The sequence below is a fragment of the Grampus griseus genome (assembly GCF_964374135.1).
Source record: "Grampus griseus genome assembly, chromosome: 8".
NCBI classification, from domain to species: Eukaryota; Metazoa; Chordata; class Mammalia; order Artiodactyla; family Delphinidae; genus Grampus; species Grampus griseus.
This window is the reverse complement of record NC_139002.1, coordinates 79,740,086-79,882,285: the sequence shown is the minus strand read 5'-3', so window position 1 is coordinate 79,882,285 and position 142,200 is coordinate 79,740,086. Positions and strand designations below refer to the sequence as shown.

The 142,200-nt window shown below is 38.8% G+C and overlaps 1 protein-coding gene and 1 long non-coding RNA gene across 2 annotated transcripts; one reads left to right on the top strand and one right to left on the bottom strand.

Annotated features, from left to right (window-relative positions):
* Positions 1-27,834: 27,834 nt before the first annotated feature.
* On the top strand, positions 27,835-61,543 carry LOC309825829. The gene is made up of 3 exons (XR_014297066.1): positions 27,835-28,011; positions 29,553-29,684; positions 59,602-61,543. It is a non-coding gene; the product is annotated as an uncharacterized lncRNA (long non-coding RNA).
* Positions 35,914-38,733, bottom strand: FIBIN (fin bud initiation factor homolog). Its single transcript, XM_082659577.1, has one exon. The coding sequence runs from the start codon at positions 38,298-38,300 to the stop codon at positions 37,665-37,667; it is 636 nt and encodes a 211-aa protein (XP_082515703.1). The 5' UTR covers positions 38,301-38,733; the 3' UTR covers positions 35,914-37,664.
* Positions 61,544-142,200: the final 80,657 nt, after the last annotated feature.

Below are 142,200 nucleotides of genomic sequence, written 5' to 3'. Positions count from 1 at the left end.
GCTAACTCTCATGATTATTGGTTGTTCATTGACCTCACCATCCGACATTTCATCATTGAAAGGAGAGGACAGGAAGAAGTTTTCAGACATTACACCATAAAGGCTTAAAATATTATTATTCCTTTATACACAACCTTTAAATCATAAAACTCAGTTTCCACTTGGTAAGGTAGAAGTTGACCAAACTGCATTTGTAGTGTGTGAACTTTAATATGGTTTGAATACATACATACTCTACTCATTACATTTGCTGCCTAAGTCCTTTTAACTTTTAGAAGTTATTGCTTTTTTTTCTCTACCTTGATTTAATAAGTGGCTGAGTTACTTAATAATCCATGAATATACTCTCATGGGAATAATGAATTCTATGAAGCCATTAGTAAAACTGGACCATTCTCTTGAGTAGGTTTACCCTTCTGACTGCTCCCTTATTTAAAGTACCAGATTTTTTTTAAGGTATCACATTTTATGCAAACACTTCCTTCCTAAATTATAAAAAGGAAAATTTTAGCTTCAGTCTGGTGGCATTACTACATTCAGATTGAAACTCAAATTATCAATTCATTTGTTTACCAAGGTAAAGCAGAGTACTGGGTCTAGATTTTAAGAAGGTTTCTAAATCTTTGCAACAGAACATATATTCATTATGAGAAATTCTATGTTTTCAAATAAAATCAATTCAAAATACCTGTCCTATGTCTTCTTGAGCTATATTCAGGAAGCAAAATAATTGAAAGAGGGCACAATAGCCTTAATTGACCAATATTCTAAAAAAGCATGTTACATTCAGTTTGGGGGCTTAACAAAGGGCCAAGGTGTAATATACAGTCACTTTCTTTGGGCTGGGTGGTGGATTAGTTAGTGAACATTTCCAGTTTCCAGCCAGAACCCCCCCTCCCCCTTCACCCAGTCTACTTTTTAGACAGTATCCTCTCTGTGCCCGCTGTATGCTTCCTGGATCAGCTTAGGGACTGCAAAGTAATTTGACTACGAGACTAAGCCAAACATAATTGGGAAAAGGAAGCTGCCAAGAAGCAATCAGATCCACTGCATTCCAAAATCAAGCCTATTCCTAATGCCGGATGGACCATCCCCATCTCAGCCCACATGGCCGTGAGATGCATGTGACTGGATTTCCAATTGGATACTCCCCCCACCCCACCCCCAATCCGTAGACCCGAATCCACAAGCCCTTCAAAATAAGGGAAAGTTGAGCTCAGTTATACCTGTTCTCAGATGTGCATTGTGTGCCAAGTCATGCAAAATTTACCAAGGAAAGAAAACATCAGCTTTGATCTTCAATGTCCTTTGGGCAGGTAGCCTCCTGATGCCCGTCACCTTCCAGATGTATCTGCCCCCAGTTTCCCTACGTCTGATGTACTGCTCTGACTTGGAAGCCTTTCTTCCTGTTCCTGGCAGCACCACTGCTGCCCTGCCCCCAGACACAGCTGAGGTTTGCAAATGAGGAAGGATGTCCCAATCTGAAGGTGTAGCAACTCCTGACGGGAGCTTGGAGATTTAAAAAAAAAAAAAAAAAAAAAAAAGTGAAGAGCTTTTATGGCCTAGAGGAGAAGGAGTTAGAAAGAGAAAATACTTTAACTTCTACTAGTGCCTAAAACCACAAAACCCCAGGACTCACTGCAATGCATTGCAGTAGTTAGAATCTTTCCTGGTAAAAGCAGAACAGTTCTCACCTGTCTTATCTCCTGCCCCTGCGCCAGCAGCAGCAAGTGAAGGAACTCCGTTACTCCTGTCCCACCTGTTCTCGGCAATAGCTTTATTGTTGAAAAACGCACTTGGAGAAAAGACATTGAGATGCACATTTAACAGGGAGGAGCTACTAGCTCCCACCTGAGCAGAGATGAGGTGGTACCTCCGTGCCCATAGAATATTCCATATGAGTCTCTTTGGAGGGAGCTTGACTAGTTCTCAGGGGCTAGTAGGAAGGCTGGGATGGTCCCCCCTGAGCCCAATGCCCTCCTTTCTCTGCCGCTTTGGCTGGAGTGAACAGTAGCAGCCAGAGGGCATGGGGCTTTTCTGCAGGCACCTGGTTGCCAAGTGACTTGACTCCCAACACACAGCCCTTAGGGCAACAAAAGGGAAAGACCAGGGTGGGCAGCCTGCCAGGGACCCAGAGCCTGGCTGCCGGGCCTTCAGTAGGTGCGTGCCCCGTGCAGGGGGAGGGCTGGTGGGCAAGTCTCAGGTCCTAGTTCTTAACGGGGGTCCAGATTCCATTAAAAGAAAGTGTGCAGGTGGCAACTGAAGTCCAGGAAAGTGACCTATGAGCCCTCTGCCCTCCTCTCACCAAACACCACCCTTCCCAGGAAGACACCCAAACAGCCTCAGCCCACAACTTGTTGATTCTTGCCTGAAGGACTCCACAGCTGTGAGACTCAGACAGGCAGCCACAAAAGAGTTAATGAGAGAGAGAAGGAGAGAGAGAGAGAGAGAAGGAGAGAGAGAGAAGGAGAGAGAGAAGGAGAGAGAGAAGGAGAGAGAAAGAGAGAGAGAGGGAGGAGAGACGAGGGAGGGAGGGAGGGAGGGAGAGAGGGAGGGAGGGAGGGAGAGAGAGAGAGAGAAAATGCAGATCCACTCTCCGTGGCCTCTTCTAAGGTCTCCTGCCCAGGATAACTCCCTCCTTCCAGAACTGCAGCATCCCCTCCATTAATGATGCCCTGTCAGCTCTTTCACAGTAAAATTTAAACTGTGTCCTTTCATCAGTGGTCTCCTCCTCCATCTTCCTTCTTCCCTCCCCCAAGTTTCCAGGTCAAAAGACTGACACGCAGGAATCCAGTGAAAATCAGGCAGGTTTTGTTTCCCACATATGGGAGGAGGAGGTGTGTGGACATGGGGGTCCTCCATCAGTGTTGCCAGCACTTTAAACCCACAGTAACTGAGATGATAGGTATGCCAGAAGCAATCAGTTAATTATATTTTAAACATTAAGATGACATAATAGTGTAGAAATACACTCCACTGACTTTTTAAAATTTAACTTAATTTAATTTACTTTTTTATACAGCACGTTCTTATTAGTGATCCATTGTCTACACATCAGTTTATACATGTCAATCCTAATCTCCCAATTCATCACACCACCACCGCCGCCCCCTGCCGCTTTCCCCCCTTCGTGTCCATACACTCCACTGACTTTTATTTCACACTTTGTGCTTTAGTAACAATTACTGGAATAAATTAGGTAAATTCTGTTCCAGCCTTCAGAACATTGTTGAAAAACTGGGTTGCATGAACACGGTTTCTAACAGAAGAGTGAAAGAAAACAAAACGACAACAATAAACAAACCTGTTAAGGTTAAAGTTTAAACACCTGCACATAAAGAATTAATTCCCACATTGAAAGCAAACAGACAAATCCTACTCTTGACTGTGAGAAGCCTCTTTAAGATTGAAAAAAAAATAAAAAATAAGCGTTTCCCTGAGGCCTCTCTTCTATCTGTATTAACCCTTTACAGTTTTCAGCTTGCTTTCATATGTGGTCTCTCAGTGTACTATCCTGGCAGTGGCAAACAATGTTAAAATTCTGGGTTTCAGATAGAGAAAATGAGACTGTAGAGGTTCATGGACTACAGAAGGTCACAAAACGCGCAAGAGGTGACATCCGTACCAGAGCCAGAAATGTTGATATTTTGCCCATGTGTTTCTTTTAGGTTTAGGCTGAAGAAAAATTTATTTTAAAAGTTAATTCCATGTTAATTACAGCTAATTGAACTTAAGTACAGCCAATGAGTTAGACATTAGAAACACATTGTAACTCCGTTTTTATTTTAAACAGAAATAGAATGAATGATGCCCTCATTTCAGTGAGCATGCACAAATGAAAGATGGTCTTGATTACGTGAAAGGCTTCTTTGGTGTCGTCCAAGTGGCAGAATTTGATGAGACTGAGCAAGATCTCACTTGCAGATTTGAAGGTGGGCGGTGTTTCCAGAGGAGGAAAGCCACTGGAGCCTGGAGACTCCAGTGGCAACATACCTGTATCATATGTAGCATCTGGTGATGCTAAAGAGGGTGACTTGGGCTTAAGAAAACATTGCTAACTGGCAGGACTCTTTAGTTTCAGTGAAATCTAGTGCCTATGGAAAGATTCTGCTGTTTACACCATTTCCACTTTTGAAGGAGGAAAAACTAACAGGATTTGCACATGATACTTCCTATACAGTCAATAGATAGTAGCATTCTTTCTGTTTAAATTTTAGTCATTTCATAAAGGTTGAAAACACACACACAAAAATTAATGATATTAAAAAGACTATAATTTATACATACTTCTCTATAAAGAAGAAAACCAAAATGACCCATAATCCCACTGACCTCATATTATTATTCAGAAAAATATGGAAATACAATCAATGAAAAGCCTTCCTTCTCTTTCTTTTGAATTACTTTTCCCAAAAGTAATAGCTGTTAAAAATTTTTTTTAGTCTACACTGAAGTATTTACCATACATATGTGTAACCCAGTGGTATGCTGGTAAGCACTGAAAAACCAGCTCTCTGTGCCCACAAGTTTCTAATTTTCAGGTAAATAACAAAAATACTTTCATTATCTAGGGTGATGGGACCCATGAGCAAGGAGTAAGCCCAGCCCAGAATCTGCAAAAGGACTCATTCAGGTAGGTAGAAGGAACACTTATATTGAGTGGGAAGCTGTCCTGAGTCCTTCCTCAGACATCATAACAAATACTGTGATGAAAAGTAAATATTGGTAATCATTTTGTGAACTAAAATCAATAGCCAAGCTCTGAATTTTTAGTCAGTCTCCAAGAACTTAGTAATTTCTGAAAAAATAATCTGTCCATAAATAGTCACCATTAATCTTATGATTAATAGTCACTACTAATCTTAAAGAGGGGTGGTAATATAACCAATTTGATCTTGAAAATAATTTTTTTAAAAATATTTAAATAGTTGATATTTAAACTATTATATGTCCTCTTAGTGAAATATGAGCTCCATGAGGACTTTGAGACTTCTGTATTTAGTATCATTCTTAGAACAAACAATAGAGGACTCTATGCTGTGCCCTGTGTTTTAGGGGGCTCTACTCTGGCCCCTCTCCATCCATACCACTCCCCATAGGTGACTTCACATGGGACCAGGGGACCCACCTGGAGCCTGTACCATCCCTCCATTCTAGATGATGCTCTGTGAACCCAGACCCTGACATTTCAGACCTGCAAAGACTTGTGTCTGCTACCAGGGTCTGTAACCATTCTCTTCTCTTCTGCTAGGCCACTGAGGTTGTACAGCACCCCTGATATGAAAAACCCTAGGCCCAAGGGGTGGTCCAGGGGCAGCTCTGCATGTGTGTGTGGTGTACAGATAGATGAGCTTACATGTGGAGTGTCCACATGATCTTCCTCCCAGTGAAGGGTGAAACTTGAGATTGATGAGAAGTGGACAGAGCTGTGGCCTCAGGTTGCCGGCCGAGGGCTAGAGTCTACGGGCTGGTTCTCCCTTCCCTGTCAAAATCTGGTGCAGAACAACAGGAATCTGGGAATTATAAATTCAAACTTGGCCTCCTAGATTATTTTGAAGGTATATTTTTCAAGGTTGGGGGATAGAACATATTTTATTCAACAGTTAGGTTGTCACAAGTAGTGGTATGCTGGTAAATGTTTAACAAGAGGCTCTCTGAAAACAACAGCAGCAACAACAACAATGAACCAATTTGTAGTGTTTTCCATTTGCCATGGTGTAAATTCTCCCACCACGGCCAAATTCAAACTGCCAATGCAACATTACTGAATGTGAATTTGGGAGGAGATGCATACAGCTGGTTGTATGCAGGACCCACCCATTCTTCTTGCATGGCCCTGCAATAAATCTTTCTCTGCTCCAAACTCTGATGTTTCAGTTTGTTTGGCCTCATTGTGCATAGGTAACATTTATATTTTAAATATTTAGCTTTGTAGTATAGGAGCCTCAATTTGTACTCCCATTCTTGGAACCCCCCCCCCCACAGCCGAATGTTACTGATGCACCCTAGTGCATAGAAAAGTGCTGGAATATAGTAAACCTTAATAACTATCTCTTGGCTAAGAGGCCTTATAGGTGCATGACTTTAGGTAAGCCATTCAGCTATAAATTCATCTGTACTTTACAGAGCTCTTGACCAAATGATACAGTTCATGTGAAAACATCTAGCACAATTCTTGGCACCTTATATACAATCAATAAATGTTGTTGAAAGAATGAATAATAGACTTTCAATAAATTTTCATATGTTTTTTATTATCATATTTGGGAAAAATTCAAGTTTTTTAGTTTAAGCTGTTCTTAGGTTTTTGTAATTTTCTGCAGTTGTCTATAGGTCAAGACAAATGCCCATTTCTTTGAGGGTTTTTCTTGGAGAATCCTTTGTGATAGACATCTCATTTTCATACAGTTCCCAAGGGAACAGTGCTCACACAATGTTACTCATTTTAGAAAGTTTGGTAAAATTCCATTTGGCTACAAGTCTGTTATTCGAGCTCAGGGGAGGAAAGGCTGTGTTTTATGCTCTAACTTTGTTCTCAGCTGTATTTTGTATCCTGGGATAGTGAAGAGAAAAAGGGCTTTGAATTAGTAGTTGAGATTTAGTCATTCCATATACTATCCTCAGTGAGGAATTCAAGATGAACGTGTGAGAAATAAGGAAGACTCAGCAGAGGCATTCTCCCTCTCATTTGCTTGGCTAACTGAATAAATCTTAATGATGAGTAATCACTTCTGCTGAGAGAGTTGTTACCTGTGAAACATAGTCCATTGACTGGTTGTTGATACACTTAGTTTAAGCGTTGCTTTTTCTCAATCATTCCTAATAGCAGATATTTTACTTTTCATGAGGGTGTTTTCTTCCTCCCAAAGTATTTCAGTATTTCTCCCATGTGCTCAATGAACCATTTTTTCCCTCCTCAATATTTTTTAGCCGATAGCCATGTTTTTTTTTTTTTTTTTAGCCATGTTTTCTTTTCATAGTGTCACCAATAGCTTTTTGTTTTACCTCCCAATTTCTATGAAAAAAGTTGAGTGAGCTCTGTTTCTATTATCTCAAAACCCTGGGAAAGAAATCTCTTGTAAATAGCAAAAATATGTCTGGGAATCTTCCTTTACACTATGAAAAAAACAACACAGTTCTTTCTCCAAAAGATCTCCAAAAAAGAATATCCTAGGATCAGACCACAAAAGTGTTGAAAACTCATCTGAACAGGCTGCTGAATGGAAACACAAATGGATCCATGCGCACATGAACCTAAAGGTAGCACTCAGGAAAATCATCAGTAAACGGAGAAGTACAACTGAAGTTGGGAAGAACCTTAGACATCTTCTGATCTAAAATCTTAATTTATAGATGGTGAATCTGGACTACTTCTGCAGGAAAGAAAAACCAGATAACATCAAGAGTGATATCATCTAGGTGTCCACTCTAGAGATTTTCATTTCTATGTTAGTGAAGATAGCTTGGGTTATGGTGCATAAATAAATAACTGCAAAAGCTGAATGGCTTAAAGCAACTGTGAGGTATTTCTCACACACATGACATGCCCATCATGTGTGGGCAGTGGGATCTTCTCCATGAACTTGGGGATCAAGACTGATGAAGTCTCTACTACCTGGCATATCACCAGATGCTGTAGCAGAGGGACAGTAAGCATGGCTAATTATGCCTGGACTTTAAAGACTCCCATCTGTAAGTGTCACATACCACTTTCACTCATTTTTTTAGTTAAGCAAGTCAATCATCACACATCCCTTCGAGGAGGTAAAGAACTGCAATCCAACCATGTTATTGGGAGGACGAAAATGGAATATTTTTGAACTGTCCCAATGTCTGCAAATCCTTATCACTCCTACAGTCACTGACAATTTTCAAATGTGTGAACTCACAGACATAGATTGCAAACATAATATATACTAAGGCATAATAAGACCCTAACAATAAGATGTTTTGAGAATACAATTATAGAAAATTAATTCTAGGAAATTAGCATAGAACTGAGTGGCTGAAACATTTCTTCCAACTCTCACCTGTCTTAATTAGTAAGACCCAAGCAGTTGCAAGATAAGTGATATTAAGATTATCTAAGGAAAGTGACAATTGAAGGTGAGGAAACATTAAAAACCAGGAGTTAGAAGAAGAAAGCTGATAGCACCCCTCCAGCACCACCAAAGGATTTGGCAATGCAGATGGATGCATTAGTGTCTGACAGCATATATCCAGTAATGTTTGAGACCCACAAATAGTTCTCCTTGCCCACCAACATATTTTTATATCAAAATTTGGCTTTCACAGATTTTTTTTCCATAGAGGGGGAAAATGGACAGCTTAGGCTAATAGGAATATTTTCCATCTCAAAGTTAAGAGTTCTTGTTCTAATTCAACAAACTGGTCTCTAGTTTATGTGCTTCAGTGTGGACATTGCAAGGCAGTCTCACTTAGTGTTATCAACTCCGAGAAACTGACATTTTTGGGGTCTGCAAGGCTAATACTTGATTAAGATAAAGCCACCCAGGAAACGCTGCTGGATAAGACCTTCTTCTCACCAATATCTGACCTCCCGTCTCACCCTCTAAAAGACAGTTCTTCCTTCTCCATTGGAAACACTGTCTTCAAACTATGATGTGCAGGGTGCTAGTTAACTTTCTTTCTTAACATGATCTCTTTTCTGCCAAAAGAAACTACACTAGTAATAGGCATCCCATTGATTGAAAGGCAAGCATCTTCTCATTAAGATTTAGTCTCTTCCTGAGATCTTTTCAAATGCAAATATCCTTTGAGAGAAGCACTACTTTGTCACTAATGTTTACTGAGCATTTCTTGTGGAGCAGACACTTTAATCAGTGTTTGATGCTCTATTTTGTTCAACCTTCACAAAACCCAATGAGGTAGACATTATTATTCTTACTTTACAGGTGAGTAAACTGGAGTTCAGAGAAGGTTGTTAACTTGCAAAAGTTTATTCAGCTGGTAATTATCAAGGCTGGAATTCAAATACAGTTCTGACTTCAAAACCAGAGCTCCCCATCACTATGTAGCAATGAAGAGACTAAAAGTAATTGCAATATTCATTTACTCACTTCTTCAACAAGTATGTTTAAGAGCCCACCATAAACACGTCGAGATGCTCCTCAGGGAGCTATTATTCCACTGAGGAACATAGACAATAAGGAGGAAATAAATTAATGAGATAATTTCATAATGAGATAATTTCACCAGTTAGTGGTAAGTGCTGTAAAAAATACTAAACAGGGAAATGAGGTGGAGAGAAATTTGAGTGAAAATATATTAGTTGTGGTGGTCAGGGAAAGCTTTTTTTTTAAATACAGAAAATGCTCAAGCTAAGAAGTGAATGATGAGAGAGCCAGCCTTTGGGAGAGGATGAAAAACATTGCAGGCAGAGAGAACAGAGGACAGGAGAGTATAAGAACATTCCAGGCAGGGAGAAGAGCAATGGAAAATGGTTTGAGAGAAGGGTCAGTCTGGTGCCCTTGAGGAAAAGACGGGCCACTGCAGATGCACATGGTGATAAGGGGAAGAACTGGAGGAGATGAGGTTAGACAGATGAGCAGGAATCATTTAGGGCAGAAGATGGGAGGCAGGGAGCAGCATCTGCTCTTGGATGAGAGTGAAAGAAACGAGAGGGAAAAATTGAGGAGTCTTGGAAGACAGAGGTTTAAAAAAATATTTCTTTCAAGGGACCAATCTTACTCCCAGAGATTCTTACTTTGTACCCACCCTGCCAAGACCTAGTGACATGTACTACAGATTTGGATTTAGCTATGCAAACCATTGCATTCCTTCAAGCACCTGTTGAACACAAGACACAAGATTGCCTATAACATTGAGCACAGTTAGGTCAAGCATGCATTATTACAAACAGCTGTTTGTAATTAAGACTGTCACATTTAGAAAGATGTGTAACACACTGATGGTGGTTGAGGTTAACACAAATAGCTGGAAATGGGACTAAATAAATGATACCCATAGATTTGAGGACATAAACTGATAAACATGCCTTCCTAAGATTATCAAATGGTTCCCAAATCAGCACTGTAACATGGGTCTGAATCCTATAGGTTCACCTTGAAATTAGGGGGTTTCTAAGGCAAAGGTTCAAGTGATTTCAAAGATGGAACATGTTTCTTATTCTGTGGCTAAATTCTAGGAGACCCAGGGGGATCCAAGGGAACTTTCCTTGTTGTTTTCTTGTGAGTGTATCTCCTGCATAAACCTTTTTCTGCAAGCCAGCAATCAAATTCAACAAAGTAACAGATAGTTCTGTTTTCTGATTTGTTGTTTAGCAAATGAAGTGCTCTCCAGCCTGTTTGGATACCTCAACAAAAGACTTAAACATATGTGTGGGTAAATGGATTTAGGGTTTGATAATATATTGTGGAAGATGAATTTAGAATGTGACTGGAAGAAAATGTATACTACACTGAAATGTCTTAAAGAACCTCGTCCAGTGTGTGCAATCTGTGGGCAGACGTGCACTTGAGAAAGTATATTAAGTGTCTTTTGTTCCCTTAACACTAGATCCTAAATCTCACATTCCTTTCTTATCCAGATGTATTTACAATACTTTAAATTTTTTCTTAGCTTTGTAGGGTTCTATAACATTCTTTGTTTTTCTTTCATGATCATTTTTCCAATTAGCTCACAAGGCTCTGATGGCATTTTTGGCAGAAAGAGGGTAACTCCTCACTCACTACATGATTTGAACAGTGGGAAACGAGAGTTAACACACCGTTTATATAAAACATTTGGGAAACAATGATTTGTGGGTTCATTATTTGTCTAGCCAAATTTCAATTTCTCAAAATACTCTATTTTTTCCTACTTCAGAGAATGTCATCTTGAGTATAAAGAGTCACTAAAAATGCTTCATCCAGACATGTGTCCTTGATTTGCAAACGTAGGAGTGAGTTTTAACTTTGAGATGTTTTTAGACAGATAGACTAGAGCTATAAAAACATCTCAATGGAAAGGCTTTACTCTTCTAATAAATTACTTAAAAGGGTTGGGCTGGCCCATTAATGGCTTTAAAAAAATTAATAAACACAGAGCTCTGAGACTGAAATACAAATGGAAATCTGGAATTCATTTGTTTTATAGTACACTAACATTCCAAATATTTTTATTATAACTTACCATATTTGATATATTACTAAGTTAAAAAACATTAATGATAAATACCAGGCACAAAAGAATTGTGACATGTCATATGAGTATACTAATTTATTGATTTCTTAGTGAGTTTGGAAATAAAAGAAATCATTAATGGAGATTATGGCTGTATAATTCTGGATAATGAAGATCTTTGTTTTATATTTAAGGAAATATTTTTATCTGTTTCACTTTCTTTTCTTATAAAATCTTACATGATCATAAAATTTTAAACAACATGGAACTATATAAAGTACAGGACTGAAGTTCTCTCCTTACTCTCTTGTCCCCAAATTAATTTGCCAGAGAGAATCATGGTAACAGTTTGGAGAATACCTTTCCAGATTTTTAATGTTTATATAGATTTACATAAAGGTATGCCTACGCACACAGTTACATACATACATACATTTATACAAGAGACATGTATAAGTTCATACATGTATATAAGAAATGAGATTATACTATATACGTAGTTCTACAACTTGCTTTTTCACTTGGATTGTGGAAAACTTTCCCTATGAGCACATGGAGTAATGCCTTACTATCTTCAACCATTGATATTGAAAAAAATGAGACTTTGTTTTTTCCTCTCGGCTTGGTAAAATCGGAAAAGATTGTTAAGGCCTGTCTTTAGGAGGGCATGGAGAAACAGGCCCTCCTAGGTCCAGTGGGTGGGAATGTAAATAGTGATGATATGAAGAGCTCTAACAGCTTTCCAGGGAATTTAAGCAGTATGTAACAAAGTTCTAGTGTGCAATGTCTTTGGCTCAGAAATTCCTCTTTAGTTTTCTAGCATATAGAAATAATTTTCATATGTAAAATGATATATTCAAAAAGATATTTATTGCAGTACTCTCTGAATTTAAAAAATTTGAGAAGGTAAACAACCTAATGTCTATAAATATGGTGGAATGGCTACATTAATTCATATCCATCCTTTTTTTTTTTTTTTTTTGCAGTGGGTGGGCCTCTCACTGTTGTGGCCTCTCACTGTTGTGGCCTCTCCCGTTGCAGAGCACAGGCTCTGGACGTGCAGGCTTAGCGGCCATGGCTCATGGGCCCAGCCCCTCCACGGCATGTGGAATCTTCCCGGACTGGGGCACGAACCCGTGTCCCCTGCATCAGCAGGCGGACTATCAACCACTGCGCCACCAGGGAAGCCCATATCCATCCTTTTATTTCTCACATTGTGCCAGTTGGTTGGGCTACAGCAGTTCTAGACTGGGCTTGGCTGTAGTTCATGAGTTGGGTTCATGTCCTCTCCATGGGTCTCCCATCCTCTTTGGACCAGTGACCACCTGAGACATGTTCTTCTCATGGAAAAAAGCAGAAGTGCAAAAGGGCCAGCCAATCCATGTAGTGCTATTTGAGTTCTTGCCAACAATCCATATGCCAAAGCAGGTGCCGTAGCTGAGCCCAACATGAATGCAGGATTCATGCCATTATCTTCCAGTCTATGGAGGAGGTCAAGGGGGAGGGAGTGACCATTTGCAAACAATCTAATGAAATCGAATAATCTAAACAATTTTAAACAGACCCCACAGGTTTCCAATAAATTTTAGGTACAAAGAAGTCCAATCCAGTCTAGTTGAATTTAAAGCTTCAATGTCATATTCAATTTACTGCTTATGTTCTACTCTTCTACATCCAACTTCAGCTTGATTTAGGGCTGGGGCACCTGTTAGATCTCTCTCTTCTTTATCTTCCTTTTCTTGTTCTCTCTAGTATGGAAAAAGACGGAATAGTACAAGCATCGCTAACTGAGCAGGTCTCAGCAATTCTCCATGTCTCTGGGCAATCTCTGAGTCGCTAGCTAAGATGGACTGGCTGCTGATGCCCCTGTAAGGCAAACATGCTGACTCTATTGTGGGGTACAAGAGGCCCCTTTGAGCTTTCCTTACTGCCTAGTTTTTTATTATGAGATTCTTTCTAGCTTAACTGTTTTGAACCCATGCACCGTGTGCTCCTGGCCGTTTATCCCACAGCTTCTTGATGCTCTTGATATCTCACTGGGTGCCCAGCCCTCTTGGGTGTGTTACCAGCAAGATATTTCCTGTTCAACTACCTTTTGACATGCCCACTTAACCTTGGAAATTTCACACACCTTTGCCAAATCTCACCGTTGAAGTCCCTCTCTCCATGCTGCCATCTCTCTCCAGTCCCTTTGCCTTGCTTAAATAGGCAGATTAGCATGATTATTGCCTAAGCAAAGGTCCAACCAGGGAATGAGATAACAATTTCATGTTGCTGTGGACACCCTCAGGCTCTCAGATTGTCTTCTATGTGCCCTCCTCATTAGCTTTGGGGTGGGGTAAAGTTAGGAGGCACCTTTTCTTTCTCCAAAAGAAGCTGGAGCTGGGGAGTCAATGACTCTCTACTCCCACACACCGCTAGCTCTCTGTCTTTTTATTTAGGCTGGTTGTTGTGGCAGGGAAGAGAGGAAGATGACTCAGGTAGCTGAGATATGGCTGGGTTTGGAAGAGCCAGATCTACTGCTTCTAAATAAGCCTTGGAGAGAATTTGGCTCACCTTTGTTTTTTGCTCTTTTTAAAATGTGGGGTACTTGTCACTTCTTTGTCATCAGCAGAGGCTCCCAAGAGTCAATTCTAAGGAAATGGGAAAAGTTCATTCAATTTCATATTACTTAGTATATGTGAAACTGGGATTTCCAGTCAAGAGCAGCCATGCTACTAGGGAAAGTATTATACCTTCAGGATATAATTTCAGTGCCCTGGAAATATCCTGTCTTGGATAAAAATGCTCCATCTTAAAATTCTTAGTTGGTGGGATCCTAGGGATAAGCATTGCTTCCAAAATGACTAAACCAAGAGAACATCTTAATCTCTTCTATCCTCAGTTCAGCTGTCTGGCACCCTATGTCTGAGTGGGTCAGAATTGGGTGGCTAATTGGAACCATCCTGAGAGGCAAGATGCAAGGATATCACTTAAACTTACCATATATAGTACCAGCTGTAGCCTTCCCAGTAGAAACACTCTAATCAAAATAAGGAAATCATCATTCTTTTTGACACCTTGTGAATAACATTATTGACTCTGAGCTGGTCTTCTGGCTACTGATCATGATGGGGTAGAAGAAGGGTGTTGGAATCAGAGAGATCTACATTCTAATTCTGATCTACTCCTTCCTAGCTGTGTGACCTTAAGCAGTTAAACCAAGTTCAGTGTCTTCATCTGAAAACTGGGAATCCTAACAACGACCTGATAGCATTATTGTAGTTAAATGATCTAATGTATATAAAGCTATTAGCACACAGTATGTGCTTAATAAATGGCTACTCTTATTTAGAAAAGCATGAAAGCAGATAACTGATTGAGTTAGTATGACATATACATGCTTACTTAGAGAATATCTGCTACTGCCCTCTAATAACTTAGGCACACTCTATAGAAATTTTTAATTTTGTTTGAAAAACTCTCTCTTTTTTACAAGTCCTAATTCTGAAGAACCTATAAATAATATTGGTAATTCTTTAATATATCGGTCTCTAATGGACTAGCCAAAATTAAAAACAAATTTAAAATATGTTATATTTTATGAAGTAAAGCCCCCAAAAATGGTCTTGGATGACAATCAACATATACTGATTTTCAACATTATGATTGTTTACATTTTTTCATTACTTCCTTGTATTCATGCCAATGCACACATACCCACTACATTAGTCAGTGCAGTTTCTCTCCTATAGTTACCAACTGAAGGATGACCAACTCTATGTATAATGCAGTTGTTTAATATGCATCCATGGATTTAAGCATAAAGAGGAAGCACCTCACACAGCTTCGCTTGGGATATGTTTCTTTTATACTCTAGTAAAATGAATACATTTGTTCAGGGAGCACATGTGCCCTAGCATCACAGAACTTGTGGCTCATGGCCTGCCATTGTCTTCAAGGGAAGCAACCTGTTACATTGGAAAGATTGGAAAGAGCATGAGATCTGGAGCCTGTGGTGGAAGTTGCCATCTGTCCACCCAAATTCACTCTTCCCACATTTCCCAGCCCCCCTCACAGTTAACTGTGCTCATGTGACTTCATTTTTGCTAACACAGTTTGAATAGGAATAATGAGTATCCTTCTAAAGCTGGCCTATATGACTTCCCCAATCTGTTCTTTCATGTTCTTTCCTGTACACGATGATGAAGATTTAAAGGGTTATAGAGCCACAAGACAGAGAGGTTTAGTCCATTGATGACCACATAAAGGAGAGCTGCCCCACTGACTCAGCTGATGCTCCTGGGACACTTATGTGAATGGGAGGCTTCTATTGTGTTAAGCCACTGAAAGTCTGGGGACTAGTATCACTGCAGCTTAATCAAACTAATACATAATCAGGTAGACTTAAGTCCAAATCTGATACTTACTTTTATTAGATATTTGGTGTTGGACTCTTCACTTATCCTCTCTGATCCTCTCACTTTGTATGAAATATGGATACAAAAATAGCTACATTACAAATTCTTATTAAGATTTTAGAGAAAGTAGGTAAACCATCTAAGTTAAAGCTTTAAAACCATTTTTTCCTTCTATTTTAGACCCAGGAGCACAGGATTGGATTAATCATAGTCTTTAGCTACGAAGCACTCTCATCACTGGCTCATGAATGGTTGCATTTGTTTTGTTGTTTGTTTATAATTATTCGTTTATTTTCAATAATACAATAAACACTTGAGGACTCACCATTCAATATAAGAACTAGAATACTACTTGAAACTACCCTTTGCTCACCCATTATGGGATAGATTAGTTATTTGGCATAACCAGATGTTGGACTATAGAAGACCCTGGTTCTTGGGTTGTGGGGCTTTTAATCTCTATGGTTAAGGGTGCTCCAGCTCCTCTGCCAATGTGATCAGATTCCAGAATAAAATAGCAAAGTAATATAGCAAAACTTTTAGTCCAGCCCTATCTTGCTAGTTGAGTCTTCTCAGTAGAGGGTACCATTAGCCTTTCCCTTGCAGTGATCAGGAGGTCAGGGTCCCAATCTATCAGTTGCAGCTGTATGATGATGTGAGTGAATGGAAGAATTTGTCACCTGGCAAGAGTATTCATGTTCACAGAAGCACCAGTCCATCATGGGGCATCATCAGTGTGCTGGGGTCTAAGCCTTGAGGTTAACTGGGATTGATGTCACCTTAAGTATTTGACCAATGCTGGTTTCTATGAAGTTTTGCAGGAAGTCATCCTTTTTTCTGGGAGATCAGCCTGCAGTGGATTGGTCTCAGAGAGTTAATATGTACCTCTCAAACTTATTATCTAAATTCTTTTCAACACTTGGCACTTGTCAAAAATTATTACTACTATTATTATTTTGCCAATCAAAAGGGTCTAAAATGGCATCTTATGTTGTGATTTCCAGATATCTGATGATACTAGATCTTTCTCTGTGTGTATATTGGCAACACACATTTCCTTAACCTCGAGGTGTGTGCTCATGCCTTTGACAATTTGTTAGTGTGTTACTTGTCCTTTCCTTATGATTTCCAAAAGTTTTTTATATGTTGTTATCAATTTTTTATTGGTTATACATGTTGAAAATATCTTCTTCCAGTTCATAACATGTATTTTCACTTTCTTTAATGTGTCTTCTGATTAGCAAGTGGCCTTAATTTTAATATAGTTAAATTCATCCATTTTTTCACTTACATCAGCACATTTTGTATTTTAAGAAATCCTTTCTACATTGAGGTCAGAAAGAAATTCACTTATATTTCCCACTAAAATCTTTACTTTTGACATTTAGTTCTCTAATCCATCTGGAATTGATTTTTATGGGGCAGGCAGAAATCCAATTTTATTTTTCGCTATATGGATAACCAATTTGCGGTGGTCTTTCTATTACATCATTTGTACTTCAGGGATTTGAGTTTGACATTCTACCTGGGTTAACATCATGCATGATATAGAATGGGCCTCATTATTTCTTCCCTTAGATAAATTCTCCCCACCATAACTGAGTGGGAAAAGGTTCTGTCCTCACCAAGGCTAATTTTTTATTTTTTAGTGAAGCTGATCAAACTGTTTTTTATATTTTTCTTAGTGGCAAAATTATTTGATTTGATTTGCTCTAAACCATTTCTCTTAAGTTCTTCCAACTGGGCCATATTATTGCCTCCAAATCTCCCCTCCCTGATCACAATCAGTGATGAAAGATGAAGCATGTGTGCCTTGAGTGTCTGGTCTCCTTCGGTAGAGGTTTCATCCAGGGTATTCAAGGATCACTTTGAAGAAAGTATAGGTTTGAGTGTTCTGAAAAGCTGGGGAAAGACACACTGGTTCAAAAGTGAAAAACTGTTGAGATGGTATGTTCTGCATGGCATATATGCACCCAGTATAAGTGTGTGGTGGTGTTTAGTGAGTTCCGTGGCCTCATTGATGAAATCCAGATCTCTGTGGTCAGCAAGATCTGGTGGTTTCCAATGATGGTTCTCTCCAGGGAGAGAGGTTCATTTTCAGGAAAAAATAAAAATACTAGTTAACAAAGTTAGCATATAGTCTTGTTTTGGTAAACTTTTGAGCCACATAAATATGGACCACTTTTTTAAAAAAATCAAAGTCTATTCTTATTATTTTAAAAAGTGTCTTATTGCATAGGTTGCTTAAGAAGTGTTCCCCATGAGCATAACTTTGATCTCTTATTTTTCTTTAACAATCTTTTGCACAACTGCCAAATAGCATTGATCTAACGCTGGATAAGGGATGTACTATAGAAACCCAGTAACAGAGAGAGAAAACAATAGAAACCCAGTAACAGAGAGAGAAAACATTTTTTTTTTCTGAGCTTCAGGAGGAAAAAACCCAATCCATGTGCTGTTATCTGCAATTCCTATTCAGCATACATTACTCCATCTGATTCTGCAAACCAGTGTTGCCGTTGAGTCAGAGTCTGTGGTTAAACCAGAGCTCGAAACTACACTGCAGTCTGTTATGGCCACTTTACGATGACACACCACCTACAAACACAGGTAGTTGCTTTGGAAAAACATTTTACTTGGAAATCCTTGCCAGAAATCCTAGTAATGTAGTGTGACACGTAATTTGTCTGAGAAGTGTTTAAATAAGGGGTTCCTGAAACCTTATCTGTCAAGATTCCTGTGAGCACAATTTTCTGAATGGTGGTCAAATAATCTAGTTTTATAGTTACTGTGGGTCTGAGAAAAAGCCTGTCCATTCATTTCAATTTGATTCGATTCAGGGCAATTCAATTCAATTCAACTATAGTTGCTGAATAACACATAATAGTTCAATTATGCGGACTTTATTGAGAACCTATTATATACAAGGCAGTGTGCTGGGGGAGGTGAAGAGAGACCATTTTGTTGTATTCATTTTACACGAGGAGACTAAAAGCTCCTTGGTAGCAAGCAATACAAATCCCTCTGTCTACTTTAAGCAAAAGGATTTAGTGGAAGTGTTCAGGGGTCATAGAACACAGAATTATTATATCTGGCCATTTACAGCACTCATATAAGCAAATAGCCATATAAGCAAAATTCATACGACCACGGATGACTTAAATGTAAACTTATCATTGTACATTTGTCCTTATCTCCAGATATTCATTTTTGTGAGATATACAACAAAATAAACATCAAAAGTTTATAAAAATGGCTCTGACTATACAGATCCTTGTTTATGCCTTTTAGAATTTAGATTAAAAATTTTGAGAAAACGCGGGTAATGATGCATAAATGTTATTATCCTTGAAACTTTTTTTTTTTTTTTTGTGGTACGCGGGCCTCTCACTGTTGTGGCCTCTCCCGTTGCGGAGCACAGGCTCCGGACGCGCAGGCTCAGCGGCCATGGCTCACGGACCCAGCCGCTCCGCGGCATGTGGGACCTTCCCGGACCGGGGCACGAACCTGTGTCCCCTGCATCGGCAGTCGGACTCTCAACCACTGCGCCACCAGGGAAGTCCCTTGAAACAATTTAAATACTATTACTGAAGGACTAGAGAATAGGGGGCATGTAGAAAGTTAGTCTTTTATTGTTTTCTTCTATGTATTAAGAATTTCATTGGTTTGTCTTGTAGCTAATGAGATAGTTCAATATGCAAAACTGAGTACAATATTGAAATAGTCAATGTGCTTGAGCTTGTGGTTTTGATTAATCCCATAGCTGGCCATGGTGTTATGTCAGAGAAACCTGACTTCTCATGCAAAGGGATTACCTAGCCAAGACCTCAAACTCAAGATTTTTATTGAAAATGTCCTTAAATGCAATAAAATGGTAGTAAGTAGACTAGGCTCAGGAACAATAGGAACCAATGTATAATATACTATAATATATAAATGTATTATGTAATAATAATGTTATATATTATATACTGTATACATTATATAAAAATATGTGTATAATATATTTATCAATCGAGAGGCCGAAAAAATGCAGGAAGATTGGACCATTTAACAAATATCTCCAGCAAGACCAAGAATCTTGCATGCTGGTGATGTTGTAGTCATTGCCACTTCATCCTCCCCGTGATAAGAGTAATTGCCCCTCAAAGTTCCCAAATCATCTGATTAGTTGAGATTTGGTCACAGACCTATCACGGCTGAACCAGAGTCTGGTCCATAATTGGAGGTGTGCATTTGCAAGCCAGGAATTACCCTTCTATCAACTTCAAAAACAATGGGGGGAAGCTAATTCCTCCCAAAGAAGCTGGGTACTATTGAGAAAAGGGATGATGCTGGGAAATTCCTAGTGCAGGCAAGGTGGACTTTGTCACATTGCTTAGAGAGGAAGGAGAAGGAGGACGGAGAAGGAGGACCAAAAAGGGGACATTTAGTTTGAAGGTGTATTAGAAGGTCATTATTGTTGGTGATAAATGGGGCAACAATGGAGTGCCCTCTAAAAACACACACAAAATGAAGTAAGATGGCCACGTGAGAATTAAACTATAACATGAACACTTCAGGTTTGATCCATCAGAGATGGTCAAAGCTACGTAAAGAAGAAAGAGTGCCTTTCAGGCCAGTAAGACAGGACTGAAACTTGATTGAAGGAATTACCTTATCTAAGGAAAGAATGTGTCATTTCAGAAGGGATTTTGACCAGCAAAGAGAAGCAGAGAGACACAAGCCAGAGGGGAGAGTGCTCTGATTAGATGGTATAAACATCCATTTCTCACAGGCAGATGCATCCTTATCCTGGAAGCAGACATGCTGGTGTCATTAAACATTCCAGTCACCAGAGTTGACTGCAAGACAGCCAGTTCTTGGCTGATCAAGGTACCTCCTGATAAACTGGCTTCACATGGCTTTTCTACAGGGAGAGAATGTACAACAGAAAGAGAGTGTCCAACTGTTCTATTTCTTTTTTAACACATACCCTGGTTTAGATATCCAAATCAGTACAAGTTGTCATCCCAAATATAATTAACTCTGAAAGACTGCTAAAGCCAACTTTCTGGGTAATTTTTGAGAAATGAATCTCAATAAAGAGATGGTTAGATGAAGCCAGACTTCAGGGGATTAGAGCATGAAAGTGTCTTAATAATAACACTCCTCTATATTTGTGTAGTGTCTTGTAGTTTTCAGAGCACTTTCCCTTATATTATCTCATTTCACTATTTTGTGAGGGAAGCAAAGATTTCAAAACCTACTTGAAAGTAAGGATGCTAGTATTTAGAGATGAAATGATTCACAGGTGAGAACTGGCAGAGAGAGAACTATTTCTCCTACCAGTCCAGTGTTTTCCCATTGGTCTACGCTTTCTATCATTTCTTTTTTTTTTTTTTTGTGGTACGCAGGCCTCTCACTGTTGTGGCCTCTCCCATTGTGGAGCACAGGCTCCAGACGCTCAGGCTCAGCGGCCATGGTTCACGGGCCCAGCCGCTCCGCGGCATGTGGGATCCTCCCGGACCAGGGCATGAAACCGTGTCCCCCGCATCGGCAGGTGGACTCTCAACCAGTGCGCCACCAGGGAAGCCCCTATCATTTCTTCAGCATTGTGCTACTCACCATGGACTTGGAAAAGGTAAGTGAGACACTGTCTGGCTTTCAAAGAACAGGCAGTGCTGCAAAGCTACACACTTACATAATGTATTTTGTATTTAAGCTTTAAGAGGTATCAATTCAGTCATTCATTAATCCAATCTAAGCATTAGAATTATGGTGAACAATAGGCAACTATGATCTTTGCTCCCATCAACCTTTCAAATCTGGAAGATATTGGTTGTCTACTTTCTGTTTGCTTCAAGGCCCAGGGACTTGGAACTCAAAATTATTGAATGTCTATGATGTGACAAGCACGATCCTGGAAACCTTATAAGTATTATTTTACAAAATCCTCTCAACTACATTATAAGGGAACTTTTCTTAAAGATTTTTGAGGAGATTCCCAGATCATTTATAATTTACTTTCCAGATGTCTCTTTCTCTGGTTAAAATCTAAACTCCATGAGGGCAACAGCTAGCTCTCTTGCTCCCTGCTGTAGTGTCAGAACCTAGCATAGAGGGTTCTTCAAGCATAGAATATTTCTTGAACTGAATAGAAAGAACTTGTCCTTTATTTATTTTTTTTCCTGACATTAAAATTTTATATTATAGACATTTCAAACATATACTCAAGTAAGGAGAATAGAACAAAAAAGTCATCTATATCCAGTTTCAAAGACTGCTAACTCATGGCCAATTTTATTTCACCTCTACCCACATCCCCTCCCACCTCATGACCTTTCCTATTATCATGCATAAATACCTCAAAACATTGAAAGAACCTGTCCTTTAGAGATAAAAGGTTAAGTAGTGCTCTCAGTTTCTAGAGATTGTAAGTGGTGGATCAAAGATTCAGACAATGGTCCAAATAAAGCCAGAGTCTCTGTTTACCTGTTGATCTGGATCTCGTTGTCTTTCTGTGCACTGAATTGATAGTATTTTTCTTTTCAAACTAATCTCAGAGTCTTATAACCATGAATTTCTCTTCCTTTCATGCTGTTTATCTTTTTCCATTAAAACAACCCAAACCAAGCTTTAAACAAAGATCAAAACAGTAATTAAAAAAATTTAAAAACAGATAGAAACTCAAGATACATGTATATATTTATAGATATGCATGCATGTATATGTGTGTGTGTATAAAACTAACATTTATAAAATACATACAACTATAAGGAAGAAAATAGGTTTAATTCTACCACACACTCCATATATATTTTACACACATAGCAAAATTGCTATCAGCTCCATCATTTCCTAACTGTTTTCATTTTTATCCTTTTCTCTTTCTGATCTTTTCTTATCTTCATCTTTTGGCTTTGAAGGAAGGGTCTCAGCTGCTTACTCACCAACTCACTCACAGCCCTGGAACTATGTGTCTACAGCATTCTGGTTTTTGGTTCATGCAACTCCAGAGTTCTTCTGATTTCCTTTTTCCCAGCAAGGAAACATTTTCCAGGAAGAAGGAGAAAAAAGATCTTTCCATGTTTCTCTCTCACTGATTCTCTTCTTTAAGAACTCTTTCTTTCTTCCTGTAAAGTTTCTCAAATGGACTCTACACTTAGGAAACACAAAATATACCTCAAAATTTCCTCACATTTAGAAAGAGGTACTTTCTCAAATTGAGGAAGAAGAATTTTCCCTTTCATTCAGATTTCTAGCAGAGGACTAGAGCAGATTCCACATCTTTTCTTGAGCAGTTTTTGTAAAATTAAATTTTTTATATAATTCAGGAGATTACTTACCTACTTAATATCTGGATCCTCAGAAGGTTGCTCTAAAAATATTTTGAAAAAATTTCTATGCTCTGCCACCATGGGAAGTTTAAAGTGATAATGTCACTTATAAGAGAATGATTAATTGAACAGTAACTAGAAAGAAAATAGCTCCTCTCCCACTCTCCTCCTGAACAAATCATGTGAAGGTCTTATCAGAACAAATCTCATCCTTGACTTCCCTGTCCAGGTCTAATTCCCTTATTACAAACTGTTTTAGCAACATCTACTTCTCAGTTATCTCATCTATCATAGTTGCAACTGTCCATCTATTCATTTAATCTACAACGCTTACTGAACATTCTGCTCTGTGTCAGGCATTGTTTTAGGCACAGAAGTTATCACAGGAAACAGTATAGACAAGGTCCCTGCTCTCACAGTTTTCTCTTGCTGGGGGAGACAGACAACAGAAACCTAAATGGAATAATTTTAGGCAGTGATAAGAGCTATAAAGAAAACAGGGTAATGTGATAGAAAAAGAATGTGGTGGAAGTCTATCTCAGATATGATGTGTTTTAGCTAGCTATTGCTGCATAACAAATGACCTCCATGTTTCTTGGCTTAAAATGATGACAATTTAAATTTTGTGCAATTCTTTTGGTTGACTGTGTTCAGCTGGGTGGTTTTTCTATTCCATATTCTGTGATGAGGTCATTCATGTGGCTGCATTCAGTTGGGGGCTCAGTTGGCCCTGTCATGTCCATCATGGCCTCTCACCTTCCCTGGTCTCTCTCCATGTGGGCTCCTTCATGCAGTAGTCTAGCCCAATGTTCTTCACACCTTTGTAGCTAGATTCCAGGGGGAAAGAGTGGAAGCTGCTCTTGGCCTTTTAAAGTTTGGGCCCAAAACTGGCACAGTGTCACTTACACCACATTCTATTAGTCAAAGCAAGTCACATTGCCATCCAGATTCAAGGGGAGGAACGTAAAATGCCACCTCCTGATGAAGGAAGCAGCAAAGAATTGGGACTGTCTCTAATTCATCAGAAGGTAAATGATTATTTGATTAGTGATTCTTTCCACTAGACTTTAAGCTCTGAGAATGCAGGGATAATATCTACTGTTGCTCACTATTGTTATATTAATGTCTATAATGGGTACCAAAATGAATGATAATGTCAGTAAATGTCAGGAAAGGATGAGGAAAGAAAATACTTGATTTACATATTACCTCCTCCCCATCTTGTAATTTTAAAAGGTGCTGTTAATAGATCATAGAATGTAATTTTAAAAGGTGCTGTTAATAGATCATAGAATTCTTTCTTCTTATATTGATAAACCTTTAATATCCTACCTGACACAGTGATCCAGGTAGTCTTTATTAATCACAGTTGTTATGCATTATATCACCATCGACAGGAACCCTAGAGAAGGCTTTAGGGAGGTAGTATGAGCTGGGCTTGGAAAGATATGTAAGAACTGGAAAAGCAGGAAAAAGGGACCACATTCTTCACTGGTTTATATTGTTCCTTTAGATGAATTAGAACAAGGTGTCACCTCTTGGTAGATGAATAAAAAAGAAACTAAAAAGCAAACAAAAATACAATGTTCCCCTTCTGGGTGGATGCATTCACTTGAGTTTGTGAGCAGACAGTAACTTGTGCATGAAGAAAAAGGAGCCCTGTTCTCCAGGCAGATATATTCCTTGTCCAGGGAACATGGCTTGATCTAATGCTTTGGTGGATTACACAAACTTCCCAGGAGTACATTGAGAGTGTATTTGGATATGAGCAATCACAGGGCGACATAAATGAAGGTTATGCTTGAGTTCTTCCTTTTCAACTCTAGAGCTCCTCTTTCTTATAAGCAATGGTCTTTCAGGTTGAAGATTCATACCTACAATTCTTTATTTTAGGACCAGTTGAGTACCCTGCCATCAGCTAGGTTTACAATGATGACTAGCCAACATCCAACAATGATTATGTTTCCTCCATATCAAAACCACCAAGTGCAAAATGAAAGTGCCAATCAACCAGATGTTTTGTCTACATCATGCCAAACTATTATTTAGAAAAATCAACAGCCCTCATCCCTTTTAATTGTCTTGCCAGAGTGTAGAGGAAGCCCTAATCAATGGAAGGGCCAGAAATCCAGTTGTCTTTTGAAGCCAAGGAGATAAAATTAGCCTCTTGATAGATGCTTTCACTTTTCAGCCAGATGTTAGGGCATTATAACCATGATACTATATAAAATATGTGAATTTGCATCAGGATGCCTGAAAGTCTCTAGTATCTCTGAGTGCTAATATGTTAGACAAACCTTTGTAATACAAATATTCCGAAATTTGTACTTTCTTTGTGCCTTGAATTCTATAATACACCCATTACGTCTGGGAAGAATTTTAACCTGATATTCAAGATCCTCAATCTAACTATCACATCCCTATTGTCTCCCTGCTGCCTTATGTCTTACATATTATAGACCAGGGTTTCTCGACCTTGGCACTACTGGCACTGCAGGCCAGATAATTCTTTGTCGTGGGGGTTGTCCCGTGCACTGTAGGATGCAGATCAGCATCCCTGGCCTCTATCCCTTTCCTTTCATGTCACACTCTATCCCTCTAATGCATGTGGTTCTTCCTCCTTCAAAACGTTTTTGTTTGGAAATGGGGTGGATCATGTGTCAGTGTGGTTTTTTCCTTTTGCCAAGAGCCAGGAAGGAGATAGGAGGAGAGGAGGGGCCAAACAGGTAAGGGACAGGAAAAAGAGTGTGGACTCTACCTTTATTACACAGCAGAAACGAACACAACATTGTAAGGCAATTATACTCCAATAAAGATGTTAAAAAAAAAAAAGAGTGTGGACTCTAGGTGTTAATCATTTTGATCCCATCGTGTTCATGGGACGAAGACTGCTTGCTCTTTGTCCTTTTACACTTAATGAAATAGTGTAACATACATGCCAGACCATATACCAAGCTGGAGTCTCTCATTTGGTTCTCTTCAAAATACTAGGAGATAAGGACCATAATATCCATTTATAGAGAAGGAAACAGGCCCAGGGGGTGTAGTCATTCGCCACAGATAACCCAGATGACAAAGGAAGAGCCATGATTCAATGCAAGGCAGTCTGTGCCCAAGAGCCCCTTCTTAACACTCTGTTGAAGTTTATATGCTTTAAAAGATATTATCCTTGGGCTTCCCTGGTGGCGCAGTGGTTGAGAGTCCGCCTGCCGATGCAGAGGACACGGGTTCGTGCCCCAGTCGGGGAAGATCCCACATGCCGCGGAGCGGGGGGGCTCGTGAGCCATGGCCACTGAGCCTGCACGTCCGGAGCCTGTGCTCCGCAACGGGAGAGGCCACAAGAGTAAGAGGCCCGCATACCGCAAAAAAAAAAAAAAAAAAAAAAAAAAAAAATGATATTATCCTTGAGACAGTTTGCTTTGGTTTCATCTTCCTGTTACTGAGAGATGGATCACCTGGGAGAGAAAGCCAACTGAATTCCCATCTTCCTTGTGTATAGAAATTCCAGGGCTTTCATTTGCCTTTAATGACTTTCTCAGGTCTTTCTCTTGAGAGTGAGACCTTCCAGGGCTGAGCTCAGCCCAAACATGAAAGTTTTGGGAAAGAGTTAGGAAAGTCTGTTCAGCTGTTTTTGTAGCTGGTAAGGGGGTGGGGAGGGATACGATAGAAAGTACCTTTTCTCCCATTCCCAAAATAACTTAGTGTTTGGACTTTCAAATTAGCATGTGGTCAGACGTTTATGAGAAAGTCCAGAATTAGTTGAAAAAGATTTGAATTCAAGACTCCTCTTGTCCCCTTACTGAGCACAGCCATGAGCATGAACTACACGGCTTATCACGTGGTTGGTGAACTTGTGAGAGAAGGGCTGAGGATGTCCTGCACGCAAAGCTCACCAGTCGTAAGCCGTGGCAGCTTTGGGGTAATCATTCGGGCCTCTCCCCTTCATTCCTCCTTTGGCCTTCTCCCCAACAGGGTCTTCCCCAGATTTGCAATTCTTTCTATACAGCTCCCTTAACAATGCTGAATTTATACAAAGACCCAACCTGGGGTTTGTTCATTCATCCATTCAGATCTATTTGTTGAATTCTTACAAAGTGCTAGGTGTAGTGCTTGGAATTTTATTCATGTTATTTCATTTATTCACCCCAACAATCCTATGTTGTGGATATCATCATCACCAGTTCACGTAAAAGAACCCAGGTTATGGTCAGAATAAATAAACTGCCCTTGGATGTTTGTGTTGTAAATGTAAAACTGAGATTCAACCCAGAGGTTTGTCGGTTTGCAAAGCCCATGCTTTTAACCACTGTAAATCATTGCTTGCTGGTAATAAAGTAGAGCAAGGAGACCTTGGTTATTATGCTACAAAAGGAAAGGTTGGAGGCTATGGAGCCTGGCCAAAGGAGCTGCCGGGTCGTTGATTAAATTGATATGGAAAAGGAATAAATGAGGCTGTGGGTCCCTGAATGGTGGAAGCTCCATGAGGAGAGATTTAAGTTCAAACTACAGAAGAAATTTCTAAGAGTTGGAACTCTCTGACAATTGAATGCACTCCTCCAGAGACAAAGGAATGCACCACAATTTGAGGAGGGCAAGCATGTGGGCTGTATTATCACTTGGCAGGACTGCCATATTATAATATAAGAAATTCAGGCAGCTGACGACTGACCAGGTAAATGGGATGAACTTGGCCCCTCGGGTTGTGATTCTGTGACATCCTGGCCTTAATACCATGAGTTTATATGACCTGGAATAAATTTCTTCACTTGTTTGGACCTCAGATTCTCCATTTGTGAAGGTTATTTCTAGCTCTGATGTTCTCAGACTGTGTAGCTCTCAGGGCCAAAACTGTATCTAGGGATGTAATTACAAGTACGGTTCTATTTCTATTTTAGCCTGACAGAGGTTAACATAATGTTGAAATCTTGGGTTTCATGATCAGGTTGGCTGGCTCAATCCCGAAAACTTGAGCTTGGGGTCAAGGTCTTCTCCTGCTAACTTTCTTTCTCTAACATTTCTTTCTCAGATAATCTAAAGTTTGTTTTATTTAACTCCCTGGATCACTGAGGAAGAACTTTCTCCAAATATTCCTGAACTCCTGATTTAAAGACTGCTCGATCCTCCCAGAATTAGCATTCCATTAGAAGGTAGGAGGGGTCAGATCAGGAGAGGCTGGTAGCCAGAGAGGGGACTCTGGCAAGGCTGGGGATCAGGGAAGAGGCAAGAAGAGGGGTTGGCATTGGCATTGGTGACATTCTAGAAAGGCAACTGAGCAATTTACAAGCAAACCTTCTGAAGGGTTATTGCAAGGTTTACCTGTGTTAAATAAATGTGATATGCTCAAAATAGTGTGCTGGGCACATAGTAAGGAGTGTAAAAACATTGTCTATTGTTTTATTTTTATTATTGTCATTATTATTACAAGTATTATGCTCTGAATCTAGTAAAGTAATTGCACATAGTAGGTATTCAATAAATATTTGTTGAATGAACAGAAAAATGAATGAATAGCCCCTCTGAAAAATAGTTGTTTAACAATGAATGAAAGGCAAAGTGGTGGCTTTGGTAATGGTCAAAGTTTTACAGGGTACATGGGAGAGCCCTGTAAACGCTGACATCCTGGTACTATTACATCATTATTGCGAACTGGCAGTCCAGATTTTTCACTGCAATTCTTTTTATGACAAAACTCTTGGAAATTAGAGGGGCTGTGGAAAATGTGATTATGGGATAAGTATTTATCATTAGTATGGCCTTTGCCAATTTCTGAGCCTGAATGAGTTTTTGTTTGAGCCAAACAGTTAAAAATTGTTCTATTTCTGAAGTTTCCCAAGTGAACAGAATGCTTCTAGAATTAGAAAAGAAGTGTTGCCTATTTATTCCTTAGATTTACTGCTAAATATATGCACAGATTAGCGTTCACTGGGCCACACTGTCTGCTTTTATACTGAAGAGGCTGTAACTCCAAGTCCTCTCTGAGTGTATCTGCAGGGATCATCATGCCCTATCCCGAGTCGTTGTTCAACTGACCCAGGGCCTCTTCCATTGCAGCGCAGGTAGAGAGTGCATGGGGGAGAAGCAGGCAAACTAGAGAATTACTAACTTCAGAAAGTCTCACTTCAGGAAGTCTGCAAGCTGCACGCAAATGTCCCCGGGTCCTCTTAGTGAAGACCGCATATGTCCCAGCTGAAACAGGGCTTAGATCAGTACAATCTACCAGCCCTGCCAAGCTCATGACCTGGAGACTATAGAGCAGGGGTCCCCAAGCCCTCTTAAGAACTGGGCCACACTGCAGGAGGTGAGCGGTGGGTGGGAGAGAGAGCGAAGCATCCCCTGCCGGTCCCCTTCGCTCGCATTACGGCCTGAACCATCCCGCCTTCCCCCGCCCCACCAGTGGAAAAACTGTCTTCCACGAAACCGGGTCCTGGTGCCAAAGAGGTTGGGGACCGCTGCGATAGAGGACTACCAGGCAGTTAAGGCCAGCAAATCCCACAGCAAGAGTGTGGGTTTACATAAAGAAAATCATGCTCTCACCCTAATGCTTTCCATATTGAGATCACCACAAATGGGCTCTGGTTTTAGTCTGACAGGCCTGAAACTGGACTTGTCCAGGGTACCAGGACCAAATATGTAGTTAGTGCTCAGTAAATATTAGGAATTAATATTTTTATTCTCTCTTACGTGGTAGCCCTGTTGCCAAGGTTTGCGAGTTCTCTCACTGTAGCTGCCCAAGCACTGCAGTTCCCGAGTTTCTTTCATGTGCATCGTTCCCGTGCTCAAGGCAAGAAGCAAAGGCACTGTTAACATTTGGAAAGGAAAGGTAAGCGAGTTTGCTAACTGTTATTTCCTGCAATAGCATTCATTCTCTTGGCCTAGATAGGGAGGAATGTTTGAGGTATACACACATACATGCAAAGGAGCTTCTCTTACATGAATGGGAACAAACACGTCTTTGGCTTCTGAGATGCCTGCCTAGAATGGGGAGGTTCATACAGGTTCATGACACATACATACAATGTCTAAGCCTTATTTGAAATACATCTTTTTCATTTTACCCTAAGAACACATAAGATGTCCCTTCTTAAAGGAGGGTCTTCGATGAGCTACCCATGGCCAGACAGCATGGTTATAGTGGCACGCACCTGGGCTCAGTATTATAGTAAGTCCTCTTCATACAATGGCATATCAAGTCCTCACAAGAACCCTGCAAACTGTGTGTCATGATTCCCACTGTACAGAGGAGGAAACGGAGGCTCTGAGAGGTTAAACGATTTGCTTAGTTTCTGCAGCTAATAAATTGCAGAGTCATGATGTGAATCCGAATTCTGCCTCTACTTCCCATGCTCCTAATAGCAAAAGGAGAGGGAGAGATGGAGAGCAAAGGAGGAAACAGGAGAGAAAGAGCTTTGCTAAGGCAAGGGGGAGGGGAAATCAGGGCAGGAGAAAACAGACACTTGAAGGGTAGGCAAAAATGTACCTCAGAGCAGAGCGAACCCACTAGATTTTCTGCTCTTTATAATTTAATCTGTAGTCGAATCATGTGGAAAATGTTAGTGGTTGACTCAGTGGGACTGCCAGCAAAGCATACATTTTGAAAGTTGAGCGGAGTGCCTGCATTTAGAGTCGGGCAAAGATCAAAGCAAGAAAAGACATTCAGGAAACACATTTCCTTAACTCCTGCAGGAGGAAACTTTTCACAACTGGAAAATGCAAGCCATTACTGCCAATCCCAAAGCATGGAGGCTCTCCCTCATTAATCATAGCTGTCAGGTTCTGCTCTGTAAACAGCAAGCTATTGACACACAAAATGTCTTCTGTTTTTCGTGGAAAGGCAAAAATGAGACATGGTGAAATGTACAAGCCATACGAGTAAACACTGTGAGAGTCAAAATAGGATGCTCTGTGCCCTTATCGAGTACGAGGCAATGACAAATTCTGAAGTCATTTGAAAGCCTCAAAAGAAAAGTTATGTATTTAGATATAGCTTATCTGTCTTAAAACTCCTGTGAAGAAAAATGCAGAATAAATAGAGATGCAGTGGTGATGCCTGAGCTCATTAGTAAAGGGGAGATGTCTAAACTTTAGTGAGATCACAGTTATCTTTGTGTAATAGGCAATCGTGTGAGTCATGCCTGTGGTTTGAATGCAAATCTCCACCTTTACAGGTCTGTCCATTCCAGCCTAAAAAGTAGGGTAGACAGGGTTTGGGCTGGTGGGCCAGAGTTGGAGCTTTGAGTGGGAGGGGTCAGCTGGGGTCCGTATATTGCCTGAGGTAGCCATTCATACATATCCAGCCACCTTTTGGTAGGGGAAGGTGGTCAAGAACCTGAGGGAGCCAATGCTAGAGTCACATCCAAAAGGGGAGGAAGAGAAGTGGAACCAAGAGTTGGGAAATTGGATCAATGCAGAAGAAGGTTGGGAATAATGACACACACTCTTCTGCGGCAAAAGCAATAATGAGACATATTGGTAGAGGATCAAGGCCAGTTCCTGCTGTCTTTCCCATTAGCACCTTAGCCCAAGCCTTCGTCATCTCTCACCAGCATGACCTTGTAGCCACCTATCCAAGTGGCTTTCCTGCTTCCACTCTTGCTGCCCCACATATAATCTTCTCCCAACGTGGTCTCTTTAGTGTAAATCATATCATACTACTCCTCACCTTAGACCTCCAAGTGCATTGAAATTTGAATAATATCCAAAAGGAAATTAGATCATTGAAATTTGAATAATACCCAAATATTATCTAATATTACATTAATTAATATCTAAATAGATGCTCTCCTTAGACTTCAAGTGCATTGAAATTAGAATAATATCCAAATTTCTTGTGATAACCATCTAGTTCCTATACTACCTAGTCTCAGTTCTCCTCTCTGACCCCAAGCTCTTTCTTTCTCTGATTTACTCTGCTATCATAAGACGTGTTATGATAGAAAGTGATAGTACATGTGAAAGTGATTGGAAAAATGTCATATTTAGAGAGAAACCAGTTGTTCTTAGGCAAAGAATCACAGAGTGACACAGGTATAAGGAGATACTTGGCCCAATAAAATCAAGCAGAGAAAAAAGTTCTCTGAGAGAAATTGGGTTTAACTTTTTTTGGTTAAGGTAATCATATAAAGAAAATGTTCATTTCACAGGCTACATGTCATAGATCCTGGAATAGGCAGAGAGTTAAGAAATCATGTGTCCAGTCTCCTGCTTCCAGAAAAGAAAAGCATCATTAGTGGTTATGAGGGCAATAGAGAAGTCAGATTGCCTGCTTTTGAATCTTGACTCCACTCGTGTTTAGCTGCGAGACCTTAACCTCTTTGTGTCTCAGTGTCATTATACTAAAAGTTCAGAAACTATAACATCTACCTGAAATATGACCCTGTGAGGATTTTATAAGGTAATGTATGGAAAACACTTTGAGCTGTGCCTGTTCAGTAAATATTAGCTATTATTGTCTTCATTTTGCAAGCAAAGTGACTGAATTTCAGAACATTGAAGGGACTTCTTCAAAGTTGCATAGCTAACATGTGTTGGGCCAAGATCTGAATCCAGAACTTCCACCTCCTGAAGCATGGTGGATAGATTTAAGCATTTTTAAAAGATTTATGCAATTGAGCCTATTTAACCTTAAACTTCACATTGGCTACAAAACAATGCATTATTATAATATCATTTTTTCTAAAAAAAAATACAATACATAGATATGTGTGTAAAGCACTATAAGAATGCACACCGAAATGCAAATAGTGAGTGTATGGCAGGGAGAGTTTGAGAATATGAACGATTTTGTTTTCTTTATGTTCTGTTGTTTGCCACGTTATTAGAATTCAGCAGGTATGGCTTATATAACTAGAAAAAAAGTTATTTAAAAAGCAAAACAACAACAATAATAACAACAACAATGAAACTCCTTTATCCCTTGAATATGTGGTTATACAAAATCCTTATTTGATTTACACTGTTTTACATTGTCCAGACAATTCTAGTTTAGACTCTTGCTGGACCTTGTACATACAAATCCACAGTGTGCCAAGCTCACATCAGTTTATAGGTGTCAGTTTCCTCACATGCCTGAACACAGTTGTCCCTCTGTATCTGAAGTTGATTGGTTCCAGGACCTCCGTGGATATCCAAATTCAGGGATGCTCAAGTCCCTTATAAAAAGTGGCTTAGTATTTGCATATAATATACTCACATCCTCCCATATACTTTAAATCATCTCTATACTACTAATACCTAATACAACATAAATGCTATGTAAATAGTTGCCAGTGCACTATTTTTGCTTTTTGTTTTGCTTCTTGGAACTTTCTGGAATATTTTTTATTTCAAATATTTTCTATCCGAGGTTGGTTGAATCCAGGGATGTGGAACCCACAGATACAGAGAGCCGACTATACTATTTCTATCCTAGTTACCTCATATGGTGGCACTTAAAAAATGTCTGATAGGGCTTCCCTGGTGGCGCAGTGGTTGAGAGTCCGCCTGCCGATGCAGGGGACACGGGTTCGTGCCCTGGTCCGGGAAGATCCCACATGCCACAGAGCGGCTGGGGCCGTGAGCCATGGCCGCTGAGCCTGCGCGTCCGGAGCCTGTGCTCCGCAACGGGAGAGGCCACAACAGTGAGAGGCCTGCGTACCGCAAAAAAAGAAAAAAAAGTCTGATAAATAACATATCCTTGGGGATTCTGATTCTGGAAATAGTATTCCTAAGGACCACCCTGATTCCAAAATTACTAAGATGATTTGCAGAATCTCATTCTCTATACTGGTGAATGATTGTTATGTATTTCTGTATTCTATTTCTAACCAAGATTTTTATGTCTCCAGTTGTTTTTCCTTTTATATTAAAACATTTATAAACCACATTTACCATTCATATTTCACACCCTAGTATTATTCTTTATCAAGAAGATTTTAATAATCATACTCTGAAAAATGTCCCAAGGAAATTTGTCCCTACCCTTTAGGGAGATTTCATATCTTTAGTAGTTTTCATGGATGCTTTTATTACTTGTTAAATAGTTTATAATTGAAGTTTCAAGGCTTCTCTAAGAAAGTTTTTTGTCTGTTTCCTTAGCAGAATTGTAAGTGAGAGTTTAAAAGACAATGAATGTATATAAACTGTGGAACAGCCTCTCCGTGCTGCCATGCATAACACACCCACACCTGCCAGCTTCTCCGAGTGTGGCTTTGGTTTTTGCAGAGGCTAACGTGGCCTGGTGTCTTTTATCGGCAGACTATAGATGGACAGATATCTATGGAATTCTTCAAAGTAGGTATATAGCAGTTTTCACATGGTCAGATTGAGAGTGTGAGGATACTGCACCAATGCATTACATGGAGAAAGTATCAGTGAGGAATTCTGTTACCAGTGGAGCCACTCAGCTTCTGACTGACAGCTCTCAGGCATCTGAACTGCTGTAGGCTGTAGGCTGCCTGGCCTAGAAGGGACAATGTTTGGAGTGGACAGCTGGCAGCTCCACTGGACCCTTACCCTCCACATTCTTCTTTTAGTTGATCATATATCCCACTAGATAATCATCAGCTTAAAAAGTGAGAGAATAGTGAAGCAAATAAGACATCACTGTTTTAACCTTGGGAAAATTACCTAGGCTTTCTGGGCCTCAGTTATAAAAATAATGATAATAATAAATACAGTAAAGCAACAACTAACATTTATTGAGGATTCACTCTGTGTCAGGTACTATTCTAAGCCCTTGGCATATGTTAATTCCTTTTATATAATCCTTTCCTCACACAGTTTGTTGTTAGAATTAAGGGAAATACCCTGGCAAAGTTCTTAGCACAGGCTCTAACCAATAATGCTGAGTTGAGTTCTCAAAAAAGTTGGATATTTTGTTGTTGTTGTTAACAATAATAACAATGACAATAATAATAATAATAATAAATGTCTCCTACTCCAAATAAAAAAAAGCCCTAAGAGGTTTTTTAAAACTTTCAGTTAGTTGGTGTCCCAACACTTTGTAATATCTCAGAATTACCCACAACCTAACCTAGTGCCTGACACATATTGAGTGATCAACAAATATTTATTAAAGAAAGACTATCCTACATTGAATGTTCTTGTAAGTAGATTTCTCAGGGAAGAAAGTATATAGTTTTCTTCAGATTCTTAAAATATTTCATGGTCTAAAAAATAAAGAATCACTACTTAAAAAAAAGAATTTGTCACTGTGTGAGTAATAAAGTCTTAGTAAGAATAATAAGGAAGCAGAGAGGAAAGATCTGCGTGGGGCTGGCTCCTCGTCATAAGAGGATTTGGAAACTCCTTGTGATACTAGCCTCTGGGTTGATAGTCCAGGATGGCTTGCTTTCCCCACCTGGGAATTCCAATTTGCCCTCTGGGGCCATTTACATAAGACTCTGTGAGATTACTGGCATTACATCTGGCCTTGAATGGATGATTCAATGTCAGATAATTTCATTCTGGTTTTGTAGGAATCATAGAATGTCAGCACTGGAAAGAACCTCAGACATTATCTATTTTTGGGTTTCCAAATTTGTAGCAGATGTGTCACCACTCGCCTTCCTGCACGCATGGAAGATATCTCTAATTGGGTACAGCAATCTTTACATCTGTGTCATTTAAATCCTTTTTGATGTACTACTGTATGTAGTCATTCCCAACTGATTGAAATTAGCATCAAGAGGAAATCAGTTTTCCATTGTATCATGAGTCTAATATCCTTTTATTACAACTGGGAAAATTAAGGAGATGACATTTAATACGTCTGTGGATTAGATGTGATTGCTGTGAAGTGAGTGATATGAAAGTTTTGAGATAGGAAAGGTTGTGACTACAAACTACAATCATTTAGGTACCAAATATCATCTCCTTTGCCTCTGCTGTTACTTTTTCCCTCATCTTTCATGGAATAAAGATAGAAACCCTCTTAAAAGATCTTTACCTTTTTCCCACACACCAGTCTTCTCCCCATACACTAGAGGCGGCTAAAAGAAATGACAAATGATTATTTGAAGTATTATTCCATATTTTGTTCCTTTTTATTTTAAACAATGAAAGAGTTATGCAAAGCCTCAGGCCTCAAGCCACTCCCTCTCATCTCTCAGCATCTTTGAAAAGAGCAGTGTGGGAAAGTCCCATACTTAAATCTAGGAGACTTGGTGCTGTTAGAACTAACTGAGGATCAGTCACTTTCTGGACCTCAGTTTCCCCTATTGTCATAGGAGGATGTTGAACACTTCAGAGGGATAGAAAACTGGATTCCTCATGCATGGGAGAGAAAAAATTGCGCCCTGTTGGAGAATAGATTATGAACACTTATTTCCCAGTGTGTGTGTGTGTGTGTGTGTGTGCATATGTATGAAAGGAAAGCATATTTAAGGGAAGGGTGAGGATTGGCTGGGAAAAGGTATGAAATAAAGTGCATTTCCATTTTAAAAATCATTAATGAAATAACGTAGACCTGTCTTCAAAGTTATTAGACATCACTGTGATTCTTACAGCTTAGAATGGAGCCTTCCCTCTGCATTCTGAGGGCATATAAGCTCTGAGCCTTGCCGTAAACTTTTCCAATTAATTCTAGGGGAAAACCAGAGAAAATTGGAGTTTTTAGGCAGACCAGCAGAGATCAAGTTTTGGCACAGCCTAGATTTTATTTTTTCCTTTTGAGGATGGTAAGGGTGGCCAGGGAAGGGAGGATTGTCAAATACGTAGTGGTCCCTCTGTCTTCTTTATCATATACTCTAAGTAAACTGGCTTCAATCCCAGCCTTCTCTTCTCTTTTGCACTGGCTCCTCTTTGCAGTATGAAAGTTATGAATATAAATTAGAAGATAAGCAGGTATTATATGAGAACATATTTATTGGCTGAATAATAAAACTTAGTTAAGGAGTTATGAGAATTAAAATTCCCTCTACTTGAAGTACAAATTTTCAATAAGCAAACAGAAGCAAAACCCTTAAATGAGAAAGAATACACTGGTAACCTAAATCACAGGCATTTGGGGGGGTGTCAAGGCAATCTACCTACTTCTTTGTAGTGGACTGCAGTGCTGATGACACAGACACACAATGAGAGACACAGCAAGTCAGCATATCACAGGAGTGCATAATCACCACAAACCTTAGACTTCTTGAATGTGACCCCTTTAACTTACACATACCCACAGAGGCACAGCGGACATCTCCCTGCAAAAGGTGATTTGCATATAGTTTCTAGCCAATACTTAAGAAAAAACAAACCAAAAAACCCAAATCCAAAACCAAAAAGAAAACAACTAAAGACCATGGTTAATAAATAAGAAGGAAAAGGAGAAGAAACCGGCAACTTCCATCCTCTGCCAGGCATGCTGAGAAGCACCTCTGACCTCATCTGAAAAACAGGCGACTTTGACAGCTTTCAGAGCCCAGGAGAGAAGGCTGAAGGCAGAAAGGAGCTGTGCACATGCTCCCTGGGTATTTTCACATAATCTTCAGGATGAGGAAGATTAAACAGTCCCTACTGCATAAACTGTGTCCTTTCAGAGGTGGCTGAAACAGGTGTCTCTGCAGAGATATAAAGCCCTTCTAGGAAAGGCAGGAGACATGGTTTTAAATTCTTCTTTCCAGGTGACAAATCAATAGCGATCACATAAATAGTGTACAAAACTAAAACCACTCAACTCTCACTTCTTTCTTGTTAAGATCACATCAGATCACTCTCCAAGTGCAAATCTGGTTATAGAAAGTAATAAGTATATGGGAAAAAGCCCCGTCTCTGTCCCCCACCTTCCACCACGGGTCTGATGTGATTCCCTCTCCCTGGAAGTTTGCCCTTCCACCTACACTTTAAGATAATCGTTTTTCAGCCGACCTAGCCGGGTCCCGTGGCTTCTGATGGTGAGGGCCAGCAGCTCGTATTTGTCCCTGAGCCCCACGGAGATGTCGAGCGTTTCCTTCAGCAGGGACCTGGTGTGGACCAGCATCCCCAAGAAGTCCTCGTTGAGCCTGCTCTCTTGCCGGCTGTCCTGTTCCTGGCCCTGCTTGAACTTGCTTTCCAGCTCAGTGAGAGACTTGTCCGAGTTGGAGTAGGCATCCCCGATCTGGTGGGACTCCCGCCGCAGATACTTGCCGTAGCTCTGCTCCCCGTCTAGGTCGTAGGAGATGCTCTTACTGATGCCCTCCAGCACGCGTCCCGCGTCCTCCACCTGGCGGCCCAGCACGGTGAATTCCTCCCGCAGGGTGAGGCTCAGCAGACTGCTGGCTGGGCTTCCCTCCCCTTGAGAGCAGCGCCGTTGGTCACTCACCCTGAAGAGCAGCTGGCACTTCTCGGGGTCATCGTTCTCCTCGTAATCCCCGTCGGGCACAAAGTAGTGGTGCAGAGACCCATTGGACATCTCTGGATAGAGAGGGCCATCGAAATAGCCCTGACACAGGTGGCACAGAAAACCCATCCAGAGGAACTTCATGAACACCATCCTGGATATTCAGGATGACCGGGGACCCCTGGAGAAGACTTTTCGCCCAGGCGCGAGGAAGGGGGTCCCCTAGGGAGTCAGCGCCTCCCTGAGACGGCGTCAGCCTCAGTCCCAGTAGCCTCGCTGCACCCTGGCACCCCCTCCCCAACTGGCTTCATGTGGCTGCGGCACCAGAGCCTGGGTAGCAGCCGCCGCGCCCGCAGCCCAGGATGCACCCTCGCTCTGAGCTCCTGCGCTCGCTCGGGTGGCTGGAACTCAGCCGGCTCCTTCCAGACGGGATCCCGGCACTGGTGGGGAACCCCTGCTGCAGCTCTCTGGCTGGACGCTGGCTGGCTCCGTTGCCCTACTCTGGCTCTCTGAGTTACCCCTCGCTCCTTGGGAAATGGAGCCTGTAGCTGGAGAGAAAGGTTCTTGCCCTCTGATACTATTTCAACTCCTGGACTGGGTGGGAATGCGGAGCTTTTCCTTTGGCTAATGATATCCTGAGGATCTCTTTGCTCTCAAATTACAGCTGGTTTCGTCACTTGGAAGCCAGGGAACAAGTTTGGAAAGAAAGCTCTCACCAGGTCTGTGCTATTAAAGGTACAGGGTCTCTTTTTGAGGATTGGTAAGGAGACCCCGGAAAACAGAATTTAGCTTGAAGGAGAAAATGGGAAGAGGATAAATAGAATTCCCATAACAGACAGACTGTTTTGCTATTAACGAATCGGGAGGAAGGGTAATTACCCTGGAGAAATGCCATTTCACTATTTAAAATTGTTTCCAAAACAATAAAATAAATGTCAGTTAGATTGCATTCTGTAGGTATGTCTATTTTTAGCATTAAAAAGTTTATGGCTTTAAAGGAAAATTTGAAGTGTATGAAATTGCAGTTTTGTTTGGAAATGGTTAATTAAAGTTACAATAACTTTAATACTTTGGTATAAATAGGAATATAGAAAACTGATTAACGTATGGTTGCAAGTATGTATAGGAACAAAAGCTGATAAATGGAATTTTGCCAGTTTAATAAGTCAATGGGCAACTGAGATAATTGTTTAATTTCATGAAAGCCCATCCTTGCTAAACTCCTCCATTGCATCTTTAACCTAACACCTTTACAGCTATTGCCTCTTTTGGGACACTTAAAAGTTTTTGAAGAATATGGGACTGGCACTGTTATCTCCAGTTTTCTGGGTGGAGAACCCAAGGGATAGAAAGTTAAACAAATTATTTGTTATCACAAAGATTGCAGTTCAGCCAGCCAGTACTCATTAAGTCACTGCGTCTTTTAATTTAATTTAGAAAAAAAGTATTTTTTTCACCAGGCCGTCTTAGTTTTTGATTTATGAATTGCTTAGCATATTGCCATCCTTCAGGCCATCTCATTTGTTCATCAAATGTTTATTGAGCATTTAGCATTCGCCAGAGTCTATTTTGTTCACAGAAAGAGCAGTGAACAAAAATAGAGAGAAATCCTTGCCTTTCTGGAGCTCACATTCTGGGACATGGAAAGAAAATTAATATAAATAAATAAGAGATATTGTATGTCAAATAGGGGAGTGGAGGAGAAGACAGGGAAGGAGTGGGAAAACAGAGGCAGCGTCCCTATTTCTATGGTTATTTCCTCTTTCTGCCTTGAAATGTACCTGAAACACTCATGTGATTTGCCTGTGTTTATGCTTATCTCCCTCTCAGAATCATAAGGCACTGGTGTCATTTAGCGCCACAGTGCCATACTTGCTGCCATCACTTTCAATGACATAAACAACCCTGGCTAGACAGTGAGAAGTCCAGTTAAGTAATTGGATATTTGTTGATGTGATGCCACATGCATAGATTTTGAGGAGCGTGTTGACCACACATTTTAATTTTTATCCAGAGACTTGGCATCGTGAAAACGTAGGTCACATGAGTTTTCTTAGGGTTTATGCTAACTAAAGACTATGACATTTTCACTGTGTTTCAGCAGAAAACTCCAACTTTCTCCATTTAAGAGACAGGACTCTTGGACTCAAGAACCATATTGCTTCATTCCTTTTCCCCTGGCACCTTGACAAATGACAACAGATGGATTCAAATTGGCCAGTCAGCCAAGAAAAGCAAGCAGAATTTACTCTGATTCACTCTACTTCTTGCACAATCCCTTCTCTGACTTGCTAACCAATTCAACTAAACAAGCCTATTTTAAGCACTTACTACTACTTGCCCCCTACTATGTGCAGGGCACAGTGTTAAGTTAGCTACAGATACAAATGTGTGCAATAAAAAGTTACAGCCTCCAAAGAGCTTGCTCTTTGGTTGAAGAGTCAGACGTGTATATACACACACAGTATTTGCTTTTTCCTGCAGTTACCTCCTTTAAAAGACAAACTGCATGTCACGAAGCTGGAAGGAATCATTCTGGTGCAAGTAACTGAAGGTCCAATTTAATCAGACTAAAGGCAAAGGAAATTCCTTGACTTACAGAAAGTCTAAGATTAGATTGTTTTCAACCCAAACCTGCCCAGAATCTAGTTTTTCTCTTACCATTTTTTCATTCTACTTCTTCAGTTTATATTCATTCTTGGGCAGTCTCTTTCATTTGTGGTTCCAAGATGGCTACCAGTGTCTTCTGGGGTTACAGACTTCTTTGTTCATGTCTAGCAGGAATGGCAGGTTAGATTTTCTGGTAGCTCAAATACAGGTCCTTCAGATCAGCCTCAGTGGCTACAGTTGGACTGATTTAGAAGATGAATCCGTCCTTGAACCAGGCTGATCATAGTCAGAAGTTTGGGATAGCCACTGGGCTTAAGACAATAAACCCAGTTCTGCAGCCGAATGCAAGTTACCATGAAAACTATATAGTTGGGAAACAGGAACCTGCTTAACAAGGGGACAGCATGAGAATAGATTCTGGGGAAGTAACTGCAAATATTCCCCCTTCCCCATGCTTTTGTCTTCAGTACCCACTTCTGAAAGACATTGGCACCCTATTGCAGTGCTGTGCTGGTAAGCATTCAACAGTAGGCTTGAGGGGAGGAAAGAACCCCCTTTCTAGCATTTGCTGATTTCCATGGGGTAAATACTCTCACCATGGCTGATGCCATTGAGTGCAGAGTTAGAATGACATGGGCAACGACACATCATTATATAGCATTCCTATCATACAGATACATTAGACACAGATGACCACTAAAGCATAGAATATAGTAAAATGTAGTAAAATAATTAAGAACTGATGAGTTTTACTTATGCATTCCCTTTAATTTAGTATAATTTATTTAATTGTAAGTTTAGATAACTTAATTTTTAATAATGGTGATCAATGTTTAACAACTGACTTGCAAAATTCCTGAAAACCTAACAACTGGCTCTCATGAGCCAGTACCAGCCAGCTCCAGCCCGCTGTAGCCTTTTGCATTAAATGCTTCATTTCGTTCACTTTTTATAAACATTTGTTCATACATTCTTCGTATATGCCCAATTCCATCTTGGGTTGTTCTACCAGGATCAGAGTTAAGGTGGGCTTCTGAGGATTGGTCTAAAACAAATGGAGCCAGAGGAAACATCTAAACACAGACAAGCCACATAGAGGACTTTGAAGAGTAAAATCAAGAAGCACCATCTGCTGAAAGGGACAGCAGTTGAGTTTAGGGCTGAAGATTAGAGACAAAGTTAAGGGACAGGAACTAGGTGAATTCAAGAATAAAGGAGGAACTCAGGGTCAGGGGTCAGAGTCATATAGATGTCATGTAGATGAACACCGTTGCCCAGTACCAGCTTCTTATATGCAATCCTTGCTATGCAGTACCAGCAGGTTTGGCTAGCTTAAAACTTGCTTATCCCTTATCCTTTTCAGTGCACTTTAAAATCTTGCTCCTTTGGTCCAGTTACCACTTCATAGAAGGAAGGAGGAATTCAGGTTGGCACCCTGAGCCTAAAGACCTGTAAGATTTCTTAAGCTCTGTGACTTACCCCTGACAGGTTTTTTGTGATCCTCTGACTGTTTCTGATTATGGTAATGGTAGAACTTTTATAGAAAAGGGCCTTGTATGCATTAAGTATAAGAAAGGTTGGGGAGATTAGGTTCCACTGTATAGTCTTTTAGACTATATTTGGTTTCTAACCCGAAAGGAGTCTCTGGGAAGTGGAGGCTCCCAAAATCCCCCCGAAACTGTCAGGCTGAATTCACCCCTGGACCATGTCACAGAAGATAAATGAACAAAGGGAATTAGCCTGGGCCAGAATCGGGGTCCTGGGGTGGGACAAGAAGGGAAAAATAAAGGGGGAAAATGAGGACACAGTATTTAGCACTTTGGGGATTATGTGATCAATTAACATGTCAGTAGCTTTTATTGAGCAGCCATTGTTTACAAAGGGTGGGAAGGAGAGAGGAATAGAAATGGATGAGAAAGAAAGAAAACAGAGAAGTAGGGAATGAGGAAGGTAGCAAGGAAAGAAGGAAGAAAAGACAGAAGGACGAAAATAAGGAAGAGAGTGGAATGCATTTTGATTTTCTAGTCAACTATTTGTCACATTAACTCAGTGAAATGGTCATTATTATTTACTTTAAGAACATTGGTTAGGGGCAGAGGAGAGTTAATTAACAAGAACAGTCACACAAAGTTCCCATCAAAATTAGGCAATAGGACTTCCCTGGTGGGGCAGTGGCTAAGAATCCGCCTGTCAGTGCAGGGGACACGGGTTTGAGCCCTGGTCCCGGAAGATCCCACATGCTGTAGAGAAACTAAGCCCGTGCACCACAACTACTGAGCCTGCACTCTAGAGCCCACATGCCACAACTACTGAAGCCCACATGCCTAGAGCCCAGGCTCCGCAACAAGAGAAGCCACCGCAATGAGAAGCCTGCGCACCACAATGAAGAGTAGCCCCCACTTGCCGCAACTAGAGAAAGCCTGCGCGCAGCAACAAAGACCCAATGCGGCCAAAAATAAATAATAAAATAAAATAAATAAATTTATTAAAAAATAGGAACAAACTCACCTATGAAATCATAATTAGAATGGTTACAAGGAAATAAGTATAATGTGTGAAGAGAGTGATTAGTTCTCCCATCTTTCTCTATTAGTCAGAATAGGCATGATATGCTGTGGTAACAAGCATCACTAAATGTCAGCACCAAATTCAAGTCTTCTGCAGCTCAAGGTGACTCAGTAACTCTCCTCTATGTGGCAACTCTACCTGACCATTTACAACATGAGACCTCCCTGGTTAACGTGGCAGAGGAAGAGGGCTCCAGAGAGACACGTGCTGCACTTAAATGCATTGGCTCAGAAGTGACACATGCCACTTTGCACACTGCCTATTGGCCAGTGACATGACCCTGCCTTGGTGCAAAGGGAAGGGGAGTCTAATTCTTTCATGTGCCCAGAAGGAGAGGAAAACCAGATGTGGAAGAACACTAGGTATCTCTACCACACTTTCCAGAAAAAAAAGCTGTTAGAAATATTGTAGAACTACCAAACAGGAAATGAGGATGTAGGTTGTGAAATAGATTCTACAATAATGCAAATATTTCTTATTTGCAGCTAGGTTAGAAAATACTCTCAAAGAAAAGACTATAAGCACTTCTTTTATTGTCACTACCAGATTCAAGGAATCTGTGATCCTATCCACCCATTTCACCCATCAACACAGTCTATGCTAATCATAGAGGAAAGAGCTAGGGAGAGTCAGAGAGGTGGAGTAGGAGAGTCTGAAGGAAGGGAAGGAGGTCAAGAGTATGAGGAGGGTTTCCAGGAAGGTACAGGGGGAAAGCATGGTATCAGGTAGAGGACCACCCTTAGCTGAAGGGGATTCTGAGGACACAAGTACAAGAAATAATGCATATGGTGGTGGGGAAGGGAGGGGATGGAGGGGGGCAGTTAAATTCTCAGGGAGGAGACGCACCACTGAAAATAAGAGCTAGGGGGTCCAGAGGAGAGAAGGAGAGTGCTACTAAGAGGCTGGAGCCAGGGATCAAATAGTGTCTGTCTGTGCAGCACCATGCCATGTAAGCTAAGCACATTGTAAGGATTCAGAGTCATTTGGGAGGGATTTTATCCACCATTCTAGATGCCTCAATGGCGTCCCACTGCACTTTGACTGAAATTCAGCTTCCTTAGTTAGCCTACCAGGTCTTGCTCTGTCTGATCCCAGCTTCTCAATTTCCACCTTCTGCAATGCCCCACTTTGTTCACTATGCTTAAGCCATATGGAATTCTTGTTCAAATTTGTTCTCATCTGAAAGTCTTTACTCATTCTGTTTTCCCTGCCTAGAACCCTCTTACCCAACTCCTGTCCTGCTTCATGCATACTCTCTCATGTCTTAACTGTAATGTCATTTCCACTAAAAGTCTCTCCTTGATTTCCAGATTTTACTTAGTTCTCTTGAACATTCCCTATCATACCACCCTGTTCTTTTCGTCGTGGCATTTTCCACTATTTATAATTGTACTTTATGTATTTATTTGTTCTAGGTTTGTCAGTCCAGCTCAACTTACAGCATATGAAGATAGGAGCTATGTTCACTTCTCTCTCCCCAGTGCCTGGCACAGTGCCTGAATCATAGGAGGTGCTTAATGAGTTTTCGTCAGCAAACCCTAGGTTAAGTTAATCACTTCCTATTTAGTGTTTGACAAAGTGTTTTTGTAGTATTTCAGAGGTACTTTTTCTTTGTTTTTTTGTAGTGTGTATTGCATTGCATTGAGTTTCTGTTAAACTGGTCTATCTCCCCTACTTAACTGTGAGTTCCCAAGTGTAAGGATGTGTTTTACTTACCTTTATTTTCTCTGTGATTAGCACAGAGCCAAGCGTATAGCAAGGACCAAATACTTGTTAGTTGTTATGATAGCTAAACTGTAGAATTCAAGGAATTCTATTATTTAATGATGGTCAGATAATCCATCTTATTTGAGCACATGTTTTATCCAGCCAACAGTCAGCCAGTGATGTCTCACACTTAATCTGGATGATCCTGGCAGGAGAGAAGGGAAGAGCCCTATGCATTCCAATATTCAGAACATTCAGAAGGGAGTATCACTCAGAAGGGTGACTTTTGACCCACTCTAAGTAAACTATGCAGCAGTCTGTACATGTGATCCTAGTGTTCTGGTCTATAAGCTTCAGAAGCATCAGACCACCCTGCAGGGTAGTTTGTCATTTGCCTGGTAAAGATTTTCTCTTTTCTGCTGTTGAAAGCACATGCCTGGGTTGTGATTGAACTGGGTTGGAGAAGAATCTGGCCTTGTTTATTTCCCCTCTTTAAGCAATGTTTTTATTTTTCCTTATTTTAATTCTCAGGTCCGGTAGAATCGGGGGAGATGAGAAAAGGTAGAGACAGAGTATGAGAGAGTAAATTTATTGGTCTCACTTCAATTCTGCAGGCACTTTGTTCAGCAGCCCACATGGGGAAATAGGAGGAGTAGATGCAGGTCTACACTCTGTGGAGGTTGTGGGAAACATGGATGCAAAGAGTCCGCAAATTGAAGTGTACAGTGAGGATCACAAGGGGGTCCCACAAAGACTGTGATGATTTTAGGGAGTTGAATCTCACATCTGATTGGGAACAGGACAAGTGTCATGGAATTTTTAAGCCAAGAGCCACTGACTGAGGTTACCGACGAACAAAGGGGCTGAGTCATTCCCCTTATTTAAGGCGTTCTGTTGTTTCTGGTCTCAATAAAACTTACAAAGGAGCCCATGAAATGGCCAAAGAGGTGCCCTTCAGAAATCAGCCTGGGCAGGAAACGGAGGGTTGTGGCAGGGTTAGTATTCACATTGTTCTTTCTTTTCTTTGTTAGAAAATAGGAATATCTTCCACACTTGTGTTTCTTTGTTCTTGGCTGCCTTTTCTTTTTCAAGATCTTGAGGACTTTTAAAATGTCCTGCAGTGAACAAGTCCTTGATTATGCTATAAATCCAAATTCAAATCTAATTTTTAATTCTAAAGAAATGCAGTTGGAAGAGGATGATAGAGACTATTTTGAAGGTGAGTCAAAAACGGGCTTGTCATGATTGCCTTTAGGAGAAGTCTGAATAGACTTCACAAAGCTTATTTCCAGACTCTAGCTCCAGGCTGGACATGATTTACTCCACAACATGATTTGCAGCTTTGTTTATGCCACCTAATGACCCACGCTTTGTTTCTCATTTTTTTCACCTACTCCTCATTGGACCCTTATCGCTAATGACCCCAAATGTCAAACAGATGGAGGGAGAAGAGCCAGCCCATCTAGATGTTTGTCATATAACAAGTCACTTAAATATGCCTGTTAGGTATTGAATCTTAATTTAGGGCATGTGCTTGTCTGAAACTGGGATGCTTTTCAATCTGACCATGTTCAGAGTAGGTGCTCAGCAAATATTTGTTGATAGAAGTATTAAACAAATGATCATGAGATAAGTGAGCCTATCAATTTAATAATGACCATATGTTTTGAACTATGGCTGTAAGAGGACTCAATGGTATAGATTTGAGACACGATTCATTAGGGTGGTTAAGACTCTTCAACAGAATTTACATAACATGTAGCTAAAGATGATTTAGACTGAGCAAATATTCTCATTTACTGATGAACTTTTCCTGCAAAATTTTGTTCACAACAAACAACTCTTGATTTGTTGGGAGTGAGTCTAAGTCACAGCTTATCTTATCTTTAGCATGCTATTGCAGCTCTGTAATGATCAGCAAATAAAACAATGTAAGGAGCTATAAAAGGAAAGTATGACATATTTGGTTACATAAAAAAGTGTACGTAAAAATTATTATATAGTTGATAAGGGGCTAATATCCAAAACATATAAAGAACGCATACAACTCAATAGCAAAAAAGTAAACCACCTGATTAAAAAATGGGCAGATCTAAATAGACATTGTTCTAAAGAAGACATATAAAATGGTCAACAGGTACATGAAAAGATACTCTACATCCTTAATCATCAGAAAAATGCAAATCAAAACCATAACGAGATATCATCTCGTTAGAATGGCTATCATCAAGAAGACTAGAAATATATATATTTCTAGTATATTCTAGTATATATTTCTAACATATATCATGTTAGAATGGCTATCATCAAGAAGACTAGAAATAACAAGTGTTGGGCAAGGATGTGGAGAAAGGAGAAAACTTGTGGGCTGTTAGTAGGAATGTAATTTGGTGTAGCCACTGTGGAAAACAGTATGGAGATTCCTCAAAAAATTAAAAATAGGACTCCCATATGATCCAGCAATTCCACTTCTGGGTATTTACCCAAAGAAAGCAAAAACACTAATTTGAAAATATATATGCACCCACATATTCATTGCAGCAGTATTTACAACAGCCAAGATATGGAGACTAAGAGTCCATCAATGGATAAAAGAATAAAGAAATTGTGATATGCACATACAATGGAATATTATTCAGCCACAAAAAGAATGAAATTTTGCCACTTACAGCAACATGGATGGACCTCGAGGGCATTATACTAAGTGAAATAAGTCAGAGAAAAATATGCTCTCTCTTATATGTGGAATCTAAAAATATTTTTTTTTTAATTTAAACAACTAAGCTCATATAATAGATTGGTGGTTGCCAGAGGCAGAGGATGGTGGGTGGAAGAAATGAACGAACTGCTGTTGTTGTTTTTAGTTTAAATAAATTGACTTAAAATTTATTATAGTTGTAATTAAATAAATTAGGACAATATTTACAGCACATTTTGATAAGAAATGCTGCATATTCTTCGTGTGTATTGTGTTCATAGAACTCAGTAAGAAAAACACTGTCACACAAGAAGATAAATGAGCAAGTGACATGAATAGGCAGTTTTCAGTAGAGAAAATTATAGACCTGTTTAACATATAAAGTATGCAACCTTGCAAGTAATGAAAAGCCAAAAATTAAAATAACAATGAAATAATGTTTGTCTTAATACCTTAGTATAAAATAATTATAGTTCTTAATGCTTTAATGTCACAGAAAAACAAGTATACTCACATACTGAAAGTGGGATATTAATGGGTTTGACTTTTCTGTAAAGCAATATGGTTATTTTTATCAGGAGATTCAAAGGTTTTCATATCCTTGGACCTAGTAATTTTGTTCTTAGAATATATATCAGCAACATAAACAGAAATGCACAGAGAGATTTATGAGCAAAGATGTTCATCACTGCATTGTGTCCAAGAATAGGCACCTAGAAACAAGCAAGACATCCAAAAGAGAAAAAGTTAAATACATGGCACACCGTATGTTGGAACTATTTTGCCTTTTCTGAAAAGTAAATTTAAAGATTTTTTAATAAAATGGGAAACAATCATGATACCATAATCTATTTATATATTTATATAGAGTATGGTATCATGATTGTTTCCCATTTTATCAAAATGTTTAATAAAGAAAACAACAACAAAAGGAACAACACAAAGTCAAGATGGTGATATGACGAAAGGTGGCATGTTTATTTCTATGGAGGGATTGTAGGCAATGCTATGTTCTTCTTTAATTTGGTGTGCTTTCTTCACATTTTCTACAATAGGAGATAGTATGAATTTTGGGAAGAAAAAGAGAAACAAAGAAAGGAAAATAGAATATAGAGGTAGAAAAACTTGAGCTGCATTCTGAAAGCACTTGCCTCCTGTAGCTCCTGACTTCTCATTCTTTAGGCAGAAGGCTTCCCTGACATCCTCATCCTGGGTCTGCAGCCTGCAGACTCTCCCATGCATTTGACTCCTAAACCACTTGGCTCTGGAGCCAGATACCCAAGCCCTGTGGATTCGGGAGCCTCTGGTAGATTCATTCCACTGTCAAAATAAAACACAGCATGTTCCATTACTGTAGACTTTGAGGTTAAATTCCTAAATTTTCATGGATTGGAATTTTTGTTGGGCTGGAGGGCAAGGTGAGGGATGATGCAATTCCTATGTGTTGTAGAGTATTATTTTGTGATAAAGCCTCTCTACGCTAGGCTAGATGAAGAGCTTCTAACCACAAATCTTAAAATCCAGTAATTAGAGTCAAGATAAATAATCCAAGAACTGGATTTTCTTTTCTTTCTCACTTTCTGGTCTTTTGCATATTTATTAAGACTGCTGCTTTCCAGATTTTTCCTCACACCATTACCTAAATGGAAGGGATTTCTGTTAGGTAGCTTCATAGCCTAATTGTATCCTGTAATGTACACGAGAAAATGTTAAAATCCATAACGTTATATACCATATATTTTTTCTCTTTCATTTCTTTTGATATAAATGAAGGTTTCTTTCAGGAATGTTTAAGCCAAGTTTGAAGATGTGTAGCTGTCTAGAAAATGTGGTGTTGTAAAGAAAATGGGGGAAAAGTTATAATTTCTCATTTTCAAATATGAAAAATAAAGAGAACATGTTTTAATGAAATTTAACAGCAAAATTTGTCTTGGTTTTAACACTAATTATGGAAAATACCCTTTGAAGCTTTTTATTTTTCAATGTTGTGAAATAAAAAAAGAAAGTTTGGATTTTAAGAAAGTTTAAAAATAAAGTGTGTACTGCCAGGGAGGTCTGTCAAGTATCCAAGTAACATGATGTTTAGAAAGACTCTTAACAGTATAAAAAGATAGAGCATCCTTTTTCCTTTCCCCTAAGTAGACTAGTGTCTGGTACAAACTGACAGCAAATTATAATTTATGAATAGTGGAAAAACTTGTGACTTATAATAACCCTGTTGTGACAGCACAGTAATATAATAGGGCTGATGATGTTTAATACAGAGAGAGCACAAAATAAAAACGTTCTCAGGTCTTCCCTGGTGGGGCAGTGGTTGGGAATCTGCCTACTAATGCAGGGGACATGGGTTCGAGCCCCGGTCTGGGAGGATCCCACATGCTGCGGAGCAGCTGAGCCTGTGCACCACAACTACTGAGCCCGCACTCTAGAGCCCGTGCTCAGGAGAGGCCACCGCAATGAGAGGCTCGCGCACCACAATGAAGAGTGGCCCCTCTCGCCACAGCTGGAGGAAGCCCGAGCGCAGCAACAAAGACCCAACTCAGCCAATAAATAAATAAATAAATAAAAATGTTCTCATTGTTTTCTTAGAGATTTTTATTAGCATTAAGGATACTGAGCCACTTCACTATGGGGTATGTCACTGGAGTGCATGTATGTTTGGGTAAGATGAGAAAGAGACTTTCTGCCTAGGAAAAGCCATCTTCCTTTTTTCTCCTCCCAAGTGGTTTATTGATAATGGCTTTATCTCAAAAGCAGGAGCCAAGGAAAAGGACAAAATGATCCCCAGAGAAGAAAAATATTCCTTAGGAATTACAGAAACAAGTTTAAAAATAACTAAAAGTGATTTGTCATTAAAAATTTGCTTTCCACTTGTAGAATTGTTTTTAAAATTTTCAATTAGAGGAAAATATTTCTTATTTTTAACCTCTCGGGCCCTCCTTGGCTCAGGTACGACTGCATTCCAAAGCTGCTTGAAGAGAAGGGATTAGCTTTGGAACAGCGAATTCACTGTGGTTTGTATCTGTGGATGTGGAGGTCCAACAGCTGACAGGAAAGAGAAAAAGTAAGCACTCAAATGTTAAGCCTATATGAAACCAAACATTAGGCTATTGGATACATTTTGGATGTTTGGTAATATGTAGGCAAAATACTTCTGTGTTTTGCTCTTACTCTAGATATTTCAATATATTGGGAATCTGGACTTAGAATCCTAAACACGTAGAGATTTATAGATATTTTAATTTGAGGAAGAAAGACTGTTGATTGAAAAATGCCATCCTAAATAACCAAAACCATAATATGATCAGACTATGTAAACTCAGATATTATAGGGAAACTTAACACACTAAAAAAATATCACATTGATCTGTGCTTCTGGCCAAGATGGTGTAAAAGAGTTTGAATGCATCCTCCAACTTGAAAATAACTAAAACACCAGACATAATACATTAAATAACAGTTTTCAAGACATGGGGCATTGGGCAATGGAGGAGAGTGACCCCTGAGAGAGAGGAAACCAAACATGAGTAGGGAGGGAAACCAAGCTGGGTCTTGAAGTCCAGGGAGGCTAGGTTGGCTAGAGTTCACAGAGTAGAGTCATGGAGAAGATAGAACTGTATGCAGTATGAGCACCAGAAATAAGTAGAGGATCTCCTTGGAGTCTTCAGCGGAGTGTTAATAAGCACGGGCATGTGAGAAAACTACCAGAAGTGGAGAAAGAACCATCCAAAAGAATTAGAGGGCATAATCTCTACAGCTCACACAGAGCTGGAAAGAGGTCTGGTTCCATCCAGGCAGAGTAGAACATTTCATAATTCACTGAATGTTGGGTAGATTACTCAAGAGAATTTTGCCTCAGTAGTGGGGAAATGTTAGTCATATCCTAAATGCTGCTCTGTAGGCTAAGAAAGTTCACAAACCAAACCTCTAAAGATCAAAACTGTTTCCAGGTAACACACCCAATACCAGAACAAAACTCAAGAATATTCATAAGAACATAAAGACAGCCAACACCCAACAAGGTAAAACCACTCATGTCTAGCATTAATTAAAAATTACTGGGGGGCTTCCCTGGTGGCACAGTGGTTGAGAGTCCACCTGCCGATGCAGGGGACACGGGTTCGTGCCCTGGTCGGGGAAGATACCACGTGCCGCAGAGCGGCTGGGCCCGTGAGCCATGGCCTCTGAGCCTGCGCGTCCGGAGCCTGTGCTCCGCAACGGGAGACGTCACAACAGTGAGAGGCCCGCGTACTGCAAAAAAAAAAAAAAAAAAAAAAATTACTGGTTATACAAACTTACCAGGCACTCCTCATCTAGGGAAACAGAGCCCATGATGAGGAGGAAAATCAATCACAACTGACCCAGAAATGGCACCAATAATTGAATTAGTAGACAAGGACATGAAAACAGCTGTATAACTGCTTTCCATTTATTCAAAAAGCTAGAGGAAAGGCTGATGATATTAAGGAGAGGTGTAGAAAGTATAAAAAAGAACCAAATCACTTATAGATATGAAAATTAAAACATCTGACGTGTAAAAATACAGAGTGGATTAAGGTAGATAACACATGCAGGAAAAAAGATTAGCAAGCTTGAAGACATAAAAAATCCAAAATATAAGTGTATTTATATATTTATAAAAATATATAAATATAAAACAGAAATACAAAAGATCAAAAAAGTATGAAGACAGCATCAGTGAGCTGTGGAATGCCTTGGATCAGACTTATGCATATGTAATTGCAGTTCCTGCAGGAGAAGAGGGGGAATAAATGAAAGAGTATTTGAAGATATAATGGCCAATATTTTTCCAAATTTGCTGAAAACTATAAACCCACAGATCCAAAAAGCTCAAGAAAGCCAATAAAAGAATCATGAACCAAACTGCTTAAAACTAGTGATAAAGACAAAATGTAAAAATCAGCTAGAGAAAAAAGGACAAATTTTGAACAGAGGAACAAAGATGTGGATAGCATCTTTGCTATTTACAAATTTGCTATTTGCTATTTACAAATTTCCCTTGTAAATAATGCAACCTAGAAGACAGTAGAGCAACATCTTTAAAGTACTGAAAACAAAACAAAACAAAAAAACCAAACCAAAACAAAAAAATACCCAAACCTGTCAACAAAGAATTCTTATCCAGCACAAATATGTTTCAAAATAAAGCCATGGAAGAGGCAGCCTGGACATAGGATCACTCTTGCTAAGATGGTATAAGTCATCGGACTTACAAATAGACCACAAGGTAAATCCGGCAGTAGGATGTTGCTAGAGTGAGATGCCAGACATGGTAAGGACACTAGAAGCTGTAGTCAGCATAAGGTCGACCATTTGCCTAAGCATCCTTACTCTCTCTTTGTATGCTACAGTAGCATGAAAAATTCTGAGGGTCTTTCTGTCTTCCAGTACCTCCAGATGCAACTACCATACCTACCACCATATCTACTACAGCTCTTTGCAAGTGTGGGATATTTCTATAAGATGCTTATCATTTTTCTGGGCTGCACCCAAGAAAAAATATTCAGGAATTTTCTACTTTGGGGTTTATGTTTTTATTAGAAGTTCTATTGTTTTCCCCTATTCCCATCCCAGGGCTCTATTCTTGGAGTGGAATATGTGTACCACATTCTGCCTAACTCTTCCACTTTCTTTGAAAAATTTCTGTCTATCTCCTCCAGCCCTTAGAAGTTCTATGTATTCTCTCTGCAGTAGGAAATTCTGGCTAGCTAATTATGCCTGCAAATCTTTTGTTTATGCCAGGATTCAAACTGCTAGGAGCTTAAATTCACGAATTAAGTTCTTTATGTTTATTAGCATCTCTCCCATTGCAACTCTTCACAAATAGAGTCTAGGGGACAAATACCTCACGCACTCAAGTTATCAACCCATTAGTTTTGCCAATATTTTCTCCTGTCATATTGCTTATGTTTAACTTTCTGTTACTCTGTTATTAGCCAGCTGAGAGTCTGAATGCTACTGTGTATGTGTGTGTGTGTGTGTGTGTGTTGTGTATGGGTGCACACCTACAATGAGTAACTGAAGGGGAAGGAGGGTAACACTCAAGACAAATTTATATGATGGGCAATCCTTTCTCAAGGGCTGTCCCTGGTTATGACCTTCAGAACCCTCTCTAGTGCTTTCCATGGTCTAGAGACTATTATTCATGTTGGGTGATCACAGTCCTGGCAGGAAGTTCACTGGGGAAATATCTATTGAATCACTTTTTGGACTAAACAGACAAATCAGTCAAAACTGTTAACCTGAGTGTTAACAGCATGCATTTGAGGCTTGCAGAAGTATTACCAAAAGCTCCCCAGGAGAAAAGTCACAGATTACCAAATAGTACTTGAGATGAAAAAAATAAGTAAATGGCTGAAGTTTTAATACAGTTATTATTTATGTTATCATGAGGCTCTTTGTTGTTGTTGTTGTTGTTGTTTTGGCTGCGCGGCATATGGGAGCTTAGTTCCTTAGCTCCCCGACCAGGGATCGAACCTGTACCCCCTGTACTGGAAGCACAGAGTCCTAACCACTGGAGCGTCAGGGAAGTCCCTGAATTTTTAATTTTGTCTAATTGCTTGGTCATTGTTTTACATATTGTAAATTGGACCCTGATAGGTATAGTGCAACATTGAAAATGTAAAGTGGCTATTTTTCTATCAATAAATATTTTTGAGAGAAATGTTGCTAACATTATGAAGATATAACTATACTGTAGTAGCTAATCCTTTCCATATTTCATCCATTCCAAAATGTTATCAACTTTGAGATGCCTTATTGCTTTGTGTACCAAAAGAAAAAAATGCTGTCTATTACACTATAACATAATGCTATTGTAGAATTTTTAAAAAAATTTTTATTGAAAGAGCCCTTTTAGACTTATGTAAACATAGACCTTAATCATTTATCACTTTTGGGCATACATTAAAAGGAAAATATAAGAGAAATTAATTTGTCCTTCCTCCCTCCCTCTTCCTTTTTTTTTCCCTTCCTTCTTTTTGTCTTCATTGATAATGTATCTCTGGAATTTAAATTCAAAGTTAGAAGGAAATTTTTCATGAATTCTTGTTTAATACCTTATCACTTGTCCTGTGTAAAATAAGAATTGGTCTTATCAGCCTCTCATTTCTTTAAGATTCCTTTAGCTCTTTCAGATATCAGTTTCTCCTGTCTTTAGTTCTGTTGCTTGTTGTGTGATAGACAATCTTTTTGTAGATATGCAGGCAAGAAAATGTTAACAGCTTCATTTACTTGTGGGTATTTTACCTTCTTAGGTCCTGTTAAACACTTGATTGTTGCTTTGCAAGAAAATATGGAATTTTGGTGATTTCTCAACAATGATATTTGTGTACCTAATATATCAATACTCAAATATCTCAATGTCCCAAACGTCTCAATACTCTTTTCCTGGGATCTCGAAGATACATAATAACTTTTGTTTCAACATGGAATCATAGCATAATCTTTTAAAAGACATCTAAAATGCCAGTTACACTTAGCACATATGGAAACAGCTATGTACATACAATTGTGCATAATTGTGCACAACTGCAACAATTGTGCAAAAGTGACAAAGATGTACTCATCTGTTATTGAAATCATGCAAGCACAGAGAATGACACATACCTCATTAATTCTACCTGGCCAACAGGGATTATAAACTATCTTGTTTGGGACTGGTCTCTGCCTATCCATAATGATACTATCATTACTGGAATAGGGCCCCTTTCAGGGCCTGAGAGTTTGCTCTTGTCTAACCCTCGGTAATGAATTGTCCAAGGAGACACATGTGGTGAGAGAGCAAAAGACTTTATTGGGAAGGGGGGCCCTGGCAGAGAGCAGCAGGGTAAGGGAAGCCAGGAGAGCTGCTCTGACACATGGCTTGCAGTCTCAGGTTTTAAGGTCATGGGGTTAGCTTTCCGGGTTGTCTCTGGCCAGTCATCTTGCTTGTGTCATATTTGGTCGGACTCAGGTCCCTCCTGGTGGTGCATGCATCTCTCTGCCAAGAGTCTAGTGCAAGAGCTTCTGGGAGGTTGGCCCATATTATGGGCTGGCATCTCCTCCCTCCTTTCAACCCCTCACGAATTCTCTCATGGCGCCAGCACTGTGTTCCTTATGGGACCTCCTGTTGTGAGGTAACTCATACAAGCCATTGTTATCGTGTCTGGCCAAAGCGGGAGGTTTTGATCAATGGTTCACTAAAGCTATCAGCTAAAAATGCCTGGGAGTACACACCTACCATAGTAGACTACTAGTGGTGAGGCTCCACAGACATTTCACTAACCAGACCCAGTGTATGGTTGGTCTGACCCTTGTGATTCTTATTATGATTGCAAGACACACCTCAACAACATCCATCAGGGAACTTTGAAAAAAACAAGGTTCATTACTCACAAGTCCTAGAGGGTACATGGTGCACCCAGGACCACACAGAACGGTAGGTGAGCGGGGCAGAGAGAGAGTGACAGAGACAGTGAGAGAGAGGAATTGTGGCTCTGCCTTTATTGGGATCAAGGGTGGTGTGCTTAGACTTTTGAGGTTTCACTCTTTATTGGTGAATTTAAAACATAAGAGTGGGAATTAAAGCACAGGAAGGGAAAGCAGGGTCAGTCAGTCAGTTATCTAGGTCAACTAGGGCTTTCTAAAAGGGAAACTTCATGGGTGGAGCCGCCTGGCACTTTATCCAGTTGTGTAGCTGGCAATGTGTTTATTATAGATGGATGTCTTTGAAATGGATGCCTTGCAATTAAAAGCTTAATGTCAGGCACTTACATTACAATCAAGAAAAGCAATTGTCAGACACTTACACTACACATCTATTAGAAAACACTTCCTAATTTCGGAGATGTTAAAATGCTACAAAAAAAGTGCATCTTAGAATCAAAAAAGTGCAACATTGATAGCATATATCATTGGCTAAGTGCTTTGCATACTTTACTTAATCCTTACAATGGGCATAGGAAATCAGGATTATTATTTTTCATCTCTACCTTTCAGGTGAGGAAATTGAGGCTCATAAAGGTGAACAACTTGCCCAGGGTCATATAACTAGTAAATTGAGGAGCTGAGATTTTCACACAAATCTGTCTGATACAAGTACCAACACTCTTTACCATTATTCTAACTTTCCTTTGGGGGCTGGAATGAGTGAGTCCAAAGCAGCCTCAAAGTTTGTGTGACTCTCCAAAAACACTTTGACATTATCTTTGTTCTAAATTATCTGCTTGCTCTCAAAGTAAATTTTCTTGTATAGTTTAGAATAGGTGTGTTCACTATACATTTATAGAGTGTATGAGAGCTATTTTAATCTGTTATGAGTATGGAATGTCCATAATATGCCAAAATTATGTAATAGGAAAAAAGAACTTTTTGAGAAAAGACTTGTAATGGGAACTTATTTTTATGAAGGATGCATGGAAAAATCCAGGTATTTCTGACACCCTGGGTGTCCAATGGTGTTGTCCATTACCGTTATATTAAAATATATCAAATGCTGCTTAAAAGCTACTACTTAACAGTCAACAAGTATAGACTGTTTTGTAATCAATCTTACCTTGAATATACTTTTTCTGTCTGTCCGTTATATTAAAGGCAATGAACATAGATTCCCATGCTCAAAAGAGAGTGAATTAGGCAAAGGAGAAGGGCTGAGTGAAAAGGAAAGACACATTTGGACCACTGGTTCCTTATTGTGAAGATACTAATACAGTAGTAGGTACATAAGGACTCTTGAGAGGATGAAATAAGAAAATATTTATAAAGCATTTAGCATTGCAATTAGCACATGGTAAGCTCTCAATAATTTTGGCTATTATTATTACCCTAAATTCTAATAACAAGAATTTTTCTCTATTAAATTCAGTAAAGCTACTGGAATTTTGAAGAAAAAAAGTGGCCCACAAACAGTTTTATTTTTCTTAAATTATCCCTTGTGCCAAAATGTTGCTCACTAACGGTCAAGCATTGTCATCACCTAGTAATTGTTACAGATACAGAATTTCAGAACCCTCCCTAGACTCACTGAAGTAGAATCTGCATTTTATCAAGGTTTTTGGTAATTGCGATACACACTGGCTTTGGAGAAGCTTAAACTCGGTGGAGGGGTCATGACAGGTGCTTGTGACTGAACAGATTTATTTTCATTCCTATTCATGCTTCAGGTTTTGGCATATTATCGAATTTGCTATCCTATTCAACTTCTCAGTTTTCCATAATTAATTTTCAGAAAAAAAAGAGAACAAAACAGAGTAGCAGAATCTAGAATGGACTAAGTTGTCATCCATTTCATCGTGTCAAGTTCCAACCATGTGTCATCCATATGTGTGCTTTGTCTCATTAAATCTATTTAATCCATATAACAACTATCCCAGGTAGGAATTATTATCTTCATATCACAGGAAATAAAACTGTCTCCCTGAAATGACAAATGTTTTAAAAGGACACTGAGCCAATAGGTGGAAGAGCTGGATTTGAACCCAGGGTTTTTTTGTGGTTTTTTTCAAAATTATATGATATTTTTTCCCTGATGCATCAGTGTGTCATTACTCAGTTGCATTACATTTCTGCTCTGTAGTTAAGTAACCAAAGAGGTGGCTTTTCCTCTTTTCCAATAGATTGGAAACACAGTATTTCTATCTCCTCAAGAGTATTTATGCTGACACATTAGTCCCCTCCCCCTCTTTTTTATTGGGTGCACATTTAAAATGGTGCACATTTTGCAATTGAGAATTATTGAGCCAACATATGGTTTCAGTTGAACAATTCCAATATATCATTGTGAAAAAAAGAGGGAAAAATAAAACACAAACTAACCTTTGTACTTTTGCAAATGTGTTTTAATAAAAATCTATAAAGTGAAAGCTCTAGAGTTAAGTAGAGACCCATTTATATTTGTTTATTTTTACCTTCCGTGTCGATCACACCTAACAAGCAGAGAGCTTTAGGACACAGCTTTCATTCAGCTGCTTTTATGATTTCCCCGAAGTTTGGGGCACCATTTACCAGAATTTCAGACTATAGCTTACTGTGTCTGCCTATGGCCATGTGGTGGCTTAGGAGCTGCCAGCTTGAGTTGGATCTTTGTTCCAGAAAAGATTGTAAGGATTTCACACACTGATCTGATTTTAATGAAAGAGAGATTCATATCCCTGAGTCCTTCTTGCCTCTGAAATGCTTCAGATTAGGAATCACTGAATTTCAATTAAATTGTTGTTATCTGCACCTAAACCAGTTTGGTGAAACCTGCTGTGTTAATTTGGAGGCAATGGTTGGGGTAGGTTATGGGAGAATTCTAACTCTTCAGAAAGATTTGGCACAAAGTAGAGGAGTCTCTGCATGTGACTACAATGAAAACCATTACTGTCATAATTTATGTAGGGATCCCAGTATATTCATATACACTATGTCATTTCATCTTCATTATGGATCATTTCAGATAAATATTATAATATATTAATATAGAGGTGTGGGCAGTTCATTTCAGGGAAGTTGTGACTTGCCTTAGTCATGGTTGGTAACTGATGCTATAGATCATATATGACACTCTTTTCGAGGCTTTGCTTGGCTTTTGTGACATCAAAGTCTCCTTGTTCTTTTCCTCTTCGACCTGTCACACTCAATGACCTTCTCATATTCATTTTCCTCTTGTGGACTGGGTCTCCATAAATTGAGATACCTAAGGTATGTTCCTCTAGTGATTTTTCCCTCTCTATTTTCTTTGTAGAAGATCTCATTTCTTCACATGTCATTAAATATCATCCGTATTCTGATGACTCTCAAATTTGAGCAGAAGAGATTTGTCACTTCCATTCCACGGTAGATAAAACAGTTGTGAATTCTTCATAGTCTCCCTCTCTCTCTCATACACAGGTTTGAAAATAAAGAACTCCAAAATGATAGCGTTGCAAGATGGAAGAAGTCTGGATTCCTGGGTCACCACTGGAAGAGAGCACAAGGAGACTTGTGGGACCCATGTTAGACTGAGCCATGAAGAGCAAGTAAACCTGTATTGTGTTAAGTCCTTGATATTTCAGGGTTCATTGCTACTACATCATAGTTTATCTTGACTAGGGATTGGCAAACTTTTTCTGTAAAGAGTCAGATAGTAAATATTGATACTTTAAACTTTGTTGGTCAAGAGGCCAAATTAAAGATATTGTAGGTACTTATAACAATAGAGGAGACAAATTTCCCTAAATTTTTATTGAGGAAATAAAAAATGTAATAATATTATTATTATATTATATTATATTAGAACTACTATACTCCTTTTTGTAATATGGATCCACTAATGAGATAAATAGAATTCTATTTTGAGGGGGGATAATATTTTGCCTAATTGTAAAATAGGCAAAAGTACATCTCATCTTTGAAAATGTCTTTTCACAAAGATAGATACTACCAAATACTGATATCAATCCATGTGTCTATGATTTTAGTTGAGCATATTCATTGCTTGGAAGGTATTGATAGGATTCCATTAGATTCTTCTCCTGATAGTTGCTTTTGAGCATGTGAAAACATTGCAAGTTAATCACTTTAAATTGAAGCTTAGGTGGACTCTCTTGGATAACACAGTTAAATGGATTTTGAAGTTTGAACATCTCTTTTGTACTTGCATTGAAATACGATAAAGGCTCTTGGAACTCTACTTTGAACATAGAAAATATAGCTATTGCAAATTTGTGTCAGAATGGAGATCTCAGTTTTTGTTTTGACAGCACAGGAAGTATGTAAAGCAGATTGACATTACTATAATTTAAACATTATTGCCATTGAAATAACTATTACAAGTATCTTGAATAAACATTGTTTTGCCTCATAATTTTAGGTTGAACTCATAAATAAACATTGTCAAGTCCACAGCAAAAAGTAATTTTCAAAGTTGTTCAGTGTCTGATAATAGTGTTTGGGGTTCATTTTGTTCAGAAAAATTCCAATCTTGGTTGTGAGCTCCAAAAAATAGCAATAAAATGTTACTAGTGCTAAGTCACTAAACTGCTGTGTGGTGGACTAAGTCATAACATTCAGCTGCAATTCACAGCTTCGATTCATAAATTCCCAGAATTGGCAATGATTAAGTCCATGAGAGCAAGCAAAGCTCACCATTGACACTACTGGAATAATATCACATGATAACTGAAAATTTTCTGCAAATATCTGCTGATGAATAATACAGCAAATAACCATAGGCTATAAAAACTATACTTCTCACAAGCTTTGCAAATTTGCTCAGCTGTGATTTTCTGCTCCATCCACATTTTTACCGTTATTAGTTGTAACACATCTTAGAAGATTCCACTTCATGTTATATTGAATTATGTTTTCTCAACTTTGAAACTATTCCTGCCTGTAGTTATTCCACACAGATCACTTAGGCTGAATCTTCAGTCACTTCAAACTCAGCATTAACTCCTTGAATAAACAACAGCTGAGCAGTATTGGTAACATCTGTTGAATCATTAAGAACCATGGAAACACTCACAATCATTTGTTTTGTTTTAAATTGAATATTGATATTGCCCCTAATGTTCTCAACTCTTTGAGCAACTATTTTATCTGAAAGGCTAATAGTCTTAAGCAAGTTTTGTCTGAACACATTTCTTTGGCTGCTGCAATCATGCATGATTTATTTAACTCACCAACTACTGTTTGGCTGGGTAACAAATGAGCCACTTAGAAATTTACTTTGGTTGTAACCTTACTTTTATTTATGTTTGTGTGAAGAAATTCTGCTGTGATGAGATATTCAGTTTTAAACTTTCTAGTAATTTTTCAGACTGTTGCTTTCCTGTGAATTGGGAATATTGTGATAAAGGCTTAATCTGGTAATGTCATCACATATTGTATTCTAAACTATAGTGTCATTGCATGATGAACACAATGCTGTGCTATCTAATTCAATAATAAAATCATCTACACTTCACCGTGCCTTAAAAACATGCCATTCAAAGTCCACTTTTTCTCTTTTACTGACATGATGGGATGCACTAGCAAGAAAAGTTACATAAAATAAAATTGTATGACAATGTGTGTAACACTTGACATACTGTTGAATAGTAACTATGAATTGTGATTTATAGTGCACCAAGAACAGTGTGAAGAAATTAATGCCACATATGGTTTCTGTCACAATTGCTCAACCTTGTTACTGTAGTGCAAAAGCAACCACAAACAATGTGTAAATGAATGAGTGCAGCTGTGCTCCAATAAGCTTTATTTATTGAAACTGAAAGTTAAATTTTATATAATGTTTGCATTTCACAAAATATTCTCTCTTTTATTATTTTCAGCCATTTATAAATGTAGAAACTATTTTTAGCTCACAGGCTATACAGAAATAGGAAGCCAGCTGGATTGGCCCAAAGCCCATAGGTTAATAACTTTTGATCTTGGCTAATACAGTGTCTATAACTAAATTATTGTTTGTACTTTCCAAACCTATTATTTCTCTAACCTCTCCACCTTTACGTATAGTATCACTACCCAAATTTCTCAAGACAAAACTTTATTTCAATCCTTAACTTCTCTTTTTTTTCAACCTAGAAATATTGACTGTATTTTGTCTTTTACTTTTAATCTGGTTATATTTTTATATTTAAAGTTGATTTCTTGAAAATAAAACAGTTATTTTTTCTTTTCAGTCTTACAAGCTCTGCCTCTTAACTGAAGTGATTAGAACATTTACATTTTATGAAATTCGTGATGTGATTGAACATAAATCTGTTATCTTCCTACTTGTTCTCTATCTCATTTGCTTTTTATTTCTGTTCCTTTTTTCCCCTTTTCATAAAATTGAGTATTTTATGATTTAATTTTATTTCCATATATTTTCATTATATCTCTCTTTAAGTGTTTGCCCTAGGGTTCCCAGTATATATCTTTAACTTATAATGATCTACCTTTAAATAATATTATACCACTACATATTTAGAATAAGAACTTTAACACATACCATCTAATTCTTTCTTCTTATCTTTTGTGTTATTGTTGGCATACATTTTACTTCTACATATTTTATCTACCCCCAAATCTATTGCTACTAATTTTCACTTGGCCATCAATTATCTTTTAAAGCAATTAAAATTAAGAAAATGGTGTTTTAATATTTACTCTCTTTTTGAAATTTCTGGCACTCTTCATTTCTTTGTAAATCCAAATGTTCATCTGGTGTCTTAATTCTTCTGTTTGAAGAACTTTCTTTAACATTTCTTGCAGTGCAGTTGTACTGGCAGTAAATGCTCTAAGCTTTTGTTTGTCTGAAAGACATTTTTGTTTGATGTAAAATTCTGGCTTGGCTAATTTTGTTTAAGTCCTTGAAAGATGTTATTCATTTTCTTCTGGATGCATATCTGCTATAAATTTTTTTTGACCTATAAGTAATATTTTCTTCTAACCACCCTCCACATATTCTCTTTCTCTTTTTTATCTCTTTAGCTCTGATGTATGCATGGGTGTGTGCATAATTATCTTGCTTACAGTTCTCTGAGTTTCTTGGGTCTGTGGATTGCTGACTTTCATTATTTTTTGGAAATTATCAGCCATATCTTTTCATATATTTCTTTGACCTTCATTTCTTCTGGGATTCCAATTACACTCATACTAGGTGGATATAATCCTACAGCTTGGATACTCTGTTCTGTTTATTTCTCTTTTCATCTGTTCTTTTCTTTTCCCTTCTCTTTCTTCCTTCTTCTCTACCCTCTTCATTCTTCTTCCTCTTCTGCTTCTTCCTCTCTCTCCTCTTTATGTTTCAACTTCAGTAGTTTATAATAAATTTCATATCCACTGATTCCTTTCTCAACTGTGTCCTGTCTTTTGATAAACCTGTCAAAATAATTTTTGATATCCATTATTGTGATTCTTATTTCTATCATTTTAATTTGACTCTCTTTTATAATTTCTTCTAAAATTCCCCATCTGTCGGTGCATTTTGTACACCTCTACTATATCTTTAAAAAATTGGTCATGGTTGTCTAATATTTCTGTTTGATAGTTTCCACACCTCTTCTGTCAGGCTGTTAATGTGGAAGATTGAGTCAACTTGATCAGAGGTTGAGCTCAGTTTAGATTTTATTGTTGCTAGAGTCACCTTCAATGAAGAAAATGCTTCAATTTACTTCAACTGTGGGATCTTGTTATTTTGTGCTTATTTTATGTCTTACAAATTTATTGTAAAGAAAAACAATGGAATAATAAACACAGGATTTAGGATGGTGATTACCTTATTTAGGGGAGGTAGAAAATGACTTGGGGTAGGAATAAATGGTTGATGTAGGGTACATAATGGATTGAGGTTTTGGATAGTAGATTCTCTAAAATACCTAACTAACTATATAGACAGACAGACAAACAAACATAAATAAGTGGGCCACACATGACCTGATGATGAGAGGGTATTGTAAACAAGGTTATGTTTAATCCAATCCAGTGCACCTGAGTTTAAAAAAAAATAATTGTGATAAAAGATAGATATCTATGCAAATAACCTAAATCTACTTCAATTTATGAATAAAGAAAATGTGATATAAGTAATATATATTTAATATATATGTAATATATAATACATAAGACATATAAAATATATGTATACACACACTATATATAATGAATGTAAATAATAATGTATGTCTACTTTCACTATTCAGATGCACTTGTTCTTCAGAACTAACAGACTGGAGCATTCTATATTGTTCCATTAAGAGTTGGTATAGATTCACATTTAGGAACTTTTGTTCTGCAATTAGAGAAAGCTAATCCTGAATGTTGGCTCTGTTTTCTGTGAGTGTGAGACTTTGGTTGCATTCATAAGCTGGGACAAAGTGAGAGAGTGGCATGGACATATATACACTACCAAATGTAAAATAGATAGCTAGTGGGAAGCAACCACATAGCACAGGGAGATCAGCTCAGTGCTTTGTGACCACCTAGAGGGGTGGGATAGGGAGGGTTGGAGGGAGATGCAAGAGGGAAGAGATATGGGGATATATGTATATGTATAACTGATTCATTTTGTTATAAAGCAGAAACTAACACACCATTGTAAAGTAATTATACTCCAATAAAGATGTTAAAAAAAAAGAGAATTTCTAATTCAAGGATTGCTTCAGGTGTCTTGAGATAATGTATGTAACTAATTAAGTATGCTACTTAGCACAATCACAGAATAAGTGCACATTATTATTACTCCACTCTGTCTTTTTAAATGTTGTTTCTTTTCACTTGACAGTCTTCATCCCACCCTTTTTAGCAACCTGCCCCAAATCTGGGTGACACTTTTTTTCTGTGCCACATACAGAATAATCTCGTTTATCTATTGTATAATGAGAATAAAGCTTCAGGTCATCAAAATTAGCCAAAGAGTTTCTCACACTTTTAATTTCTCTATTAAATACAACAATCAAACATTATTAGATACAGCCCTCATTGTTTTTAGCCTTTCTTACGTGCGAGATTGTACTCTCTCCCGGTGCTCTTTGCCCCAGAGTAAGCGTTCATAAGAGTGAATGAACACAGAGGAGTTTTTGGACTTTATACTGGAGACTCTGCAGGCTTCTGGCCTTCTCTCCATCACCTGCCTCTTCCCAACCTTTTGGAAAAGGTGGAGTTTGTGGTCTCTCAAGGCTAGGTCACAATGGACATTCTATAGGCAATTGTGTTACACCTTAACAAAGAAACAAGCCTCTTCCCAAATGCATTTGATAGAGTGAGCAAGCAAGGCTAGCATGTTGAATTATGCACTTCATAAATGTTAGGTATTTTTTTTCAGTGCAAATATGCAGATATTCTACATAAAATTGTGTGGCTCACTTTGGTGCAACTTGTTTAACAAATATGATCAATGATATTAATATTTTATGATATCACACATAAAAAATCATGCACATGATTTGTACCAGGAAATTTCAAAGGGTTATTTTTCCTGTGACTATAATACACCTACAGTTTTCTACTGTTTACCTACACAACTGATATGGCATAATTTATGTTACCTCTAGTATTATGTAATTTTAATGTATTTAGGAAGATTGAATCACTCTTCTATTTGTTCCTTAAATGTACCATATCTGTTAGTGTGTATAAATAGATAACATATTTCATCTTTGTGATTCTAGCACATAGAACAGACAATGGCATATAGTTGGCAAATTCCCATCTGTCCAGAGAAAGAATCAATGCTGGAAATCTGAGGCTTGCAAGCAGTTCAGTTTAGAAGCTGCCCTGTCCTCTCTGTGCAAAGTTGATTTTACATCTTGGGCCCCTGGATCTGGTGCTTTTTGGGTCTGCATATATTTGAACTGAATCCAGAGGGTGACCTCTTCCATGTATCCTCACTAGCCATTGAATAGTTCCCAGAGAGAACAGGAAATCTGGCACTGCCAGATTTGATGACACATTAATGACATGATGTCTGGTTTCTATTAAAAATAGAAAAGCAAAAGATTTGATGCCAGAAACAAAAGTATAGACAATGTCATATATAAAATTAGTATATTGCTTAATATATGAGACAACCAGACTTGAGGACCCCACTGGACTATGATATAAAAGGCCAATCAAGGGTGGAATAGGCAAATACACAGGAAACCATAGCCTTCTTCCATTATTGCTTTTTTGGATTTTCTATAAAATAGTCCCAGTGAAGTTAGCTAGAAAGGTGGTAACTACCCAGTTCAACACAAAGTAATTTCCCAGTAGAGTGTCACATATCTCTTGAATTCAGAGTTTTGAAATAAAATAGACCCATTTGCTTAAATTTTGCACACATGTATAATGCATCCAAATTTGCCACATGTAAGAGGTGTAGCTTGGCCCCATACAGACTCAGGACTTAGTTGTATTTGTGGTTTTTTTTTTTTTTTTTTTTGCAGTATGCGGGCCTCTCACCGCTGTGACCTCTCACCTTGCAGATCACAGGCTCTGGACACGCAGGCTCAGCGGCCATGGCTCACGGGCCCAGCCGCTCCACGGCATGTGTGATCTTCCTGGACCGGGGCACGAACCCGTGTCCCCTGCATCGGCAGGCGGACTCTCAACCACTGCGCCACCAGGGAAGCCCTGTATTTGTGTTTTGATTTGAACTATGTTCCAAGGGTTCCTATATCTAAAAAATAAATAAATGAGTATATTATCTAGCAAGGGCTAGGCTCTGTATGAGGTTCTGGAAAAAACATAAATAAATAAGATTAGTGTTTGGCTGTCAAGGAGAGACAGACATGTGACTTGCAAACGCAATTCAGTATAAGAAGAGCTATGATTGGGGATGTACAATGACAAGACACCTAACAAACTGGGGAAAGAGTCACAGGCATTTTCAGGAAGAGATGATGGTGGTCAGAATCCAGATGTTCATCATTAGTTCATTCATTTTCTCATGACCCAGGAAGTGGAGATGTTTAAGATGAAATATACCATGTGGGCAGGTGTTATGGACTGAAGTTTTGTGCCCTCCCTGCAAAGTACATATGTTGAAATCTTAGTACCAAAATGATAGTATAAGAGGTGGGGTTTTCGGGAGGTAATTAAGTCATGAGCGTGGAGCTATCATGAGTGGGATTAGTGCCCATATTAGAGACCCCACAGAGCTCTCTAGCCCTGTTTCAGCCATGTGAGGATGCAGCGAGATGATGGCCATCTATGAACCAGGAAGAGTGCCCTCATCAGATATTGAAACTTCCAGTGCTTGATCTTAGACATCCCCACTTACAGAACAGTGAGAAATAAATATTTGTAGTTTAAGCCAGCAAGTCTATGGTATTAGATTATAGCAGCCTGAACTAAGATAGCAGGATGAACTACTGATGTCACAAGAGAGAGCAGAAGTACCATGAGGTCACACAGATAGGAGAGTTTTTTTTTTTTTTTGCCAAGAGGAAAGGAGGAATATTAATATTTATACATTAATATCTAACACTTAGTCTTACTATGTCTCAGGAAGTGTTCTAAGAATTTTACATGTACCATCTCACTTAATCCTCTAACAATCCTATAAGCTAAGTATTATCTTGAGAATGAAAACCTTCTGGAGAAATAGAGGAAAAAAGTTGTAGACCAAGGCAAGTGCTCCATTGTAGAAGACAGAGTAAGGGGTAAAAATCAGAAGAACTCTAGAGAAATCATCTAAGAGAGTGTCCCACCCAGTGCACGTATTTCTTGGACTAGAATCTGAGGCAGCATAAAGATACTGAATGTCTTAAATGGGCTGGATGGAAGGGATGATGGGCACAGAGGGGCCAAGTGTGTAATTAACTTTTTCTGAAAGTCTGTTTCAAAATCTGGCCCTTACCAGTTTGACAGGTCATCTATTCTCAGATTTTTACTTTCTGAGGAAAATAACTTTCTCTTTCTTTCTTATGGATGGAAACAGATAAAAAAATAATAGTAATTGGTAATTCTTTTAGAGGGTTTACTATGTGCCAGGAGCTGTTTCAAGCACTTATCTTGCATGATTTCATCTAACTCAAGTAAAAACTGTATGAAGGATGAACTATAATTGCTCCCATTTTACAGAAGAGAAAACTGAGATTAGGGCAGTTAAGTAACTTATCCAAGGCTCACATCTCTTAGTAAGTGACTGAGCCAACATTACAAATCCAGCAGGCTGATTCCAGAGCCCACACTTTTCATTCCAAACCAAGGAAAGTGTTAGATTCTAATGTAAGACAAAACAGTTCAGCTATGGTGGAAAAATCAAAGAAGTAAATTGTAGCAAGATGTGTCCTTTCGAAATTAAAATATGGTTTAAGTATTTAAAGATTTTTTTGCTGTGAGGCATTACAGACATCTGATAAATGTGCACCCTATCAGGCAGAGATTGGAAGCAATATGGCGAAAGCTTTGAGTGCTCCTCTGTGGTTTCCTGCAGCTGTGATTTTCCATGGATGCAGTTTTGGGTTATCTTGTCACTAGCTTCTCGGTGCCAGAGCCATCTGAATGCTGACGTTCCTCTCCATTGTTCTCTTTATTTCCTGAAGACTTGACTATCCCCGAATCATCTAAAGTTATGACTGGTGGTGTGCCCTTCATTTTGCTAAAATCTTGCTCCTGAGGCTATTTTCCCTTGTTTCAATTGCCTCCTTCATTTTTCAAAGGAATTTTCATCCTGAGAGGAAAAAAAAAGGGGGGTGTCTGTTTTTTGATGATCTTGTTGACTTTTCATTGGAAGAAATCTGCAAAAAGCTTTTCAAAACCTTTGCAGTGGCAGCAAACATTCTGTGTTTAAATACAATGGAAAAATAAGGGATTCATGAGGAAGGGGTTTTCGGGGAATTTGCACAGAAAAAACTGTTCAAACTGTTGAAAAGGCAGCTTTGTCCACCAGAGTGACTATTCTGGTCTAGTTACACATGACTCTTCTTTCCCAGGAGCTCAGGCTCCAAAGGTTTTAAGTTGCTGACAGCAGACAAATGCAGAATAATCAAGGCAGCAGAGTAGAGCAAGCAGGGACGTGGGCAAGCAGACCTGAGGCAAGTTTCTGAGCTTTACCTCAGCCAGTCTCAGTTTTCTCATCTGTAAATTGGGGATAATGATGATAATTATCTCAGAGTTGCAGTGAACATTAAATGATATGTATAAAGCTATTTGCAAAATGCTTGGTACCTATTAAGAGCCGAATACCAGTAGATGTTATTACTGTTATATCTTTTCTTCTACTGCACTGACATTAATGAGACAACAGTAAAAATATCTGGGTGTTGGGATTGACTCTTCATTCAAAGGAACCCTCGAAGACTTCAGCCTTCATCTGATCCAGCCGCTACCAGACCAGAGCACCCTGCCTCCTTCTCCTAGAGGCAGCAACAACGTGCTCGTTCCTGCATTATTCATCATTCATGAACGCCTCAGTCTTTTGCGCGGTAGCTCGCTGTATTGTTGGAAAACAAGCTCAGACTCTCAGAAATTCCCTGTTCTAAGTACTGCTGTCCGGTAATTTCTACCTCTTGGCCTCAGTTCAGCTCCCTAGGGCCACCTGGAATGGGTCTAGTCCCTTTTCCTTATGACAGGTCCCCAAATACAGGAGGACACGCGGAGGAGTTACTTAATCACTCTGGGTCTCAGTTTACGCCTATGTAAAATGGAGATCGTTTCACCCTCAAGGGAATTTCCTGAGGATTAAAAATGTGTGTGTTTGGGGGGCTTCCCTGGTGGCGCAGTGGTTGAGAGTCCGCCTGCCGATGCAGGGGACACGGGTTCGTGCCCCGGTCCGGGAAGATCCCACATGCCGTGGAGTGGCTGGGCCCGTGAGCCATGGCCGCTGAGCCTGCGCATCCAGAGCCTGTGCTCCGCAACGGGAGAGGCCACGACAGTGAGAGGCCCGCGTACCGCAAAAAAAATAAATTAATGTGTGTGTTTGAAAAGAGCTCGTCATACTGCTCAGTAAGCTGTGATGTGCCAAACCCAGGTTAATTGCCTCCCCAGACGCCATGCGTTTCTGGTCTATGTGACTGATGACTCAAGGAAGATTGTCTGGTATCAGCTGCTTTCCTGCAAGCCACAGAGGAGGAGGTTTTGGTCTTCACTAAGCTACAAGGCAGCCCTTGGTCGTGAGGGCTGTGTCTTCTAGGCTCTCCCTCTGATGGTCAGCCAGGCCTGTTGTGATGACTTTTCTTGGTCCCTCGTGTCACTGGTAGTCATGCCCTGGCAGTGCCTTGCCTCACCTCTTACCTCTGCTCCAGAGCCTCCCTGTCCCCCTGGGCTCAGCAGACCTCAGGGCTCACTTTGTGCCCACGTGTGTGCTTTGGTCCGCTTGGCCAGGCCAGTGAGGCTGCTGGTACAGGATGCAGAGATGAGGCTCACAGCCACCGACAGGCTGGCCCCCATGCCATGGTTTGTACTGCCAGTGTCACTACTGCTGTTTGGGGTTCTAGCTTCCACAAGCCAGATGGACAATCCTGAGGTGTGGCGGAGTCGATGTCCCACGGGGCACATTTGGACGAATAGGAGGCAGGATCCATTTCCTTTTCAATCTCTGACAGACAGTTTTGGGGAGAAGTGGTTCCAGGCAGCTCTCTAGAGATGCCCCAGGAGACTGAGCCTTCGATGTGTTTGATACAAACATGCTATTAAAATTATTCTCCTTCCTTCCCTGCCTGACTCCTCTCTTGCTTTCACACCCGTTTTCTGGGATTGTGATCTCAATACTTTTTGGGGAGTCAGCATATAAACTTTTGTCTCAGTCTCTGTATTCTTGGGAACCCTGGCAAAGATAGGCAAAGTTATTATTATTATCACTACCCCACCTCTTGTTCAGATTCATTTGATTATAGCTGATTAGCAACTCTCCACTCTCCTACTTGCAAAAGGAAGCTTACTTCTCCGATCTATGAGTCAACAACTTCAGCCTAGATTCTCCTCTCTCTTTTCATTCCCGCCAGAGAGTTACTCCCTGAATTCTCATTCCCTGCTTTCAAACCTCATAGGGTGATTCGATCTAAGGCACTCTTATTGAATGCCTCCAATGAGCCAGAGTCTTGGCTAGGGGTTTCCATATGATATAACATTTATTATTTTTAGCTGTATTATTACTATTCTTATTATTCCATTTTTTTGAATGAGATGAGTAAACTGAGACTTAGAGATAAATGAATTGTCTTTTCATAAAAAGCAGTGTCAAGGTTCAAAAACAGGCCCCCTCTAACCTGAGGGCCTATATTAAAGTGCTCTAGTTAAGCACCTACTGTGCGCAAAGGTCTGCACTTCTAGCTACATAAAATACAGTCGTGAATAAGACAGTTCCATTTCAGTCAGAAGCAAAATAACATAGCAGCAAAATAAAATAAGACATTTTCTGATGTCCCAAGAGAAGCACAAAGTACTAAAGGAGTTTAAAGGAAGTGCATACCAGGCAAGTGGGAAGCAGGAAAGCCCTACTGAGAGGGTGGCAATTAAGTTGAGATTTGAAGAACAAATATGATTTTGAAAGGTAGAGATAAGGAAGAAGGTTAGTTCAAGCAGAGGAAGAAAGTGCGAGGGAGTCTGGAACAGGAAGGAATAGTGACTGTCGAGGAGGTGCAGACCGTCAAAGACAAGCCTTGCTTACTTCATAATTTGGCCAAATGCTTTGCTCAGCCCTACACTTAAAGGCCCCCTCCGAGTCTAGCTCTGGCCTGGCCCTGGCCATTACTGGAATGAAGTCAACTTTGTCTAATCTTTTCTTGCATGGGTGTCTCATTGAGTGCTCAGGATGGAGAAATAGAATTTTGATCAATAGGAATAAAAGGGCGCAGAATCGGAGCTAATGGATCAGAGTCTGTGTAGTTACTGGCAGAAGGGAATGCAGAAAATAGCACAGGTAGGACCACAGCTAGAGAGTCAGAACATCTGATAAAAGAACAGTAAGTCCAAGGCTCATTATTTTCATGTCTTTTACCCTCCCTAGGTCGTGAGGTCTGCAAAGCAGGTACCCTGTCTCTCCCCTTCAACATGCTATCCTCTGCATTTAGCACGTCATCTTGCACATTGTATGTGCTCAATAATATTTGCCAATAGGTTGATTGAATGAATGATTGAACTCAGCCAGTTTCTCCTCCCAGTTGGAAAGGTAGAGCCCAAATCTTGTAGTAACTTGCTCTAGGCTTTCTCAGTGGGAACTATTTCTCCCATAGAAGGATTCCTATAATCCACTGGTGCTTCCCATGTACTTCTCCCAGTCTGTGAAGGCTCAGAGCCAGGGGGAAGAGCTCAAACCACCTAGTGCAACCAAGACTCTTGCATCAGTCACAGAAAGAGGGAGATTTTCCAAGTCCTTGTTGCTGTGTTGAGATGAGGTCAAACCATTAAAAGGTCAGCGGTACTCTTAACACTGCCTTTGTATTGTCTTCATACAAATATTTTTACTGGGACTTTTTTTTGGCAACCAAGTCTAGCTCCATAGACTGTGGAGAGAAGGGAAGGTTTGCTAGCCACATGCCAATGGTATGCACTTGAGTCAACTTAGGGCCAGGGTGATTTGATATCAAGTCCTTTTTCGCTTTTGTCTTGATGGTTTCCCACTGACTCAGTGTCTATCCTTTATCCTCTCTTCAAATGGGAAACAGCTGGGCTAAAGTCAAGTCCATGTCCAAATTCTCTACCCAGTTCCCTTTCAATGTTCACACCCCCTTCTCTGGCCAAGAAAGCAGTAGCTATTTCTGAGACACTAATCCTGTTACAGATGTTTCGCTAATTACCAAAAAGCTCAATTTGGCAGCTTGTTCGTGGAGCAGCTAAATCAGATTCACACATTTCAACATTTTCTGCTACTCACCTAGTGAAGTTCTGTTTAAGGGTTGTTATATAATTTGGAGTAGGTCTGAGAGGGTGCCTTTTTACTGAGGTAGATGAGTTTCTTTAAGAAGATTCAAACAATAACCTCTTGATCCTTTTACAGGAAGTGTGGTTGATTCCTTCCTCTCTGTGTCCCTCCCGCTTGCGCAATGTCTGATCCATAATGGCGTTAATGATGGTTGGAGGAGTAAATGAATGAGTTCAGAATTATATGTTGCATTCTTCTCTTTGTTGTTTTGCCCACAATGCATTGGACCCGTTTCCTTGCACTAAGGTGTAAACTGAAATAGTATTTGGCAATAAGATCTTGTGATAATAAAAATACCTTACATATATAAAGAGTTTTGCAGTTTTTAGGTACTTTCTTATCCATAATCTTAGTTCATTTTTACTACCCCACAGGGTAAACAAAATGCATTATTTTTATTTCTTGATTGTTTCTCTCCCTAATCCATGTATCCAATAAAATCCAGGCCATCGACTCTACCTATGCAAAGATTCCTGAGTCAGTCCTTATACTACCCTATAGTGTTACCAGCTTAACCCAGACTGCCATTTTTCTCCATATAGTCCCTTGTAATTTTATCCTGGCTAGTCTCCTTAACTTCTGATTTTACCGTCACAATATTATCATGATATTTCCAAAGCACGGGGTTGATCTTGCCACTTCTCTTTTTTAAAGTAGCCAATAACTCTCTACTGCCTACTAGGTCAAGTCCAAACCCAATAGTGTGATGCATAAGATTCTTGTTTAAGTCCTTGCCCACCTCTGCTTAGTTTCCAAACGACTTGTGTTTGCTAAAACATCTCACACCCCTTCATATCTCTATGTCTTTTCCCATGTGGTAATGTTTATCCAGAATGCCCTGGTCTACTCTGTATTTTCGCAAAGCTCCTATTCATATTTTAAGACTCACCAAAACACTCACCTCATCTGTGCCCGTTGCCATGACTCAGGAAGAGCCAAGTGCCTCTTTATGTAGCAGTTTAGAAAAACCTTTTCTGGCATTCATCAATCTGTAAGAAAATTGTTTGCATAATTTGTTCCTCCATTAGGCCATTGGATTGTCTTTGTACTACCACAGAGTATACCCTAATACCTGTCACATAGCAGTTACTCAACAAATACTTGTTTAATAAGTGGATTTTATAAATAAGGAAAGAAACTGTGAAAGAGTAGCAGGGAATGGAACTTTGGAGACATGTTCTAATCCTAGGTCTTCCATTAACTCATTGTAACCTCTCTGGATCTCTGTTTTCTCATCTATAAAATGAGGGCACTTGATTGGACTATCTGTATGATATATTCCAGTGCTGAGGATTTAATACTATAAGAAACTCTAATGAGTTTTCTCATTTTCTTAGTTAACAAAGCCACGGCCCAATTCAACCTCTCCTGACTTGAGGTCTATGTATATTTAATATGCTTTATTATTTCAAAACAAAGACTGAAATGAAATAAGAAGCTATAGTGAGAAAAAAGAAATTATTGATCTTATGTTACATCAGCTGTGTGACCTTGGATGAAGATTGTCCCTCTGGTCCCAGTTTTCCATTAGCCTAATGAGGACATTGGCCTTGATTGCAGTTACGTGGCACTCCTTATACTACTTATTACTATTATGCTCAAGGCAGACATTGCTAGTCAACTACTAAACTCATTCTCATCGAACCTATATGCAAGATCTATAGACCATAGATCTATGGTGGGCTTTTGGTGTGTTTGGATTTAGGTTTCTAACCTCTGAACATTACATCGAGGTGAAGACCACACCCAGATCCCTGGGATGGGTGGGCTTTTTGATGATGAATCCATACCTAATCACCATCCTGTGAGTTATCAGCGGGCTTTTATTTCAAGCCTAAAGCCATTGACTTGGTCTCATAAGCCAACAATGGTTTACACGTTGAAAGCATCTGAGCAGAGAGAAATACCATCATAACAGGGACAGATGTGGATGTACTATTCTCACGTATTTTTTGTCTTCTCAATGGACTTCTGCAAAGGAAGTGTTAACTGATTTTGTCATTCTCATCTGCTTTCCAGAGGCTTGTTCAAGAAAGAATTTGAGCACTTTCGGAATTCTTGATGTTTTTGGAAAGTAAGTTACATCAAAACATTCTCTGAGTCTTAATTAAATTAATTTCCCTTTTTGTTCCTCGCACATAATACGTGTAAAAATAAATATTTGTGAAATGAACAAATTCTTAGATTTCTCTCTAGACAGCAATTCGACTGCCAAGTGCCAAGTTCTCTCTGAAATGATCACTGACTCACTCTAGCATTATGTAGCATCTCCCTTCTGTGGGCTGTCTCAGAGCCCCTGACTTTGGAAACAGCTAACTGTGGGGTGTAATGAGACACTATTTGAAAACATGTGTCTCCAGCTAGCCTCTAAGTCCCTCAGGCAGGCCAGCACCTTATTTCTCTTTGTTTCTATTGCAGGGACCATTGCAGAGTCAGCATTTAGTAACTACTTAGCAGTAAACTATAATCCACAGCCATAGCAAGATAGTCTCTAAATTGACAGTACCAAGGCAAGCGAGGGGGGTCTATTATAGTATGGGGTATTGTGGTCTTAAGCCGTGTAAACAGAATCGTGATCTCAAGACTACAGCGTGAGGCAGTCACCTGGATGGGTGAGATAATGTGTTATATTTAGTTCTAGTCACTACTGTCTTCAAAGAAATAGGGATAAGGTAGAGCACATTCAGAGGAGAGGCAAAATGATGATCACTGGCTGGAAAGCATATGGTGGCTATGACTGGTTCGATGCCCTGAAAACATTCACTCAAGAAAGAAATGGATTAGAGCTGGAATGAGAGTTTTCTAAAAATATTTGAAGGGCTTCTATGTAGCAGCAAGAGTAAGCTTATTGTATGCATTTTCATGGGGCAAAACTGAGATTGGTGGGTAGAAAATATAGGCAAGTGTGGAAATCGGAACCTCCCTCAATGTGCTCCATAGAATAGCTCGCACTCATCTCTTAGGGGTATATGTCTAAAAGTCATGAAATTCCCAAATGGTGGTATGTTTACCAGGATCAAGGGTGTGTATTTATCGCATAGGACTCAACATTCCTTCTTAAGTGAGATACAGAATGAAGTATTGCTGAATGGGGACAAATACTTGGTGCCTATCTCCTACTTGGAGATCTTCAGCCAGAAGATAAATCTGAGAGAGGAAGCATGTCACTTAGCAAACAAGCCTAAATAATTCTATAAACTCTAAACTATAAGACATATGTCCTCAAATCCAGAAGATCCATGGTAACACCCTTGTGAAGCCTCTGGAGTATTTTAGTAACCAGAGCATCAGATATATTCCAAGTTTGAAAACCATCTTCACTTATTTCTAACAGAGACAATGGCAGTGGGCTCTTGAGGTCATGGAAAGAGCCTGAACCTCCCTGATTTGCCAGTGGGCCTAAGGCTGGTCTTGTTATAATCTCCTCTTGGGAGATTTCTGTTTAATAAAAGGGATGTCTTTCTAGAAGCTGGAATTGCCAGGTGATATCTACTGCCTTGGTACATGATAAGCTTTCCAGAGTACAATCAGCTTGGACTAAAGAAACAGCCTTCTGGCATACTACAGAGAGTAGAATAGTTAAGTGTATGGACTTTCCAGAGTTTCCGTTCTACCTATGCCACTCAGCCACTTGTGAGCCCCAAACACAGCCATAGGAAAACTCCTCCCAATTTCCATCTTTGCTCTCATCTACTTTTCTTAACCAATTCCTTCTACCTGCTCCCATTTGACTTCTCTCTTTCCAACAATGAATTTTATTGTAATCCTCTTAAAGCCATCCCTTTCTCATCCCTAAGACTTGATGGTTTGTCCTATGACACTGATCCACACTTTGCCTTCTCTTTAACCCAGTTATGCTGCCTCTGAGTGCCTAGGATTAGCCCAGCTCTTAGTTCTCTTGGCCTGGGACCCTTCTATCCTGAGATCTGTTTCCCCTGGTCTCCTTTCTGCTGGTTGCCTCATCTTTCATGAACAGGTAGAGAAGCAACCTAGAGATTCCTCAATGCTCTGAATCCTTTCTTAATGGAGTCAGCTGGTTCTCTAGGTTGTAGAGATATGCACCTATGAAGGAAGGAGATGTACTCTCCTTTTACCCAACCACTTGGAAGGCTGAGTTCTTTCAGCTGGCCAAATTCTATGATTTCCAAACACAGAACAGAGATGTTGTTAAAGAATCAATAAACCTGGGTGTGCTTCTCTGCCCCAACATCTGTGTTTCCCTCAATGAATCATGCCTTGTACCACACAGCCTAATTAAAACACTTTTACACACTACAACATTCTAGATTTAATATCTTCTCAAGGAAGAAGCAAAACTGAGCAATAAAGGAAAATGAACTGTGTCAACAAAAAGCATCTGAGCTATTTTGCAATTTTTAAAATTTAGGCTCACTTGTTGGTAAAACAATGTAGTCTTAAATTTTCTTCACTAGTTTGCCTTAAAAACCCATGCTAATAATTACTGTCTGGATATAATTTTTTTTTAACCTTCCATCTGCTCACTTCGTGTGACAATCTGGATTTTCCATGCCTCTTCTCCTCCCCAGAAAGCTGGTCTTAGATGTGTCAGTGCAATTAACAGAGATGTTCCAGCTCAGAAATGCTTTTGAGGATATTTCTTCATAATTAAATATGAACTAGCAAAGCATTTTTAAAATAATGTATTTCCCTTTGCATAGTAACAAGAGCAACCACAAACAAATTATCTGGAGCCTGGAGCATGACTGTGAAGCTGACATGTAAAAATGTAAGTGGAGACTGGTGCTGTGAACCAACAATGGGACCAAAGGGTATGTCTCTACACATTCACCTGAGCCAGACCTTTAGATAGAAGAGAATGAGCAGCTCAAACAACCCCCTGGTTTCTTTCATTCAACTGACATTGCTTAGACCAGTGGTTCTTAACTTTTTGGGGTCACAGACTTCTCTGAGAATTTGATGAAAGCTTAGAAAAAGTCCATGGATTTTTAGAAAAAAGTCTCATTCTCCTTAGAAAAAGTCTCATTCTCACATGGGTAATTTTAATCATATGGAGATCGAACAACAGCTTCAGGCAAGGAGGTTAGTGTTAGAAACTCAAAGTAAACTTAAGGTCTAATTTGCAACTTGAAACCCAAGTAACACTATTTTTCACATGAATTACTGACTCTGGTTCCAGAGTTTCAGACCCATATTTTAACAATCTGCTAAACATCCCTACTGAATATCCATCCATATATGTCATTAGTAATTCAAATTCAATCTACCTCAAATTTAACATCCAAGCTCAAAATCTAAGTCATTTTGATTTCTTCTTCTGTATTCCTCTTGGCAGTCAGGCAACATGTTCACCCATTCCCGGTACCTCCCTCCCTGGGATCTCTTACATCTGCTTCCTCCATGCTGCTTCCTTTCCTAGTCAGGTCCGTATTACCTCTAAGGTGTTTTGGCAGTAGATTTCTTTTTTTTTTAATTTAATTTAATTTAATTTAATTTTTTTAACGTCTTTATTGGAGTTAATTGCTTTACAATGGTGTGTTAGTTTCTACTTTATAACAAAGTGAATCAGCTATACATATACATATATCCCCATATCGCTTCCCTCTTGTGTCTCCCATCTTCCCACCCTCTCTATCTCACTACTCTAGGTGGTCAAAAAGCACCGAGCTGATCTCCCTGTGCTATGTGGCTGCTTCCCACTAGCTATCTATTTTACATTTGGTAGTGTATATATGTCCATGCCACTCTCTCCCTTTGTCCCAGCTTACGCTACCCCTCCCCGTGTCCTCAAGTCCATTCTCTACTAGGTCTGCTTCTTTATTGCCGTCCTGCCCCTCGTTCTTTTTTTTTTTTTTTTTAGATTCCATATGCATGTGTTAGCATACAGTATTTGTTTTTCTCTTTCTGATTTACTTCACTCTGTATGACAGACTCTAGGTCCATCCACCTCACTACAAATAACTCAATTTCATTTCTTTTTATGGCTGAGTAATATTCCATTGTATATATGTGCCACATCTTCTTTATCCATTCATCCAATGATGGACACTTAGGTTGCTTCCATATCCTGTCTATTGTAAACAGAGCTGCAATGAACATTGTGGTACATGACTCTTTTTGAATTATGGTTTTCTCAGGGTATATGCCCAGTAGTGGGATTGCTGGGTTGTATGGTAGTTCTATTTTTAGTTTTTTTAAGGAACCTCCATACTATTCTCCATAGTGGCTGTATCAATTTACATACCCACCAACAGCGCAAAACGGTTCCCTTTTCTCCACACCCTCTCCAGCATTTATTGTTTCTAGATTTTTTGATGATGGCCATTCTGTCTGATTGGTGTGAGATGATATCTCATTGTAGTTTTGATTTGCATTTCTCTAATGATTAATGATGTTGACCATTCTTTCATGTGTTTGTTGGCAATCTATATATCTTCTTAGGGAAAATGTTTATTCAGGTCTTCTGCCCATTTTTGGATTGCATTGTTGGTTTGTTTGATATTGAGCTGCATGAGCTGCTTGTAAATTTTGGAGATTAATCCTTTGTCAGTTGCTTCATTTGCAAATATTTTCTCCCATTCTGAGAGTTGTCTTTTTGTCTTGTTTATGGTTTCCTTTGCTGTGTAAAAGCTTTTAAGTTTCATTAGGTCCCCTTTGTTTATTTTTGTTTTTATTTCCATTTCTCCAGGAGGTGTGTCAAAAAGGAACTTGCTGTGATTTATGTCATAGAGTGTTCTGCCTATGTTTTCCTCTAAGAGTTTGATAGTGTCTGGCCTTATATTTAGGTCTTTAATCCATTTTGAGTTTATTTTTGTGTATGGTGTTAGGGAGTGTTTTAATTACATTCTTTTACCTGTTGCTGTCCAATTTTCCCAGCACCACTTATTGAAGAGGCTGTTTTTTCTCCACTGTATATTCTTTCCTCCTTTATCAAAAATAAGGTAAACATAGGTGCGTAGGTTTACCTATGGGGTTTCTATTCTGTTCCATTCTATATTTCTGTTTTGGTGCCAGTACCATACTGTCTTGATTACTGTAGCTTTGAAGTATAGTCTGAAGTCAGGGAACTTGATTCCTCCAGCTCCGTTTTTCTTTCTCAAGATTGCTTTGGCTATTTGGGGTCTTTTGTGTTTCCATACAAATTGTGAAATTTTTGTTCTAGTTCTGTGAAAAATGCCAGTTGTAGTTTGATAGGGATTGCATTGAATCTGTATATTGCTTTGGGTAGTATAATCATTTGCACAATGTTGATTCTAATCATTTTCACAATGTTGATTCTTCCAATCCAAAAACATGGTATATCTCTCCATCTATTTGTATCATCTTTAATTTCTTTCATCAGTGTCTTATTGTTTTCTGCATACAGGTCTTTTGTGTCCTTAGCTAGGTTTATTCCTAGGTATTTTATTCTTTGTGTTGCAATGGAAATGGTAGTATTTCCTTAATTTCTCTTTCAGATTTTTCTTCATTAGTGTATAGGAATGCAAGAGATTTCTGTGCATTAATTTTGCATCCTGCTACTTTACCAAACTCATTGATTAGCTCTAGTAGTTTTCTGGTAGCATCCATAGGATTCTCTATGTATAGTATCATGTCATCTGCAAACAGTGGCAGCTTTACTTCTTCTTTTCTGATTTGGATTCATTTTATTTCCTTTTCTTCTCTGATTGCTGTCACTAAAACTTCCAAAACAATGTTGAATAATAGTGGTGAGAGTGGGCAACCTTGTCTTGTTCCTGATCTTAGTGGAAATGGTTTCACTATTTCACCATTGAGGATGATGTTGGCTGTGGGTTTGTCATATATGGTCTTTATTATGTTGAGGTAAGTTCCATCTTTGCCTATTTTCTGGAGGGCTTTTATCATAAATGGGTGTTGAATTTTGTCGAAAGCTTTTTCTGTATCTATTGAGATGATCATATTGTTTTTATTCTTCAGTTTGTTAATATGGTGTATCACATTGATTGATTTGCATATATTGAAGAATCCTTGCATTCCTGGGATAAACCCCACTTGATCATGGTGTATGATCCTTTTAATGTGCTGTTGGATTCTGTTTGCTAGTATTTTGTAGAGGTTTTTTGCATCTATGTTCATCAGTGATATTGGCCTGTAGTTTTCTTTCTTTGTGACGTATTTGTCTGGTTTTGGTATCAGGGTGATGGTGGCCCCATAGAATGTGTTTGGGAGTGTTCCTCTCTCTGCTATATTTTGGAAGAGTTTGAGAAGGATAGGCGTTAGCTCTTCTCTACATGTTTGATGGAATTCACCTGTGAAGCCATCTGGTCCTGGGCTTTTGATTGTTGGAAGATTTTTAATCACAGTTTCAATTTTAGTGCTTGTGATTGGTCTCTTTATATTTTCTATTTCTTCCTGGTTCAGTCTCAGAAGGTTGTGCTTTTCTAAGAATTTGTCCATTTCTTCCAGGTTGTCCATTTTATTGGCATATAGTTGCTTGTTGTAACCTCTCATGATCTTTTTTATTTCTGTAGTGTCAGTTGTTTCTTCTTTTTCATTTCTAATTCTATTGATTGGAGTCTTCTCCCTTTTTTTTCTTGATGAGTCTGGCTAATGGTTTATCAATTTTGTTTATCTTCTCAAAGAACCAGATTTTAGTTTTACTGATATTTGCTATTTTTTCCTTCATTTCTTTTTCATTTATTTCTAATCTGATCTTTATGATTTCTTTCCTTCGTTAACTTTGGGGTTTTTTTGTTCTTCTTTCTCTGTTTGCTTTAGGTGTAAGGTTACGTTGTTTAGTTGAGATATTGCTTGTTTCTTAGGGTAGAATTGTATTGCTATAAACTTCCCTCTTAGAACTGCTTTTGCTGCATCCTATAGGTTTTGGGTCATCGTGTTTTCATTGTCATTTTTTTCTAGGTATTTTTTGATTTCCTCAGTGATCTCTTGGTTATTAAGTAGTGTATCGTTTAGCCTTCATATGTTTGTATTTTTTACAATTTTTTTCCTGTAATTGATATCTACTCTCATAGCATTGTGATTGGAAAAGATACTTGATATGATTTCAATTTTCCTCAATCTACCAAGGCTTGATTTGTGACCCAAGATATGATCTATCCAGGAGAATATTCCATGAGCACTTGAGAAGAAAGTGTACTGTGTTGTTTTTGGATGGGATGTCATATAAATATCAATTAAGTCCATCTTATTTAATTTATCATTTAAAGCTTGTGTTTCCTTATTTATTTTCATTTTGGATGATCTGTTCATCGGAGAAAGTGGGGTGCTAAAATCTCCTACTATGATTGTGTTACTGTCAATTTCCCTTTTTATGGCTGTTAGTGTTTGCTTTATGTATTGAGATTCTCCTATGTTGGGTGCGTAAATATTTACAATTGTTATATCTTCTTCTTGGATTGATCACTTGATCATTACGTAGTGTCTTTCTTTGTCTCTTGTAATAGTCTTTGTTTTAAAGTCTATTTTGTCTGAAATGAGAATTGCTATCCAAGCTTTCTTTTGATTTCCATTTGCATGGAATATCTTTTTCCATCCCCTCACTTTCTGTCGGTGTGTGTCCATATGTCTGAAGTGGGTCTCTTGTAGACAGCATATGTATGGGTCTTGTTTTTGTATCCATTCAGCAAGTCTGTGTCTTTTGGTGGGAGCATTTAATCCATTTACATTTAAGGTAATTATCTATATGTATGTTCCTATTACCATTTTTTAAATTGTTTTGGGTTTGTTATGGTAGGTCTTTTCCTTGTCTTGTGTTTCCTGCCTAGAGAAGTTCCTTTAACATTTTTTATAAAGCTGGTTTTGTGCTGCTGAATTCCTTATCTTTTGCTTGTCTTTAAATGTTTTAATTTCTCTGTCAAATCTGAATGAGATCCTTGCTGTGTAGAGTAATCTTGGTTGTAGGTTTTTCCCTTTCATCACTTTAAATATGTCCTGCCACTCCCTTCTGGCTTGCAGAGTTTCTGCTGAAAGATCAGCTGTTAACCTTATGGGGATTCTCTTGTATGTTATTTGTTCTTTTTCCCTTTTATATTTTTTCTTTGTATTTAATTTTTGACAGTTTGATTAATATATGTCTTGGCATGTTTCTCCTTGATTTATCCTGTATGGGACTCTCTGTGCTTCCTAGACTTGATTAACTATTTCCTTTCCCATATTAGGAAAGTTTTCAACTATAATCTCTTCAAATATTTTCTCAGTCCCTTTCTTTTTCTTTTCTTCTTCTGATACCCCTATAATTTGAATGTTGGTGCGTTTAATGTTGTCCCAGAGGTCTCTGAGACTGTCCTCAATTCTTTTCATTCTTTTTTCTCTATTCTGTTCTGCAGTAGTTATTTCCACTATTTCATCTTCCAAGTCACTCATCCGTTCTTCTTCCTCTGTTATTTTGCTATTGATTATTTCTAGAGAATTTTCAATTTCATTTATTGTGTTGTTCATCATTGTTTGTTTGCTTTTTAGTTCTTCTAGGTCCTTTTTAAACGTTTCTTGTATGTTCTACATTCTATTTCCAAGATTTTGGATCATCTTTACTATCATTATTCTGAATTCTTTTTCATGTAGACTGCCTGTTTCCTCTTCATTTGTTAGGTCTGGTGGGTTTTTACCTTGCTCCTTCATCAGTTCTGTGTTTCTCTGTCTTCTCATTTTGCTTAACTTACTGTGTTTGGGGTCTCCTTCCCACAGGCTGCAAGGCTATAGTTCCTGTTGTTTTTGTGTCTGCCCCCAGTGGCTAAGGTTGGTTCAGTGTGTTGTGTAGGCTTCCTGCGGGAGGGGACTAGTGCCTGTGTTCTGGTGGTTGAGGCTGGATATTGTCTTTCTGGTGGCAGGTCCACGTCTGGTATTGTTTTTTGGGGTGTCTGTGACCTTATTATTATTTTAGACAGCCTCTCTGCTAATGGGTGGGGTTGTGTTTCTGTCTTGCTAGTTGTTTGGCATAGGGTGTCCAGCTCTGTAGCTTGCTGGTCGTTGAGTGGAGCTGGGTCTTGGCGTTGTGATGGAGATCTCTGGGAGATTTTTGCCATTTGATATTACATGGAACTGGGAGGTCTCTTGCGGACCAGTGTCTGGAAGTTGGCTCTCCCACCTCAGAGGCACAGCCCTGACACCCAGCCAGAGCACAATGACCCTGTCAGCCACACAGCTCAGAATTAAAGGGTGAAAGAAGGAAAGAAAGAAAGAAAGAAAGAAAGAAAGAAAGAAAGAAAGAAAGAAAGAAAGAAAGAAAGAAAGAAAGAAAGAAAGAAAGAAAGAAAGAAAAAGAAAGAAAGAAAATAAAGTTATTAAAATAAAAAATAAAATATAATTATCAAAAGTAAAAAAAAAATTTTTTTAAGTAATAAAAAAAGAAAGAAAGACGAGAGCAGCCAAACCAAAAATCAAATCCACCAATGATAACAAGAGCTAAAACACTATACTAAACAAACAAACAAACAAATAAAACAGACAGACAGAACCCTAGACAAATGGTAAACGCAAAGCTATACAGACAAAATCATACACAGAAGCATACACATACACACTAACATAAAGACAAAAAGGGAAATATATATATATATATCGTTGCTCCCAAAGTCCACCTCCTCAATTCGGGATGATTCATTGTCTATTCAGGTATTCCACAGATGCAGGGTACATCAAGTTGATTGTGGAGATTTAATCTGCTGCTCCTGAGGCTGCTCCCTTTCTCTTCTTTGTTCGCACAGCTCCTGGGGTTCAGCTTTAGATTTAGCCCTGCCTCTACATGTAGGTCGCCTGAAGGTATCTGTTCCTGCCCAGAGAGGACTGGGTTAAAGGAGCAGCTGATTCGGGGCCTCTGGCTCACTCAGACTGGGAGGAGGGAGGGGTACGGATGTGGGGTGAGCCTGCGGCAGCAGAAGCCCGCGGGACATTGCACCATCCTGAGGCACCATGTGTTTTCCCGGGGAAGTTCTCCCTGAATCACGGGACCATGGCTGTGGCGGGCTGCACAGTCTCCCGGGAGGGGAGGTGTGGATAGTGCCCCATGCTCGCACAGGCTTCCTGGTGGTGGCAGCAGCAGCCTTAGCGTCTCATGCTCATCTCTGGGGTCCGCGCTTTTAGCCGCGGCTCGCGCCCATCTCTGGAGCTCCTTTAAGCAGCGCTCTTAATCCCCTCTCCTCGCGCACCCCAAAACAAAGAGGGAAGAAAAAGTCTCTTGCCTCTTCGGCAGCTCCAGACTTTTTCCTGGACTCCCTCCTGGCTAGCCGTGGTGCACTAACCCCTTCAGGCTGTGTTCACGCTGCCAACCCCAGTCCTCTCCCTGCGCTCCGACTGAAGCCCGCGCCTCAGCTCCCAGCCCTGCCCTCCCCGGTGGGTGAGCAGACAAGTCTCTTGGGCTGGTGAGTGCTGGTCGGCACCAATCCTTTGTGTGGGAATCTCTCCGCTTTGCCTTCTGCACCCCTGTTTCTGTGCTCTCCTCCGCGGCTCAGAAGCTTCCCCTCTCCACCACCCACAGTCTCCACCCGCGAAGGGGCTTCCTAGTGTGTGGAAACCTTTCCTCCTTCACGGCTTCCTCCCCCTGGTGCAGGTCCCGTCCCTATCCTTTTGTCTCTGTTTATTCTTTTTTCTTTTGCCCTACCCAGGTATGTGGGGAGTTTCTTGCCTTTTGGGAGGTCTGAGGTCTTCTGCCAGCGTTCAGTGGGTGTTCTGTAGGGGTTGTTCCACTTGTAGATGTATTTCTGGTGTATCTGTGGGGAGGAAGGTGATCTCTACATCTTACTCTTCTGCCATCTTGAAGCTCCTCTCTTGGCAGTAGATTTCTAACTGGTCTTCTTGTCTCCATCAACAAAGCACAGCCTCAGTTTTTTTTGTTTGTTTGTTTGTTTTTGTTTTTTTATTTTACTTTTGGCTCAAAAGTATTTAATTTTTTTCACTGTCTATTGATTACATCCGAAATCTCTAGCATGATATTCAAGACTCACTACCCCAAACTTTGATTCCTGCTTTGATGAAAATGCCTCCCTTTACCTGGTGACTTCATATAACTCTGACCCTTCTTAAGAATCTCTTGACACCTCCCTCACCTGCCTTTACCTGCCCTGTCCTTCTCCCTTTTCAAGAAGATACCTTTTTTCTCTGAATTTCATATCACTAAACCTACATTTCTTTTCAAGCCTGAATTATGTATACATATATGGCTTCATTGAGGTATAATTTACTTACCAGAAACTTCACCTATTTTAAAAGTGCAATCCCAGGATTTTTAGTAAGTAGACAGAGTTGTGCAATCATCTCCACATTACAGTTCTGTATTTTAACTTAATAATAATATCTACAGTTCAGGTATCATGATCAGCATATTACTTTCATAATTACAGCCATTCTGAAGGTAGTAATTATTTCTAGTTTATGAATGAATAACTTGAGGCTTTGAGATGTTAAATAATTGTCTGAAGTCACACAACTGTTAGGAGGTGACGTCAGGTTTGGAGTCCAGACCTGCCTGACTGCAAGTACCCTATTTTTAGGCAATATGACCTAAGGTTTTTCAAATAAGAAAAACAAATCCTACTTTAAATCTGTAATTTACTAAATAAAAAGTGAGTTGGTTTTCATCCATGGTAGTATCCATGCTAGCACACATATAAGCAAGCAGTAAACATCTGTTAAGTGACTCGAGAATCCAAACCTGTGTTACATGATGGAGTTATTTTAGAATTACTCCCCTGTTATTTTTGTTCAAATTATAGGCCATTGGTTATCTTAACTGTTGGTATAATTTGTGTGACTAACAAATTATACCAACTTCTTCCCTAAAGAAGGGAAGAAGTAAATAAAGAAAAGGAAAATAATTTGAGGGAAGCAACTGATGACAGGGAAAGAAGAAAGGAATGAAGCATCCAGAAGAAGAAAGTAACGGAAGGAAGAAAAGAGAAAGTGGGTAAAGAGGCAGGAAGAAAGCAGAGACAAACAGGAGAGAGAAGAGAGAAGAAAATAAAAATGAGAGTGGAGCAAGAGGCATGTAGAAATGTTAGAAAGGCAGAGAAGAAAGCAACTCAGTTCGAATGATTTCAGCCAGGTCTGTGCATTTTGAAGCAATACTTTCTGAATCCAGGCTTTAACCACAAGCTTTGAAATGCAGTTTGAACTGGAAACAGTCTCCAGCCTGACATTTCTCCAAATGTTTGCCTGCTGAAAAGACTGTCTAATGCATGGGATCCTTTTGCATCCCAGTCCCTGTTTGAAAGCAAACCTGGAAACCTCGTTTTTCTATTTCCATAAGGAGCAAAGGGTTCTGGCCTTGAATTAGCCAGACATGGAAAGGCTCAATTCACAAAGGCACGCTGGACAAGGGAGCGGAACATGAGTTGTACATTGCTGCAGGAGAGCCGGCTGGCTCAAGTCTTTCTTGGTTCTGCTCCAGTGTGATCTCACACATCATGACAGGGATTCCATCTCACTCTGGTGAAAGTGGTCCTCATTAAGTGAAACCTAGAAGGCTTGACAAGGCAGAATAAAGACAGCCTTGGCCTGTCCTGGGGACTCAGCAAAAGGAAAGGATGCTGGACTTTCTATTGAAATGTTTAAGTCTAATTCTCAAGATAATCCATCAATCGTGCAAACCTCTGAATCTGCTTCACAAATAGTGCATTCTGTTTATCTGGAAAAATGAACATATCCATTCTGCCCAACTGCTTTGTTTTTAAAGGTAATGATTTGCTGTCTGCTTTATATTGAGGCAAAATGATAGAACACATTCATAGTTCTGAGAGAAGTTGTTTATACTGTCAGCATTTCTACCATATCCTTCATCAGTGTACTGGAGACATTGATTGGGTCATTCATATTTATTAAAACTTAATTTTTTGCTAAATGAAGTTAAAGCAGACCACAGAAAATGTTTTATTTAATTATGATCATACTCGCTCCATATTAACTAGAAATTTCTAGTATTTCAGAGCACTCTACAGGGAATCATTATGGGTGTTGTATATATGTTATGGACTGCAAGTTTTGTGTCCCCACAAAATTCATATCTTGAAGCCCTAACCCTCAGTGTGACGGTATTTGGAGATGAGGCCCCCTAAAAATGTAATTAAGGTTAAATGAGGTCATAGGTGTGAGGCCCTGATCTCAGAGAATCAGTGTCCTTATAAAAAGAGATATCAGACAGCAGACGTGTTCAGCCCCCCTCTCTCTGTCCTTCCAAGCACACTGAGGACACTGCATGTGTGGATGCAGCAAGAAAGTGGCCCATTTGCAAGCCAGGAAGAGAGCCTTCACTAGGAACTGAATCCACTGGCACCTTGATCTTGGACTTCCCAGCCTTCAGAACTGTGAGAAATAAATTTCTGTTGTTTAAGCCACCCAGTCTGTGTTATTTTGTTATGGTAGCCCAAGGGGACTAAGACAGATTTTGGTACTAAGAATAGGGTTCTCCTGTAACAAATACCTAAATATGTGGAAATGGCTTTGGAACTGGGTAATGGGTAGAGACTGGGGGAGATTTGAGGCGTATGCTGGAAAAAGCCTAGATTGCCATGAAATTAGAAATAAGGATGTTAAAGGTGATTCTGATGAGGGCTCAGAAAAAAAATTTAAAATGTGAGCTGGAGAGAAAGCTTCTATCTTCTTAAAGAATATATAATTGATCCTGAACAGAATGTTGGTAGAAATATGAACATAAAAGGCCTCAGATGGAAAAAAGTAAGGTCTCAGATAGAAAAGAGGAACAAGTTATTGGAAACTGGAAGAAAGGCAATCCTTGTTATAAAGTGGCAAAGAACCTGGCTGAATTGTGTTCTAGTTTTTTGTGGAAGATAGAACTTTTAAGTGATGAAATTGGATATATAACAGAGGAGATTTCTAAGCCAAATGTTGAAGGTGTGGCTTGGGCCCTCTTGACTGCTTATACTATTGATATAATGTGAGAGGAGAGATGAACGGAAGAAAGGATTTTTAAGCAGAAAGGAACCAGAACTTAAGGAATTGGAAAATTTTCAGTCTATTCATACTGCAAAATATGAAAAAGCACGTTCTAAAGAGAATACCAAGAGTGTAACTGGACTATCATTTGATGAAGAGATTATGGGATTATAGAAGCAGAAACACCATCAGTTTGAACTGAGTGGGATAAAGGTGAGATGAAATGAAGAAAGGCAGTTGGACTTAGATTGTGTAGGATAGGATAATAGAGTTATTCAGTTGCAAATGTGCATTGTTCTTCAAGAATAAGGAACGATGATGACTCTGAAGTTGATTCAGAGATCATCAGAGCTGTCTCCTTGATTTCAAAGTGGGGGGCGCCACCCTGGTTTCAACAGGCTAGATAGACCCTGCCCAAATCCTTGGTTGTGGGACCTCCACATGGCAGAGACATGGGGGTGTGGGTCTTGCCCCAGTGGGTCCAGAAGCTGGGAACATTGCCCTAAGTAGATCTGGAAGGTGGGGCCACTGCCCTAGTGGGTCCAGAGGCAGAGCATCAAGCCAAAGAGGATTATCCTCAAGCCTTAAGATCTAATAGAATTTACCTTGCTAGGTTTTCGATTTGTTTGGGACCCATCACCCCATTCTTTCCTATTTCTCCCTTTTGGAATGGAAATGTCTATCCTGTGACTTTTTCACCATTGTATTTGGAAACACATACTTGTCTGAATTCATAGGCTCGTAGCTGTAGAGGAATTTTATCTTAGGATGTATTGTACCTTTAGTCTTACTCGTAACTGATTTACATGATATTTAGATGAAACTCTGGACTTTAGACTTGATGCTGGAAGAAGTTAAGAGTTTTGGGGCTGTTGGGATGGAATGAATGTATTCTACATGTGAGAAGGACATGGATTTTGGGGGGCCCAGGGGCAGAATGTTATAAACTGAATATTTGTGACTCCTCCAAAATTTATATGCTGAAACTCTAACCCCCAGTGTGGTTATATTTGGAGCTGGGGCCTCTAAGGAGGTAATTAAGGTTAAATGAAGTCATAAGGGTAGAACCCTGATCTGATAGAATTAGTGTCCTTATTATAAGAGGCACCAGAGAACTTGTGCTCTTTTTCTCTCTCTCCCTTCTCCAGCACAGGCACTGGGGAAAGGTCATGTGTGAACAAAGCAAGATAATGGCTTCCTACAAGCCAAGAGAAGAGAACTCAGAATGAAACGTGCCTTGCTAGCACCTTGATCTTGAACTTTTCAGCCTCTAGGACTGTAAGAAATAAATTTCTGCTGTTTTAGCCACCCAGCCAGGGATATTTTCAGGCAGCCTGAGCAGATACTCTACTTTTTGCAAGGTGGAAGTGGGATTGATATGCAATCAAGACATGACCAAGAAAAACATTGACCATGTTCCCTTAACTGTAGTCTGTGACTTCTCCTTATTTCTGAACCCAACACTTTCATTCTCTTAAAATATCTTGGGTTAAGTAAATATTCCCAGAACATTTTGACACTAATCTACTGATTCCACAGTCATATATAAATGTGTAAAATGAAATATTCCAGATATCATGTTTTTAATCTCAGAGACAGTAGTAACCTTATACTGAATGACTGTTTTTAGAGAAGAAAAGAAAATTCTATGGGAAGGGAATTTTTCATGTTCTCTTCAGCCCATAGATTCAATTTACCCATTTACAGAAACTCCTATAGTCAGATGACTGTGATGTTTACTAAGTATTTCAGACTCAATTTGTTAATATTTTCAATAGAACTTTTAGACATGAAGCCCTAGGACCTTTAAACAGACTCTCCCTTTAAAAGAATTTATGATCTAAGCCGGGAGACCTGCATCTGCTCCCAAGAGATGGCTTTCATCAAGGGCCTTCCTCCTACCCAACTGCCTCTCCCCCAGTTCCTCCTCCATTCACACCCATGTTCCCATTGTCCTAAAAATAATGAGTGCTGAGGGCTCCAGACTCACTCTGGTCTCTTACTTACTGTCTGGAGAGTGTTTCTCTACTGGGATAATCCAATTTATCCATTGTATCTATTGAATTAACACTTAGTGAGAGATTAATATTGGACAGATGTGTTCTACAGAGATGTTGACTCATTTAGTCTTCATGATACTCTTATTTCCCCAATTTGAATAGTTATCACTGAGATGGAAGTTAAATAACTTGTCCACCTATGCCTCTGGTATATAATACTGGGATGTGAACCCAGTATTCAGAACTTCAGAACTTCAGTCTGTGCTCGTAATGGTACACTATGGTCTTACTAAATCACCCCACAGATGTCACTTTCCCTGAGAAGCCTTCCCTCTAAGGCTGTGTTTATTGCTATGCTCTGTTTTTCTCCGTGCTCTGACAGCTCCTTGCGTTTACTATCATTGTACTTATCACTGTGCTGTAATCTTTGCTTTATTTCTTTCCACAAATATATGGTGAGCTACTTGAGAGAAGGCACTGTTCCTTTTGTATATATTTTTCTCCTTCTTTACTTGGCATATAGTAGGCTCTCAGAAAATGTTGAAAGAACAGTCATGCAGGTGAAGCCTTATATAATCATCAAGAATTTATAAAGAATCTATTATTTACCAGTTACTGTTCTAGGCACTGGGGATATATTGGCATCTGTGAACAAGACAAATATTCCTGTTCTCAAGAACTTTATATTCTTGTTTTAAGCCACAGGTTAGATTCTCTAGGATGGAGTTTAGGGACCAAGATGTTTATTATGAGGTACTCTTGGTATCAAGATCTGTTGAAGGAAAGGAAAAGAAGCAGGATAAGAAAGAGGGACAGTTGAATGGCAATGCAGGCTCAGTGACAGTCTTGGTTACCCCATGGGGAGATTTAGAGTTAAACTTGCCATCAGAGTTATCCCCACTGAAATGGCTGGGTCTTTATCCCCTACCTTGACTAATGGTTATATCTGAGCTCTCCCAGGAAGGGAATGACTTTGGACAAATTCCTTTCTGTGGCTGAGACAGTATATGAAAGGGCAGACAGCTGAAGGCTCTCTGATGAGCAGGAAGGATGTCATCATGTCCACAGCCTCATATGTTACATGCTACACATCATATAGTTCCAATATAGGTCTACTAAAAATATGTGAGCCTAAATCCCATATCCGTAATTTTTTTGGTTTGTTTTTGGCAACAGATTATTTTTTTAAAAAATAGAAGCAGTTGATAGAATGTATATGCTTTGGGAAATAAGGGAACATTATAATGTTAATTATTATAAAAGGGACAGCAAACAGTATAGAAAGGTGATGACCCCAATTCCGGATAATTGCATTATTTGTAATACATGCAATTTAAAAAAATAAAAAGGTACTTTAAACTATTTTTATGGAAGTGGCATGGAAAAAATATATACGTGCTTATATACATACATAAAAGAGAATGCTTAATGTCATTCAACGTTTATAACCTTCTAGACTTCAAAAAAATTAATTCACCAAGAAGAGCAAAAGTTGTTGTCAAAATTCCTGTACCAAACTTTGGTTTAGAAAATATAGTCACTGTGCCATTTGGGTTCCCTCCAATGATTGGGGATGAGTAAGCTGATGAAGATGATGTGACCCATGAAAGAAAGACCTCTTCTTACGGGTTCTCCAATCTCTGATTATGCATTTGTCTTGTGCCTTAAGCGCTGATAAGCAATGGCTTTCTGTCCTGACCTATGGCAAAGTAGACCTCTCACAATGGACTGGGATGGCTATCCCATTGAATGAAATGGCCCTGTCAGCACAAAGCAGGGTTGGGCGGAAAAAATGATCCTTATGCCTAGAACCCAAGGTAGAGTAATGAGTACATAGTCTACAGCAGAACCTCGGGCCCCTCTTGGACACAACTCTCAAGAAACAGCAAGGTGCTCTGTCAAGTTAGGAGACTTCATGCAGTAAGTGGAGAAATAAAGAGAAACACAGAAACACATGCATGCGTGTGCACATGCACGTGTGCGTGCGCACGCACACACATGCGCGTGCGCGCGCGCGCACACACACACACACACACACACACAGGTTCTCTCTGTGTTTTACAGATAACTCCAGAATTTCCTGGGCAGATAATTGTCTCTTACTCTAGAACCAATGATTTCTTCTCCCCTACCTGGTAGAATTTAGTCTCTTATGAGTGGGGTTAGCAAATCCATCTTCCAGAACCCAGTCATACTTGAGTGAACTGTTAAAAATCTAGTTTCTGAACAAGTAAAATGAATCCCATAAACTGTATCTGTGAGTGGATGCAACAGAGCAGAAAGGCAGTGCCCTTGAAGTTAGAAGACCAGGGTTAGGGTCTTAGTTTTACTATTGAGTGACGGTCTTTGGCAAGTCATTTGTTAAACTCTCTGCTTTCAATTTTCCCCTTTCTTTACTAACGGGATGATAATGACAATTTCACACCTGTAGTTGAAGAATGCTCTGTAGATACATGGTATCATCATGATACACTGAAATCATTATCCCCTGAATGGAAGGCATTTGAGCGATTGTTGTTTTGAGACCCTACCTTTAGAAAAATGAATGTCTGAATCAGCGCCAAGAGAGCCCCTGGTTGATTTAATTTCAGCTCAAAGCAAGAAAACTTTGCATGTGGGGAAAATATGGCTTTTCAGCTGTCATAGCGGTCTCTCCATAAATACTCGTCCAAGTGAATTAGGTTGGAAACATTTTATGCATAGCTGATGTTAAAACTTCAAGTATGCAAAAACTAGCTTATTTTTTCTATAATTCGTCTTTCTCTCCTTGCCCTCTATTCTGCTTACTGCAGATTGCTTGATCTACTTGCTTCCAGATGATTTCAGTCAATTCAGATGGAAAGCTCAGGCCAATTCAGAATTTCCTTCTTGTTCTCCAGTTTTCCCTAGTCCCTGCCACTGGGGTCTATACAAGGTCCTCAGCACTGTGTCTTCTGGGAGATACAGTTGTCTAGTCTGTTCTTTAATCGTCTGCTGAAGAGACTGAACCTTCCTGATATCTGCATCTCTTGAAAGGTCTGTGTCCCTACTTGGCTTTCATGGTCCACAGTCTATGATGCCTTCTTCATCCCTTTGCATACTTCTTCCTCCACTTCCTCATATCCCTCTTACCTTCTTCCCCTTTTTCTCTTCTTCATGTGTTTCTTTGTTTCTCTCTCTCATGCCCTGACCACCCAACTCTCTGACACACACTCACCATTTATTGAGCGCATAGTAAGCATCAGCTCTACAAAAACTACTGAGATGTTGTCCTTGGCCTTAAGGAGCTCTCAAATAAAGGAGCCTGCATCATCAAGGTGAGGCCAAAAACTTCAGCCTTAAAAAAGCCTAAATCTCTCAAAAGAACTTTTTCATTAAGGTAGCCAAATCCCCAAGCACCAAAGAAACTGTATCCTGAAACTTGTCTCTGAATCATTTAAGACCAAACCCTACCCATCACCTGGCTCAGTGCCAGAAATAAGAGTGTTGCAGGGAGACCAGAGGCTTCCTTTTCTTTGAGGGTAAGAAGTGGGGTGTCATCTTCATCATCCTTGCTAATCATCCGCACTTTCATTGTGGCTACTGATGAGGTACATTCTCTCAGCAGGCTGAGGCAATATTTTCCAAAGGAAAACAAGCTTCGTTTTGCATTTGTTCTTCTTCCTCATCATCACAAGCCATGCTAAGGTTCCTAGCCTGGATCTGCCCATAAGTGACCATCTGGCTCACAGCTGCTCTGTCCAAGTGGAAACACTCCGGAGTGAGTAGTCCAAGGGCTCTGTTTACTTCTTGTAAATGACAATGTCTGCATTGTAGGTCACCCTCATCCTTTTCACTGGAAAGGCAGTAACTGCCATTTTCTTTCCTTCTTCTTTTCATGTGCAGTTGTTTACCCTGGAAGCACATATGTCTGGCATATGGCAGGGGACTAGTTGGCTTAAACTGGTAAGCATGACCAGTTGCATTTCATCAACTCTGTGAGTACAGCTGTCTAGGAGAAGCTTAGAAACTGAAGTTGTAAGATTCGAATTGTGGAATCCAGCCAAATGCATGTTCATTTTGTTGGGAGAGCCTGCTGGCTGAGGTCTAACAGTGGTCTCAGCACCAGAGAATAACCTATTCCCTCCCCTTTGCTTGCCTTGATCAAGCCCAGTGATGTGGTTAGGTATACCAATAGTTAATATTTATAACATGCTTATTATGTGCCTGCCACTGTGCTGAGTGCTTTACATGCATTATCCTATTAAATACTCTCAACTACCTTATGGCATGGTTCTAAATATTACCTAACTTTAACATTTTGAAATCCGCAGGTGAGTCATTTGTCCAAGGTCACATAGCTTGTCTGCCTACTTCCCTGCTGTTGAACAGGATTCTTGTAAGCTCCTTGGGGGCAGGAATCATGAATTGTCCAGCGCTGAGTCCTCAATACACAATGTCTCACTCACAGAAGATGCTAAAAACAAAAATGAAAACAACAACAAACGAAAAACCTCAAATTCCCCCAAACCCAACACTTGTGGAATGAATAGATGTCAAATGAATGAAGAACAAGTTTATGCCTTTACAGTAGAAGGATGTTTGTTTTCTTCCCTAAAAACCATGACTTTCCAACCAACTTGATTGGAAGTCATCTACACTCAGGAATATGGTAGAGAAAAATGCCACTGTTACGCTGACCTCTCCAAGGACTGCTCTCACACCCACACAGCCTGGCAGCTGGCCCCTCTTACCTGAAAATAGATTACAATTAATGTCTCATTTATTTTGGCCTGCAGCTTTCCCTTTAGTCATGCTGTTTGCTTCATTAACATACTCTTTTTCTTCAATTGGTTCAATCCTGTCCCCTTTCAGTTTTAGTTCAGACTCTCCTCCCGAACGCCTCTCCCAGAATTCCTTGATCTCTATTTGCTCCTACAGTGATTACAACACTTTAACACCAGTTACAGGGTAGTGATTGCCAGGAACCCCAACAGATTATCCATAGAGGCTGAGGGTTTAGGTCCACTGGGTAAAGAGGGCTTTAGGCATATATAGTCCTGTGTCCTGGACTGTTCCTGGTATGGTGGTTAATAACGGCTTCATGATCCAGCTTGTGTGGCTAGACTTTTGGTTTTGTATCCTTCATGGCTAACACATCCATCTTTCCTCAGCTTCTTTATATGTGTAGGGTTCAAACTGTACCTAGTAATAGATACAACCTTATAATGAGAGTATTTCTTCATACTGAGATTTTAGACAATATTCAAATTGATATTTAAGTGTCTACTCTGTGCCTTGCAGTTTACCTACATCAGCATGAATCAATGCTCAAAGAGCAGGGCCAATCTAAACTGAAATAAAATATGCAAGTTTCCAGGGCTAGGATTTCAGGAGGGTTATGGAGGTCTTGTGGATTCCTTCTTTCTGAATCTTCTTTCTTACTTCTTGCTCCTTACCCATGTTCCATTCTTAGAATTTTATTCTCTTGCTTGGTCTTATCAAGAGGCAACCATTTGGGTTTTGATGACCATAATATTATGCCTTGAAGAGCTTTGCTTGGAAAGGCTGACCATCAGAGATTCCAACTGTCAGGGTGGCTGTGAGTTTTGCTTTTTTCTCTTACAAGACACTTCCGTGTGTTAGAACTAGGGTCAGAAAAACCTCATAACAGATATTTGCTCTGAGTATCATAGTTGCAAAGTGTTTTCAGAGGACCTCTTCTGAGCCTTAAATTTCCCTATAAGGGATAAGAAGATTCTTATCCTCATTTTGAAAATGAAGAAACCAAGACTTAAAGAGACTGAGATTCCTATCCAGGGTCTCACAGCCAGTAAATCAAGGACATGTGTGTCCCATTCTCAGCTTTTTTCACCCTACCATGTTTCCCATTCTTAACATTCCTTCAGACAGTGCTAAACACATTAGAACAACCAGGGGAGACAAAAGACCTGTATGCAGAAAACAATAAGACACTGATGAAAGAAATTAAAGATGATACAAACAGATGGAGAGATATACCATGTTCTTGGATTGGAAAAATCAACATTGTGAAAATGACTATACTACCCAAAGCAATCTACAGATTCAATGCAATCTCTATCAAACTACCAATGGCATTTTCCACAGAACTAGAACAAAAAATTTCACAATATGTATGGAAACACAAAAGACCCTGAATAGCCAAAGCAATCTTGAGAAAGAAAAATGGAGCTGGAGGAATCAGCCTCTTGGACTTCAGACAAAGCTACAGTAATCAAGACAGTATGGTACTGGCACCAAAACAGAAATACAGATCAATGGAACAGGATAGAAAGCCGAGAGATAAACCCATGCACATATGGTCAACTAATCTATGATAAAGGAGGCAAGGATATACAATGGAGAAAAGACAGTCCCTTCAATAACTGATGCTGGGAAAACTGGACAGCTACATATAAAAGAATGAAATTAGAACACTCCCTAACACCATACACAAAAATAGACTCAAAATGGATTAAAGACCTAAATGTAAGGCCAGACACTATCAAACTCTTAGAGGAAAACATAGGCAGAACATTCTATGACATAAATCACAGCAAGATCCTTTTTGACCCACCTCCTAGAGAAATGGAAATAAAAATAAACAAATGGGATGTAATGAAACTTAAAAGCTTTTGCACAGCAAAAGAAAACATAAACAAGACGAAAAGACAACCCTCAGAATGGGAGAAAATATTTGCAAATGAAGCAACTGACAAAGGATTAATCTCCAAAATTTACAAGAAGCTCATGCAGGTCAATATCAAAAAAACAAACAACCCAATCCAAAAATGGGCAGAAAACCTAAGTAGACATTTCTCCAAAGAAGATATACAGATTTTCAACAAACACATGAAAGGATGCCCAACATCACTAATTGTTAGAGAAATGAAAATCAAAACTACAATGAGATATCACCTCACACCAGTCAGAATGGCCATCATCAAAAAATCTACAAATAATAAATGTTAGAGAGGGTGTGGAGAAAAGGGAACCGTTTTGCACTGTTGGTGGGAATGTAAATTGATACAGCCACTATGGAGAACAGTATGGAAGTTCCTTAAAAAACTAAAACTAGAACTACCATACTACCCAGCAATCCCACTACTGGCCATATACCCTGAGAAAACCATAATTCAAAAAGAGTCATGTACCACAATGTTCATTGCAGCTCTATTTACAATAGCCAGGACATGGAAGCAACCTAAGTGTCCATCGACAAATGAATGGATAAAGAAGATGTGGTACATATATACAATAGACTATTACTCTGCCATAAAAAGAAACGAAATTGATTTATTTGTAATGAAGTGGATTGACCTAGAGTCTGTCATACAAAGTGAAGTAAGTCAGAAAGAGAAAAACAAATACTGTATGCTAACACATATATATGGAATCTAAAAAAAAAAAAAAAGGTTCTGGAAAACCTAGGGGCAGGACAGGAATAAAGACACAGACGTAGAGAATGGACTTGAGGACACGGGGAGGGGGAAGCATAAGCTGGGGCAAAGTGAGAGAGTGGCATGGACATATATACACTACCAAATGTAAAATAGATAGCTAGTGGGAAGCAGACACATAGCACAGGGAGATCAGCTCGGTGCTTTGTAACCATGTAGAGGGGTGGAATAGGGAGGGTGGGAGGGAGACACAAGAAGGGGGGAGATATGGGGATATATGTATATGTATAGCTGATTCACTTTGTTATAAACCGTTGTAAAGCAATTATACTCCAATAAAGATGTTTAAAAAATGCTAACGCCAAAGCCCTATCCCAAATGATTTGAATTTGATTCGTATAATTGGATCCTGACATCAATATTTTTTTCATGTGCCCTATATCTAATGTGAGTGCCCTTGATCCATAGTCTTTATTTCCATGACACTTGGTGGATTGCAAAGGATTCTACAATCTGAAAGCAGTATAAATTTCAGTGTTTTCATCTCTGCATTGGTTACCAAAAGCCAGGCTCTGTTAAACTATTGAATCCCTGGACGAGTAAATTTTTTATTGATACATGAGCTTCAAAATCCAACTCTTCTGTCATTCTAGAAGACAGTTTTCAGCTCCGGACTGCATGCTGCTCCAAGCAAAAGAAAAAAACAAAAGGCAGAGTTTATCTCCTTCAACTGTCCAGCTGTTGATATTTATAAAGCTGTCCCTGCTCTTAGAATTGTTCTGCCACAGACATCATATTTACTTACAAAACTATCACCAGCTGACTTTTATATCTGACCAGCTGTCCAGAGAAAAAATGTTAACTATCTACAGTTAATACTTTCTCAGAAGTTTTATGGTAAAAGCACATTCTCCAATAAGTACATTCCTATTTCTCTGGGTTTCAAGCATAGCACTTCAGATGTGATCAGTGGCTTGAGCCTGGAAACACAGTTGGCTACTCCTGGTCAGTGAGGCCAGTGTGCTAAGCAGCAGCAGGCCAGCGGCAGAGCCATGTTGAGTGCTGGGTCCTCCAGGCTCATGTGGAATAGATATCCACTGCATTCTCAGGGGTCCTCATTTTGAGTAAAGGGCAGGGTCAGTTCTTTCTGTGTCCTGTGGAAAGTGGGTCCGATGTGTTGGGAAAATTACAGAGAAAATTGAAGAGAGATAAAGTGGAGAGAGATTTTTGTCTTCCGAGTAATTAAAACCCAGCTAATCAGAAGCTTCAATTAATCAGAACTCCCTTCCATTTCAGTAAGAAGAGATAAACCCTACCCAGACACATTTATTGTAAAAGCAATGAGAAAAAAAAGACAACCTTCATGACTATGTTCTAGGTTCTATTAGAGTATAAGAATTTGAAATCGGACATGGCCTTTATTCATCTTTGTATCCTTCTCACCTAATACAGTGCTTAAGTATCTTTGTACTTAATGTACTTATTTTCAAATTCATTTTTACTTTCATCAAACAAACATATGCTCACAGTTTTAAAAAAAGCCAAAATACTTTCATGTCTTATAATGAAAAAGAGCAGCCTCTTGATTTTTCCCATTATACCCTAGTTCCATCCTCTAACAACTTTAAAATATTTGACTATTTTTTGACATTTTCCTTCTTATTTCTAAATGATACATTAATGCTGACTTCTTGATTTATGAATTTTAAAAAGTATTTATTAATCCGCTATCAACTTTAAAAATTATCCCTTGACTTACTATGGTAGATGAGTATTTAGTTGTGTTACCCTCCATATCCTTTAACTTCCCTGTTCCTACCCTCCCTTTGAGCATAGTTATGTCACAATTTTGTTAAGTACTCATTTACATTACTTTGTCCATGTAAACATTATTTGCTGCTGAGCCAAGTAGTATACTATGATTCTATTTTCTTTCTTGAAAGTTTTGTTTTCTTTCTCGTTAACTGCCTGCTTTTATGTTTATTTCTTTTCCTTTACTGAAATTGTCTATACATTTTTTTCAATAATTCCTTCTTAATGCAACACAATTCCAATATGCTTCTCAGCACTATTTTTCACATGTATTGATATATTGTAACATGTATCAAATAATCTCTTAGTTCCATTTTGATATTTTCCCTTGGAGACATCTTTCTCTAATTTTGATGGGCTGTTCTATAGAACTGCTGAACAGCTGTCATCCTTTCTGTAGTCAGAAGCCTCTAAGATGGCCTCTAGAGATCCCATCTCCTGGTATTCATGCTCTTGCATAATCTTCTCCCCTTGAGTGGGGGTGGGAATTATTTACTCACTTCTAACCAACAGAATATGGCAGAAGTAATGGGATGTCACATTATGAAAAAAAAGGTCATGGCTTCTATATTGGAAACACTTCCTTAGGCATATGGGTTCTCCCTCTTTCTTCTACCTGGCACTTTCTTTCGATTTCATGGATACAGTACTTTCTCTTACCTCTTTGAGTTCGCTCCAGTTGGTCATTTCAGGTATGGTGGTAGAGTAGAATCTGTAAATAAACACTGAGCCCAGACTGTGTACACACTCTAAAGCTAGGGGCATTTTGTGGACAGCATGGAGATCAGATGACTTAAGTCATGTGTAGTCCTTAGCAATCTAAGAGTCATATATATATAACACATATAATATGTGTAGTTCTTATGTGCTAAGAATACTTAGCACATACATCTTCAAAAAATATTAGAAGAAAAGGGGAGAATGAGGAATAGTTTTTAATAGTTCTGATAAGAGATGGTCTTGATTTGAACTAAACTGTAGCATTGGATATAAAATAAAAGAAAGGATCAGAGACCTTTTAGAATAGGTGGAAAACGATGCTGTGTGATCAGTCTGGCTATTGTTCTTTGATTACCTGTTAACACAGTTTACTTAATTAGATTGATAGCTTCTTAAAGGCAGAGAGGAGTCTTCATATAAGTTGATTATCTGAAGTTTTCAAGTTAAAGCTGTGCATAAGTTGGATGTGATCAGTATTTGTTGCCTTTCACGCATCACCCACTGACCCTCTCCTCTCCTGACCTTCTTGTCCAGGTCCTTGCAATTCTGCCAGATGACCAGGCTCATTAAAACTCAATCATTTCCACTTTAGCCTTGCATAAGAGGTATTCAGTCTATGCCATATTTCTTTGGTTACTTAGATTATTGAAAACAGAATGCCATTTATGGAACAGGCCTTATAGAGAGGGGAAGAGCAGAAATGACAGGCTGGTAAAATATTTCCACTGTTAGCATCCCAATAAACCTCACTGCTTCTTCAAAAATAATCATTCATTCCTCTCTCTGAAAAAAAGCAATTTATCTAAAGCCAGAAACATAACAAGAAGACTAAGTTTCTACAAATGAAACATATTAATTCTATAACATCTAAGCAGTCCATGGGAATCTATGAAAAAATATTTTCTTTACCACCTCTTGCAGGGATCTGTATTCATTGCAGTTAGACACAGAACATAGATTTGCCTTTACCATTCACATATGCAGTGTATATAGCTCATACTATTTAGCCAAGAGAAATTTTGGACAGATGCTCAGAATACCTACACAGGCATTAGACAAAGAAGGAACAGATAGTAACATTGTGCTCTCATCACCAGCATTATATTGATAATTCAATTAAACATCCCTAGAATATTTATGGTCTAATTTTCTACTGGGTAAATGGGTATAGAAAAAATATATTTATGGTTTTAGGATGGATAATTATTGATAAAAATAAGATACACAGTTTCCTCCCTCCTTCCTTTCCTTCCTCCCTTTCCTCCTTCCTTTCTTCTTTCAGTCTCCTCTTCAAGCCTACCTCTCTTTCTTCCTTAATTAATTAACTATTATGTTCCATCTACTGGGTAAGGCACAGGAAGATAAAGCCTGTGCTATATTAACTGCAGACCTGGGAATCATTTCTACCATTGACCAGGCTTTAGGCACTATATATAAAAGCAATCCCTCTCACAATCTAAAATAGAGTTCTGCATGGGGCCCTGCTCTCTTCCATGCATTCTGTTCCTCAGTTCCTTACTCCTCTGTCTGATTGCCAGAAATGTTATTCTTCACGTTGCAGGGGCTCCATAAAGATTGTTAAAATAGATATTCTGAACAAACAAAACACATTACCAGAGAGGGACAGAGAAATTGCTGTGGGAGTTTGAAGAGGAAATGTCACAAAGCAACAAAGTGCAAAATCAAGGAATGAATATGTAGAACCCTGGAATGGGTGAACTGGAAACATGATTTTAAAGTCTGTTCCCTCTGGGGACTCTGAGAATATTACCTACCCTCTTTGAACATTGCACCTTGCTCTAAGAGAAATAAGCGTAATAATATCTTTCTCTACCTCCCTGGACTGCAGGAGTCCAGAATAACATGTGTAAAAGCAATCTGAACTCCTTGGAAGGCAGGAGTGACAGACCCAAGGCATGGTATTATGATTTTCTTCCTGAAATTTGGCATTTAAAACAGTAACTTAAATAACATCATTCGAAATTAAAAGAATGAATATATTTCATTTATGATGATCTTTTAATTGCAAGAACCTAAAGGCATATAAAACATTGGTTCAGATTTTTTTTAATTTAAAATAGTTGCCTTACTTTATTAGTCAGGAGAGGCTAGGCTTACGCTGTGGTAACAAACAACCCCGAAATCTCAGTGGTTTAACACCTCAGGTTATTTCTCACTAATGCAAAATCTGTTGGAAGTCCAGTCAACTGCCCAGGGCAGCTGCCAGGGCAGGGATTCAGCAGTCCACACTGCTTTGGTCTGGAGCTCCCACATCTCAATGTGAGACTTTCTCCATGACTGCTGGGACAGAGGGAAGGGAGATTAGAGAGACATACAGAGTTTTTCACTGACTCAGCCTGGAATAGGCACATCCCATTCTCACTTATATTAGTCAGAACTAGACACAAGCTCTTCCCTCTCCCTGAAATACTAGGAAGTGTAGTCTCCTCTACACTGGACTCCAGTCCTAATTCCATGCGTAATAAGACATGATAGTGATAAAGATGATAAAGGCAATCTAGAACTAACAACCCATTGTAGAGATACAGACACTAAGGGTTTATGCCCTAGGCTATGAGGGCAGTATTGAGGAGTCAGGACTAGAACCCAGATCTCCTGACTCCCAGTCCAGAACTCCTTCTGCTCTAACAGCCTTCCCCAACTGCCTTTTCTGGAGGTTAATACGGTATCTGTCTCACACACAAAAGTGATTCTGCGGTCAAATTAATTCACAAAGACAGGGTTAAACACCAGGATAAATAAGGCTAAATAGGTTTATTTGCAGAAGAGCTTCTCAAAGCCTTTAGCATAATAAAACACCTTGTGAATCCTAAGTTAGCAGAGTATTCAGAACTTACTGACCATTTTTGAACACAGGATCCATCCCCTCCCCCCAGTATTTATTTTCTTCAAAGTACCTTGTAAGTGAAGATCACACTTTAGGAAATGCTACATTATCACATCATTCTTGCAAAATTGTTGATCTTTGGAAGTTAGCCTCATCAATATTGGTTAATAAATAGATATTTTTTCACCCTACCCCTCCTTAGGCACCCGTTTCTTTCATATTCTGATTTTGAGGGTCTTATCCCACTAATGTATATCATTATTCTTGCATTCATACATATCTTCACTCATATAATAAATATTTAGTGAGCATACACTCTATGCCAGGTCTGATATTGATGTTGGACCCTTAAAGATGAACAAGATGTAATCTCTGTTTTTAATAGACTAAAATGAGAGACAGCTTCCAAATAAACCATAAAACAAAATGTTCTAAGTGCTATTATAGACATAAGAATGATATCCTATGAGTGCAAAAATAGATGTGACCCAATTCTGCTCTTTCTAGTGAATTAAAACTCCTAGGAGATTTTCACAGGAACTGTTATTGTGTCTCCCACCCTTTATTTGAATAAGTGATATCCTGGATCTCAGTGCTGGGCTTTATACTCTATAGCACTTACACTGTATCTTATCCATTTTTGCCCACTGGGGTAACTAGACAATGTCTTTTGGAAACCTGGCTTAGTAACTCATGCGGTAGTTCTCCTTTCCTGCTCCTGCCGTTTGCAGATTTGATAGACTTCCCTGTACATTTTCATCCAAATCCTTAATAACAACTTTGCTCAAGGCAGGACCAATGACCCATATCAAGAACTACTCCTGTTATTAGAAAATTTCATGCTACTAGAAAATTATCTGCTCTCCTTAAACCAATTTCAGTCTAAGTGAAAGTTCTGAAAAAAACAGAAAACATTTAAATTGTTCCAAATGAGCCACTGCTTTCCAAATATCCTTCTTATAGAAATTTGCATCAAGAAGAGAGACCTTTTAGTTGTTTCTAATCCTTACTTTCTTCTTTACATCTCCTTTTCCAGATGTTAACTGAGGTCCTCCTAGGATCCCAGGCATGGTGATAAGCAACCCAGGGACACTGAACTCAATCCCTGTATAGTGACCTTCCATCTCCTGTTACACATACAGACATTGAGAGAATGAGAATTTACCTGCCTTGCCCAGAGACACACATGCCAATAAATAGATGAGCTGAAACTAAATCTGGGTTTGTCAAATTCCCAGATCTAAAAAGGTTTTATTTATACTATACCATGCTTTATCCTGAGGTTTCACGAGTCTCTGAATGCAAATATGCCAACTCTCTTATTGATGCTTGAATCCTCTTGCCTTCTTACCTGCCAGGTCTCTTCCAATTATCTTTGGGAGACCACAGGGATATCTTACATATATTCTGCTCCAGTGGTTCCTAAATCCATCCATCATTAGAATGATCTGGGAAGATTTTAAAAATCAGATTCCTGGGTCCCACATTTAAAGAATTTTGATTCTACGGGTCTAGAGTAAGGCCTAGGAAACAATATTTTTAACAAAGTATCCAAGTGATCTGATGACCAGCCAGGTTTTGTAACGTTTTTTTTTTTTTCACATGTCATCATATGCTGGGATTGCAGATTGAGGCCCAGCTGGAGAATAAATGATCAGCAAAGCTTCCTGTGACAATAAAGTTTAGAAAATTAAATAAAACTTTTAGTCCTTTCTCAGTGGTCCCTTTTCCATCTTCCCTCCTGGGAAGTACAGTCCAGGAATCAAAGAACTAGACTTTGATCCTTTCTCCTTCCTTATCTACTAAAGAAGACTGAAAAAATGATAAAGGACTGTGGTGACTATATGACCACAATACTTTTGGAATATGAACATACCACCCCACCTCACTCCCAGCGTAGCCTAAGCCACCAGCTTTCTCTGTGGGGCTACAGCAATAGCCTCCTAACTTGGTCTCCCTGCTTCTATTCTTACCCTCTTGCTCTAGCCACACTGACCTTCTTGCTCTCTTTAGAACAAGCCAAACTTATTTAAGCCTCGTGATTTCTATCCTTGTAGTCTCTGCGTGGAATAATTATGGAATAATCTATGTGTGCTTGTTTTCTCCATATTTTTCAATTTTCTCCTTCTCCACCTTACTTCTCTCACTTCAAGTAGGTAATCAATCTTCGTAATGCCTTGCTTCAGGTATCCTCAGAGGGTAGAAAAGACAGTTTTAAGGTTATAGCTTTTCTAGTTTTGTAGAAGGCTAAAGGCATTGAAGAAGTTATGCAAGGTGTTTTGGAGGCAGAGGGAAAAGTGCAATCATACTTGACGGGCATCATATCAAAGAAGAGATATTGCTCCATTGGGAAGGTCAGAGACGTTGGTGGGACTCAAGAGGCAAGCCTCTGAGTAGATGGTTGGCAGGTACTACATGGTAGCAGAGATGCCATATTTAAAGAAAATATCACAAGCTATGTCAGTGGCTTTGTATGTTGTGACCATGATAGATTGGAGATTAAAATACTTCATCTCCCACTTTTGGGATATTTACCCTATAAATATCCAAGATCCTACATACCTTGGGAGGGGAAGAGTTTCCCAAAATGATAGATAAAGAAGTACACAGCCCTGTGGGATATGAGTGCAGCATATTGACAGTGGATATTGATAACGGGGAAGGGTTGAATTTAGAACTAATTTGATTTTTAGAAAATAAAGTTACTGTTTCTTGCACACTTTGAGTTTGTCACCAATGGTATGTACCATAGGAGAGAGATGGGCACATTGATGAAGGGCATCCAACTCAGCACCCAGAGTCAGGTTGGTTGTTACCAAAGACATTCTGGGGAAATGACCCAGAGTCATTCGTATGCAATGCTATTCTGTCTGTCAATATGTCTGTAAGACAGTCCATAATTTTAGGCAAATTTTTTATTGACAATAGTGCAAACCAGGAGTAAATTCCTGATCATGTGCTACTTCTAATTTTAAATATTGTTGGAAAGGCTTTATCTGATAATGTTTTATTTGAGCTATATTCACAATAACAGTCTTGAATACAATAAGCTGTTCTACTAAATCAGTGAAAATACATTTCATGTTTTCTCATCTTCAGCAGGAGATTGTGACCTCCTTGAGTGTAAGTCTCTAGAGTTTAAAATTTTAACTTACTTATTTTTGCGTTGCGAAGAACAGTGCCTAACACTAGTGGGTGATTGGCAAAACCACAAAATGAGAAGAGCAATCAATATTAATAGAGCAATCAATATTAATAGAGCAATCAATGTTAAGAGGAGGAGAGAGATAGAAAGAGCTGCAGGTGATGGAAAAGGGTGATAGTAGAGAAAGAAAGGGAGAAGAAGGTCGAGGTAGGAGGCAAGAAGAAAAAGAAGAGGAAGGAAGGTGAGAAAAGAAATGCGAGGATTTGCCAGAGAGAAGGGAACAGGCCAAAGTGGTTAGTCAATTTCTCCCATTTCCCCATCAGATCAGAATAGGTTGTGGCTTCCAGGACCCTTCAATATATACACAAGGACACTCTGTCTTTCTTGGAAAGAGCAACCCTACTTAGTGAGCAATTTCGTAAAGCTTGGCCATCCAACGGGTTTTCTTCACTACAAGTTTGGAGCCTTTAGTGTAGAGTACACGAGATTTCGAGGAATGTTCTTATTTCCCCTCTGGTTGTTTTAATATTGGACGAGGTCGTGTTGTGTTCAAGCGGAGAGAAGTGCTTAAGCTTTTGTGCTTCTTGCACAGAGCTGAGCCAAGGTGTTCCAACTGGAAGCATCTTCCAATGATATCATGATTATCATTGAAGTGGATTAAAAATATGGCAGGTTTTCTCCTCCTGGAAGTGTGAAAGTAAGCTTTTCTTGTTGCTTCCTGGGAAGAATCTTTTTCTCTAAACACATTATTGATTTTTCTCTGTTTCTCCAACATAAACCCAAACAATTGTATCTTGTTTACTTTTCTCTTTTCATTGTCATCATTCGTGCCAGCAGGAAATCTCAACAAATTGTGCTGCTCAAGCGGCTGCCACCAGGCTAACAGACATCACCATCACCAGGCACTGGCAAAGTCATTATGGAAACAAAAGAGGAGAAAAGATAGGTATTTACTGGAAGAATGCAGAGGAGTAGCCAGAAACTGCCATTGGCCAGATGTGCTGAATAGTGTCTTGGAGATGAAATATGTACCACTTTACAGCTCCTGCGTGTTAGTGCATTGTTTCCTTAGAAAGGAACAGCAGTGCTTTTTAGGTTAGGCACCTTTACAAAAGCTTCTTTTCTGTATAAATGATTTTTCTCAGAGTTAAAATTGTTCATTTCAAGCCCAAGACTGAAAAATGTTAAGTCTTGGTATCCAAATATGTATTCTCTACCCTTTGCCATCTTACACAGGGAATACTGAACTTGTAACAATTTTTCTAATCCACAAGGATCCGTCCTCTGGGCCTACATTCCTGTATTTGATGGTGATTAAAGCTTGTGTTGCACTGCAGTTTTCTGTCTTCTTCTTCTATGTTAAATAATAAACAGTCATTTTCAAATGTCCCTCCCTTTTTTTCTCTCTCTCTCTGAATCTCTCTCTCCTTCTCTCTGTCTCAGACTTTTCTACTGTTAGGCTTATTCTATAAGCCTTTCAAGGTGTATGGCTTTCTGATGGCTATTTCATGAGGTAAAGGGAGCATTTTTTGCTTAATTTAAAGGCGTATTTGGAGGATTGAATTTGCTAGAAATATGGCCTGAGGAAAATGGAACATTGCTCTATCAAAATTCATACATTCCTTCTTAACCACTGCAAGAAACTCTCCAAATAGTCATTTGTTACTTTTAATCACACAGGGTCTTTATAGTGTGAACTACTCATCCAACCACTTTTTAAACTTTCTGCCAAATTACTATTTTGTGCCGATGAACAAACTGTTCATCCTAGAAAAGCACACTGGTCAAGTCCTGAGCGACTGTGTGTGTGCGCGTGTGTGTGAGAGACAGAGATGGGAGTTTGTCCCTCAATCTATTCTACTCTTTTTAATAAAAGACAAGTTTTGCACAAATAAATTGAAGTCATTAGGATGTTTTTGACTTAAACTTATTTTTTTAAGGCCACCATTTAGAAATAACAGGGAATAGAACAAATTTTGCTTTTGTATTAAGTATAGAATGAATGCCTTCTATATACCAGCTACAGACATTCTGTCAGCCAAGGCTGATGCTTAGCAGGAAGAGATTGGAATGACATCCATTGCAAGCTGAATTTCTGTCATTCATCATTGGTCATCCATGACTTTACCCTGAGACTCAGTTGATTCTGTTCCATGAACACAAGTAATTATAGCTATAGAATTCATAGGGTTACCATACTCACAGTCTCTTAACGTCAGCTTTTTAATATATTGACTATGACTAAACAGTAGTTTAAAAAATATCTTCTTGTGTTACAAATGTCTCACATGACATTCCCTCCTTAGCCATGTTGCAGCAGAACATGATACTCAGCTGCCATGTGAGTTTCCAGTATAAGGCCACTGTACCTTGGCTCCAATTTGACCAAATTCAGCTGCTTCCAGGACACCCTATGACAACTTGGAGAGAGTCTATAATCAGCAGAAAATTTTTGTGGCTTGAAAATGCACCCCAAATTGCCAATAATGAATATTCCATAAGCAAGAAGGCTTTTTTTTACTTCCAAATGCTATTAGGGAAGCAAAGATTTCTGTCAAAAAACACTTATTTTGCTAAATACTTTTGAACTTAGCAAATGACTTTAGATATGAAACAGAAAGACTCCAAGCATGAGTGCTATTTACATCCAAAGTGGGATTTTCATGTACAAGCTGACTTCAGATGAAACCCTCAAAATCATACTCATCTTCCAAAGGAGATGAGAAATACGATCATATTTTCCAAAGGCTCAATCTCTAGGTGCAATCAATTTTGATTATATTACTGGAAGATTCTATTTATAAAAGATTGGAAGCATTCCTGCCAGTGACTAGGAAATAAATTGTTCACTGTTTGGAAGACGATTGACTTTCTCAGGTGGCTAGATGATTTTGTATGCTTTGGGGTTTTGCTGAAAAAGTAGAATTGCATTATACAATTTGATTTCAAACAGATATGTTTGGAACATTTTAGAGCTGAATGGACCCTTGAGAGTATCTAGTTAAGGGGCATGACTTTAAAGATGAGAAAACCAAAGCCTAGACGTGAAAAAAATGTATCCAAATTTGTGTTATAAATTAGGTTGATCTAACTCTTCTGAATTTCAGTCCCTCAAGTATTCCATCACATTAACGTATCATCATTTTTTCCACATTTTTAATCAGTTAGTTATTTAAGACATGCTGTATAGTTAGTTATTTAGGACATGCTGTATACCAGGCACTATGGAAGGTTCTGGAGATACAAAGATGTATAAAAGAATTTCTGTATTCAGGAAGCTAAATGATGCAGTGAGGGCAAAAGAACAACTACAAAACCAATAGCGTATTTTAAAAAGTTGTTATATTCAATGTACTATGAGAACATGGAGTAAAGGATGAATACCTTGATAGGGGAGGTAAGAGGGGTTAATAAAGGCCAAGAAGGCGGTTCAAGAAATAAGTCTTAAAGCCTCATTAGGATGGAAGAGAGAGGAGAGCAGGTGCTGAGAATTTGGTGCATTTGAAGGACAGCAAGAAGTTTAGTGTACAACGGGATCAAAAGGAGGTGAAGCTGATGTGATAGACAGAGGTCAAATAGTGAAAGGCTATGTATATTATACAATGGTTTGAACTCCGCCACTAGCTTACAGGAAGATACTGAAAGGTTAAAGTCAGGGCATTATGTGATACTATTTGCAATTTAGAATCACAGAGATATCAGGGTAGAGATTATATCGGAGAATAAAAAGACCAGGGGCAAGGAGAACATATCGGAAGCAAGAGTAGCAGGGGGGCAAGAAGCAGTGATGGTATGAACATCATGATAGTGACAATAAAGAGGAGAGAAATGCAGGGATGGATCTGACAGGTCTTCATAATTGATTCGATATGGGGAGTCAAGTTGGAAGAATTGGGGATAATGCTTAGATTTCTGTCTCAGGCTCCAGGTGGATTAGTATCTTTTATCACGATGGGAACTCCAAAAGGAGAAACAGGTTTGTGATGGGAATTTAGGGCATGGTGCATTTGAGATGCTACAGTGTACCCTGATGGAGTCATCCAGTGCATCTATGGCTCTAGAGGTCTATTGGGGCTAGAGTTAAAGATTTAGGAGTGATTAATTCTCCCGACCATAATAGCTACACAAGGAATTCTGCCATAATAGAATTTGACAGACTTAGCAAGCATATCCCACCTAATTTATCAAGAAAACTTTGTGGGCCTCACTGCTCTTTCTTCATTCTTTTCCTTCTTCCATTTATTTTTTTCCTTAAAAAATTACTTTGACTCTGGAGCCATAAGCTTGAATTTTAGGCAACAGCTCTTCCAATGTTCCAGCCTCGTAATTCTGTTCAAGTTCTATACGGTCTGAGAAAATCAGGTTTCTCTTCTGTAAAAAGTCAATGATCTTCCACAGGGTTGAAGTAACTCTAAAATGAAGTAATGAATGTGAAGGGATTTTGAAATGAAATGTAGTATGGAAGGTTTTGTATAATTTTGATGATGAAAAAGCCATGGCTCCAGTGAGATTTCATAACCTGAGGCTATAAAAGTGCATGTGCATGTAGACTTGTGCACACACAGACACACACAAACACACACTATGTATTGCTGTCTTTTCACTGTGTTGGGCACTCTCCTTGTTAAGGTCTTTACTATCTTCCATTTGGATTGCTACAGTTTCCTATTCTTTCTTCTTCCCGTTTGTGATTCTCTCTCCTAGTGTCCTACATGCTGCAACAATTTCAAGACTGCTTTTCTTTTAGTATTTTCAGCTTACTACTTAGTAACCTGCTAGATCTTAGTCGAGTCACTTTAACTCTTGAAACCACAGTTCATTCTTCTTTAAAATGTGGTTAATAACACTTAACCCCACAGAGATGTAAGAAGTGAAGATCATGTATATGAAAGACCTTCACAAAATACAAATTATCATATATTTATATATTTTATTCTTAAATATTCTATCATGTCATTTCCATAAAATTAAAAACAACTTTTCTACAGCATCAAGATTCAACTCATCTCTTGAGTTTTTAACAGCCACTCTTCTGATTCCAGAAGAGCTTCCTGATGCTATATTCATGATCCTCTCTGATTCAGCACATCTGCTCGCTATGCTCTGGTCCTTACCCTTTTGAAGCCTGTACCCGTATTGCTATGGTAATGCTAACCTTAAAAAATACTCCCCATTCTTCTTTAGCTACCTCCCCCTTCCTTTGCTTACTTTCAGAGCACAACTCCTCAGGTATCTCTATTAGCTCTCTAACCTTTTTTGCCTTCTCCACTTTCCGCAGCATTTGACGTGGTTACTCACTTGTTCCTTCCTGAGACACCTTTCTTGCTTGAAATCTATGAATCTAGAATCTCTTGGTTCTTCTTATGATACAGTCACTGCTCCTTCTTAGTCTCCACTGTTAGGTCCTTCTAATCTCCTGGTTGTGTAAACATTGGAGTGTCTCAGAGCTCAATGTTTGAATGTCTTCCTTACCTCATGCACTCCCCAGGTGAGCTCATTCTGTTCCATGACATTAATTACCACTTATATGCTAATAAATCAAACATTTACCTCCAGCCCCAACGTGTCCTTTAAACTCAAGACTCACCTATTCACTCTCCGTCTAAACATACATATTTAGACGTCTGATAGTGATCTCAAACTTAACATGTCTAAAGCCTAACTTTTAATTTTTCTCTCCTCCAAGCCTGCTCCTTCCTCAGTCGTCCCTATCTCAGAAACACCATCCCTTCACTTCATCAGGTCAAAATTGCTTAAAGTTATACTAAATCTCTCTCATCTTTTTTTTTTTTTTTTTTTTTTTTTTTTTGCGGTACGCGGGCCTCTCACCGCTGTGGCCTCTCCCGCTGCGTAGCACAGCCTCCGGACGCGCAGGCTCAGCGGCCATGGCTCACGGGCCCAGCCGCTCCGCGGCATGTGGGATCTTCCCCAACCGGGGCACGAACCTGTGTCCCTGTATCGGCAGGCGGACTCTCAACCACTGCGCCACCAGGGAAGCCCTGATCTCTCTCATCTTTTATAAACCACATCAAGTCTGTGTTAGTTTCATGAGGCTGCTGTTAACAGATTACCTCAAACTTAGTACCTGAAGACAACAGAAATTTATTTTTTCACAGTTCTGGAGACCAGAATTCCAAAATCTGTTTCAGTGAGCCCAAATCAAGATTTCAGAGGCTCTAGGCTAGATCGAATCTGTTCCTTGCCTCTTCCAACATCTGGTGGCTCCTGGCACTCCTTGACTTGTGGCTGCATCCCTCTGGGCTCTGCCTCCATGGTCACATTTCCTCCTCTTCATTTTTGTACCTATTGCAGGTCCCTCTACCTCTCATCGCACTTATAATTGCACTTAGGCCCACCTGGATAATCCAGGATTATCACCTTAGATCAAAGTCTTTAACTTGATTATACCTGCAAAGACCCTTTTTCCAAATAAGGTAACATTTCCAGGTTCCAGAAATTAGGACCTGAAATTTTGGTGTGGCCATTATTCAACCTACTGCAATATCCATCCACAAATCCTAACAGTTCTGTTTTCAAAATATATCCAGAATCTAACCATTTCTCACCACTTCCACAGCCACTACCCAAGTCCATCACCTCTCACCTGGATTATCAGCTAACTGGTCTTCCTGCTACAGAGTTTATCTTCTTCAGTTAATTGTCAAAGCAGCAGCCAGGAAAATCCTTTAAAAACTTCAGTCAGATCATGTCACTGTTTCTGCTCACAACATTCCAAGAATTTCCACTTCCTCAGAATAAGATTCAAAGTTTTAACTGGGCTTTACCAGGCTCTCTTTAATTTGGTCTCCTACCACCTCTCTGACTCATCTTTTATTACTAATTATTTTCTAGGTTACTCAGTGAAAAACATGCTAGTCTCCTTGAAATCATCAGGTGTGTTCCCACCTCAGGCATATGATCCTGCCAGGAAGGCTCCTCCTTAAATTATCTCCATGATTTCCTCCGTCGCTTTATTCAAGTTCTTACTCAAGTACCATATTTTCATAGTGACTTTCCCTGACCACTTAGTACGGAAAGCAACTCTTTTCCCTGTATCACTTTCAATCCCTAAATGTGCTTTATTTTTTCTCTTTGAAATGCTTATCACCTGTAACACACATATCATATGTTTATTTATTTACTGTCATTTTCCCACAATACAATGTAAGGTTCCTCAACTGGAATATAGTCAGCACTCAAATTTTTTAAAAGGGGCTAGAAGACACTATGATATAATTGCAATATATAAAATGAGGTACTTAAGTATACCCTGCTAATAATGAAGAACAGCATTTATTTCCTTTTTAATCTATACCAGGGGATAAGCTATGCATATTTAACAGAATGCTGTCATGAGATTCTTTTGTTTTAGTATTGACTGATACCCCAAAGTCTGAGAACAATACAAGAAGTTCTAAGTGTCCTCACATTCCTGAGTGAGGTGTTGATCACCTACGCAGATCAGCAAAGGTCAGAGCTGAGAATCAGTTTTGTGATTCTCCGTTCAACAAATTTCTCAATAATACTTCAAATGTTGGAAGGTGGGAGAGGCCCTTTTTAGAACTAATTTCTATGGAGAAAGTTGTTGGACTTGAGTAATGTTCTACTTTGCCCAACCTAATCCCATACCTCCCACATGAAGTTGAATGTGGTGGGTTGTTTATCTTTCATTTCAAGCCAAGTGAGAATGGCTTCAAAAGAACCATGCAAGGAGTTTGACTCGTATCCTGGAGATTGTGGGGTATGGAGACTACTGGTAGCCTGGTGCCCTGAACACTCTAAAGGTAATAGATTATCGCTTTCTAGTATCTTAGAATAGCTGTATTGTATAGTAACTTTACTTCCACCCATAGTAAATCCAAGATATATATTTTTTGTTTTATCTTATTTTATTTTTTTGGCCATGCCATGCATCATGCAGGATCTTAGTTCCCCGACCAGGGATCAAACTCGTGCCCCTGCTCTGGGAGCACAGAGTCTCAACCACTGGACCGCCAGGGAAGTCCCAGGATGTATATTTTATTGATGATTCATTTTATTGATGATTCTACAGATGGAGCCAACTTGGGGTCATTTTGAATTCTTCTCCAAGCAAAGACTAGAGGGGAAACAGGACCCCTATCCCTGCCTAAACTGAAAAAAAACCCCACACTCCTTGCTTCTGTTTTATTTTTTGGGCTTCCACAAGAGTTTATGGAATAATTTTGTATGGCTCGAAACACCAGCTTGAAATCCACTGATCTTTTGGTGCAGAAAAACAAAAATAATCACTGCACAGTGTGATAAATGTTATGTATTCTGTTTTAGAAGGTGTGAACACCGGCAAAGAAGTGGAAACAATGAACTCTTCCTGAAGAGGACTGGCAGGGTGTTTTTAAAGAAGTAAGCTTTGAACTGAGTTTTGAAGAAAGAGAGAGGCAGAGAGAGGAGAGAGACATTCTGAGTAGAAGAAACACTATGTATAAAGGCTCAGAGGAAAGAAAGATGTAAAATTCACAGAAGAGTCAAAAGTGTAATATGTATGGGTGTGGGTTTGAGAGAGCGGTAAGAGATGAGGCTAAGAAGAAGCTCCCTGGAAAAGGTTACAGATGAACATGCCATAAATCGAATTTTCTCATAGTTAAGGTCTGGAGTATATTCACTGGTACTATTGCATTAGCCTTCTAAAGTGTCTCTCCTCATTTACTCCTAATGCTTTCTAATCCATCTATGCAAATATGATAAATGACATCTTTTTGCTTAAATCAAGCTTGTTATAATGCTCAGGATGAAGTAGTAAAATCCTTAACATGGTTTACAATGTCCTGCTTGGTCTCACTTCTGCCCACTGCTCCACCCGCATGCATCCCATGCTGCTCTCCATTCCCTGCACTCCTCTCACAGTGAAGCCTTCATTCATTTCCTTTAATGCGTCATGCCACAGGGCTTATATTGTTCCTTGCACCTGGAATGCACTTTCTTTGGCTCCTTCTTCCTCCTTGACCCTTGACACCTAAAGTGATGGCTGCATTCTATCTCTTACCAGCATCATTGTCTCTTCACAATGGCGCCTCCAGAAAAAATCAAATGCCCAGAACGTATAGTCTCACTGCATCATGTACATTTCTCATAGTTGCCCTTGTGCATTATCTGTGCAATTTCTGTAAACTCCCCCAGGGAAATTAACATGTGTTTTCCTTCTTGCCATTGCATCTTTAGTGCCCAATGCTCAGGCTCTAGGACACTTACACATAGTAGGTATTTGATAAATATCTCTTGAATTAATTAGGTATTCAATTATGTAGAAGGTAAACATGGATAATGATTTTTGACTTTTTAAAACAAAAAATATGAAGTGATAACTATTGATTAATCTAATATGTACTCCCAAATCTAACTCTAGCATTTAGTGTCTACATTTAAAATTTTTCTATTCTCCTTATGCATGAGGAAAAACAAGAAACTGTCTCTGAAGTAATTTTTATGAATCAGAATTGAATGCATTGCAAAATATGTAGCAGAGATGATCTGCTGTGACAATAAAAATAAATACTTCCACTATGACTTTGAGCAATTCCAGATGTTTTGGTGTGGCATTTTAATAAAAATATCTTCTAAATTACCACTGTCAAAAAAATTTGCTTTATATAAAGCTCTGGTATATATTATACATGAAGCATACAAAAGAAAACTGCATGGTTTATAATGGCAAAATTTCTAAATAAAATATCACATATGGTTTGAGTAATTGAATCAGAGTTTTTATTTCAAAACCTGAACATAATGCTAAGAGTCAAGCCATCTTCTCTAAATGAGGGAAACTGCCGTCACTTAGTGATAATTTTTATTATTTTGTGGAATTTAAATATGTGACTGTTTTAGTTCCATAATGGTTTTAGTTCCAACAGCATAACATCTATTTGTAGTCTCTTCTCCAGACCTATAAAGGATCCATAAAGGGAAAATAGAACAAAATGAGGCAAAGTGAGACTTTGTTTTATGATTCTTTATTCATGTAGTCAACAAGCACAATAAAATTCCTTTAATCAGATCAGTCTAAAGAGTAAACAATTGAGATTCCGCCATCTAATTAACTGACATTCCCTCTTCCTATCCCCAGTGTAGGCCGGAGCAGTGCCTCTAGAAACGTATCTTGCATACTAATCAGCATGGAATCTTGTTAAAATGCAGATTATGATTCAGTTAGTCTGCAGAGAAGACAAAGCTACTGCATTTCTAACAAGCTCCTAGGTGGCTTAAATGCTGCTAGTCCTGAGACCACAATTTGAATAGTTAAGAGCCAGAGTCCTGAGACCACAGGGTCACAGAAGACTACAGTGCTAGCTTTTTACTGGAGCTCTGACTTCTGCTGGATGGGCTGTCTGGCACTAAGTGTTTGTGTTGGAGAGGTGAGATCACCTTGTAGCATGTTGTTTTCTGTTCTTTCAAACTTGAACTTACCACTGGCTGATAGCCTGATTTTATTAATGGTACCATCATTCTCCCAGTTATAAATGCTTGAGAGTTGTAACTTATCTCTGACTGTTCCTTCAGCCTTTTTCTCCGTCTCCAAGATTCAATCATATGGGAAAGCAGATTGCTAACCCAGCCCTGTGCCTGCCCCTCCTGTCACCTGTCCTCATTGTTCATCTTCATCAACATTTACTGAGAACTTGCAATATGGGCATTATATGCATGATGCATTTTAAACCTTAAAACAACCATGAGTCAGGTATTTTAAAAAATTTAAATACATTAGGAAACTGAGGCTGAAAGCACAATTTGTCAATTCACATTAGTAATAAGGAGTGAAGCAGAGATGTCAGTCCAGTCTGTCTGATTACAGATGTTGCTCCTAACCAGTGCTTTCCCACTCATCTCTCTTCCTTTGAGTCTACATTAATTTTTACTAGGATCTCAGCAGATTTATTGCTGCTTACCATAACGTTAACTAGTATGCTACAGGTACATGACCTTAAAGATATTATAAGCATTTAAGTCATTGAATCTATTATACACTCTAGTGCCAGTTTTTTTCCCAGCGCTCATTTCTGATGATGTCTTTATTGCCTCCCAAATGTCTCAGCTGCATTTGAGCTCCCACACCATATGGTCACACTGTACCCTCCTTCACTAAATTTCCACCTTTGCCCAATTTAGATACATCCAAACCTCAATGCCTTTTACCAGGACTGTCCTTCCCCATCTCAATATATTAATCATATCATAGAGTCAGGGCTAAGATATTAAATACCATCTTCTTTATGAAGTATTTTTTGGCTTTTGAACCGAAAACGTTCTTTAACTTTGGTAGTATACGTAGCACTTTATACTTACTTTTGGCTCTTATTACATAAGAGGCAATGAGAGGGTCATGATTTAACTTCTAGTTAATAACCTGAATTCAAGTCAGAATACTATTAAACCAAAGCAACTCTTAGGGCCACTGTATTCAACTGTGTTGATGAGGAAGAGAGTAGGTGCTAAATCCAGTCTAAATCCGAGTCTAGCAATCTTTCTCATTTGGAGTTCCATGAAAAAATCAAGTTCTATGCTCTAAGACATCCGTTGTATGCAATAAACTAACATATCTGCTATGCATCTAGAATGGTACCATGCATGTACCATTCTTGGGAGAACTGAGAAAAGAGTCGCTGAAATCATTTTTATTGTTTTGTTGTTCGGGTGAGGAGCTCTGTTTGAGACAGGTTGGGAGGAAGAGAGACACTTTCATAATGTATACACCTGGAAGGGGCACTTTTTTGTAATTTGCTTAAGGGTACTTGTAGGTGCTAGCGAAGGACTTGGTTACTAGAACAATTCATAAGCTTACCTACTGTAAAAACTCAACAGATTATTATTATTGGTATTTCCTCTGGTAAAATGTAAGTTCCTTGAGACAGAGGCCACGTTGTTCCCATTTTGATACGTGCCTTGCCATCACTCCCTCTGTCCCTTTACTTGTATTGAAATACCTCATTCATACCCAATCCTTCATAACAAGTCTTTTGCAATTTCCTCTGGTTTAAAGAAATTTGGTCTTGCTACATCTGTGTCTTTTCCTTAAGGGATTATAAATTCTTTTTTTTTTTTTAATTTATTTATTTTTGGCTGTGTTGGGCTTTCGTTGCTGCACGCGGACTTTCTCTAGTTGCGGCGAGCGGGGGCTACTCTTTGTTGCGGTGTGCGGGCTTCTCTTGTTGCAGAGCACGGGCTCTAGGCACGCGGGCTTCAGTAGTTGTGGTACGCAGGCTTAGTTCCACCATGGCATGTGGGATCTTCCTGGACCAGGGCTCAAACCCGTGTCCTCTTGCATTGGCAGGTGGATTCTTAACCACTGCGACAGCAGGGAAGTCCCTGGGGATTATAAATTCTTTTTGAAATTAGATAGGACAGAAGGAAAAGAAGAGGAAAGGTAGGCAGGAAACATACTGATTGAAGAAATATTGCTGTCTGTGTTTAATTTCTACTGTAGACTTCCCCTGCAAAAGGGATTGGAAGGCACTGCCCTATGGCACTTGAGCACTAAGCTTTAGGAGATTTGGGCAGCTTCTCATGTTTCTCCTCATGGAGTAATGGGACTGTTGCAGAGCTCCCCACTTTCACAGGAGTACTGGGATTTATAAAGAATTATTAATAAGTGTGATCCCAGTGGACTGAGAACTAGAATTAGCTTATTTCTTCTTTTTCTGGGACTTAATGCTGGATATTCTTATACCACACTGGGCATGGGGGAGGATGATTCTTAACAATAACATTTTTTTTTTGCTAATCTTGTTGATGGGTATCAATCTGGATTTAATTTAAAAATAAAAAATTGGGACTTTCTTATGTTGACCCGAAACAAACGGACTGTCATATATTTCTCCGGCAAAGATGGGTTTATGCAGGATCAGCAGAGAATTGTAATTCGAGGTCTGCAATCACAGTGAGCCACACACACATCCCACAGGGCAAGGGAAGGAGAACTCTTTTATAGAGGGGGAAAAGAAGTTGGAAATAAACAGTCTGGCTTTTCATTGGCTGAGTTGTTGCCAGGATGGGAGTCTTTCCCCTTCTTTTTGGGCTCTGCTATTGTCTCAGAGCATGAGAGCTCTTCCTTCTGGTCTCCCGACTCTATTTAATTGAGGTTTCTGTTTATTAATTTTTAATTCCATATATTTTGGAATAATTTATACATATTTTGCAGGAAAAAAGGAAGGGAGCAGGCAAAGGAGGCTGAGTTGCATTTATATCTCTTGTAATGCCTCAAATTGGTTGCAAAATAAATAAATTAATTGGTTCATCATTTTACAAGCCACTATAGATCACTTGTTCTAGGTTTACTCCCGTCGTTTGGACAAAAAAGCCAAAGACAACACTACTACCTGACTCATTGTCCAGAAATGCTGTAATTTCTCACGTAGCTGCACACAGAAAAAGCCTCACTTAGAAAACCAGTAGTGCGTAGTTCTGCTCTCTCTCTACTCTGAATCTACTCTTTCTTGCTCACTCCTTGGCTGGCTCTTCTCTCCACTGCTGCCCCCAGTTTTGTCTGCTTCTGATCCCATGATTTTGAAAACCCATTCAAAATTCACTCTCCAGTGCAGGTTCCTAATTAGGACTGATATCTGTATTCATCCTAACTCTGCTATTTTCTGCATCCGTGTAAGTTTTGGGTAAAAGACTCTACCAGCCTTTGCTCCTCAGGACCCCACAACAGGATTGGTCTATGGTTAGAGGAAAGGTATTTATTTAACAACTGTAGTGTTTCTTATTTTCCTCCAGATTGTTTTTCTTGGTACAGATACCCATCCCAATGTTAATATATCTGCATTTTTGAAAACTAGCAGTACAGAGAAGAAATATTTGGGTAGCCAACTGAAAGTTTGCTCTCAACCAGAAAGCTTAGGAATCATCTATCATAAATTATACTTTTAAGGGAACACTCTCTCTCCCCCAGTTTTTTTTCATCAACTCTAATATTAAAATGTCCTATACCAGAATTTCCTCTGCTGTGATTCTCTGAGAGCCTAACAGTAATTTCTGGTTGAAACCATTTGCTAATATCACTATTTTTTATGATAGTCCATCATTCTTTATTGATAAGCCAAATTGCCATAAGAATCACCTTCATTCAGAATCTGAACTTCTGTCACTTTTACCCACTGATTCTAGTTCTATATTCCGAAGCAATTTCTTCTTTCCTATGGTATCGCTTCAGATGGTTGAAGAAAGTTATAGTTCTTCCCCTTACATTAGCCAGAATACAATGTTTCAGTCCTTTCTACTGTTCCTTATATAACTTCTTTTTCAGATTTGAGACTAAAATTATTGCCTTCCAATTACAGGTTCTAGAAGTGGTCTTACTTGGGTTGGATCCCAGCTCTGGTATCTACTATCTGTAATCCCAGGCAAGTTGTTCAATGTTCTAGTGTCTGTTTCTTCATCTGTAAAATGGGACTAGAGATAGTACTACCTAATAGATTTCATGGGAATTAATTGAGAATGTATGTAAAATGTTTGCACCTGTTAAAAAATCAGAGCAATGTGTGAGATATAGTTTAGACAAGTTCAGGAATAAAAATGGAAATATCACTTCTTCTCTTGCAGAAGTTTTATTTCTCTCCAAGAAATAAAGACTCCATTGCCTAATTTAGGTATTTCACTATATTATTAGATTATATTTTTCTTGTACTAAACTGACTGTCCTACAAAGAACTCCTTTGGGATCTGAAGACTCCCTCAAACTATAGTTGAACAATTAACATTTAGAACCAAACTGCATGACTTTACATCGATTCTTACTACAGTTGACATTTTTTTGGTCCAATGTTTCAGAGTTTTGAAACCTAAAATATTTACTATCTTTCTTGATTACAGCTAGCCATGTAACTAATACTAGCTCATGGTTTTGCTTAATGTGTTCCTTTAATGTTCCTTAACTGTTAATTGAGACACCAGAAACTTTTAAAAGGAGGGTTCCCCCTGCCCCACCTTGGAGGCCCTGAGAAGGCTTATCACTATAGAACTTATGCATAGCAGATGCAAGTTTATTGGCTGTTGAATTTCCCCTATTATAAAGCATTTTTTAAAAGTATGAGTAACTGTGCTTTCTAATCAACAAGAAGTAGTATTTTTCCAAATGGTGATGCTATTTGAAATCATTAGTCATTTTCAACTGGTCAAAACATCTGTGTTCTACAACTGCTGAAGTCAACCTGACTGATGTCCCACAGCTTTACATTAGAGTCCACTGCAGGTATTACTGTTAGCCGTTTTTAAATAGGGAGTTATAAAAGCAATGACCTGATTTCTGATATCTAGATGTTCTTTCCCACATGACTCCATCAAGGAAGGCTGAGATTCAGGCTGTCCCAACCTGCATAATTTATTTACTTGAGGCCTATTTTCACTGTCGAGAAGCCAAATCCCTCAGGCAGCCTTGCCAAAGAACTGTTCCACTCATTCTTTCTCATCCCCAAGGACTTCATTCTAACATTGGCTTCCCTTAGTAACAAAAAGCTCCTATTTGTAAGATAGCTTTTTCCATTAACAGAAGTTGAATCCTCAAAGAGAACTGTCCCTTTTCAAGTTGTTCACTTTCTGTTTATATCTTCAGTGCGCATGACTTGATATTTGAATTAAGCCTTCAAACATCTTTGTTGGGTTCAAATGACTATATGGATTGTGTTCCTGAGAAAATGACATCTTTCTTCTCAGTCAAATGTTTCTAAATGTCAATAAATATTGAAGATCAGAAGGGTACTTTTCCGTCTCATTACTTCTATACTAGCCTTTTGGAGAGAGGAAGCAGGGAGCTGGGAGTCAGATCCCTAAGTCCTAATTTTAAAAAATTATAAGAGTATAATGAAAAATTATTTTATATAACAGATCATATGTTAACTCATATTTTTTCCATTATAACAAGGCAAGAAGGTAATAGAAGAAGAAACTGGATGAAAGTTAGAAGACCCAGGGTGTAGTGCTGGCTAAAGTATGGTTTTGTGACCTTGATCTAATGAATTTTCCACTCCAGACTACAAATTCCTCATAGAAGGAAGAGGAATCTGGACTCAGATAAATTCTATAGGTCTTCCCAGCTTCGATACTTTAGAATATATAGGCTGAGGCCTCACTTTGAATGAGTACAGTACACCAAGTATAGTGACTGAGAAAAGAAGAAACAGGAAGTAAATTGGGGATCATGGCAATGTTTCTAGAGTCTGAAGATCAGGAATGGAGGAGCAAAAGAAAGAAGTAGGTTGTGTAAAAGCACAGTTCAGTTTTGCCTGAGGCATCTATTTTCATATAACAAAAGAGAGAAATTTTAGGTTTAGAGACACGGGGAGAGGGTATGTCACCAAACTTGCCCTCCTACCTTTCTATTTTATCTTATTTTCCACCCATGGAAACTGTGATTTCTGTACTTGAACAGTAAGACATATCCAGAGAATCAGGGACTAAAATATAATATAGGTGTAATTCTGGAGGTGTAGTGAGTGTTCTATGGTGCACTTGATTTCGAGCACTGCAAAGACCATGGAATGGGCTGGTACTAGTTGTCCCATGGTTTAAGGGACCATATGGATAATTCAGAGGCATCACGTTTTTACTGCCAAGAGAAGCCCTGCTAAATGTCTTTCTTATGCCACATGGTATAAAAGAAATGATGGACTAGGGTGGCTTGAGAAATCTTAGCAAATGTTCACATACCAGTTTTATGGTGGAAGGCAGAGAAATGTAGCACATTTAGTTTGAAGGTTTTTTTCAATTTAAATTTTCTTTTTATTTAGTTGCTATTTATATCCAAATTTCTTCTAACTTGTCCCTCTCCAATCACCAAAACAATCCAAATCCTACGAAAAATAATGATTGGGGCGTTATCAGGAGAGATGGGAAGAGTGAAGACTAAAAATGTGTCTTCTTTTAGGCTTTATCTGGTACTATATCATCCTTGTGTGGGCTCTTGTCATCCTGCGACATTTTGCACCTGTCTATGAAAACTACAAAAGGCTCCAGTTCTAGCATACCTAACATCCTCTTACTAAATACATAACTTACATTTAAATGTATTCAAATAAGTTTCCTTCATTCTGTTCTTCATTGGATGAAAGATATTAGATTATTTAACATCTACATAGCAAAAAGGATCCTGATTTGATTTTTTAAAATATCTTAAAACAAAAGGAATTAAAGTGCATCATTAAATGGCCCTTTCCATGGAGAAGAAAAAACAGAATCATGGAGAGCTTTATAATGTCTGACTATAAGATTGAAGGAAGGAGGAACTTTGTGAATGTGTTTTGGGAAGTTCCATTGATTTTTAGAACTTTGACCCTTTGTGTGCCTTTCAGCTCAATTTCAATTCCATAAGATTCTTTAAGCCTATTAAAATTATACTTGTTTATATTTGAAGGCAATCATTGATGAAAATTTGAGTTGGGTTCATTATTTCAGGAATAATGACAAAGTTTTATTAAGTTGGCTTCCTAAGAATCTGTTCATTCTAAAAAATCTATAAGATATTATAAATCCCATAATCCTACAGACATTGGAAAGCATTACTACAATTGTGAATCTCAAATTATCTGTGGAACATGATGATTTGATAATCCTGGGGCTCACTGAGTATACTATATATTACACTAATTGTACGCTATTTCCTTAGTCACCATTTTAGGCAGATCGGGCTCAACTGTGACAAGTGTATGTATATGTGCTGGGGCATAATACAAAACTCGAATCAATCCAATCTGATTGGTAGGAGTAATTGTCAAACATGTTAAGGATCATTGAGGTTCACCAACCAGCTCCTGCTCTCAAGTTTTTACTTTTCAATTCGCTGCTTCTCCAAGGACCATGTTTTGAGTATCAAGAGCTTTGGCAAAATCCAACAGGTGACTTTGATCTCCCCTTCCCCTGAAGTTGGGCAGGTGCCAGCTGCAATCTGTCAGCGTTTGGCAGCCTGGCAGCTTGGGAGATGGTAAAGCAGAGAGGGCTCCTTCTGATGGCATTTGTGTGGCCCAGGTCTTCTGTGCTTCTGAGACTTCTGTGCTTCTCGCCAATGAAAGGGCTGATGCCACTTAGGGCACCTGAACGGTTCTACCTGAGATCCACTGATCAGGCAAATAAAGTCAGCAAACAGAGAGAGAAAGAACAAACAGAAGACACAGAACAGGTGGCTCCCAGAGGAATGATACTGCAGGAGAAGTTAGACAACTTTTTTTTTTTTTTAATGTAAAAGATCACATATAAGGAGTCAAATACAAAAAAAATCCTTAATCTTTTTATATTTATAAACATGACTTGGGAACTAAAAAGCATCTAGTCAAGTAGAAGAAAAGGGGGGTCATAGCTGAGACCTTAGTTAGGGCTTGGAATAAATACAGGTACCCCCCCTTTTTCTGAAAGTTCATGTCACCACCACTTTGCTTTCACAAAAGATCTACGTTAGTACCTGTTTTCTCTAACCAAAAGAAATTCAAAGAGAATATTCACTTTTATGAAAATAGCTGTTATTATACTAATGTAGGTCTTTCATAGAAACAAAGTGCCATTAAGTGAACTTTTGGAAAGTGGGGGGGATACTCTTCATTTCGTGTCATGTCTGCCTATGAAAGATTTCATAGGAACTTTCTACTTTCTATAAAAACATAGCATGAGATGGACATTATTAAGGAAAGGAGTTTTGGAGAATGGAGCCAGGATATCCAGCATGCTAAAATAACCAGTTTTCCAAAGGAGAAGACAAAATAATTGGAGAAAAACAACAAATAAATCAACAATTTATTATGAAAATGGAAAAGTACCCACTGAATTTTAGATAGTGGTGATGAGAGAAGAGAGAAAAAATCAAATCAGCATCTGATTCTCGTATGAAACACTGGAAGCTAGAAACTGGTGGAGTAGCAGGTACAGAATAGTTAGTTAGAAAAGAGGACAGCAACCCAAGTACAACATTTAATTGTATGGATAAGAAAAAAATATGTCAAGATATTCAAGATATCAGAGAATACTTACCACTCATCTATCCCACTTGAAGGAATATTTATATAGGAACCCCAAACAAAAAGCAAATAAATCAGAATTGAGACTTCGAGACAGTGGAATATGAGTTGAAAAGAGAACAAGGGTGATACATTTTGCAATCGTTATAGTCAAAATCTACGTGGATAATCAGAGTGACTGGGAATGTGGAATTTAAGCACAGAGTGAAACTTATTGAACTAGAAGAGATAGATGGCAGAGGAAATCCTAATTTTGTCTCAAGCTAAAAGTACTAAAAGAACAGCAAGTTCAACAGTTTGAGGAGGCAAATGAAGGGAGATAAGTAAGTGCCTCTTACAGACTTCAGGGAGTGGGGGAATGTGGGGAAGGAAACATCTTAAATGGTCTAGCTGTGCTGGAGAAAGAGACAACTCACGGATGAAAGAGAATATCTTGATCAAGGGAATAGCCTCCATCATTTAAAAAAATTAAATATGTGTCTGGTTGTTGTGTTGAGAAAAAGAAGTTAACTATAAATCAAAGTGAGAGTTCACTGGAAATCCCAAATTACAGGAAGAGATGAGTAGCCATTTGACCTAACCAGTAGAAATAAGATAAACAAGAGTACAAAGATGAATAAAACAAGCGAAAAGAAACAAAACTAGAAATAGATTGATTTACCTAGAAGTAGTGATCATGGGTCTAACTTATCATGGTAATAGTAGAATCTAGTACATAGTATACGCTCAAGAAATATTTATTGAGTAAACAAATGATATGTGTGAGATCCTCCTTCTTGGTCAGATTAGTAACATTACAGGTTGACAGCATTTTATTTTATTTATTTATTTATTTAAATAATTAATTAATTTTGGCTGTGTTGGGTCTTCATTGCTGTGCGAGGGCTTTCTCTAGCTGCGGTGAGCGGGGGCTACTCTTCATTGTGGTGCGCGGGCTTCTCATTGTGGTTGCAGAGCGTGGGCTTTAGGTGTGCAGGCTTCAGTAGTTGTGGCTTGTGGGCTCTAGAGCACAAGCTCAGTAGTTGCGGTGCACAGGCTTAGTTGTTTCGTGGCATGTGGGATCTTCCCAGACCAGGGCTCGAACCCGTGTCCCCTGCATTGGCAAGTGGATTCCTAACCACTGCACCACCAGGTAAGTCCCTTGACAGCATTTTAAATAAAAAATCCTAAATGAAAAATGTGATTATTCAGTGGAAGCTATTTCCACTGGCCACCCTTTCCTGTGGTCTCCATGCTTAGCACTAAACAACATCTGTGAAATTGCTATAAAAAAATGTGTTGGAACAGGAATTCCAGATTCCCAAACTGGGTGGAGTTGCAACACTTCATATTTTGCATTCTGACGCTGGTATTCCATCGCCCCAAATTTTCTAAATGGGCATCAGAGGCCTTGGACTTGAATAGATTCGACTTCAAATTAGCACAGGGATTCTTTCCTAGTTGGGTAGTCTTGAGCAAGTCAGTTAACCTCTTTGGGCCTCAATTTGATTGTAATAGTTATGACAATGATGAAGGCGATGATGATAAATTTTTAAAAGTCTATAAGTTATTGGTCATGTTGTGACATGCCCTGTGCCAAACACCCCCAGTTACTTGCTTCCTTATACAGCCTGACTTCTTTCAGCTGTGTTTCCTCATAATATCAATACATATCAGTTATCAAGTATCAACCATACCTGGCAGATACTCTCCAGGCATGGACCAGTTCTGAATCACTCTAATCCACTCACTACTGCTCTTATTCAACTCAGTTGACATAAGTTTTGCTCTTTTTTCTCTATTTTCCAGTTTGATTTGTCATAGGAATTCTGTGTCCTTTTGTCTTCTGGCTGCAATATTCTAAATATTAATTTTAAATTAAAAAATAAAAGGTTGAATTTTTTTTTCAGAAAAACAGAAATGAAGGTAAAGATATTCTTAACATCAGAATTTTTACATATCAAAATATTATTAATATTTTATATCCTTAACTTTTACTCTGCATTATCATTTTTAATGATTGTCTAGTTTTCCGTTTATGAATCAATCATTATTTATTTTATCAGTCTTATATTAGAAGCTATTTAGAAGCTATATCCGATTTTTGCTCTTTTAGCAATCCTACGCTGTTGTGGCTCTAGAGTTTTCTGTCCATCAACAGTTATTGCCTTGGGAAAAATCACTGAGATGATGAAGGCTTGGATAGATAATTCCAAAATAAACTTAGAAAGATATTAATTTCTTCTTCCACTAGCAGAATACAAGATTTCATATTTATCCACATCCTACTAAGGCTGGATATTTATATTTTAAAACATCTGCCAATATTATGGATGAAAATGACATTTAATAATGACATTTATTTGAGATGAAATATTTTAATATATTTATTATTCATTTATATTTCTTCCCCTGTGACTTATTTGTGGTTTCATTGAATCATTTATCCATTATGGTATTCTTTTTGAATATGGATATGAAACAGTCTTTTGGAAGTATAGTTGATGTACAGTAATATTATGTAAGTTACAGGTGTACAATATTGGAATTCACAATTTTTAAAGGTTAAACTACATTTATAGTTATTATTAAATATTGCCTATATTCCCCGCATTGTACAATACATGTTTTTTTTTTTTTTTTTTTTGGTGGTACGTGGGCCTGTCACTGTTGTGGCCTCTCCCGTTGCGGAGCACAGGCTCCGGACACGCAGGCTCAGCGGCCATAGCTCACAGGCCCAGCCGCTCCGTGGCATGTGGGATCTTCCCAGACTGGGGCACGAACCCGTGTCCCCTGCGTTGGCACGTGGGCTCTCAACCGCTGCGTCACCAGGGAAGCCCCTACAATACATTTTTGAGTCTATCTTACATCTTACACCCAACAGACTGTACCTTCCACTCCCCTACCCCTAAGTTGTCCCTCCCCCCATTCCCCCTGATAACCACTAGTTTGTTCTCTATATCTATTAGTCTGCTTCTTTTGGGTTATATTCCCTAGTTTGTTGTATTTTTTAGATTCCACATATAAGTGATATCGTACAGTATTTGTCTTTCTTTGTTTGACTTATTTCATTTAGCATAAGGCCCTCCAAGTCCATCCATGTTGCTGCAAATGGCAAAATTTCATCCTTTTTAATGGCTGAGTAGTATTCCTTTGTGTGTATATACTACATCTTTTTTCTTTAACATCTTTATTGGAGTATAATTGCTTTACATTGTTGTGTTAGTTTCTGCTGTGTAACAAAGTGAATCAGTTTTTGTATACATATATCCCCATATCCCATCCCTCTTAAGTCTCCATCCCACCCTCCCTATCCCACCCCTCTAGGTGGTCACAAAGCACTGAGCAGGTCGCCCTGTGCTATGCAGTTGCTTCCCACTAGCTATCTATTTTACATTTGGTAATGTATATATATACATGCCACTCTCTCACTTTGTCTCAGCTTACCCTTCCCCCTACTGTGTCCTCAAGTCTGTTCTCTATGTCTGTGTCTTTATTCCTGTCCTGCCCCTAAGTTTTTCAGAAACTTTTTTTTTAATTCTATATACATGTGTTAGCATATGGTATTTGTTTTTCTCTTTCTGACTTACTTCAATCTGTATGACAGACTCTAGGTCCACCAATCTCACTACAAATAACTCATTTCATTTCTTTTCATGGCTGAGTAATATTCCATTGTATATATGTGCCACATCTTCTTTATCCATTCATCTGTGTTGATGGATATGTAGGTTGCTTCCATGTCCTGGCTATTGTAAATAGTTCTGCAATGAACATTGTGGTACATGACACTTTTTGAATTATGGTTTTCTCAGGGTATTTAACCAGTAGTGGGATTGCTGGGTTGTATGGTAGTTCTATTTTTAGTTTTTGAAGGATGCTCCATACTCTTCTCCATAGTGGCTATATCAATTTACATTCCCACCAACAGTGCAAGAGTGTTCCCTTTTCTCCACACGCTCTCCAGCATTTATTGTTTGTAGATTATTTGATGATGGCCATTCTGGCCAGTGTGAGGTGATAACACATTTTAGTTTTGATTTGCATTTCTGTAATGATTAGTGATTTTGAGCATCCTTTCATGCATTTCTGGCAATCTGTATATCTTCTTTGGAGAAAAGTCTGTTTAGGTCTTCTGCCCATTTTTGGATTGGGTTGTTCCTTTTTTTGATATTGAGCTGCATTAACTGTTTATATATTTTGGAGATTAATCCTTTGTCAGTTGCTTCATTTGCAAATGTTTACTCCCATTCTCAGGGTTGTCCTTTCATCTTGTTTATGTTTTCCTTTGCTGTGCAAAATCTTTTAAGTTTCATTAGGTCCCATTTGTTTATTTTTATTTCCATTTCTCTAGGTGGTGGGTCAAAAAGGATATTGCTGTGATTTATGTCATAGAGTGTTCTGCCTACGTTTTCCTCTAAGAGTTTCATAGTGTCTGGCCTTACACTTAGGTCTTTAATGTATTTTGAGTTTATTTTTGTGTATGGTGCTAAGGAGTGTCCTAATTTCATTCTTTTACATGTAGCTGTCCAATTTTCCCAGCACCACTTATTGAAGAGGCTGTCTTTTCTTCATTGTATATTCTTGCATACTTTATCAAAAATAAGGTGACCATATGTGTGTAGGTTTATCTCCAGTTTTGTATCCTGTTCCATTGATCTATATCTCTGTTTTTGTGCCAGTACCATACTGTCTTGATTACTGTAACTTTGTAGTATTACTTAAGTCTGGGAGCCTGATTTCTCCAGCTATGTTTTTCCTTCTCAAGATTGCTTTGGCTATTCTGGGTCTGTTGTGTTTCCATACAGATTGTGAAATTTTTTGTTCTAATTCTGTGAAAAATGCCATTGGTTGTTTGATAGAGATTGTACTGAACCTGTAGATTGCTTTGGGTATTATAGTCATTTTCTGAATGTTGATTCCCAATCCAAGAACATGGTATATTTCTCCGTCTGTTTGTATCATATTTAATTTCTTTCATCGTTGTCTTATAGTTTTCTGCCTGCACATCTTTTGTCTCCTTAGGTAGGTTTATTCCTAGGTATTTTATTCTTTTTGTTGCAATGGTAAATAGGAGTGTTTCCTTAATATCTCTTTCAGATTTTTCATCATTAGTGTATAGGTATGCAAGAGATTTCTGTGCATTAATTTTGCATCAGGCTACTTTACCAAATTCATTGATTAGCTCTAGTAGTTTTCTTGTAGCATCTTTAGGATCCTCTATGTATAGTATCATGTCACCTGCAAACATTGACAGCTTTACTTCTTCTTTTCCAATTTGGATTCTTTTATTTCTTTTACTTCTCTGATTGCTGTGGCTAAAACTTCCAAAACTATTTTGAATAATAGTGGTGAGAGTGGACAAACTTGTCTTGTTCCTAATCTTAGAGGAAATGGTTTCAGTCTTTCACCATTGAGAATGATGTTGGCTGTGGGTTTGTCATATGTGGCCTTTATTATGTTGAGGTAAGTTCCCACTTTGCCTACTTTCTGGAGTGTTTTTATCATAAATGGGTGTAGAATTTTGTCGAAAGCCTTTTCTGCATCTGTTGAGATGATCATATTGTTTTTCTTCTTCAGTTTGTTAATATGATATATCACATTGATTGATTTGCGGATATTGAAGAATCTTTGCATTCCGGGGGTAAACCCCACTAGATCATGATGTATTATACTTTTTTTTTTTTTTTTTTACGGTATGCGGGCCTCTCACTATTGTGGCCTCTCCCATTTCAGAGCACAGGCTCCGGACGTGCAGGCTCAACCTCCATGGCTAATGGGTCCAGCTGCTCTGTGGCATGTGGGATCTTCCCGGACCGGGGAATGAACCCGTGTCCCCTGCATCGGCAGGCGGACTCTCAACCACTGCACCACCAGGGAAGCCCTGTATTATACTTTTAATGTGCTGTTGGATTCTGTTTGCTAGTATTTTGTTGAGGATCTTTGCATGTATGTTCATCAGTGACATTGGCCTGTAGTTTTCTTTCTTTGTGACATATTTGTCTGCTTTTGGTATCAGGGTGATGGTGGCCTTGTAGAATGAGTTTGGGAGTGTTCCTCCCTCTGCTATATTTTGGAAGAGTTTGAGAAGGATAGGTGTTAGCTGTTCTCTAACTGTTTGATAGAAGTTGCCTGTGAAGCCATCTGGTCCTGGGCTTTTGTTTGTTGGAAGATTTTGAATCACAGTCTCAATTTCAGTACTTGTGATTGGTCCGTTTATATTTTCTATTTTTTCCTGGTTCAGTCTTGGAAGGTTGTGCTTTTCTAAGAATTTGTCCATTTCTTTCAGGTTATCCATTTTATTGGCATGTAGTTGCTTGTAGTAATCTCTCATGATCCTTTGTATTTCTGCAGTGTCAGTTGTTACTTCTCCTTTTTCATTTCTAATTCTGTTGATTTGAGTCTTCTTCCTTTTTTTCTTGATGAGTGTGGCTAATGGCTTATTAATTTTGCTTATCTTCTCAAAGAACAAGTGTTTAGTTTTATTGATTTTTGTTATTATTTCCTTCATTTCTTTTTCATTTATTTCTGATCTGATCTTTATGATTTCTTTTCTTCTGCTAACTTTAGGGGTTTTTTCTTCTTTCTCTAATTGCTTGACGTATAAGATTAGGTTGTTTATTTGCAATGTTTCTTGTTTCTTGAGGTAAGATTGTATTGCTGTAAACCTCCCTCTTATAGCTGCTTTTGCTACATCCCATAGGTTTGGGTCCTCATGTTTTCATTGTCATTCATTTCTGGTATTTTTTGATTTCCTCTTTGATATCCTCAGTGATCTCTTGGTTATTTAGTAGTGTACTGTTTAACCTGCATGTGTTTGTATTTTTTACAGATTTTTTCCTGTAATTGATATCTAGTCTCATAGCGTTGTGGTCAGAAAAGATACTTGACACAATTTCAATTTTCTAAAATTTACCAAGGCTTGATTTGTGACCCAAGATATGATCTATCCAGGAGAATGTTCCATGAGCACTTGAGAAGAAAGTGTATTCTGTTGTTTTTGGATGGAATGTCCTATAAATATCAATTAAGTCCATCTTGTTTAATGTGTCATTTAAAACTTGTGTTTCCTTATTTATTTTCATTTTGGATGATGTTTCCATTGGTGAAAGTGGGGTGTTAAAGTCCCTTATTATGAATGTGTTACTGTCGATTTCCCCTTTTATGGCTGTTAGCATTTGCCTTATGTATTGAGTGCTCCTATGTTGGGTGCATAAATATTTACAATTGTTATATCTTCTTCTTAGATTGATTCCTTGATCTTTATGTAGTGTCCTTCTTTGTCTCTTCTAATAGTCTTTATTTTAAAGTCTATTTTGTCTGAAATGAGAATTTCTACTCCATCTTTCTTTTGTTTTCCATTTGCATGGAATATCTTTTTCCATCCCCTCACTTCCAGTCTGTATGTGTCCCTAGGTTGAAGTGGGTCTCTTGTAGACAGCATATATATGGGTCTTGTTTTTTATCCATTCAGCCAGTCTAAGTCTTTTGGCTGGAGCATTCAATCCATTTACATTTAAGGTAATTATGGATTTGTATGTTTCTATTACCATTTTCTTAATTGTTTTGGGTTTGTTATTGTAAGTCTTTTCCTTTTCTTGTGTTTCCTGCCTAGAGAAGTTCCTTTAGCATTTGTTGTAAAACTGGTTTTGTGGTGCTAAATTCTCCTTGCTTTGCTTGTCTGTAAAACTTTTAATTTCATTTCATTTTATTTCATCGTCTCTGAATGGGATCCTTGCTGGGTAGAGTAAGCTTGGTTGTAGATTTTTCCCTTTCATCACTTTAAATATGTCCTGCCACTCCCTTCTGGCTTGCAGAGTTTCTGCTGAAAGCTCAGCTATTAACCTTATGGGGATTCCCTTGTATGTTATTTATTCTTTTTCCCTTGGTGTTTTTAAAATTTTTTCTTTGTATCTAATTTTTGATAATTTGATTAGTATGTGTCTTGGTGTGTTTCTCCTTGGATTTATCCTGTATGGGATTCTCTGCACTTCCTGGACTTGACTATTTCCTTTCCCATTTTTGGGAAGTTTTCAACTATAATCTCTTCAAATGTTTTCTCAGTCCCTTTCTTTTTCTCTTCTTCTTCTGGGACCCCTATAATTTGAATGTTGTGTTTAATATTGTCTCAGAATTCTCTGAGTGTCCTCAATTCTTTTCATTCTTTTTTGTTTATTCTGCTCTGTGGTAGTTATTTTCACTATTTTATCTTCCAGATCACTTATGCATTCTTCTGCCTCAGTTATTCTGCTATTGATTCCTTCTAGAGAATTTTCAATTTCATTTATTGTGTTGTTCATCATTGTTTGTTTGCTCTTTAGTTCTTGTAGGTCTTTGTTAAACATTTCTTGTATTTTCTCCATTCTATTTCCAAGATTTTGGGTCATCTTTACTACCATTACTCTTAATTGTTTTTCAGGTAGACTGTTTATTTCCTCTTTATTTGTTAGATCTGGTGGGTTTTTACCTTGCTCCTTCATCTGCTGTGTGTTTCTCTGTCTTCTCTTTTTGCTTAATTTAATGGGTTTGGGGTCTCCTTTTCACAAGCTGCAGTTTTGTAATTCCTGTTGTTTTTGTTGTCTGCCCCCAGTGGGTAAGCTTGGTTCAGTGGGTTGTGTAGGCTTCCTGGTGGAGGGGACTGGTTCCTGTATTCTGGTGGATGAGCCTGGATCTCATCTTTCTGGTGGACAGGACCATGTTCGGTGGTGTGTTTTGGGGTATCTGTGAACTTATTATGATTTTAGGCAGCCTCTCTAGTAATGGGTGGAATTGTGCTCCTGTCTTTCTAGTTGTTCGTCATGGGGTATCCAGCACTGAAGCTTGCTGGTCATTGAGTGGAGCTGGGTCTTTGCATTGAGATGGAGATCTCTGGGAGAGCTCTTGCCGATTGATATTACATGGGGCTGGGAAGTCTCTGGTGATCCCATGTCCTGAACTCGGCTCTCCCACCTCAGAGGCTCAGGCCTAACACCTGGCTGGAGCACCAAGACCTTGTCAGCCACACCGCATTTACTCACAAACCAGAAGGGAAGATTCTTTTGAACAGGGATTATCCTTGTTTATCTAGTGCCTATTACAATGCCTGGTCCATTGCAGAAACTCAATGTGTAATAGGGAAGGAAAAAATCTGACTCCATACTGGATCAGTTTCTTTTACTTTTCTATATTATACCTTCTTTATCTATTTATCTGATGATGGACACTTAGGTTGTAAAGGAGATCTTTATACATTAAAGATACTAGTCTCTCATGACTCATTTAAAAATAATTTTCATACTTTGTCATTTGCTTTTAATGTTTTTCTCCCCACTTTTTCTATTATGGTAAGTTGAGATTTATAGAGTAGTTGCAAAAATAATACAGAGAACTCCCATACGCCCTGTATCAGCTTCCCCTTTGTTATTTTAATAACCACAGAACAGTAATCAAAACCAAGAACTTAACTTTGGTACAGTTCCATTAAAGTACACAATTTATTTGGATTTTATCCACTTTCAGTTAGTGTCATTTTTCATTCCAGGATTCCACATTGCACTTTGTTATCATATCTCTTTGGTCCCTTCCTGTCTGTGGCAGTCCCCGTGTCATTCCTTGTCTTTCACAACCTTTACACTTTTGAAGATTATGCCTTTAACTTTTAAATGTTATTTATAGATATTCTTAAGTTTTTATAAATGTTTATGTTAAAACATTAATATCCCTCTTTGTGGTTTCCACCTTTAGTGCCAGATATAAAACACTTGGAAAGTCATGCCCTGCCACAAGATACAAATATTTAATAACATCTTACAGCACTTTTATTGCTTCATTAAAAATACATTTAATTTTATTCTTCCTGGAATTTGTTTTGTTATAAATCATGAGGTAGCAATATAATCTGCTCAGTTGTCTCCAGGTATCCAGACATTTGTCCCAATGCTATGTATTAAAAAATCCATCTCTTATATAAAATTTTAAAGTGCCTTTGTGATTGGTCTATTTTTCTTTTCCTTTACCATTCCCAGACTGTTTTAATTTGTATACTTAATACCATATTTTAATACTGTTACATTCTATTGAAAAATGTACTATACTGTCTATTTTGCTTACTTTTTTTCTTCTAGATCAATTTCAGATCTTATCAAGTTCTAAATATTTCCTAATGATGTTTTTGTTATGACTTTCTAAAATGTATAGCTTTATAGAGGACTTTACATTTATTCCATATCTTGAAGTTAGTTTTCAGTTATGTATAAATCTTTCTAATTGTTCAAATCTGGAGTTTTTCTCTTACTTTTCATTGTTTTCATTTTAGTGATAATTTTTAAAAGCATCTATTAACTTTTATACCTACTACACACATAGAATTAGAATGAAGACTCACTGGTCAATCCTAAACAACTTCAAACTGCCAATCAATTTAGTAAAATAAATAAATAAATAAAATAAACATGTACAATACTCTACAGACAAAAAAATAAAAAGCCTTTGGTGGTAGATACTAATTCATTCTGTTGGGATATTTTTAGTTGATGTTTTATTTCACATAAAAAGTTGTGTTGAAAATTGTTAGCAAAAGCACACCAAAAACATCATCTGCTTTGTGATATACATAAGTTTTGTCAAAACTATGTTGTGCTCTTACCATATAATTTTATACAGTCATGGCAATTATGTTTCAAAAAAGTTAATAGCCATGGAAACAACGCTTATGACATAACATTGTATGTCTTAGTAGCTGATAAGAAAGAAAAATTGCAATTCCAGTGAAATAATTGAGAAACACCTTTGGATTTAGCTGAACAGGACCCACTCAGAAGCAGCAGTTGCAAAAAAGGCTTTCATCTAATGTATAAAAATATCAAGATATGAAAACAAATATTTGTAAGGTAGAACTTTACTAGGCTATACTATGTAATGATTATAATAAAACTTGTGCATCTCCCCTGCCCACACAGACACACACACAGATTAAAAGCTGTAGGGTTGGTTAGAGGTGATAATCCTAACAGACTGTATAATGCACAAAATCAAAAAGCAGGACCAACTTAGTCGGATAATATGTGCAGGTAGAATCTTTTTGGTAGACACACCCAAGACTTGTTCTCCACTTCTAAATCTTCACTCATCATCTGCCCCAAATCAAACCCTCTCTTTAGGTCAGTGAAATAAAATCATAGCTCTTGGAAGAATAAGAAATCAGAATCAGAATAAGAAAAAAAGATAGTAGAAAAATAAATAGACATTCACTATGTTTAGCACTTTTAAATGGTTTTAATATAAGTGTATTGTTGGCTTTATGATTATAATAACGTGAGGATTTTGTCTGAGGGAAAAGATGATTAAAGTATTTAGAATAATCTAGTATATTTAATTTGTATATTTTGTGACTAGGAGAGTTGATTGGATTTGTAGTCAAGGGATAAATATTGGAAAAGCCTAATGTGTTAAATGAATATTATTGGTTGTGCAAGTGGTATGTATGTATTTAGTAAAATGTTTATTTTTATTAATTAATACATTGGATGTTAACAAAGGTCATATAATACTGAATTGCTTTCTATTCATATAAACCATTCAGGTACCAAAGGATTCATTAATACACTATAATTTGCTTTCAACTAATTTTTTTAAATGTAGAGGGAAAAAATTTTTTGTATAGGAAAATGACTGAAAGTACACTGAAATGTTTATAGCAGATATTTATGGCAAATAGGAGTAATTGTTATTTTTAAATATTGTTTTGTAACTTCTAAAAGTTCTACAAGAATTGTATTTATCAGTCAGTTTGAGCTGGATTATGCTATAATAAAAAACAACCATAATGGTTAATTTTACCTGTCAACTTGGCTACGTTATGGTGCCCAGCTATTTGGTCAAATACTACTCCAGGTGTTGCTATGAAGATATTTTATAGATGTAATTAATATTTGCAATCAGTTGAATATAAGTAAAGCAGAGTATCCTCCATAACGTGGCAGATCTCATCCAATCAACTGAAGTTTCCTGGAGAAGCAAAAACTGAGGTTTCCTGGAGAATATGGAATTCTACCTCACCACTCATATAGAAATCCTGCCTGAGTTTCCACCCTGCTGGCCTGCCATATAGATTTTGACCCAAGACTCTAATAACAACTCTTACCTGAATCTCCAACCTGCCAGCCTGCACTTCAGATTTTGGACTTGTGAGACTCCCCAACTGTATGAGTAAATTCCTTAAAACAGTTTTTTTCCATATACATCCTATTGGCTCTGTTTCTTTGGAGAACCCTGACTTATACAACAACCACAAAATCCAAGTGGTGTAAAACCACAAGAATTTATTTCTGCATTCTGCTCTCTGATCACTGTGGGCTATCTATCTAGGAATGCTGCTTCCATGTTGTTGTCATGCTTCTCTGGTAGGTAGGCTGACAAAACAGCTAATACCTTTAATTTTCCCAGGCTCTGTGGCAGAGGGAAAACATGGTGTGGCCAAGATCTGCTAGCCGCTTAGAGCTTCAGCCTTGGTAGGTATCACTTCAACTCATATTTCACTGGCAAAAGGAAGTCATCTGGCCACATCCAAGGCCCATAGGAGGAAAGTGCCCTCCAGCCCTTGCCCCAAATTGTGAACAGCCCTAATACCTACCACAATGTGTTAATAAAATCAGAAAAATTCTTATACAAGTACATTTAACAAAATTGCCAAATTTGGTTGAACCAGTGATTTTGTGGAATATGAAGATATTGGAAACTGTATCCCTTAACTACCACTGTGTCTAATTGTAGGATCCAAGTGGTTTGACAGCAAAATCCTTTGGAAGAATCTCCTTTCCAATACTTCCTTTTTTCTTCTAGGGTTCCCTCAGCAACAGATAGCTAAAGAGAAGGGAGGCTTCTTTGGCCTTCCAGCCTCCTAGAACAAAAAGAGGAAGAGTTTTTCCATGTCCTCTCTCTTATCATAAGGAAAAGCAGAAGATATAAGAAGAAATAATATAAATGTTGAAACACACCTTATGCTGCAAAGCTAGGATAGGGCCAGAAGGAGTGCTAGGTTGTGCTTCAGGAATGTGTTTTGATTTTCTTCTCCAGGTGTCCTAGGGATGTTCTAGGGAATGAAAAGAGTATAAATGCACATTCTCAGAAAGAATTGATGTTCCTGTGGATGAATCAAGGCCATGCAATAATTTAAAGAGGAAAAGGAATGGATACAAATATTAAAAACAAAGCAGAGTCAGGGATTGAGAGGCAGTGTTATGGCCTCCAAACAAGGGCACAAAAGAAGCAAAGGGGATCTGATTTGAGCTGATTAGCACGAGTAAAAACCCAGTGTCTGTGGCTTGTTTTTCTCATTCCTAGCTATATGGTATAATGGGTGCTTGAAGTTGGATTAAACTTTTGAGTCTAGTGTGGCTTTGTCAATTAATTTCTAAGGTGCTTCCTTTCAAGGTGCTTCTATGCTTGGGCACAGAATTAGCCAAAACTCTTGTTTGCAAGTTGGAAAAATAATTCCCTCAAACTGGGACTTGATTGCTTCGCATAACCAAAAGGTCCAGGGCTATGCCAGCTTCTAGTATGGCTGGAAATAGGGCATGATTTGAGGCTTCAATGGATTTTTTTCCCCCTTTTTGATCTGCTTTCCTCTGTGCTGACTTAATTTTCAGCTAGTCTGTTCCTTGTATCATGAATATGGTTGACAGCAGTTCCAGACTTACACCCTAATATCACACAAACTCCAGTGGAAAGACAGCATACCTTTTCTAACAGTTCTAGAAAAAAGACCTAGAATGGCATCTCAGCTCAACATTAACAGCGATGGGTCACATGCCACTTTAGAATGTAAGCTCTGTGAGAGTAGGGAACTTACCTGGACATCTCATAGGTGTTCAGTAAAGATCATCGAGTTAGTTTATTTGATGGTGCCAATCCCTGGAACTAAGGGTGGGATAGCCCAATTCAAACCCCATTAACTGAAAGGAGGGACCTAATGGACTCCTTCATTTCTCATCTTGGGTATACCCATCAATGGCACTATTCTGGTGTCTATCACTGCAGAAGAGTTTTCCTTGTTTTTGAAATTCATATGAGTGAAATAATACAGTATAAATATTCTTTCAGTCTGATTTCTTTCTTTCAACATTTGTCTCTGAGATTCACCTGTGCATATATATGTACATATATGATAACACAAATATAAAATGATATAATATGATATAATACAAATGTGAATATGTATGTGTGATTTTATTGCTGTGTAGTATTTCATTATATGAATATTACACCATGATCCTTTATTCATTTTACTGTTGATGTGTTTGGGATGGTTTCAGTTTCTGGTGATTATGACTAAAGCTGCTGTGAATATTCTTGTTGATGTCTTTTGGTGGATATAAAACTACATTTTTTTAGGTATATTCAGGAGAAGAATTGTAGGACCTCCATAGAGCATAGAGAGGTTTAGTTTTAGAAGCTACTGACAAATGTTCTCAAGTGGTTGTACCAATTTATATTCCTGCCTTCAGTGTGTGTGTGTGTGTGTGTGTGTGTGTGTGTGTGTGTGTGTGTGTGTGTGTGTGTGTGTTCTAGTTGGTCCACATCCTTCCCCAAATCTGGTATTGTCAACCTTTTAAATTTTAACCATTCTGGAAGGTATGTAGTGCTATCTGTTCATGATTTTAATTTGCTTTTCCTGAGCATCTTTTTATATGTTTATTGGCTATTTGGATATCCTCTTTTATAAAGTGCCTGTTTAAGTTGTCTTCATTATTTATTTATTTTTTAATTTAATATATTTATTTATTTATTTATGGCTGTGTTGCGTCTTCGTTGTTGCACATGGGCTTTTCTTTTTACTTGCAGCGATCGGGGGCTACTCTTCGTTGAGGTGTGCTGGACTCTCCTTAAGGTGGCTTCTCTTGTTGCGGAGCATGGGCTCTAGGTGCATGGGCTTCAGTAGCTGTGGCACATGGGCTCAATTGCTCCGCATCACGTGGGATCTTCCGGACCTGGACTCAAACCCGTGTCCCCTGCGTTGGCAGATGGATTCTTAACCACTGCGCCACCAGGGAAGACCTGTCTTCACATTTTAAATTTGGATTTAGCTGTCTTTTTCTTATTAATTTGTAGAAATTTGTTGTATATCCTAGGATATGAGTCTGTTTCAGTTATTTTTTGCTATCTGAAAAACTACCCTAAATCTCAATGACTTAAAACAAAGTTTTGTTTTGCTCACAATTCTGTGGATGAGGTATTTTATAATCACTTATCTGGGAAGTCTGTACCTGATCCCCAGCTGCGGTGTCTGGGGATGGAGTATTTACTTCCAAGACGGCTTCTTTACTCATTCATCTGAAACCTCTGTCTTCTGATTTTTCCCAGATGGTGATCTGAGGCTGGTGTACTTCTTACATTGCTGCTGTCTTCCTAGAGACAGAAAGCAGAGCTGCCAGATGTGTTAAGAGCTTTTACAAAAACTTGTGCACAGCACCAGTTCTGCCTTATTCTATTGCTCAAAGAGTCACGGGGTTGGGTCAGATTCAGGGAGGTTTGCCAAACAGATTCTGACTCTTTACAGAGCAGCAAGGTCATGTGTCAGATGAGCATGTATGACAGGAGATATTGTGGACATCTTTGAAAAATACAAGTCTTTTCAGGGAAGGCTTTTTGAATAAAGATTAAAACGTGTCTTATTGCATGTGACCAAATCAGCAAATTGTTTGACTATATATCATTATAACACTTGAAATTACATATATTGAGCCTAATCACTCATACTTGGTCCTCACTGGCTATTTCCTTTCTTCTTCCATTCCTTCCTCCCTCCCTTCCTTCCTCCCTCCTTTCCTTCCTCCCTCCCTTCCTTCTTCCCTCCTTTCCTTCCTTCCTTCCTTCTTTCCTTCCTTCTTTCCCTCCTTCCTCTGTTCTGGCTGCTATAACAGAATACCATAGACTGAGTAGTTTATAAATAATAAAAATTTATTTCTCAGTTCAGAAGCTGAAAAGTCCAAGATCAAGGTGTCAGCAGATTCAGTGTCTGGTGAGGGCCTGCTTCTTGGTTTATAGACAGCTGTCTTTTTGCTTTGTCCTCACAAGGAAGAAAAGGTGAGGGCGCTCTCTGGGCTCTCTTTGATAAGGACACTAACCCCATTCATTGGAGCTCCTAATCATCTTTCAAAGGCTCCACCTCCCAATACCATCACATTGAGGGTTAGGATTGCAACATATGAATGTTGGTGGGACATAAATATTCAGTACACTGCTTTTTCTTTTCTTTCTTTGCTTCTTTCCACTGTCCAACTTCTAAAACTCTTACGTACAATTTTTGATAAACTTTCTTGGGAAAGTCCAGAAGCCTAGGGCTAATTGAAAATAAGCATTGCCTCATCATCATTCCCAACCTCAAGCAGCACACTTTTTTCTCAAAAAAAGAAACAGAGAAAGGCTCATTGCCTACATCTATTTTTTAATGGAATTTTAATCTTTCTTATTCATCTGAGTCATTGCACTACTCCCTTGTTAATT

Coding starts and splice junctions, on each gene's coding strand:
- FIBIN (XM_082659577.1), bottom strand. CDS start 38,300: ATGGTGTTCATGAAGTTCCTCTGGATGGGTTTTCTGTGCCACCTGTGT.